We start from the raw sequence: 124,933 nt of genomic DNA, 5'->3' as shown, positions 1-124,933 counted from the left end.
CTTTTGTTCAATGCAAACAAACAATCACAATTCAAACAATTGAATATTACAATAATGGTCTCCCAATATTGTCCTATATCAATATTATTAGTTTTGAACAAAGTAATGGAGAATTCGGCAACATTTCTTGAGCTGAACGTGTCAGGAATACAATTAAAACATGTGGATAGCAAAAAAATTAATTTGGCGATTACGTCACTTGCACGATTATATCTCCGAAACTTGAAGTGTCAGCTATATGATCTTTGAAATCGATTCAAAATCCCATTTTGGTCTCGAACGAGCCTAAAATTATTGATATTAGTTAATCCATATCCGAGAAAACTTAGCGGTAATGTGTTTTGACGTTTGGTCACTTATACCACTGATATCATCACCGGAACCGTAAGTGACAGCCATTTGAACTTCTGTACTGTTTAATGAACACATAGTAGCATTAAGACGAGCTTAAGCTTGTTGAGGTCGGTTTAGCCATCTTCAAGAAAATTGAGTGGTAAAAACCTGTTTTAATCCACCTAGTGGTGTAATGATGCCTTTCTCATATCAATCATACTATCATATATAATACTGTGGTATTCTTCAGAATAATTCTCTGCGATTCTTGAAAGAATAAACTAAATCGGTTTGTTTGACCGTCTACTGATAGAAACTATCAATTGGGAAAGATTTGAGGTCGATTTTTAAGGTTTTTCCCCATTTTCAATGATGGTATACAATTTTTAACCAACATTACCCTATATTTCCGGATCCGGAAGTCGGATCCGCATGAAATTCAGGAATTATGCATGGGACCACAGGACCTTTCATTTGAATCTAAGTTTGTGAAAATCGGTCGCGCCATCTATGAAAAAATTTACCCCTTAATTCCGGAACATTTTACCCCTTAATTCCGGAACCGGAAGTCGGATCCAAATAATATTCAGGAATTCGGTATGGGACCACAAGACCTTTCATTTGAATCTAAGTTTGTGAAAATCGGTTCAGCCATCTCAGAGAAAAGTTAGTGCACTAATTTTCACAATTTTTCGCACATTTTACCCCATAACTCCCGAATCGGAAGTCGGATTCAAATAATATTCAGGAACTTTTTATGGGACCTTAAGACCTTTCATTTGAACCCAAGTTTGTGAAAATCGGTTCAGCCATCTCCGAGAAAAGTTAGTGCAAAAAAACGTTACATACACACATACGCACATACACACACACACACACACACACACAGACATTTTGCGTACTCGACGAACTGAGTCGAATGGCATATGACACTCGGCCCTCCGGGCCTCGGTTCAAAAGTCGGTTTTCACAGTGATTGCATAACCTTTCTATATGAGAAAGGCAAAAATAAAGTGCGTTTTGTCGGTTACGTCACTTGTACTATCATATCTCCGGAACCAGAGGTAACAGGAATTTGATCTTAGAACTTCATCAATGACTTAACAGTAGCTTTCAAACAAGCTTAAGTTTGTTTAAATTGGTTCAGTATTCTCTGTGAAAATTGGGCGGTAAGAGCCGTTGAAAAGTGCACACACAGCCATTTTCCGATCTGGTTGAGATGAGTCGAAAAGTATATAACACTATGGGTCTCCGAGGCTCCGTTCGAAGGTCGGGTTTTTCAACAATTTAATCAACTTTCTAAAGAGACAGGCAAAAGCTTTGGGATCTTCAAAAGCGAAATTATTTGCTCCGGAGAAGTGTTTTACCGGATCTGCATTCAATTTTTGTATCGGGCTTTGCGCTTCAATATTTCAGAACGATTTTTGCACTCGAAAATTACACAAACGAGTTCCCTAAAGTGAATGGAAATTTTCCGATTACTGCGTTTAGCCGCTAATGTAGACAAATAATGAGGAGAATATATGAATAAATTCATTAATCAGGAGCCTAAAATTATATGTTATAAAACTAACTATTACTAATTTAATTGAATGAGTACATTTCGTCTGCAAGGAAACTGTAGTACAATTCAAAATAGAAACCGTAAAATTCCTAAAATTGAGGACAGTATGTTTTGGAGTACTATATCTCGTATCAAATCAAGTTTGATCAGAATTGGTGATGAAAAATGAAAAATATAGCTGGTAGAAAAATTCAATAATGTTAATCAAGGTTAGTCGGTATTGCTTGAGCAAAGTGTGAAAGGAAGACGATAATTTTGTCTAGGTGTGATTAGTACAACGAATTCACAATGCCACAAATCCAGTGACACTGGATTATAAGTTCCCTCTCTTCTGTAGGAACTAAGTTTTCCGTGCTCAATCACCACACAATTTTCCGTATTCATTCACCAAGGATCGAGCTTGGATGTTTTGAGAACTGCAATAATACGCCTTTCGATATGCAATCTACAACACGGACACATAAATAACGCGGGTGCTCTAGGAGTGAAAAAATGTGCCTAGTTATATTCAATGAAAAATGATTAGTGCAAAGTGGCATTCTGAATTCGTCCGTCTGTTTATTTCAATATGTTTTAAAGGGTGGGTATATCATATCATAAACAGTTGAAGTTTCAGTTCGCAGTAGTTTACAACTGCAATAAATATATTTTTCTAGAAATAAAAATTCACTGTTATTCTTACATTTTTCATTTAAACTTAAGTATCTATGCGATTTTTATACGGTTTTTATGCAATGTTTTTGTGCGAATTTTTTAAGTAATGCGATTTTTTATGCAAAAGATTATGCAATTGCTGGGACAATCGATGTTTTTTAGATGAGTGTCAGATACCATTCGAATCAGTTCGTCTTCAACGTAAAATGTGTGTGTGTGTGAAATATTTTTGTGCAATCATTTTTCTTGAAGATGGTTGGGCAGATTTTCGTTAATTTGGATTTGAATAAAAGGTCCTAAGACTCTTCAGAATATTATCAAGATCCAATAACCGGTTTCTAATGTCGTTTTTCGCTTGATGCCAAACCTAACCCAGTTTGCACTCTAACTGCTGTCAAACCGTTTGTTTGAAGCCAATTTCGAATCTAGTTTCAACGTGGTTGAACTGAAAATCGAGTCAGTTTCGAACCTGGTTTTTATATCAGGTTTGCTCAAACCCCCGTTGCTAAGTGCGAAATCAACACAGTTTCGTGGAAAGTGGTTGTTTGATGAAACTACCCAGGGTCAGTTTCAGTTTTCTCAAGCGAAAACGACATAAATTTCTGGGTGATTAGTGTTATTTATGAATTATGCTATGTTCCGGTCACGTTTCTTGTAAGGAAAGAAAATTGCAAAGTGATTCGCCTATTCTCTTAATTTGGAATTTCCGTCAAGTTTAAGAAGAAATTTGAAAGACTTGAGAAAGAAAGAGAAAATTATTTTCTCGTCAACGTTTTTGCGAAAGAAAATCTGAGACAATTTTTTTTGTTATAAAATTCATCTGAACTATTGAAAGTTATTACGCAGGAGCAATGATGGAGACGTTATTTGTACAATATTATCTACAAAAAGATGGTATCGCTTGTTAAAGAAAATAAAGCTGCCTCGCCATCGTTGTTTTTTTTGGGATATTAGAAGTCCGTGCGATGTACTTTAATGCAATTCAGGCCCGTGCGCAGGGGGAGGGTTTTAAATTAAACCACCCATGGAGGATTCATGCTTCGTTCTCAGAATTTGTTTTACATTATCAGTATTGTGGATGGCGCCCCTTTCTTACATTTTTTTTGTGGAATCGTAAATGCATGTAAATTTGTCGATTTCTTTTGTTTTGAAACTTTTATATATAATCGGCAAATTTACAGACTTTTGAAATTGCGTTGGGCTTCTTGTTTATTTTTTCTCGTCATAATTATAAAATTTAAACTTGCATTGAAGGAATTTTGGTATGCAAACTTGAAAATTTTATTTGGCATCTCTTCCAGGAGTTGGACAGTTGTTTTAACCCCTTCGCTGTCAATTGTACTGAAGTTTACATCAGTTTTATATCAAGTAATAGAGCGAATAGAGAAAAAAATCGTCTGGTGGATCAAAGGACAAGCATTATTTGTTTGTAAACTAAAAACATGAACAAGTGGCCCTTATAACCGGTATCACTACACGGTGAAAATCGAGTGATGTGAGTTTAGGTCCTCAGTACGGAAGTCGCTTCAAAGGCAAAGGTAAATATTTGGATGAACTTGATGTCATTATGAACATCACGCCACCAACATTTCGTTGAAAAAATGAGTTTTTTCCACTACAGTGATCACTTCACTATGCGTGATACTGGTAATAGGGAAAATCAAGTGAAGTGACATGTAAGTGAAGTGAATGTGAAAGTGGAAGTGAGAACGGTAATAATGGCCAGTATTTATCTGTTAAAGACGACTGAATTTCTAGAGTAGACGATTTACAATTTTTGATAGTAGTTTATTTTTATAGTTAGTATCAGTGTTGGTGATTGCCGAAAATTTCACAGAAGCTGCTATATTGCTATCTATATTGTATACAACATTTTCAATTCGGTAGAAGATGCTACAAGAACTCGAGTCTCTCAATGCATGAACCACGAGAGAATTTTTCTACATTCCTTCGCTCCACTTCATACTCTGAGTATTTCTCGGCCCTTAAAAAAAATTGCAGTCTGATAATGATCGCCGCTGTGTGGAATTTACCAAGAGAGAATCGCAAGTTGACAATTATCGCAGAAAATCGAATCGATGATTCGACTTGATGATTCTCATACTAGGTTGCAATATTTCAAAACCCTTGTGTGGAGCTTTCACATACTTTTTCATAGACACAACTTATACAAAAATTATATGCACATAGTTAGAATAAGCGGCAATAGTAAAATGATTCTATCGCAATTATCAACTGCCTGTATAGAATCGGATCGCGAAACGAGAATAAGCGACCGTTTGTTGCTTCAGAGAAGATCCCCACAGCGGCGTGCCAACCTTTGATTCTCAGAAATATCATCGAGAGAAATTCGCTCTCGCACTGGTGTCGATTCTATGTTAAATGAGTCATGCCGGGTTTTTGTTGTTGCGATGATTTTCAACTCTTTTTGATGGCACTGATTCAATCGTTGAAGAGTTGCCAGCGAACGTTCATTGATACGATAAAAGCCATCCTTGGTTAGTATTGATAATGTTTTGAGTGAAGCACGTGGTTTTGAAGACAGAGACGATGATGAATACCACGTATCATTGTAAAATCTGAAAATTTTTGTTCTATTTATCTATTACAAATTAGCACAAAAAAAACAAAAATTAAATTGATTTTATTAACAAGTTTATGAGTCAAAAACTCATGAGAAGTGTCAAAGCAAAACAATCCATTAAAAAGCTAAAAAGGACAGTCTTGTTGAAATTGCTTGCAAATTGTTTAGATGTTTTTCGCATGTGTTACAATATATCCATACATAAATTTCTAAACCGATATGTAAAAATGACGTAAACTGTTAATGGAAAGTGTATTTATTCAGAATTTGTGCGCATTTGAAGCGATTGTGCGTAATAATGTTTTCACGCGGAACAGTGAAGTGAGTTTCGAATGTTGCACTCTAATTGTACATGTCAAATGGTGTTTTTTGTATCTTCCAACTTTCCGGGCCACGCCGTCCGGTGTACTACTTGTATTCGGTTTTTGTTTTTCGAGTGCTCAAAGTTTTCAGTGAGAGAGTCGATTTCGCGAAGTCGAATGAAGAAAACAGCGTTTTAGAGGAAAAGTTTTCAAAAAGAAGTTTATGTTTCGCTTATGTCTTTTTCTCCAATACAACATCGTATTTATACCTGTCAATATAGAAAAGATAACCGCGACTGAAATTTTTTTCGGTAGTAGTGTGACATCTAGTGGCTAGTAGTCATTACGGTGTTAACGTTTATTCGGTGACAGTTAGGGATGTCGGAAATTTCGAATTACTCGATTATTCAATAATAGAGTATAATTTTTAAACTAATCGATTGAAATTTATTCGATTATCTGGGTTATTAATCGATTACTCGATTATTCATTCGATTATTACTATGGGATTTTTTAAATTATTCGATTAGCTCAATAATCGAATATTAGTTTTAAGCTATTCGATTAAATATTACTCGATTATCTGGGTTATTAATCGATTACTCGATTAATCGATCGATGTTACGACATCCCTAGTGACAGTGCGCCATATAGCTGCAAATTGCAGAAGCCAGTTTAACCATTTATGTTAGTTGCAAACAACGTTTTATTTCTCTAATTCAACTAAAAAATCAGTTGAATGGAAATGAAGTGTGCCTTAGCTAAGAAATGACAGCACGTTCAATTGGTGAATTCAACTAAAAAAATAGCCATTTTAACAAATATTTTTTATTATTAAGAGAATGAGAATTAAAAAATCTAAATCAGCAAAAGTAAGATTTTTAAGTTGCCTCAAAAAATAACTAACTAAAATCAAAAAATCAACTAATTTTTTCCCCAAAATGCTGATTTCGGTCTTTCCGTGTAATCTGATTATAAAAAAAATCGTCACTCAACGGTCACTTTGTCGCTAGCTTGTCGCATCACAATCTTTGTTGACCGCCAGTGAAAATTACAATATAAGTAAGTATAAGTAGATGAGGGCATAAAATTTCAAACCGTCGTTTAGAGCGACGAAGCAAAAAATAAAAACGTAAAATAATATTTTGAATGATCTGCTGTATACATATGGAGGAATTAGTTAAACATTGTCAATTATATGCGGATCATTTTATCGTTTCGACAAACTTCACAGCTAGTTCTTAATCTACAAGTGTTGCGATTCTACTGGTTCAAAGAATTTGTTCCGGTTGAATGAACAATTAACGAACTGTGGTATCAAATAAGAACAGTTCATTGGCTAAATTCACAATAAATTTATTCGATTCAATTTTGACAAGTGCCCATTTAAACGTGCACGCGTTTGAGGTTATGTAAAGGAAGAATTGATTAAGCAATGATGTTAAAAGAAGAAGTTTGTAAGAATCGATTTTATCACAATTTTTGCGCGCTTATTGTGTTTATCGTCTAAATTATTCAAATCATTCTAAGCTGGTTGCAGCTAATTTTGAAAACGGTCGAACACAAATCAATATCAGGTAGAGTTGAAGGTCATATTATAAGTTGACGTGTTAAAAACTAACAAGCTTCTAAAAATAACTCCTCCACGGAATAGGATTAAGGTGCCGAAAAGATGCTTGCAATGGAATATAATTGCGGGGTTGATTCACGTCGATTTCGATGTGTGTGAATTTGGTTTTGGTGAATCATCATATGCTGCGTAGGCCCAATAATTGTTTAAGTGTTCCTTCCCGATGGCGGAATGATGTGATAAGTTGTAGAATTGAAAACTCATAGCTTCGATCAAGTGACGTGTAGATCGGTGGATGGTTGTTTTTATTATTGTAGCTTAATTGAAATTTTCGGAGCTTTCCGTCGCTGGAACTGATCCAGTCCGATGGTTGCTAGTTGTGCGATACCGCTGGAACAAAGTTCCAGCAAACTGCGTCGCGTGCTGACTTGCACGATCGATTGTTCCGATTCGATCCCCTTTAGGATTCTTTGAGCTAGCTCACGATCGGTCACGTTATGGTTGAATGCTTGTTTCGTGCCTGTTGGTAATCGTCCGTTTTCTCTTTGTTGCTTCTGCTGTGGTTGATGGAGCCGATCACATAGGATGGTTGAAAGTTTGATGCTTTCTGGACCACTGATCGCGATAGCTTGTGTTGATAGTGAAACATTTTTTACGAGATCATGATATTCACGCTCACTGTCCAGAAGTGCTTTACTGTTTTTGGTCTTGTTTCGAATGGAAACAATCCTTCCACCACCATGGCTAAGCATAACTGGAACGAATTTGGTTAATATCTAAAAAAATACTCATGAATTTACCTGTTGACATGGAAAAATATATCATAACTTACATTAATGAATCCTAAAATGTCATACGACGACTGACTGACGAAATGTTCTATTTGTTCTGGTGTGCAACCAACACTGACGGAAGATTCCAGATGTATCACAACCTCGATAAGACCCAATTTTTCCTTAACTATACTAGCCAACTCTGCCACCTGCTGCCTATTGGTTAAATCACACTCGAATACCGGTTCCGAGCTCCGTGGCTGGGAGATCGGCTTTTGATTTTCTGCACACACCAGAACAACTCGACAGTCATACTTTTCTATTAGCTCGTCACGAAGGGCTTGCGACAACGTTTCGGTTCCGTTGGTGATCTTTAACGATTCGAATTAAGAATTTATAACAACGTTTATTTTTATCGCAGAACTTACCAGAACAGTTCGTTTGTGTAGTGGCATTCGTTCCGAGGACATCTTTCTGAGGAAAATAAATACCGACGATAGTAGAACAGCAATCGCCAGTAGATGAAGTTCGGTCCACAGCCACAAAGAGGAAAATATCGCATCTTTGAACGTAAAATTGATGGTGGGCATACCGATTCTGGAACGGAATAAGTCGAAGAATGTATTTAGATCAGGGTCTTTGAAAAAGTATCCATTAAGTATGAAGTCAATGGAGGTGAAACCAATGTAGAATATCGTTCATGATTTATTGATAGCACTTCTAATATCTAATTCCAGTTTTGTTGTCCTTTTTCAGGATCACTTAATTTTTATTTGTTTGAAAATGGTAATTATTTGTTTGAATTTGTTTGAAAATTACAAGATCCAGCAAAAAACTTTACTGTAAAACGGCCGCGTTAAACTTAAGTGTAAAGGAGCCGAATAAAAAAACTTTATGAAAAACAATATTGAAAATCGAATTCTGGGCTGAGCATTTAAAATGACATTTTTAATGCTCGTGTAAGGGCCGCTTCTCATGCATTAGGGTAAATCCTGATGAGACGCCGCGGCATCGGTATGAATGCCGCACTTTCGATATTTCGAATATCGATTCGAAATACTGGTGCGAGTGAATTTGTATTTCATTACGCAAAAGAAAACATTAGTAATAGCTGCTCTTTTCTATAAGTCAAAACGAATGGAAAAAGATTTAAGATTGTGGTTATTACTACGTTTATTACGAAAACATTTTTTAAATAGTGAAAAAAGAGATAAAACCACGAAACATTAAAATTGACCGAATCCATAATAGATAGAGTTCGTGGATTATCAGAACGGAGACACATCGGGTGCCATCTACGCCAATATAGTGGAACTACACCCGGCATTACTCAACTGGTGCTTCAGTCAATGGCGAATGTGAGGTTCCGTTCCTCAAACCTCAAAGCAGAAGAACAACAACTAGTTCTTATGTGAGCATATCTGCTGTTGGGCCGTCGCAGTGTGAGTTTTGCTTCAAATAAAAGTGATTGCATCATCCAATGTATTTAGATCAGGGTTCTGGTCGTTTGCATTCGAAGAGAAGAAAACGGAAAGTGGACAACGATGGAGAACATTATACAAAATCAGCCTTTCTGTTGGCACTAAATGTTATCTAAAGAACTTTTAAGGTTACTTTCTTTGCAACTAAAAAGTAAAAATCATCAGTTTAGGGCAAATCTTGAATAATGCACCAAACGAATGTTAACTACCATTTTGCTGCATCGCGTTCTAGAAAAATGTTTCGAACAGTGTTTAACATCGTAGAGAATTTTACAATTTGGTCCTTCTGAATGCCAGAAATGAATCCCATACAGCATATTGATAGTTTGTATCACTGAAATATTGAGATTATTGAAATATTCAAATATATGAGCGATTGCGTCATCATCATGCTGCTGGTAGTTCGCATTCGATAAAAATACACCAAAATGTGAGCGACGCAGAAAAATCAATTAATCGGCCATTCTAAGGGTTTCCCAAAGGACTTTTAAATTTTATTTTCTTTTATATATGCAAATCGGAAGTAAAAATAATCCTTTTAGAAAAAACTTAATGAAATAATCAGTATAGTGAATCGTTCGCAGTGCGGACTGCGCATTAAACGAATGCAAATAAAATCAACATTCAGTTGCTTTGGGTTCAAGTAAAATGCGCCGAGTAGTGATTAATATGGGAGAAAAATCAACGATATGGATCCCTTTAGGGACTAGAAATAAATCTCAAATAACATTATGACAGATTCATATCGGAAATCTTTCACGAAGCAACGTTCCAAATGCTTTAGGTTATTTTGAAGGGTCATTTTGCAGAAAACCATTTCGCCGAAAGCTATTTCGTTAAATTATTCATTAGTCTTAATATCGTGATTGCAATTGATTTAAAAAAGACAAATGGAAAATGATTATTTTTACTCCCGTTTTGTTCACGGAACGACCGAAATTAGCTCTGCGCCCAATTCATATTACTGTTTTTGAATTAGTTGATTTTAACAACAAAATTTCCAAAATAACTAAAAAATTAGATAAAATTGAAAGTTTACTTTGCTGAAAAAAACTTATTTTTTATTTTTAGAGAATGAGTTTAGTTGGCGAATATCCTGTACACAAACCAGCAATATTTCAATCCAACACGAAATTCTCATTGACAACTAATTTTGTGACTAAAATCAGAAAATTTATTTCTATTTTTCTATCACCATAATTTCTGGAGGACAGCACAAAGAAAACAAAAATGAAATTGGTTTTATTAACAAGTTTTTTTTGCCAAAAACTCATGGGAAGTGTCAAAGTAAAACAATGTGTTACGATGTATCCATATACAAATTTCTAAACCGATATGTAAAAATGCCATAAACTCTTAGTGGAAAGTGTATTTATTCAGAAATGGTGCGCATTTGAAGCGATTGTGCGTAGTAATGTTTTTACGTGGAACAGTGAAAAGAGTTTCGAATGTTGTACTCTAATTGTATATGTCAAATGAAGGTTTTTGTATCTTCCAACCGTCCGGGCTATGCCGTCCGGTGTACTACTGTACTGTTTTAGTTTTCCGAGTGCCAGAAGTTTTCAGGGAGAGAGTCGAATGAAGAAAACAGCGATTTATTTTAAAAAGAAGTTTATGTTTCGTTTATGTCTTTTTCTCCAATACAACATCGTATTTATAGGCTAACTGCATATCTCGAAATAGCGATTAAAGCGACACCTTGTGAGGAATGGCGTCGTCAGCGCGGTACTCTTTAATATCTTTAACCATGGTTTTATAAGCAAAACTCGACTATTTTAATTAATATTATTTGCATAATCAGATGAAGTATGAGCACGGTTATTGAAAATCTCTTTCAAACCGTAAAATTTTCTAGTTTTCGTCATAAATCGTTGAGGAAGGGAATAAAATAAGGAAGATCGAAATGACAATGGGTTTCTCCAGGGAACTGTTTTGCGCACCAATAGCTCGCTATAACGGGAAATTTAGGATTATCCCGTTTTTTAGGCATTTTTACTTCTTTTCGATTAAGGAAACTCGCGTACAAAAACGATTAACCACATTTAATCTCACTACATACATTTGAATATTTTTCCATCAATGTTTCTGCCTTCTTCAATAAAGGGTAATAGAATTGCTGAAAAAAACACACTGACGACCAGCTCGACGAGTTCAGAAAATGTTTCTCTGTGTGTGTATGTGTGTTTGTGTGTGTAGAAGGCTGAACCAATTGAAACAAACTTAGATTCGTTTGAGAGCTACTATTGAGTTATTGGTGAAGTTTGAAGATCAAGTGGCTATCCTTACCAGTTTCAGAGATATGATGATATAAGTAACTTAAACGACGAGTCAGTTTTTATCTACCAGTGATTGTTTTCTTTTAGACTCGTTCTTTATCATTTGTTTCAGATAGAAATAATGAAGGAACATTTTTACTCCTCCCACCAGGTTTTGGGAACAACTAAGGAACAACTAACGCATATTAGAGTGCTACGTTTAGTAACGAATCTTGAGACACTAATTTCTAAAAGTGTATTTTCATATTTATTTAAGGCCTGAGCACAGTGGGTCGCGTATAAATTGTGAATCGACCACGTGGTTCCCTCAATTCTCTTTTTCGTCTGTGTGTTTAAGAAAGTTATGATGAAAAAACTACATTTTGGGAGCCTCATATCAATTATGCTCCTTATATCGACACCGATGCATTTTAGAGGGCCTATGTGTTCGGCATATTTTCTTGTAGTAACATGTTCTATCATTCTTAAAAAGGCTTGAATTCACTACCACGCAATGTATGCAAATTAAAACTTATAACTCACTTCTAAGTGGATTAATGAAAACTTTGATTTTATTCAAAGAAGAAGACAGTTCCAGACAAAAGTTTTTTTGAATGCAATGAAGCCCTAAAATCAACCTCTGAAACTCAAACAGAAAACGTATTTTGGTGTGGTTGGGACCACTGAGCACTCTGTTAAAAGTGAATGGATTTTTACAATCTATGGGTTGAAACTTGCAATTACAAAAAACTGAAAATTTTGACATCTAACTATGTATAACTTAAAAAGTAAACATCAAATCGCAAAACCAATCAGTTGCGCACTGGCTGACGAGAAGACCTTTCATTCTCGACTAGTCTCGCCATCTCTGAGATCTTGACCTCTTTGTGAACAACATAAAACTAACCACACACACGGTCATTTGCTCAGTTCGTCAAGTTTAATCGGTTGGCCTTCCGGGCATCGGCTAATTTTCCCAAAATTCGAGCGAATCCTTTGCCTAATTTTTTATATTTACAAAAATATTGTGAAAACTCACCAAAAAAATCTGGCTTTTGCAGATAATGCGAACAGACGTGTTCAAAATTCAGGTTGCTTTTATGTATATGAAGAAAATAAAGACCATTGTAAACGTTGTAAGCTATCACACTTTGTTGGACATTTCATACGCTCGATGCAGCGCACCGCGCTGAAGACGCTATGCGTCACATGGTGGCGCTTCCGAAGATGCGCAGATAGCCTATACCTGTCAATACAGAAAAGACAACCGCGACTGAAACTTTTTTCGGTAGTAGTGTGCCATCTAGTGGTTAGTAGTCATTACGGTGTTAACGGTTTTTCGGTGACAGTGCGCCATATAGCTGCAAATTACAGAAACCAATTCAATTATTTATGTTGGTTGAAAACAACGTTTTATTTCTCTAATTCAACTAAAAAATTAGTTGAATGGAAATGAAGTGTGCCTTAGCTAAGAAATGACAGCACGTTTAATTGATGAATTCAACTAAGAAAATAGCCATTTCAACAAATATTTTATTATTATTAAGGGAATTAGAATTAAAAAATCTAAATTAGCAAAAGTAAGATTTTTTAAGTTGTCTCAAAAAATAACTAACTAAAATCAGAAAATCAACTAATTTTTTCGCCATAATGCTGATTTTGGTCTTTCCGTGTTGAATTTTGACATCTAACTATGTATGAAAATTTTGACATCTAACTATGTATAACTTAAAAAGTAAACATCAAATCGCAAAACCAATCAGTTGCGCACTGGCTGACGAGAAGACCTTTCATTCGCGACTAGTCTCGCCATCTCTGAGATCTTGACCTCTTTGTGAACAACATAAAACTAACCACACACACGGTCATTTGCTCAGTTCGTCAAGTTTAATCGGTTGGCCTTCCGGGCATCGGCTAATTTTCCCAAAATTCGAGCGAATCCTTTGCCTAATTTTTTATATTTACAAAAATATTGTGAAAACTCACCAAAAAAATCTGGCTTTTGCAGATAATGCGAACAGACGTGTTCAAAATTCAGGTTGCTTTTATGTAAATGAAGAAAATAAAGACCATTGTAAACGTTGTAAGCTATCACACTTTGTTGGACATTTCATACGCTCGATGCAGCGCACCGCGCTGGAGACGCTATGCGTCACATGGTGGCGCTTCCGAAGCTGCGCAGATAGCCTATACCTGTCAATACAGAAAAGACAACCGCGACTGAAACTTTTTTCGGTAGTAGTGTGCCATCTAGTGGTTAGTAGTCATTACGGTGTTAACGGTTTTTCGGTGACAGTGCGCCATATAGCTGCAAATTACAGAAACCAATTCAATTATTTATTTTGGTTGAAAACAACGTTTTATTTCTCTAATTCAACTAAAAAATTAGTTGAATGGAAATGAAGTGTGCCTTAGCTAAGAAATGACAGCACGTTTAATTGATGAATTCAACTAAGAAAATAGCCATTTCAACAAATATTTTATTATTATTAAGGGAATTAGAATTAAAAAATCTAAATTAGCAAAAGTAAGATTTTTTAAGTTGTCTCAAAAAATAACTAACTAAAATCAGAAAATCAACTAATTTTTTCGCCATAATGCTGATTTTGGTCTTTCCGTGTTGATTTAAAATCGTACTTTTGAAATAATCCAGAAAGACTTGAATAATTTTTGTAGGTTTATTCATAATTCTCAGAAGGGAATTCCCAAAAAAAAAATTGATGACTTTATTAGTGTATCTACCAGGCAATTGTTTGCGGTATTTGCGATAACTAAGTGCAAATGAAAAAATATCTAATGCGACTTCGCCACATCGTTTTGTTCGTATGCTATCCGGCCTTGCTACCGTTCGTTTGGACCTAACTGACGCAAAGCTAGCTTTGAGTAGACCGGGCAAACGAGGCGGCTACAGGTTTGTATGCAAGAGGCCGCCGCTTCCGACGGCGGGTCGGCGGCCAACTGAGTTTTTTTTTATCAAATAGATATTTTTGATGAATAACAAGAATTTGCATTTTTCTAATAAATTATGTTATGTATTCTAAATTATCCTTTCGTCGAAATGACCCTTTCAGCAAAGTGGCCATTTCGGCGAGATGGTTTTCGGCGAAATGACCCGTTCCCATTTTGAAGATAAAAAATAGAGTGAGCAGAAGAAACAATACAAATACAATTTTGTAATTGCGATTTCCTTTATTTTTTGCAGTTTTTGTGCAGATTTTCGATGAAACAATGTTTGCATTATAAAAATATGAAAAATTCAAAGAAATACTTTTTAGTCCGATTTCCGATGTTATGCGATACGTATCATCCAAAAGGCTTCAGTATAATTGAATATATGTGCAACAGTACATCTCTGCCCCACTGTACTTTCAAATGATTTCATACTTAGATACAATTCAGTGCACAGACGATTTTTGTTTTTGGAATTCTCCATGGGAAGTTAATCCAGCTGAGGTGTTATCGGTCCAAATCACTTGCTTATCATCACGGGAAGTCTGTGTTGGGGCTTACCTCGTTCATTTAGCATATATAAATAACTCGAAGCACGATACCAAATCTGGCAGTTCAATTCAGTTCGGGTCTTTCCAACAGACGTTGCGCGCTTGAGGTCTGAGAATGATAAGTAAGTAAAACGCATTTCAGTAACAAAACAACTTCTGATTCATATCTCCCGCATTCAGAATATCTATTACCGTTGTTATTTTGTGGTCTGGTAGCGGCCGGTAGCAGCAGCTTTTGCCCATCAGAGGGAATCCGGAGATTCTCCTTGCCAAGATTGAATACCCGGTACGTACAGTGCACCGAAGGGGTGCCCACTTTGAACGAATGTGAACCCGGAACCGTGTTCGATGCGAGCTTGGAATTGTGCCTACCGCTTATTTTGGTGGCAGGTGATAGCGGCGCTCGAGTTGTGGAATGTCCGGACCAGTCCGATTCGGACGAAGTGATCTACATTCGGCATCCGAAACGTTGCGATGTGTACTTTATGTGCACGAAGGGGGTACCGTACGAACAGCAGTGCCCCGAAGGAACCTACTTCAACCCGAACGTGAATGTTTGCGACAAAGTGGAGAATGTCGAATGTGTGATACATTCTTGAAGCAGAATTTAGTTTAAGAACTTTACTGTATTGCAAAAATAATAAGTGAAAACTGTGGCAATTAATGTCACGCAAAATCTTGTGAATTGTTGTTTAGATATGAACTTTTCAGGAATAATCATAATTAGAAAAAGCAGCAAAAACCAATGCATTTTGGGTCAATTAAAATTGTGTTACTGAATTGGAGTTGAACTTTTCATGTCCAGGTTTGTTTTTTGATAAAAAAGCTATTACTTTAAATGAAGAGAAATTTATGAAAATGTACGTGGAATTGCTCGGTTATTGAGCTAGCCCAGCGAAATCTCATCTTAAATTTGAATTGCACCTTCTCAGCACGAGTTAAAAACGAAACGTAAGGAATAGTAATCATAGTACACACTCAAAATTGGATTACTGATCTCAGCTGTTCAAACCTCGGTAGCTGATCTTTTCAGTAAAAATAGCATTTCATCACAGCGGTACCTGTACTGCTGTCAACAAATGTTTATTTGTGCTGATATATCAGTTGCTGCCCTAGGATCGAAAGAAGCTATATGGCAGAAAAATTTATGTACAAATGCACGAGACATGTTTAAAAAGTAAGACCTGTTCGCTTATTTTTCAAAATCAACAAGCTTTATAACCTTTACGCTTGTACATATCTCTATACATGCACTACTTGTACTGCTATTTCAGAGGTTGTTTTGATTCAGCGGTCGTTTGCCTATCTGTGCGTACCGTAAACAATGTCCGCGATAATTGTTGCTCCCACCAGCGGTGAAGTAAACGCTGTAGCTAGATATTTGTGTACATTTGCCGAAATTCATCGAAAATTATGCCTAGCTAATAGACCTACTGTAATGAGTGACGGAAAAGGTCGTTCTAAAAAAAATGGCGAGCACATGTTCATGACGAAAAGCGAAGTTGTAGACTCAGTATGCAAACTACTATCTACGCAATTGTCACGGGAAAACTTGAGTATCAAACATTTAGGGGTTTTTTGGTTTGTACGTAAAGTACATATTTAGTTTCGATTTCTTCGCGTTTCGCCTTCGGCTCATCAGTGCTTAAAGCAGTTCAAATTGAACCGCCATCTCCGCCTAACAGTTCAATTTGAACCGCTAAGCAGACGCAAAGTCCACACTATTTATGTGACCCTTTACGTACAAACCAAAAAACCCCTAAATGTTCAAATTCTGCGGCGGCCAGTAGTCAGTCGTCACTCGTTTTCGTCCGAGACGTCAGATAGGATATGGCACCTAGTGTCATATCTTTGAAGGGTCCGGCATTAAGGGTCCGGAATATCAAAGGCTCCGGCATTAAGCTGCTATGCAGAGGGGTTAAAGAAGGTGGAGAAGTGGTCTGAAAATACGCTAAGAAGTAAACTGCGATTATGGGGAAAAAAGGGAAGTAGATTTGTTTACTAGTAAGAACAAGAATAAATCAACTTGATAAGCTCCACTGCATCTAGACGAGTTTGGACTACTTGCACCGGCAGCTAACTGAAGATAAACGAATACAAATCAATGATAGAATTGAATTTAATATCTGATGTATTTTACTTGTGAATTGTTGATAACTGGTCAGTCTCGAGGTCAGTTCCGATAGCCTTTTGGCTGCCTTTTGATAATTGAAATTCGTTTGGCGATATATTGCAGCAAGGTGATTTCCATCCGTCAGCTTTTTTGGCAAGTATATTTCGTTGCCAAGTCCAACCATAGTTCGATTTTCCGGTGGATGTTCGAAAAATGAAATTATCGAAATTTGCAAAAAAGTTTATTGATCTGGCAGGCTATATGCGGATGTAGTTTATCACTTCCGGTACGATCAATGGTGCACTGAAATGAAAATCTTATTTATATTCATTAGATTTGTCATATGAATCATATGCAGAATATAATTCATAGAAATTATATGGAAACTTATAATCTTTATTTAATGTGTACGTCAAATCTAAATGGACGTTATCATAATGAAAGTTATAAAAATATCCCATATAATTTATATGGAAATCCGATGGAAGTCGTGAATCGTACTGCTTGAAGCTGAAGAAATAGTTGTGTCTCCGATATTCATCAACTGCTCCAGACCATTTTTTTCAGGAAGTTCCGCATCTCAATGTAATTTTAAATCGCTGACAAGACAGCTCATCCAACTTCGTTCTATGCGTTACCGGACCATGAAATATATATCCGGTACATTTCATTACTCTATCTGTCTAGTAAGATTCATTTTTATTTTCAGTCTCGGGATCTTCACTTATTTCATGAGGTGCTCCCTTACCGAACGGAATACTAGTAAAGCTTGAATCCTCAAAGAAAAGTAGTATTGGCGATTATCTGCTATTCGTATGAGCTCTATTGAAAGTTATATATATATATATATATATATATATATATATATATATATATATATATATATATATATATATATATATATATATATATATATATATATATATATATATATATATATATATAAATTTTTTAAAACTAGTCATATGGTATATATGAACCTATCTAAATAAAATCGAAGTGAATATTATATGCGCTTCATAAATTGTTCCAATGTATGTTGTGCGGATATCTAGTAATGGTTATAAGACGCGCCAATCAATTTGACTCAGACTGGAAATTTCATTCGTTATATGGAAATCCTGTAAAAATAACGTTAAGAAGAGTTTTATGTTTCATAAGATTATCTCATATATTTGACATGATGTTGAACACATCTTGTAACTATTATTGGAAATGCTAATAGTGCAAAATCATTAGAATATCATATAATGTGAAAATGAAAATTTAGCTCAGTGTGCGATTTCTACGGAAGAGTTCCTTGAGAAGCTCATAGGGAAGGATCAACTCTGTTTTGGTCTGATCAAGTATCCAGCAACTACGGTCAAAACTTGTTCAAGTGGTACCAAGGCAACGGAGTCATTTTTGTGCCAAAAAATATGATCTCGGAATTGAAACGTTCGCCCAATTGAAAAATTCTGAGCAAACACGAAGACGGAACTTCGCAAATATCACAAAAATATTAAAACAGCTGGAATTAAGAATAATTTTAGATAAAAATAATAAAAATCGATTGCACAAAATTTTATGGGCAAAGTGAGAAGAAAGGTTTCTCATTCCCTGAAAATTAAAAAAAAACTGATAATCAGTTTAGTCTAGATGAGTAAATATGTGTTTGCCATTGACCATGTGTCCAGCAGTTTCGGCTGTCAGCCATTAGTATGCGAGGCTTACGACTACGGTTTGACTTCTAAAGAGTGTATCGATAAAAGGTTAGCAACATTCAAACAGTTATTACTCTGAAATGGCTTAATTTTTTGCAGCGTGTTTTGTGGTGACATGTTTGTTTACATGTCAATAACAGCTGCGCAATCGATTGGTTTCGGTACGGTTTATCGTTTCAATGAATTGATCCGAAAAGGCGAAAGAAAATTCTGCACACTTGGTGCTCAGAAAGTGGTGTCACGTACAACGAAATTGCAAAACGGGTGAAAGTGCACCACACAAGTGTCAAAAATATTATCGAGAAGTTCGGTAAGACTCTTTCCATGAATGATTTGCCCCGATCCGGTAGGAAAACGGGTCCCAGCCAGCCCGACCGGGACTTAAAAGTGGTTAAGTACATCAGGAAAAACCCAGAGCGCGAAAACTGTATAACCGGATTCTACAGAATAAAGACGGATGCATCCTGATCGACGACGAAACCTACGCCAAGGAAGACTCTCGAGCGCTGCCCGGACCGCAATATTATACGAAATCGGTGTACCAGGACCTGGACGACGCTGACACCACGGTGGCGATGGAAAAGTTTGGGCAGAAGGTGTTGGTCTGGCAAGCAATTTGTACCTGTGGTTTGCGGTCGTCGATTTGCTTCACGAAGGGCACAATTACGCCAAGGTGTTCGAGGGAGAATGTTTGAAGAAGAGAATGCTGTCACTGTACAGAAAGCATAAGGCTCCTCCACTCTTCTGACCGGATTTGGATTCAGCCCACTACGCCAACTCCGTTCTACAGTGGTTGTCAAAAAATAATGTACAATTCGTGGAAAAGGACATCAACCTACCGAACTGTCCGAATATTCGGCCAATTGAAAGGTATTGGGCAATTGTTAAGCGGCACTTTCGGAAGAAAGGTACAGTGTCCCAAAATATGCAGGAGTTAAAAAAACTGGACAGCTGCCACCACTGTGGTCGAAAACTCGACTTATTGAAAAAACATTTCAGCTATAACATTATTTCGAGAAATGGACCGGTGAATAGCCTTATGCGTTCGTGTGATTTTACGTCACTCAATTATTTTTGCGAGGATTGATGTTTTGGAAGCCAATATTCAAAGTGGCTTCGCTGAAATACGCCCTCGAATGCTTTGACCTCCAGAATGACCTTTGTGATAAAACAGTCGTGGCGGCGTGTATTCATATATGTACGTATGTGTGCAAATATTTGAATTTTTTTAATACATGCAAATATTGGTGAAGTAAAAGTGATCATTTATATGTATAAATACATACACATATGCACACAGGTGACTATACAAGCATATAGGGTAACAGAGGTATTTTGGCCAGTTCATATATTTTGGCCCACCTAACAAACTTTATGGATTCAATCGATCTTAGGTAATCCATGTTGCATCAGTTTAAAGCTAATAACATTAAATTACCTATTGCGGAAGGATTTTTCAAAGATATTACAACATTTGTTGGTTATTTTTACAAAGTGGGCCAAAATAAAATCGATTCTAAAGTGGGCCAAAATACCTCTGTTACCCTATACGTACATACATACGAGGTCTGTTCAAAAAGTTCCCGGAATTTTTTAATTGCGCGCGTCTGGAGAGTCCGGTGATCAAAATTTTTTTTATTGTGTTGGTACATATGTCCCTAATGTATGGTGAAATTTTCAGCTGTATTCATTGTTTACATTCTGTCTTGTAGCGGCTGGTGTAGACGTGTTTTTTTGAGCTCGGCAATTTTTGTTAGTTTAAACAATGAAAGAATTGAAGAGTCAAAGAATTTGTATTAAATTTTGCGTGAAAAATGAAATAAAGTGTAACCAAGTGTGCGAAATGTTACAGAGTGAGTCTGCTATGAAAAAAACAAGTGTTTACGAGTGGTATAAGCGTTTCCAAGATGGCCGCGAAGACGTTGAAGACGACGAACGTTCCGGTCGACCCAGCACGTCAATAATCGATGAAAATGTGGGAAAAGTGGAAAAAATGATTATGGATGATCGCCGAATCACTATTAGAGAAGTTGCTGATGAAGTTGGCATATCAATTGGCTCATGCCATCATATTTTTTCAAATGTTTTGGGCATGAAACGAGTGGCAGCAAAATTCGTTCCAAAACTGCTGAATTTTGATCAAAAAAACAAACGCATTACCATCGCTCAGGAGCTGTTAAACGACGTCAACGACGATCCAAATTTACTTGAAAGGGTCATAACTGGTGATGAAACATGGGTGTACGGTTATGATGTCGAAACAAAAGCACAATCGTCCACGTGGAAGCACCCAACGTCACCAAGACAAAAATCGCCGAGCTCAAAAAAACACGTCTACACCAGCCGCTACAAGACATAATGTAAACAATGAATACAGCTGAAAATTTCACCATAGATTAGGGACATATGTACCAACACAATAAAAAAAACCGATTTGACCACCGGACTCTCCAGACGCGCGCAATTAAAAAATTCCGGGAACTTTTTGAACAGACCTCGTATATAAGGTTCGTAAATGGAGGCTTGGGTGTAGTGCAGAATTGTCCGATGACTGCCCTCTTGGAAAAAAAAAAAACGTTCAACGGTGGTCCTTCATTGGTTCAATACGTTGGATCATTGGTCCAATCAACGTCCAATCAATCGTTCAACGGGAGGCCAACACGGGACCATCGTTTGCCGATTTTGAAATAGACCGTTGAACCGAGCGCCGTTTTTTTCGTTCATCGAACCCGGCAGACAGAGGTCCATTGTTGAACCACTTTTTATATGAGGAGTTGGAGCACCGTTGGACTAGTTTTACTGAAGAATTTCTGAAGTTTTTTCCACATATTTGTTTAAACTAAAACTACATATCTGTACAATTCTTCTACTTCACGTAGAATAACAACAAATTTTCTTTTTATATGAAGGTAACACCTAATTTTGACACTATTTTTGCAGGAGAAAAAAAACAACAAACCGACCCAGCAAACTGAACGAATATTTCGTGCAGTATGTCGTTCAACAAGCGCTCAACGACCAATAAAATAGAACCGCTTGCTGAGATGGCGTGGATAAAATAATCGGCGCGATACAGGTCGACAAATTTTACTGGGTATCAGAGACCCGCTTGTAATGAATTCTGGCAACCGGCAGAAGACGTCTTTAGACGAAGTAAATGAAATTGAAATATGTCTATTTTGAGAGATGATGAACCAAACATCATGTTTATCAGTGAGAAAGTAATGTTATTGCCTTTCACGTATGAGACCTGGACTATGTTGGCACAGGATCAACGAGCCTTTAGTGCTTTCGAATGAAAAATGCAGCGGACATCTATGGCGGAGTTCAGATGGAGGACGGAAAGTGGAAATGGCGTATGAGCCACGAATTACAACAGCTGCTAGGAAAACCATGGAAAGCTAAAATGATCTCGATCGATCAAGTGGAGGGCGATCTACGAAGCATCCGTGCCTTGAGTGGCTGGCAACGAGCACTCACGGACCAAGACGTATGCTTGATACAGCAAAAGATACCGCAGGACTGTAGTTGTTAGATAAGGTAAGGTAAGTTGTAAATTTAAACTACATACCCGAAAATACCACATAGTAACTATGCAATAGAATTCTGAGCCATATAGAATCTGGGTCTAAAATTTGACTGAACAATCTTCAAAATACAAAAAAAATCTGTTTATGTGACAACCCTGGTCATTACTAGTAACAAAGACATCATATTATTCAAGTAAGTAGTTTTATTACTGAAAATGACGTAAGGGTAGCAATAATCATACCCTCATACAAAGTAGTAACGTACCCGGATTATCTTGTAAGAGCTGCTACACGGGTTCCACGATGAACGATATATTGGACGATGAACGTTAGCCTTCGAATTTAATTTAATGTCTACACAAATAAACGCGAAGATTGAAACAGAGGGCCACGAAGGTTTGTAGAATTCACGCCCTGTCTAGAAAAAGATGTCAATGCCGTAGACCTCATACTGCATGGAATGAAGATGGCAACTTTGGATTTATCCGAGATGACAAGTGTCTTTTCATTTCAGTAAGCTTTTTTGACGAAGGACTACAAATAGCTCTGTGCTATAGAAATCACGTCAGAAAGCTTCTAGCACAATGATAAAAATGGAGATGGTCGAATCACGTGAAATAGAACTTTAATTGAATGTACTTTCCCATATCAAGCGAAGAACTAATGATTTCTTTATAGATTGCCTAAAAAAAATAATTTAAATGCAATTCACGTTTATTTTTACTTCTCTTAAATATGCTTTCACATTCGATATGATATTTTTCCTATTGAATCATCCTTGTGTGTTTGATACATTATTTTCCACTGTCAATTTTCATAGTACGAATGAATATGAGCAACATTTGATGTTATACATCGGTATATAATTCAAAGTGATATTTAAAATAAATTTTCTTTCATATGTTATTGTCATCGGAAATTATTATCGTGTTTATGTGTGTGTTAAACAATTGCAGTATAATTCGCATTAACAATTAAATTCACAGTTTTTACAGAGATTCACATTGTTATAACACATTTGAAAAAGCTGGGACTGAAGACAATTTTTCCAAAATTTCAACCATTTAACTGCAATTTTGACGGAATTAGGGTGATTCTTTTGAACACTGTTGATCATTTTACTTGATTTTTAAAGCAACTGCTTTATCAAAAAGTTTGGAAAATGTTTTAGACGTTCTTCAGGAATGTTCACAATTTTTTTACAAATTTTTTTGAAGATGCATTACTTGCATTAAATAAAAACTGCTTAAAATTTCTATTAATAGTTTTTCGTATTTCCGATTTTCGTACCACTCTTAATTATTCAGTAATAAATAAATGATTTTTCGACACATTTAAGTACTTTGGTTTCATATCTTTTTAAAATGTAGCAAACCACAATATTTGAATTTTTATAAAAAACACTCTACCATACGTCTCCATTAAAGTTATTTTAGAAAGATACGAATGGTGTATAACTAGAACTAAGCACCATGCCTTTCCTTCTAATGAACTGCTTCAATGGAAACGCATGGTTAACTGTAATTGTTTTTAATAAGAAAATAAGTATTTTTAGTGCAAAAAATGCATTTTCAAAATAATTGAAAAAAAGCGAATCTTCCTGATAATACCTAAATCACAGAAGCGATTGCTTCAAAAGTCAAATAAAATGAAAATCAACAGAACTACCATGACTTCGTCTTTCTGGCAGTTTAAGTTAGAATTTTGGTGAAATTGTCCGCAGTTCAAGCTCTTTCAAATATGGTTCAACGATATGAATTCCATTTGGGACAGAATTCACATGCTTACCCGGCTATAGCCTTTTTTTGTATTCTACAAAAAACGACGATATACAATCGGATAGTAGGCATAAGTTGTCAAGCGTCTTGCCGAATACCGGCAAAATCTATTCGAAATTTCGGAAAACGCAGTTGCTGATTTCAGCATACTTGTTGTTTACTGCCGAGTTCGGCAATTTACTACACCAAACTTCGGTAAAGTGATGCGATTTATTGCGTTGCTATTTTGAGCAGATTTTATATTCCATGATGATTTTTCATTCTGCTTGGTAGTATGAAAATAGTGAAATCGCCTTCCACAATGAATTTAAATTAGAAAAAATGTAAATGTAAAGAGAAAATTCTGCAGAAAAGTAGAACCGATTAAAACGGTTCTTCAGCCTTATTAGGTTACAATAAATTCGTTGATGGCATCAAAACAAAAGTCACTACCGGGAACGGTTATTGCCAAACTGTTATCGAATTGCTGCCAGAATGTCGGGGGAAATTTCATCTGCCATGAAATTTGTAACAGCGGGTATCGGTGATTCAAGTAGAGCGCCCAGTAATGCAGTGTCAAAAACGAAAACCAACTTTTTTGTCGAGAAATTGTCAAGTTTCAATTGAATCAATGCGTAGTCCTATGTCACTTCAATGAGATCTCTAACAGTACCCACCCGCCTTTCATTATTGCTGTGCGAAACGGTTATTGCTAAAACAAATACGGACAGTCGGAGGAATGAATATAAAATTTATTATTTATTCATTTACTTCTTTTTCCACAGAAGCACAAACCGAAGACGTTTGTCCAGTAAGTATTTCTCCGCAACAGTGTTAAGCTGTATCCGGATGGAAATGTGCTCCTTCTTTTTGCTGCCATAAAAATCTTCACCTCTACTCTTGTGTCATCCCGGTCAAATCATGAAAAGCACAATTGTAATTACCAGCGACCTTAGAAAATCACGTGACAAATTGCAACGATTTCGATGTAAAGGCATAGAAGAAAAAATCGATTGGAACCAGCGCCATCGGTGCATCGCCCCACGATCACTGGCGCTACTGGTGCTTGGAGGCAGGTTATAAATGTGGGTTACTGAACCGAACTCAGTCAAGATGAAATGATAGGATTAAAGCGACGAGACGAGACGAGACGAAACGGGGATCCGTTTCAGAGGAGTGTGAAAGCAATTTGAACCGGAGATTTGCAAACGAAAAACCGAGCCATGGCTCCTCGCTTCACGTCTGGAGGTTAATTCTAATGTATCGGTCAAACGTTTGGCAACACAGAGAAGGTTGCCAATAATATCGGGCCCTACTAACTGACTAAGAAAGACGAACTGTGTCAACGGGGTTAATCAGCTTAGAAGGGGTTACTGAACTTTGGGCCAACTGGGTGGCGACAGCGAGGTAATTTCAGATATTAACGTGACATTTCAAGAAGAATATAATCACTCCAATATTAGCCATCCATCATACCATCTATTAACATCCACTTTGGAGCTCTCTGAGTATTAGTCGTATCGATAAAAAAATTTCTCTTTTCGTATGGTTCATAAATCAATACACGATTGATCATCTTTCGCCTGCAATTTTTCTCCATAGTGGATGTTTACAGCTGGTTTCTTGGCCATTTTCATAATAGGGTTTGTTACTTCTTTACATGATCGTCGGATATGTGTCAATGGAAGTCAGATTATAGGATTTTCGATTACTTTATGCTCTGATTGCTTTTGGAGAAGCTCTTCCTTGAAAAATAACACCGTTTCCATATTGCGCTTACAGCCACTTACATCCCTTCACTTCGATTAAATTTTCTGACATAAAACAAATTGTCAATCCCACGAGGCCGTTGAAAACATTATTTTGTTTCTCTGTACTATTTCAGAGTACTTGTCACTGAGCTTAAACTTGAAAGTTGTTGTTAATCACAAGGGAAGGATGCTCGAAATTGTTGCAGATATATAGCGAAAATGTCATTATTGTCTCTGAAAGTAAATTATAATTATTTCGACAATCTAAAATCAAGAACAACATAAAACAAAACAAAATAAAATTGAATAGAAGCTGCTTGGTTGTCGGATCTATCAATCCACGGTATACCTTCACACTTCTTAAATGGAAAGATAACTGTAACAGGTTGTATTAGCCGCATGGGCTTGTATGCGATATCAACTATTCAGCAGCACTCAAACATTACGTCAATAATGAAGCGAAGCTGGTCGCCGTTGGCACGGTGCATAGTGGGTTAAAACGGTTAGTTTGACGTCATGTAAAATGGCGCTCCGATAAATACAAAGTAATAATTTTAACTTTTCTTATATGACTCGAATGAAAATCAGCTGGTCGAAAAATTTTTGGGATCGTCAAACCAATTTATCCAGTTTCCAGCTTAGCTTAGTTTAGTTTAACTTAATTGACCACCCCTGAAATGAAATTCTTCAAACTACTTGGATAGAGCAAATCATGTTCAACGTGCACACTCAGCTGATTTAGAATATGTATGGGTCATAAATTCTATACTTGTTGCTCCTACACACTTAGAAAAAGTCTTGTATTTTTACATCATTTAAGACCGACATATGCAAGCGAAACAAATGACAGATCATTAAGTTCGTTTTTATTTTTACAAGAGAACATGAAACGCGGAATCACAAGATTACATCGAACAACATGTAAAATTACGTTTCGATTGTTTCCGCTTGTAAAATTTAACTGCGATGCATTTTTCATATTGACTGTTAAATTTCATTTACCAATATTACTTTTGTCGCTATTGTTTGTAAAAGGCCTGAAATTAGTTATGATTGTAACAAGATTGTAATTTAACCGTAGGAATTTCGGAGAATATAAATACGGTAACAGCAAGACTTTTTATTTATTTACTGTCATTTTATTTATTATTAAGATTTATTGCTTTCAATGGTGCACAAAATTCGGAAATGGATTTGATGACATTTTTAACTACTCTTTGTTGATTGTTTTTCCGAGTGGCGTTCGTTTTCGATCCAGTTGATGGAATGATTTAAAAAAAAGTATTGCTGAACAAATTCCAGAAACTTTGAAATTTGATGCATGTACATAAAATTATGCACGTAGTGTACGGATAGAAGATCGGATATCGCTGTTATGAAACTTTCAGTTCCTTAACTTAATCGTACTTGTTCAGCAAATACGTAGAAAATTTGCCTTTCGTTGCCACAATCTGAAAAAGATATGTAAAATCAAAATTATATGCGAACGTAGACTCTAACTGAAAAAATGATTCGTTAATTTGTGTTTGTATATGAACCAACATAAATCTTACCTACGGCCACAAGCACAGGCCCAGAACAATCGATTGATATTCCATCAATTTTCGTTCCAATCTGTAAAATATAATTTACTAGATTATCATTATTTCTAAAATTGATTGTTATGCTCACCTATTTAAAAAATGTAGTACAAACGCTTTCAACGATTTAAAAATTACTCCACATTTATCGAAAGGGCATACGAATTTCGTTTCGGTTCTATGCAACCGAATATGTTTAATAAAAAAATCAACATTTTCAGCGGACAACCCGCAAAACTCACAAATTAACTTCATTAAACTCACTTCGATTACGATACACTCAACTCGAGTTATAAACGCTTTTGAATTTTAGTTTTCGTGGATGCCTTGCATGCTATATTATGGTTCGCGTCTTGTAATTTTAAGTTGTCTTACACTGAAAACTAAATCTTTTGCTTTAAAGTTTCGTTCGAACGAGTAGAATTGAGAAATTTTTCACAAAAAATAGTTTCTGTGACATTATTTTAAATTGAAAATAAAAGAATGTTATGAATATGTCGCTTATGACTTAAAAATGAAGCTTAATTTGGAATGTGTCATATGTAATTGTGTCAGAGTTGTCAATTGTGTCATCTGTAATAATAGGATTTTTTTGGTGTGTAGTTAATTAGGATAGGTTACTAGGCAACTGTAATAACTTCTCAGTAGTAAATTTTAAATTAGCTTGGTTGGAAAAGTCATCAGTAAGTACTAGATAATGAAATTAAGGTTATTTCAGGGAGATATAAAATTTGTTGTCAGGATCATCGGTAACAATGAAATTTAATATATTCAATATTTTTCCTTACTTATCTCTTTAAATATCAGGTGTACAACTTTGCTTCCGCCGTTTTTCGATAGGTGGCTGTACCGGCTGAGGCTGGTCAAAATACATAGATGATAATGCCTTTAAAGTGAGTGTGTACAGTGTCTAACGAATTGTCATCGCCGTTTCAGTGACAGTTGTTCTTGTTTTCGTATTCTTCACGCTCGAAAATGTCTGTTTATGTGCCCAATTCTCGCCATTTGCGGGAAGTTTCACTTTTCTGTTACAATTCGAAAAAATGCAGCTGAAGCGCATCGAATGCTCGCAGAAACTTACGGTGATGCTGCCCTGAGTAAAATAATGTGTCGGTAGTGGTTTCAATGTTTTAAAAATGGTGATTTCGATGTCGAAGACAAACATGGTGGTGGAAGAGAAAAAACTTTCAAAGATGAACAACTATTAGAAGCATTGCTTGATGAAGATTCGTGCCAAACCCAAGAAGAGCTTGTCGAATCGCTGGGAGTGAGTCAGCAAGCCATTTCAAAACGTCTCAAGGCCCTGGGCATGATTCAGAACGAAGGAAACTGGGTGCCGTACGAATTGAAACCGAGGGACATCGAGCGCCGTCTATTTGTATGTGAGCAACTGCTTCAAAGACAAAATCGTAAGGGGTTTGACATCACCCGGGCATGCTACTTCGTCGAAGGCAAAACCGAATAAAATAATCAAGCTCTTAAAACCGAGTGAAACCATCACAGAATATCGCTACCGAACGCAACTGATGTGTCTTAGTCGCGCGCTAAATGAAAAGCGGCCACAATATCAAGAGCGACATGACAAAGTCATCCTCCAACACGACAATGCTCGGCCTTAAGTCGCAAAAGTGGTCAAAAAGTACCTGGAAACGCTGAAATGGGAAGTCTTGCCCCACACGCCGTATTCCCCAGATGTCGCCCTTTCTGACTTCCACCTATTCCGTTCGATGGCACACGGCCAGGTAGATCAACATTTTCAATCCTTCGAAGAGTTGGAAAAATGGATTGCTTCATGGATAGCGTCGAAAGAGGACTCCTTTTTTCGATCCGGGATCCGTAAATTTCCGGAAAGAAGGGAGAAAGTTGTCGCTAGCGACGGACAATACTTCGAATAATACATCTGGAAGCACTTTTTCGCAATAAGCTTTTAATTTAAAAAAAAAACGGCGGAGCAAAGTTGTACACCTGATAATTTATTTTAATTCATGTCGAAATGGAAAGTACACGGATAAAAATCCATTGCCGGTACCATGATTAAAAATCATGAAATCATGAATAATGTCTATCATGAATAATAAGTCATGATTTCATGAGCAAAATGATGAATGTCATGAACAATAACACATTTTCCATGAACATTTTAAAGATATCAATCATTTGGCTCATGAGAAGACATGGTTCATTATTTCATGTTTAAAAATCATGATACCGGCAATAGATTTTTATCCGTGTAACAATTCCAGGAAGAAGTCAAAATAAGAATTGACTCAAGACTAATGTTTTAGAGTTAGAAATGTATTTTAGCAAGAAAATTTCTTCAAATCGTTGTGATTCGGAAACTTTTATTGGTGAAAATCATGTCGAAGAAGAAGTGGCAGGAAATCGGTTTCGGTCTCTAAGAATTCTAGACACTAAAAATAGTAAAATACTTTATCAAGAATTCAAAACTGCCTGATAAACTGTTATGAAAAAAAACCTTTTTTAATCCACTTAGTGGTGTAATGAAGCCTTTCTTATATTAGTTTTATTTCTTAAAATATCACTATAAGATTCTGTAAAAAAAATTTTTTTTCGATCTAGAATAAAATAAGAAACTTTCTTTGGTTATGAACTTTTTTTTGTTTTTACGCACATATTGTTGACATTACTCATACGCTTGCAAAGAGTCTTGCTCCTTGATAAGATATTTATCGTCGCATTAAATGATTAAACACACTTTACCCTATAGTTCTGGAAACGGAAGTCGGACCAGGATGAAACTAAACAGCAACCTTAGAGACTACAGGAACTTTTATTTGAGCCTGTTTGTGGAAATCGATCAAATCATCTCTGAAAAAATTGAGCGAGTCTTGTTTTAAAGTTTTTGACCACTATTTCCGGTACTTCTGGAACCAGGAACTTGTAACCAGTATAGCCGAAGTCGGTTCGTTTAGTAAGTAACTAATATAGCCTAGTGAATATATGAATATGAATTGAATAAATTTTGCGATAAAATCAAGAAGTATTTTATCCTTTTTGCATCTTCGCTCTAAATGACGGTGTGCAATTTTAAACACACTTTACCTGATGAAAGAATGATGAAATTCAATAGCAACCAATGGAATTAAGGTTTTTTTTAAGTTTTATAAAAATGTGCACCTCGTTCCGCCATCGCTTGTGAAAAAATACTCATGAAATTGGAAATTTTCGCTAACCGCACTGTAATACCGGAACCGAAAGTCGGATTTGGATCAACTTTTCGAAAACTTTTTCGAGAATTTCTAGACCATTTATTTGCTTCTTAGTTTGTAAAAATCGGTTAAGAAATTTCCAAGGAAATTAAGGGCGAATTTTTCAAAAATTTGTACATATTTCCTTGTAATTCCGGAACCAGAAGTCGGATCCGAATAAAATTAAAAAAACACATCCGAAATTTCTTCTTTGAACCTGTTATTGTAATCAACACATTGACGTAAATGCGACTCGTGTCTTTTGAAAGTTAACCGATATAATTACACTGAGGTCTGTTTTTATGCGGTCTTTTTTATGCGGTTTTTTTACGTGACTTTTTTTATGCGAATTTTCAGAGTTATGCGGTTTTTTTTATGCGAGTTTTCAGAGTTATGCGGTTTACCCTTCTGCGGTCTTTTTTTTATGCGAAGTTTCAGAGTTATGCGGTTTTTTTTATGCGAAGTTTCAGAGTTATGCGGTTTTTTTATGCGAATTTTCAGAGTTATGCGGTTTTTTTTATGCGGTACGTAAATTCGCATAAAAAAAGACTTCAGTGTATATTAAAAAAATGTCCCTTCAAAGTTTCTTGAAATTAGTTTTATTTTCTACTTAAATAAATTACAAGTAGTTGTAGGTTTGATTTAGAGTTACTGGTCTTGCCGCGCAGTTAATTAAAAACCTTAGTCCTTTGCTTTTTGTATCTAAATATATCAAAAACCGCCTGCTTCTTGAAGGAAAGAAGCCTTTTTTGTGCAGAATTATATGCCATTGTTTGAATGACCTTTTTCTAACCGAAGCTTATTAAAATGTAACTTCTGCAGATTTTGATTGCCACTGATAAAGTTAACATCCTTTAAGGATTTAGAATAAAAGTAAATTTAAGACATATTATAGAGACTTTAACCTTAAGGTATAAAAAGGTTATGCAATCGCTGTGAAAACCGACTTCTGAACGATTTTTACAAACTTGGATTCAATTAAAAGGTCTGGATGCGCCTTCTGGTTCCGGAATTACAAAGTGATGGGTGTAAAAAAAATCAAACCGTCTTATAAAGCGCACCGGTACGTATATGCGCTGGTACGGAGGAAGAAAACACAACACCGCTCTTACAAACGAAGCACGCTTTCGATGTGCGTCCGAAAGTGAGAATTTATTTGAAAATATATTAGCATGCTTCGCGATGTGTATGGAATATTTACAGTCGGTAGTACAGTAATATCGTACCGGTGGGGTAGTGATGTCAATGAAAACTGCATATAATACTGGAACCAAAATTGATTCAAATTGAATTTCGTATACAAAAGTTACAGAAGCGCAGGATTTCAGTTGGATCGGAGGTAATCCAAACAACTGGAATTAAAACAAAGACTTCGTCTCTATAATCAACATTCAGAATTAAATATTTTATAATGGAATTAATTGTTAGTGGGTATTGAAAATGGAACAAATCTCTTGAAAATAGTTCTAAATAGAAGTGAATACATCTAACATGCAGGTCTTATTAACTTATAATCGAACAAATTAATTCCGACTGAACCGATCGAACGTTGATTCAAACAAATGTGTTGGATGTGGTTGAAATTTATCCGGATCCGACTTCCAGAATAATGAAAGATAAAAATGTCTAGCCTCCATATAGCTGACGACACAAAAAGTACGAAATTTTCGAAGCAGATTGTAAAACTATTTGAACTTGTAGGCGCTATTTAGTGGCCTCAAAAATCTACTGCAACTGCGACAGTCTCCCGATTCCGTTTCCGGAAATGTCAACGGGAATGGTTCCATTACACCACACGAAGGATTGAAACAGGTTTTTTAATTAGGAATTTTCGATAAATTTTTCAATTATTTAAAATGAATTCGATTCAATTTATATTTTTTTTAATACTACATCGATTTTCTAGAACTTCTTCTTTTTATAACATAGTTTTATGAAAAAAGTACATACAAAAAATCACTCGCTGTATTATTGGCACATTGCGTAGAAGAGATAATATTGAAAATTTTTAATCCTATTATTTCCAACGATTTATTTTCTTTGTTACGGCAATTTGTACATTTTCTTCCAAACGCGAAGTACAGATCGTAGTAAAATCTAAAATTCCGTGTTGATCGGTATAGAAATATAATTTCTTGTACGAGAAAAAAACCCATTGCTCACAATTATTTCGAAGAGCTCAGAAACAACAGAGAAATTTATTTTATCATTGTAATTCTTTATATAATTACGATTACTGGCTTTGAATACATTCCAAGAATTATTGAAAGGAAAGGGCTGTATACCTCCTCAAACCAAATGCAGAACGATCTCATTTGAGATTTATCCTCACCTGGAAAGTTTTAGGATTCATCATTAGATCAAAGATGCAAACTGACAAAAATTTAATTCTTTTCTGTGACTTTGGATTCCATTTTTCCCACCGTGCGTTGCTAGGGTTTCGTTCCGCAGCCGATTTGTGCTGAACAGGGGTTACCTACGCCGTAGAAATCTTGTTACTCATGTGAATTTCAAAATGTCTCAGTAATTATAGTGTGTTTGTAATTAAGAATGCATGACTACCGGTTTGGTGTAGCCGGTTCGTATCGACACACGTTACGCAACTTTGAACTGTTAATCTGAGAAATTAACCTGATCTATTGAATCGCTATTTTTTCTAGCTATTATATGCCTGCTTTGTCACAGCTGATTCTATATAGGGCTACTGTACCAATAGTCATCTCATTAGTAGAGTCACCGTGTTATTTTGCCGATCAATCGACTTTCAATCAACAAATAACCGATAAAACGATAAAATCGGATACAATATCTTTGCTTCGGCTCTAAGACGCAATACCGCAGAAACAATAGATAAAGATACAGCAAGAGATGTTCACGATCAAAAACTTATCACTCTCTCAGAGGGTAAATTTTGCAAAGACGTCCCATAGTAAAGTAAGACGTATTCAATATGACAAATTTCATCCCAACTCGATTTGTTGTCTCATACTTTGTTTTTTCAACATTCCGGACTGTCTTTCGAAAATGGCTACACATTTTTACCAATTTTTTTTCAAAAATTTATTGTCCAAAATTATGAGTCCTACGAAAAAGAGTTATACTAGTGTTTATCACAAAATGAGTCAAATTTTTCGATAAAAATATTGAAAAAAAAATCTTATCGAGTCCTACACTTGAAGAAAATTAAAATTGATTTACAAAGAAAAACAATTATTGGATTTGATAAAATTTTGTCCCAAGATAGGTTATCAAATTCCCTACCAACCAATCGTATATTGCAAGATGGGCACATTCAAGGAAAAAAATTTTTTCGAGAGAAAATTATTTCTTGTCCAAACTAAATTTTTTATCGAGTATCTTTTTATTGAAATCTTAACTAATCTTAAAGTCGTAATCGTCCAAAATGATAATGAATATCAATTTGTGAGAAAATTTAATCTAATACCCTATTGCCAGTTGCACGATATTTGCAGAAAGTATCAGATCGAATCCTACACTGAAAAAAATTGGTTTTCAAAATTTAATGTCAATTCCCAAAAAATTATCACTTTCTGATTTCAACGAAAGTTTTTCACAAGGTAAGTTATTATTAAAATTTCTGTTTGAGCTGTTAGTAGAATATTCTCACTAATAGTACTGTTGTTGTACCGTTGAATTCCACTATGTCACGTCATTACACTCTCACAAAGTCTATAAATTTATAAAACCGATACACTGAAGAAGGATGTAAATAACATTCCGAAATACGTATCTGTATTATAACGTTTGATACACTTTCTTGAAAATAGTGACTTTGTGAGAGTATAATGACGTGACATAGCGGAACTCAACGGTACAACAACAGTACTATTAGTAAAATATTATGTTCCCTACCAGCCGTCCATGTATTGGAAAGCGGACAGTTTAAGAAAAAAAATTTTTTTTTGACTAAAACTTTTTCTTGTCTATTACTAATACTTTTTTGCAAATATCGGGCAACCAGTATTTCGTGAAATCTCCTCTCAAATTGAGATTCACTCAATTTTTGGATGAGGACTTTCAGTTTAGTTTAGTTTTCGACACTGTAAGTTTTTTTTTATCAGAAAAAATGTTTTTTTTGTAAAAGATTTTAATTTTTACCTTTTTTTATAAATATGAAAACCTGTTTTAATTCACCTAGTGGTGTAATGATGCCTTTCTCATTTTCATTTTCTCCTGTATATTACATTATTGTATTGATGTTTTCATACTGAGCACCCTTCCGCTTATGAGGAATTCTGGCAACCGTCAGAAGGCTGGCTGCATTTCGGCTGCTGTCAAAATTGTCCAGGCGAAATTGCGCCATCTCGCCGTACGTGTCTTGTTTATTTCTCTCTTCCTTCTTTTTTTTATTCGACTTCATTTGATATTCGACAATCCCGCATACAAAACAAAAACGAATCTTGAGACAAGGTAAATGAGATTGAAATATGTATGTTTGGTAGTGAGAAAGTAATGTTAACATTTTCTATAATTAGCATATATGAAGGGCAATAACTTATTGCCTTTCGTATGTACTTTTTCTTGAAAAAATAAAACCAAGACGCTAAAAATATAAAACCGATTCAAACCGGTTCTGCCAATCTTGTATGGCAATAATTCGACAGAAACAGAAACGTTAATAATCGCTAGGTGAAATTCTCTGCCAGAAACGGTTGTTGCATTGTTGCCAGAATTCCGGCAAAACTGGCTGGCAGACATAGCCAGCCGTCTGGGGGGAAATCAGCACACTGCGTACAAGTGGGCTGTCTTCGAAACCAGAGGTTTTATTCGACTGAAAATTAGGATATTCTTATGGCATCTTAAGAACTTCCATCTCCGAGAAAAGTGAGTGACACTATATTAACATTTTAATACACTATTTTTACATTTTTGGTGCATATCACCATATCAAGTTGGATACATATGAAATTCCGGAACTTTGTTTGGAACCATGAGACCTTTAGTTTGAATCTAAGTTTGTGAAACTCGGTTCAACCATCTTTGAGGAAATAAAGTGATATTAATTTCACATTTTTGGTGCATATCACTCTGTAATTCCGGAACCAGAATTCGGATCTGAATGATATTCAGGAACTTTGTATGAGACCATAAAACCTTTCATTTGAATCTAAGTTCGGTAAAGCTATCCCCGAGAAAACCGAGTGACATTATTTTCACATTTTTAATGCATTATTTTCACATTTTTGATGCATATCACCCTGTAATTCCGGAACCGGAAGTCAGATCCAAATGAAAAAATGAAATTCAGGAACTTTGTATGGGTACTATATTTTTGTTAGAAAATTTGACTGATTTTGTGAAAATCACTAGTATAACATTTTTTTAGGCTTTGTCATTTTTCGTCTTAACTATTTGAAAAAAAAAAACGATGAACAAAGTTTGGCCCTTTTTAAAAGACTGTCTAGATCAAAGTATGCAACGTGAGATTTCAGGTCAAAGTCTACACGTCTAGAAAATTCTGCCAACTGCGAATATGATTCAGCGCGAAAGTCATCATATTTATGTCAATTATAAAATGAATAATTTTCAACAAACGACTTTATTAAAAAAAATTGAGTAGTTATATACATATTTTAATTAATCTTCATGTTCTAAAACCTTCTCCGAAAAATGGTCAATCCCCATATCTTTGAGAAGTGAATGCGTTCCATTTTGTGGTATACGACCACTATTTTCGGTTCTTCCGGAATCGGAAGCCGAGAACCAGTATAGCACGTTTGACCTACTCTACGTCTACCGACAATGATTACCAATTGGAACAGTTTCGCCAAGATTCGAGGAAAAAAATCCTTAGTGTTACTTTGGAAGTAGTTATGTAATAAATCGACACTTAAACTCCCAACTCACAGAAAAAATGGACAAGGTAACGACTGCATGTTGATAGAAATGAGCGTCAATTACTCTATTTAAACGTCTACGCAGTTTCACAGTTTCAGCAATGACAAATAATTTCACATGGTATGAAGCAACTTTGAAATGAATTTCGATGTGCCAATCTGATTCCGCTGGGCCTTCTCGTGGGGTCAAATGGGAAATTTATTGCTCGTTTCGATCACCATAGAAACAATTGAAACTTTCGATTATGTTGTTAGATCGAATATTGCGTGCGAAATGAAGGGAGTGTAGACATCCGTTGATACAGCTCCGGTCACTTTTGCCTGATAGTCGGTGGCCTAAGAATTGACCGTGAGCGTTACCCAAACACGCCAAGAAGACCCTTGATAGGCTTTCAGACGTTGCTAACCGTTCGTGTACCGCCGACAAGCTGCCAACGGTGCCAATCGGCTAGTCGGCGAATTCTGAAGCAAGTTATCACATCGATTCACGATCTAATTGATGGCGGTTGGACAAGTCGGCAAGTAGAAAACTGCACCGGTTCTGATCGATTTCAAGGCATTTTGACTCCTGTCGGCAATAGAAGATCCATGCTAGCTGCGAACTTGAACGCTTGAGTCCGCAACTGCGGCAGCACGGAATTTAAGTAATCGAACTCTTTTTCTTTTGCCGACGGATTCGATTGTAGATGGTACGATTTGTGAAGGCTCTCGTCGTAGGGTCAGTAACCCTACAAAGGGGAAAAACTACTGGTACTAGTACCTGCGTTAAAATGCAATTCGCATCATTAAATGTGCATCTCATGGGCTGTTGAGCGGCGTTGCGTCACCGTAATTCTAATTGTTAATGTGAGAAGTACGTGTCATAAAAATAATGATTACCTTTTTTTTGCTGGGGCCTACACACAAACAGAGGAGCCGTAAATTGCTAGACACATGCACTCCAATTGAAAAACTGCAAGTCTTGCCACACCTCACTCATCGGGCGACGTCGCAGCGTCGTCTTCGGGCGAACGCGTTTTTATTAGGTTGACTCAAATTTACAGGGGTTCCAATGAGATGTTTTTGTTTGATTTGATACGTTTTCCCTTTAATAGTTCTTAGAAAGTTCATATACTGAACCAATCGACAAGAAATTTTTTACTGTTATTTACTAAGGAAGATTGAAAACAGCCTTGTGATCTTAATACCCAGAAAAAAAGTTGAGCCAGTCTAAAGAACATGCAGCGTGCCGCATTTTGTTCGATGTTCCCAAACGTGTGGTAACTTGAAAGAGAGAAAACAGATTTTCACCGGCATATTACTGCATTTTAATCGAAACGGTTGCAATTGTGCAGACTTCGACCGGTCGGCCATCGTATCCAGGGTTATAACGGGTGTCGATTGTTGCCGTTTTTTTCATGTCAGGACCAAAACTTCCAAACCAAGAGGCTGAGAAAAGTAAATGAGTGCAATTTTCCAATTAAATTGAGATTGAAATCTTACTGTACAGTGGCGATGGAAATGGTATGGACAGTTAATAACGTCGTTAGAAGATGCAAATGATTGCACCTTGATTTTTTTTTGCTCCGTTTCGCAACTAACGATCATTACGGACAAGGGTTTTTGTTTATTGTTTTCAATTCAGTCTCAATGTTAGAGTTATGGTTATGCGGAATCGGGATGAATTCAACAAGCCAACAGCCTAAATAACTCAAACAATTTGTACCGAAGATTTTTGTGTGAATGCATCTCACACTGCAATTGAATTTTCAATAAATTATATCTCCGGAAGTGTTCGCGCTGAGCCTTCCAAATTTGATCAATTGTCTAATAGTAACTTTTGAAGAAGCCTTTTTTTCTTCTCAAAATCGGTTCAGTCATCAACGAAATTGAGTATACAGAAATGTACACATTATACATTCACATACAAGGAAGCCCATTTGTACTGACTCCAGATGTAGCACTAGGGGTCCCGGGGCTCCGACAAAAAGTCGGTTCCGATCGGTAATTCCGTATCCTTTCTTCACATCTTTTTTTTCATGTTTTTGCCAGCAAAAAAGCAGCTAAAAGTCATCTAGACTGTGTTTATTTTTGCCTTTCTCATATAGAAAGGTTATGCAAACACTTGAAAAACCGACCAGTGAAAATTGTGTCATATACCATTCAACTCAGTTCATCGAGCTGAGCAATGTGTGTGTGTGTGTGTGTGTGTGTGTGTGTGTGTGTGTGTGTGTGTGTGTGTGTGTGTGTGTGTGTGTGTGTGTGTGTGTGTGTGTGTGTGTGTGTGTGTGTGTGTGTGTGTGTGTGTGTGTGTGTGTGTGTGTGTGTGTGTGTGTGTGTGTGTGTGTGTGTGTGTGTGTGTGTGTGTGTGTGTGTGTGTGTGTGTGTGTGTGTGTGTGTGTGTGTGTGTGTGTGTGTGTGTGTGTGTGTGTGTGTGTGTGTGTGTGTGTGTGTGTGTGTGTGTGTGTGTGTGTGTGTGTGTGTGTGTGTGTGTGTGTGTGTGTGTGTGTGTGTGTGTGTGTGTGTGTGTGTGTGTGTGTGTGTGTGTGTATGTGTGTGTGTGTGTATGTATGTGTGTATGTATGTGTGTGTATGTGTCAAATAATTTCACTAGGTTTTCTCGGAGTTGGCTGAACCGATTTTGACAAAAAAGATTCAAATGAAAGGTCTCGTGGTGCCATACGGAATTCCTGAATTTCATCCGGATCCGACTTCCGGTTCCGGAATTATAGGGTAAAGAGTGTTCAATATTGTACACCGTCACTTAAACCGGCGAAACAAAACACGTAAAAAATTTCTAAACTGGTCTCAAAACTACACAAATCGATAGTCATTATCAGTAGGCAACTAAACAAACCGATTCCGGCTATCCTGGTTCCAGGTATCCGGTTCCGGAAGTACCCGAAATAGTGGTCATATATACCAAAATGGATCTCACTCACTTTTCTCAGCGATGGTTTAACCGATTTCCACAAACTTAGATTCAAATGAAAGGTCTCGTGGTCCCATACGGAATTTCTGAATTTCATCCGGATCCGACTTCCGGTTCCGGAATTATAGGGTAAAGAGTGTTCAATATTGTACACCGTCACTTAAACCGGCGAAACAAAAAACGTAAAAAAAATTTCTAAACTGGTCTCAAAACTACACAAATCGATAGTCATTATCAGTAGGCAACTAAACAAACCGATTCCGGCTATCCTGGTTCCCGGTATCCGGTTCTGGAAGTACCGGAAATAGTGGTCATATATACGAAAATAGATCTCACTCACTTTTCTCAGCGATGGTTAGACCGATTTCCACGAACTTAGACTTAAATGAAAGGTCTTGTGGTCCCATACGGAATTTCTGAATTTCATCCGGATCCGACTTCCGGTTCCGGAATTATAGGGTAAAGTGTGTTCAATATTGTACACCGTCACTTAAACCGGCGAAACAAAACCTGTTTTAATCCACCTAGTGGTGTAATGATGCCTTTCTCATATCAATCATACTATCATATATAATACTGCGATTCTTGAAAGAATAACCGAAATCGGTTTGTTTGACCGTCTACTGATAAAAACTATCAATTGGAAAAGATTTCAGGTGATTTAGAGAATTTTTTAAGGTTTTTCCCCATTTTCAGTGATGGTATACAATTTTTAACCCACTTTACCCTATATTTCCGGATCCGGAAGTCGGATCCGCATGAAATTCAGGAATTACGTATGGGACCACAGGACCTTTCATTTGAATATAAGTTTGTGAAAATCGGTCGCGCCATCTATGAGAAAAGTTAGAACACATATTTTCTTTTTTTGCCCATTTTACCCCATAACTCCCGAACCGGAAGTCGGATCCAAATAATATTCAGGAATTTTGTATGGGATTTCAAGACCTTTCATTTGAACCTAAGTTTGTGAAAATCGGTTTCATCAGCCATCTCTGAGAAAAGTTAGTGCACATATTTTCACTATTTTTTGCACATTTTAACCCATAATTCCGGAGCCGAAAGTCGGATCCAAATAATATTCAGGAATTTTGTATGGGACCACAAGTCCTTTCATTTGAATCTAAGTTTGTGAAAATCAGTCGCGCCATCTATGAGAAAAGTTAGAAAAAAACAAACAGTGTTTTATATTCATACAGAATTATCTGTAATGTATTGATTTGTATACATCCAAGCGGATTTCATGCAGGACACAGAATTGTGCCTACTTCTCATCCTCCAACGCAATACAAAATCGAACCCGGTTTGTTACAATGTTTACTTGCTTGCTGTGAAAATTACCAACACAATCAAAAATAGTCTAGATGACTACAAGTTCATTTTACATCAGGTCCGATAATGAACTTTTTAGACGTTCAAGGGCATCCACAATTTATAATGATCGACATTTTCAAATCAAACAGTTTAATCAATCGTCACACTTTTGAATCCAGAATATAGACTGTTTGTCTTGATCTTGTAGCCGACGAAATTACATCAATATCCCAAATGTATGCAATTATATCTTTGTGCATACTTGCGTGCCGGATTTCGATATTTAAGCTTCTCTTCATTTTGTATTCACGCAGTTATTTTTATAGCATTAAGTCTCTCTACCATTCTGCGATTTCGGTTGAAGCTATAAACTTTTTCTCATGATTATTCAATTCTTCTTATATAAATCAGAAATTAATCTTAAGCACTCGAAATTTACCCTAGGGTACTTGCAAATTTCTCAGGCGAAAATGACATAACATGGATTTTCACCCAAACTCGCATGACACAAGATCAGAGCATACCAATCAAAGCTTCAAATCGTTTTATGGCAGTTTTTGTCTTGCTGTCTAGCAACAATCTACCTCTGGCATGCTACGGCGTAGGACTGGAACGTTAGCTATAATTTCGCTCATATTTATAGATTCGCGTGTTTCCAACAGAGTTGCCATTTTAAAATCAGTGTTTGAACTTGAAAAATCTGTGTACCACCTGTGTTGCATATTTTCGATCATAATCTGTAAAAATCTGTGAAAAACATTTTGAAAATTTGTGAATTTTGATAAAATCTGTGTTCTGTGACACAGAATCTGTGTGGCAAAATAGGCAAAAAAATCTGTGGTTTTACAGGAAAATTTGTGAATATGGTAACTCTGGTTTCCAACAGTTTCGCTTTTGCATCGATTGACCAATCAGAGCGATGCTTTCCCATTGATATGTCAATGCGACTCCTTCAAAACCGTCGTCTATGGCAGGGAAATCCGGTATGCCGAAGATTTTTGACAGACAAAATAGGACACAGTTAACTATTAATCAACATTTCAATGATATACAATTAAAAATACATGCCGATGCGCATTCCAATCATTTCGTAGAAATATTTCCAATCAATTGATGAAATAATATTATTTATTGAAACTAAACTGACTTAGCTGTAAGTGTTCAAAGCCTGACCACATTTATACTTGTATTTACCCTTTAATTTCTAGTTTGCACCCCTATATAGAAAATAAAGATGTGTTCCACATCAAATAAATAAACATTACAGCTATGTATATAGCACAAACCGATAATCGGTTTCACGTACCAGAGAAGTCATTTTCCTGAACAAAGTTGAGAAAAATAAACGGTTTGCTTCAAATACCGATGAAAAAGTCAAATATATTATCAACCCATAGCTTATTGCGACGATTCGTTTTCAAATATTATAAAAGCAGCAGATCTGTGTTGACAAACGGGGGTAACCAACCGGTATTTTTTTTTTAATTCCGGAATCGGTATTGAAGAAATCGACTCGTTTGACCATCAACTAACAAAATCTTCAAATAGTGTAACTATTTGTTTAGACATTTTTTTACGAGTTTTAAATCGTCAATTTGAACGACGATTAGAAATGCTCATCATCCAGAAACTTCGGAATCGTCAGTTGAATATGGATAAAAGTCAACAGCATTCTATTGGATCATCGTGTTAATCGAAATTAATTCCCTTTTGGTGTTTTTGATATGCTTGAAAAATCCGGGAACCGGGAAGTAATCGCGGTTTGGTTTCAAGGAATTTACTACTGTTTACATCGTAAGACTTTTAAAGATGATCTATAAGTTAATTCATTTGAGTCTAAGATTGTGAAAATTGGTTTTGAAGATTGAAAAAATTGTTTTTGGAGTGCACATACACATATCAATCTTTATCTTCGGAGCCGGATGAAATGAAATGAAATCATAAGAACTTTAATTTGAATCTTGCGATCATCTCTGAGGAAATTGAGTGAGCAGTTCTTCATGTTTTTTTTTTACATATTACTGAAACTTCTGAATCGGAAATCGGGTTTGAGAAAAATTTCAACAGCAGGCTGTGGGATCACAGAACATCCTGTTCGAATCTAATGGCGTTTTCGTTTTTAATTTGCACTACACCGGTGCAGTGCTACACTGAAGCATGAATAAACGAACAAAAATGACGAAAACATAAACAGTAACCATTGACTACAATTAACGATTCCATTGCACAGAGCTACACCAAACTTTTGATGAGTGCTACACCAGTGGTATCGGTGCAGAAAAAGTGTAGCACTGGTGTAGTGCAATTGGTAAAAACGAACGGTTTAGGTGCAGCTTTCGCTACACCGGTGTAGTGCAATTTAAAAACGAAAACGACATAAGCTTGTGTAAATCTTCAAGCCCATTTAAAAGGTTCGTGTCGGACTGACGCATGATGTATGAAAAATGTTCAGGGCATTTTCCGAAAGGTGGGCAAAAGATATGGACCTCCTTGTGAATAAAATTTGTTATTACATTTTTCTTCAATATAATCATGATTTCAAGCTAACCACAATTTCAAATGACCGATATTTTTTATCAAACAGTTCAGTCAATCGTCTTATTATTTAATTTTTAGTGTGCAATTGAACGAGAGTCTCACTAGGTCGATATTAATTAACAACACAAAGCTTTTCGTATTCGTGTGAGAATTAGAAGAACATCGAACACGCTAACCATGAACATACACGGAACGACCGAAATTAGCTCTGCGCCTAATTCGTATTACTGTTTTTGAATTAGTTGATTCTAACAACAAAATTTCCAAAATAACTATAAAATTAGTTAAAATGTAGAATTTACTGTGCTGAAAAAAACTCTTATTTTTAGAGAATGTGTTTAGTTGGCGAATATTCTGGACACAAACCAGCAATATTTCAATCCAACACGAAATTCTCATTGACAACTAATTTCGTTATTAAAATCAGAAACTTTGATTCTATTTATCTATCACCGTCATTACTGAAGGACAGCAGTGTCAAAGCAAAACAATCCATTAAAAAGCTAAAAGGGACAGTCTTGTTGAAACTGCTCGCAAATTGTTTAGATGTTTTTCGCATGTGTTACGATATATCCCTATATAATTTTCTAAACCGATATGTAAAAATGACGTAAACTGTTAGTGGAAAGTGTATTTATTCAGAATTTGTGCGCACTTGAAGCGATTGTGCGTAATAATGTTTTTACGCGGAGCAGTGATGTGAATTTCGAATGTTTCACTCTAATTGTGATGAAGTTTTTTTGTATCTTCAAACCTTCCGAGCTGCGCCGTCCGGTGTACTATTTGTATTCGGTTTTTGTTTTCCGAGTGCTCAAAGTTTTCAGTGAGAATGAAGAAACAGTGATTTAGAAGAAAAAAATTCAAAAAGATGTTTACGTTTCGTTTATGTCTTTTTCTCCAACACAACATCGTATTTATACCTGCCAATATAGAAAAGACAACCGCGTCTGAATTTTTTTCGGCAGTAGTGTGCCATCTAGTGGCTAGTAGTCATTAAGGTGTTACCGTTTCTGTGACAGGGCGCCATATAGCTGCAGATTGCAGAAGCCAATTCAACCATTCATATTGGTTGAAAACAACATTATATTTCTTTAATTCAACTAAAAAATTAGTTGACTGGATATGAAGTGTGCCTTAGCTAAGAAATGACAGTACGTTTAATTTGTGAATTCAACTAAAAAAAATAGTCATTTCAACAAATATTTTATTATTATTAAGGGAATGAGAATAAAAAATCTAAATCAGCAAAAGTAAGATTTTTTTAGTTGTCTCAAAAAATAACTAACTAAAATCAGCAAATCAACTAAATTTTTCGCGAAAATGCTGATTTCGGTCGTTCCGTGTAGACTTTGTTCGCCTTTATTTGTATTTGTCTTGTATTTGACGAAATAATATCAATAGCCCAAATATATGCTAATATATCTATGCTCTTACTAGTGTTACGTATTTCGATATTTGACCTTCTCTTCGCCAAGTTTTGCATGCATGCAGTTTTTTTATAGCGTTAAGTTTCTCTTGCGAATGTGTAGCATAGTGATTCGTCCTCACTCTATAGTTCTATCAGTCTTCGGTTAAGGGTAAAGTGATAATGATAATTATAAACCGAGTTCTAAATCTAATTTAAATTAGAAATCGTAAGTAGTGAATATTTCTCTTTGGTCAGTTACAGGCTTCTCAGACGAAAAAGACAAAGCATTTTATTCAAACTTGCATGGCCCCTAAATTACGTGCGTGCGAGTTAATTACAATTAAATCGATCAAAGCAGACCTTTTAGAACTTCAAATCATTTTATAGCGGTTTGTGTGATGTTTGCCGTCTAGCAGCAACCATGCTCTGACATGTTTCATGTGAGACTGAAGCTGTAGCAATAGTTTACTCATATATTGAGCGAATTTTACACACAGTTCGTATGCGAGCCTGTATATCTGTTTTCTGTGGGATAAGTGAAAACTTTCCTTTGAATGTTTATATGAATAAATTTAATACTTGCCTAGCGAGGACTGCGTCTGCAGTGATGCTCATAGTATAAGAATTTTCAAAAGTTGGCAGAAGTTATTTTAATTGATTTTGAATTGCAAACGACCAACGCGTTATTGATGCATCCGATTATGAGGCACTGGACTCGTAATCAAGTTATCATTTTTAGAATCTAGAACTGACCTCTTCGGGTTTCAAAAAAAAAAAAACATTGTTGTCTTTATATCACTCTAACCCGCAACCTAAAGTCTAATGGTAAGATTCTAAATCCAACTAAAACAATGTCTAACCTAAAAGAGAGACATTCATTTCGGTAGATTTGCTCGATGACACTCGTCCTGATATACGACGGGCTCATCTTGCCGCTCTCACAGATGGCTTGCGAAACCAAGTGCTTATTGGCGAATTTATCAGTCTATTTTTGCTGTATTTGCATTCCGTCTCTCGAACAAAAGTTCCGATCAACTCCCTAGGATGGTACCTCTGGTATCGGATCTTTGACCAAACGTAGTTGACTTCCAACTACATTTATTTCTTCCGGTCTGAAGTGCCTGTATTGTTTGGCCCGTAAATATTTGAATGGCGATTAACCATTTTTCCAACTCGCTTTTATCAGAAGGGAACCTAGCAAAATTTATGATATTATCACTAATTTTCCTCCAGAAACCATTGCTAGAAGAAATGATTTTTCTTATAATTACCTGTGGCTGAAAACACCATCTTTTGACTCAGGCTTCGAAAAATTTGCATAGCAACTGGCAATAACACAATTCATTTTACTGTCACTTTCAGCAATACTTTAAAATAACTGGTATTCAATACCCAAATCACTGGAAACTCAGCTTTATCACTCTTTCACTGAAAATTCAAGCAAGAGGAAACAAAATGAGAACCGTATGGTGCGCATCCGATATTACATTGCATCCAAAAATTAATACAATCAAACCACACTGGTGTCCAAAGTTAATTTCGTCAAACTCAATATAAGTGTAACTCTAGTCTTGTATTCTCTATAACCAGTTATTTGAATTCTTTTTAGATAGAAAAAGATATTTATGATTTATTATAGTTCGATTATATTCCGACGAAATCGTTTCCTTATATTGGTGCAATCGCATGAAGAAAGGTGTGAACACTGCTTAAACACAGCATTTGACAGCGAACTAGAACCAAAGAACCAAAAATTTAGGCTTCAAGCCAACTGTACGTATATGAAAATCGGGTACCGGGGTGTAAATGATAGTTCATCTTTGTTTACTTGTTCTTCAGTGCCTTACCAGGTTGTATTTATATTTGACGTTTAACGTTTCGCATAACTTTCAAACCAAATCCAAATGCTTTCGAATATTATTGCTATTTTTGAAAAAAAAATCCACATTGGTTCCGTAATAATCGAAAGAAAAAGTAAACAAATAGAGGCTCTCATCTTCATATAGACCCTATTTGTCGAGAGAAAATCGAATGTTATTAGAAAGTTATGCACTAGAAATTTTTTTGAATGCAGTTTTTACTAAAGTTTTTTTCAATCAACAGACAATGTGCTGCATGAAGTTTGAAATGATAATAATCATTTGAATGTATGCGACGGAAGGTTGTTGCAATTATCACAACTTAAGCAACCACCTATACTCCATTCAACCGTTCTTTGTCGCATGGCTAAATCTTTGACATTGAATTATCTGAGAATTTTGCATGTCTTCTATAGTGATTTCATCAGACATGCACGTTCTTTACTATTCTGAACACGGGAAAACCGATTCCTGGAGATAGAGCTTTTATTAGGGCTGTTTATTTGTTTTGTCTGTCATCACTGGAAGTACACTTCATCCGAGAACCGTTTGTGACTGCGAGAACTGTGTAAACAGACAATTATAATCAACTACTTCCGAGAATTTACCGGAACAGCGCACAGCAATGATAGCGTGTCTTTTTTTGCATATCTGTGTAAATTGGTATGAGGAATTTAAAGTTGCTTTGCTTAGCAAGCAACTACTCAAGCAGTCACGTTTGTCACTTGTCAGTTAAGAGGATATTAATCGCCATGATAAGATGGTTCAAGACACTTTTGCGAAACGTTTTTGGCACATTAAAATCAGTACTCTTGGAAGGGACGTTACAAGCCAGTTAGTTTTGCTTGATCGACCCTGGTTCCATCTACTTTATATGAAAATGCATTCTGCAATCTCCACTGAACCGCAAAAATTACCCTTTGTCTTACTTCATCCGTAGCCACGCAAATTTTCCGTTTGCAATCGAGCGGTTGATCCATGCGAAAAATCTCACACCGTGTCGCGAAAAACCAACAGAAATCACTCCCAACTCACGTGCTCCGACGATCATGTTTCCGACTTTTAGCCTGTGTGTGTCACAATAAATGGGTTTTCTGTATTTTGCTGCACCTTAGGAATCGATTTATTTGGTCAACGGCAATTGTTCACCTCAATATCATAAGTACCTAATGCTCATGTAATAACACACAATCTATGTCAAGTTTACGACCATCGCGGATTGTAGCAGTTCAAGCAGCCCTGCAGCCAGCCAGCCTGCAAGCCGGTAAGCAATACCTCGCCGATGATTTCCGCAGCCATTAAGACTGGGAAAGCCTGATCGCAGCCGGAGTTCAACGATTGATGAATACATAAACACACCAACTATGGGCTAGCCAGCCAGCAAGTGGTTTCGTCTGATTCCGTTTCTCACAAAACTGAGAGCTTAATAACTGGAATTGAAGACAATTTATGCAGTAGCTCAATTTAGAAAACTAAATTTGGTTGAACTGTAAAATTCAGAATATTCAAATAAAAGCAGTCTATTAGAAGTGATGTTTCAGCCGAGCTAATGAAACGTGTTAAATTGTTGTAATTCTTCCGAAGGTAATTAGGATCAAGGGACTGCGAATACTAATCACTTCGATGGAGTTCCGTAAGAAATATCTATGCCGGAACAAAACACCCACATCAGCGTGATTGACAGGAAACTTGCACTTACAGCTAACGAGTGCGTATACGATTGCCGATTGAGGATAAAGCTGGAAAATATTGTTGAAGATTAATCTTTGCTAATGATTTGGTTTTGTTAAACCAGGTCACACATTTATCACCAGTCTAAAATGAGGTTTTAATTATGCTGATTTGAGGTTAATCGTCTAATTTATATTTGCAGATAATTGGAGCGAAGGTCATTTTGGAACTGGGTGCTTCAGGGATGTCGACTCGGGTTTTCAGAAGTCAATAGAGAGCTAATACGAGTATGATAACTTAAAGTGAATGTTGACAGCTGGACAGCCCATCCAACCCGGTGACAACAATATGGGGCTCTAGCAAAATGACAGCTCCAGTTCCAAACGAGCAAACGATCTGTCAATTACAATGTTGAGCTAACAAAACTAGAGATGGGAAATATCGAATAAAATCAGTTAGCTGCCAACAAAATACTTGACCTTACGTCATGTTCGTCCTATAGAAAGGGTTGGGTGCAGGAAGTTAATTTTAGCAGACCCTGTCAGCTTGGAGCGAAATTAATCTTCAGTCCAGCAACGCCATCGCACGGCATCACATTCAACATGTCATGTCAATTGTATGGGCGCGTAGTGCTGCTATTTTGGCGAGCATGAATTAGACATTTCTCTACCCTACTTCTATGTATGAGATTCAATGCGGGCTCGCCTGAGGGCGCCTTGCTCGCTAAAAAGGATGTTGCCAATGTTTTGTTCGTGATATGTGAGAGCTGGATATCTTGTTAATCTGATATTGCCTAAAAATTCGGTTTCTACAAAAATCGCAATCATAGTAATACAAAGAACTATGAAGGGTTAAACTTCCATTCCAATTGTTTACGTAAGTTTCGCCCTCCGTGTTCCACGCTAACAAACTGGGCGATACTTCAAATGCTAGTAAAAAACCTGTTTTAATCCACCTAGTGGTGTAATGATGCCTTTCTCATATCAATCATACTATCATATATAATACTGTGGTATTCTTCAAAATTATTTTTCTTCGATTCTTAAAAGAATAACCGAAATAGATTTGTTTGACCGTCTACTGATAAAAACTATCAATTGGAAAAGATTTGAGGTCGATTTAGAAAACTTTTTACGGTTTTTCGCTCTTTTCAGTGATGGTATAAAATTTTTAACACACTTTACCCTTTGTTTCCGTGTCCGGAAGTCGGATCCTGATGAAATTCAGGAATTACGTATGGGACCACAGGACCTTTCATTTGAACCTAAGTTTGTGAAAATCGGTCGCGCCATCTATGAGAAAAGTTAGAACACATATTTTCATTTTTTTGCACATTTTACCACATAACTCCGGAACCGGAAGTCGGATCCGAATAATATGCAAGACCTTTCATTTGAATTTAATTTTTTGAAAATCGGTTCAGCCATCTCCGCGAAAAGTTGGTGCAAAAACGTTACATACACACATACACACACATACACACGCATACTCACACAGACATTTTGCGTACTCGACGAACTGAGTCGAATGGTATATGACACTCGGCCCTCCGGGCCTCTGTTCAAAAGTCGGTTTTCACAGTGATTGCATAACCTTTCTATATGAGAAAGGCAAAAAAAACATTTCTTCGATTCTAAAAAGAATAACCGAAATCGGTTTGTTTGACCGTCTACTGATAAAAAAAAGGCGGGTGGGTAATGTCAGAGACATAACTGGATATCGTGAATACGAAAACAACTGACATGTTCCTTAACACTTCCGAATATCAATTAGTTGATCAATTGTATGAAATTGTATGTAGAATTTGAAACGATGCACCTAAACTTAACTACAGATAAGTTACATTTAAGATTCTGAAACATAAATATTATGAAATAACCAGTATAGTTTTTTATAATAAATTATAAATAATGGTGGCTCTGAAAAGAAGTTTTTATGAAAGCGTTTGTGATGGAGAGTGATGAGTTGAATTCGAATTTCGATTCCGTCATCTAATTCCAGGCTGAACTGTTGGACGTGGGTGCGATACAGATATGGTTGGTGTAGGTGAAGCATTTACAACCGATTATAATCTTCCAATAAAGAAAACACTTATTCGCTGGGTTGATCAATGATACAATAGGCCTAATTTATTGAACGAAACTATCAATATGCTATAGGGATTCGTTTCTAGCATTCAGAAGGGTCAAATTGCGTAATTCTCTACGACATTAAGCTCTGAAACATTTTTCGCAAAAACAAAGAAGGCTTCACTTGATCTAGATTACTGTGAATTTCACAGAGCGAAAAGTGCACAAATCTAACTAAACTGTTCTAGATTTGCACTGAACTGGGGATATTTACCTTCGATTTGCGAACAACAAATCCTAATAGTTCTTTAGAAAACTTTTAGAGCCATTAGAACGGCTGATTTTGTGTAATGCTCTCCACCGTTGTTTTTTCACCAGTGCAAATGACTAGCAGCTGTGACGTAATCGCTCTTGTCGGAGGCGAAACACTAGCTTTGCAAACGACATAAAATACATCTGCTCGCAGTGGCGATAGAATCCAAACTGATCCAATTTTTGTTAGGAGCTTTCTTTTTACGTGATTTCGTTTGTAGCTTTTTCACTAATGGGCGGTCCTAACGGCTATAAAAATAGCCGCATACAGAATTTTAATGTCGATTATTTAATTTCGGATTTGCATAATTTATTGAAAGAAACTATCAATATGCTGTAGGGATTCGTTTTTAGCATTCAGAAGGACCAAATTGAGGAACTCACTACGATATTCACCACTTTTCGGAACATTTTTCTCGAACGATTTGTTGTACAGCAGCAGATATTTTGTTCTCTTCCTCAGAACGCGTTCTGATTGACTGGTGTTGACATGGGTCAAATGAGACAGGTTTTTCAATTGTGTACTATTTAAATACTTCAATGCTTTTGCTATACACGTTTAAGTTGAAAAATTTCGATTCTATTGGTAGTTAGATTATATGAATCCTTGCACAGATCACTGAGCTATGATCTTTAAAAATACGAGCAAGGCAAACGCGCATTATGAATTATCCCATTTGATACTCGTTTATACCAAACATTTCAAAAAGTTTAATTTTAAATTATTTGAGATTATGTCACACAACTGATAATTTTATCATAAAATTGTGATCATATTTCCGATGGCGATTAGCAAAAATTATGTTGATTCGTTAGATACAACAAGAGATATTCACGATCAAAAACTTATCACTCTCTCAGAGGGTAAATTTTGAAAAGGCACCCCATAGTAAAGTAAGTCGTATTCACGACAAAATCGATACCCGACCCAACCCGAACCCGAAAAACATGTCTTTTTCTGTACCCGAGCCCAACCAATACCCGTCGAGCTCGGGTTCGGGTTGGATTTCGGGCACAAATACAATTATTTACAAAACTCACACGCTGTCGCTGTAAATTTGATTTAAGTGCTAAGCAGAGCAGAGATTTAAGTCTATAAATTTACTTGTTTCAGCTCATAAATATATGTCAAAATTCATGAAATATATATAAGATCAACTGTAAAAATGAGTCATTTTTGACTCTCTCTGTCATGAAAGACATAAATTTACACGATTTTTTCTAGGTGTGTGCAATAGAGCTAATTGATTAGGATACAGATCTCACATTGAAAGTAATATGAATCATGAAATTGTTTCGAAATATTTTACTGACATCGATACAGCTATATATCATTTGAATCATTGTATAATCGAAACTACACTCTTAGAAAAAAACGAATACGCTTGACGTAAATTCAAGCATGCCCTAATATCTTCGGTGATGACACAATATTACATCTATTCACATGTTAAAATACATTTTGTGTCTGTATCGATGTAAGCTTGAAATGAACTGTGACGTTACTTATATGACCTATCTTTACATGCTTTGAATTGTGAATGTAAGTGAATCGAGACGCGCCTTTTATCTGGCAGTCCCCAATCACTTAATTTTCTCGGAGATGGCCAGTGTTGCTAATAGAGCGAGAACCCAGTGCACGCAGCAGATTTTCGAGCGAGTGCGAGGCGTATTCTATCTTACTCGCACTCCTCCACGCACGCTTATGAGTCACTCACAAAAAGGTACATTTTAAACACGAGTGGTGTTTTTTATGGGTACGATGAGTGAGAGGCAGCAGGAGTAAACACTTACTGCGAGTTTGCTCGCACTATTTCAGATTGTGTCCGTACTCCAAGAGCGAGTGACAATCAATACGCATGGAGTGGGAGCACTCCTCCAGTGCGCTAGCAGTATGGCGCACAGGTGGATTTTAATTTTACTAAATCGAACCAAAACCAAATACGCTATTATTTCAGTTGCTTTATTTAATTCAGTTAGCAGTTATTCAGCTGCTTTATTTAATTTCCACAGTGATGAGGAAATGGAATTTCAAAATTTTAGTTTCAAATCAAAAGTCGTATGGCTCTATATACTGCTGTTGAATTTCATCCGGATTCTACTTCCGGTTCCGGTACTTTACCCTGTAGTTGGTAAAGTGTGCTCAAATTTCTTTTAAATTTGGAAGAAATTCTTCTAAATATGGTTATTCAAAACTTTTTCAGTTTGTTGGATAGGATAGTTTATGCTCGGAAAAACTTTCTTGTTTTTATTTAAGATTAAATTGAAAGTTTTTGTAAAAACCTGTAGTAATATTTTGAGAGTATGAGTAAAACGAAAAAGCACCATAACACTACTAGGTGGATTAAAATAGGTTTTGCCTTTCTCATATAGAAAGGATACGCAATCACTGTGAAAACTGACTTTTGAACCGGGGCCCGGAAGTCCGAGTGTCATATACCATTCGAGATAGTTCGTCGATACCCGATCAGATGGTAATAACAGAATTATAACAACTGGAGTAATTTATTTCAGAAATATTTTGTAGCAAATTTCGAAATATTTTTGGCTGGTAAGCTGTTATATTACCAAAAATCATAACAATAAAGACTCTAACGGGAACAAAATCGTAACAGATTTTGAAACGTTTGTATCACAATTATTTTTGAATTTGATATAACTACAGAAGTCCGAAAGCAGAAATTTTAATTAGATAGCAAATTTAACACAGAAAAACTATATCACAGCTAACTTTTAGCATCGTTTCAATTCAAAATTGTTGAATGATTTTTTTTTATTAAGTGAATAACTTATTTAGTGATCTTTCAACTGTTTTCATTCGTTAAATATCTCAAAATAACACAAATTGTTATACATATCAACTGTTGAAATACTTGTGTTATGATTTTGTTATGTGCATCTGATCGGGTAACGTAAAATGTTTGTGTGTGTATGTAACGTTTGTTTGCACTAACTTTTCTCGGAGGTGGCGAGACCGACTTCCGGAAGCTTAGATTCAAATGAAAGGGTTTATGGTTCCATACACAATTCCTGAATTTGGTTTGGATCTGACTTCCGGTTCCGGAGATTTGAGGAAAAATGGGCCAAAAAATGAAAAAATGTGTACTAACTTTTCTTAGAGATGGCGCGATCGATTTTTATAAACTTAGATTCAAATGAATTGTCTTATGATCTTTTAAAAAAGTTGATTTTGAGAAAGGCATCGTTACACCATTAGTTAGATTGAAAGAGGTTTTTCAAGACAACATTACTGGAATGAATTTTGATGCTGTCAGGTCAAACTAATGGCGGTGATGGAAGTTGTAATATTATTTTATTTAATGTATTATTGTCCTATTTCAGATAATTTTGTTGTATCTTCGACAAAACTATTGAACAGCTAGACAGCTTCCAGTTTTTTGGCTATGTTTTAAAAGTGTTCAGTTTCTGATGGATTCCCTGAACAATGTTTTATTCCGCATAGCATTCATAATTGAACCTAAAATAGCTATTTGTGTTGCACTACAGTGGATCACCCACTGAAATAAACGTGATATACTAAATAGTTCATGTTTTGTACATTTTTGGTAGGAACAAAAATTGAAAATTATGGAGAGGTAATACACAAGGGAGAGCAAATATATGGAGATATAAAATGGAAAGGTGGAACGTGTAGGGGATCATTTAAGAAAGCGGAAAAATACTTGTAACTAATATTTTGCCTTCCAGCAGAGGAGTCGCACTAAAGCATCTCATCAATTCAAAAGTCATTTCTCGAACATTATCATTGAAAACACTCGTGGGGTGTTTTGCTCGATTTGGGCACTTTTCGTACATTGGAGTATTCAAAATAGGTCTACTGTCTATCATTGATTTGCACTGCACGAAAAAAATACTCTTTCGGAGAAATTGGTGGGCAGCTAAAGGGTATTTTTTTATTTTTTCAAGAGGTTTAATATATATATATATATATATATATATATATATATATATATATATATATATATATATATATATATATATATATATATATATATATATATATATATATATATATATATATATATATATATATATATATATGTATATATTTGACTAGATAAATAAAAATAAAATACAAGTTTAGAAAATTGATGAAATCCTCATCAGAACGATCAACGTAATTTGATGTTTGAAGATGATTTCCTGCAAATGTTGGCCGCGGCTTCGCTTTAGATGACCCATGCGCAAGGTCCAATTTTGACACACTGTTCAACATATCGGCCGGTTTTCTCGAATAATGCCACCGGCCTATAATCCACACCAAACAGTGATTTTATTTTGGATGCATTGGTAGCTCTTACAATGCTTCTGGCTGGTCTTCACTCCGGATGCGGCATTTTTGCTTGTTGACGTATCCATTCAAGCAGAAATGAGGTTCGTCTCTAAACACAATTTTTCGATAAAAAAGTGGATCTTCATCCAACTTTGCCAGTGCCCATTTGTGATTAAATTATAGAGCAAACGACGATTCATGATTGAATTATAGACAAAACAGAACAAGTTTGACAATGACACAAGACACAGTGTTGCCAAAAAGATACCAACAAAAAATCACTCTTTATTTCGCATCCGTTTTCTTTTCCGAGCAGCAAGTATGCAAATCAATAGCAACTGAATTGAGCAAATAACAGTGTAAACTTTACAGAACCGTTTCATTGATTAAATTTCGAACCCAACGGAACTGAGAAACCATATTTTGGGAAAAACCGTTTCGAATATTCTTCAAAGTATCATGAAAACGTAAAATAAATTGTAAGGAAATTATTTTACACGAAAACTCTATGTTTTTAAAGACTAATGGTTATATCCATTGCATTGATATTCGTTTCGAATTATTGATTTTGTATAAATTTATATTTACAAATTGTTGAAGAATGTGATTTCGAACACGTTCTAGTGCAAATCAACAGATTTCTTTACAAATTTCATTGCACCAGAAGATACAATCGCAATTAGTTTTTTTTATTCCCACGCGATCATTTTAATTTGTTTACTGTTCAGATATTGTTTGAAATGTGCAAGCTAAGATGAGAACTATTTTAGAAGTTCCATTTGGATCCATCAGTCTCAAACCGGCCCGATTTTAGAATTGCAAACAAACTGGTAAAATGAGTTGTATCATGGAGGAACAACATTAATTCTCACATCGGACTGTTACGTGACTTGTCGCTATGGGCCAAATCATCTGAATAAAACTCAACTACGAGTGTAAACACGTACTTGCAATTACCCCCGAGCAGGATGGATCGCAAAATCACTAACCGTGGCCAATTGAAAATTTCCAGTTTGCCTTCCCTTCGGAAAATTAGTTAATGTCGTCCAGTTACAGGAGGAATTACCTTGTGATAAATACACGCCTCCTTCGATCACATAGTACTGCCAATCAGGCGAGGTCACTTGCTCACCGGCTGAACACCGGCAATGTTTCGCTCCAACTCCTGTCCTAGTCTGTACTCCAAAACGATTAGCACCAGCAGCAGCAGCAGAAAAGTATGGTTCGTCAAAACGAGATTATAATTATTTGAACCAATTTGCCGAATATAGTCATCGTGCTGATTTTGACGTCTGCCCAGAGGCTGCAAAAATCTCCGAAGCACTTCAAAGTTTCGTTAAACAGGATAAGCACAGTTTTCCTTCGTAAACCGCTCCGTTTTACCGTATCAGCATCCAAATCGATCACTTCCGACGATGAGCGGGGAAAGCATAATCAACTAAAAACAAACTTAAACTTCAAACTGCGTACATTCGATTCGAACGCAATCGAGAACCGCGATCTAAGCTGGTACGCAAATGGACTCCGAATGGTTGCAAGAAGCGAACTCCACTTTGAATGTAGGCTTTGGCGAGTCACTCAGTGGAGCCGAATGAATTGAGTGCTGTTTGTTTTTGTTCATCGTAGTCACGAACCAGCTACGAAGTTCGCAGTGAGCTTAGTCGGAACCGGCGGCCGGTTTGAAACACGTGGTGATTCGGGAAAAACGAGTTCCGTTGGAGCTTTGAAGTGTTAATCATGGAATTTATTCAACAGCTTTCAGTTCGTTTTGAGTTAGTGGCTTTGGTAGTGGCGGCAGTGCATAATGTGATGTGCGTTCTGCCATGAGGTGTTGAAAGACGTGTTACAGTAGGGAAAGCTAGAAGTGTAGCACAAAAAGTTTCTATGGGGGAAGATGGAGTAAAACGTACTCCTGGGGTAAAAAAATCGCTTGTTTTTCTTAGTTATTTTTTCGTTGAAATTTCTGATGAAAACGGAATGATTTATTTTAAACAAAACTTTCTATTCTTTTATATTTCCTTTCATTCGAAGTTTCCTATGTTGTCAGGAAACAAACAGTAAATCCCAACTCATTCTGATTTAACAATATTGAAATCCGAATGAAAGGTACTAGTTTTGGACTGTCTCACTGGAGCTGAAGTTTTAGTTACAAAAATGAGTCTTTGAATTCGAATCGCATGCTACCAACCAGAGAAAATACCCTGTAATATATTGGAGAGATTTTTCTAGCTGCCACTACAGCCGAGATTCCACTAGTTAAATAACTTTAACTGAGTGGTTTTTGGTCGCAGAGGATTCTGAATAACAAAATATTTCTTAACGTTCATGACGTTTCTGTTACACTAATCTAAAGTTCTCTTACTGTCTATTTGTAGATTACACTAATCCAGAAGACTTGTGATGATACGATGGATTTTGAGATCATCTTCATACATTACTTCAAATGACGACAATTCACTGCATATATTATTAACAAATAGCAAGAAATGGAGTGGTCCGAGAAGGCTTCTCTGTGGATCGTCGGAGTAACGCACTACGATCTGTGAGATACGAGAAAATCCAATTAGTTATTCTGTTAGGAAATCCGAATCGTTTTTTAAACTGATGTTGTTCTTCATCGAAAGTCTGAAAATGGTAATATATCGCATCGATTTTTTTTTCATTTTTTACCGTCAGTGTAGAAACATAGCACATGAGCCCGCGACAGAAGACCGCACTCTAACAAACCCGAATTGATCAGTGTGTTGTGTGTTTCACTGCGAGTGATGTGTTTTTGTACTTATTTGTGAGTCTTCCTAAGGCGATTCCGCAAATTGTGCTGCGTCTTCTTCTAGGAACAAAATGTCAATCGAATCCAATCTAATGCACAATACAACGTTTCTATTGCTTCATCCATTCATTTTAAATGAAAATCACCTACCGCAAAAAACAACCTTGCTTGTGTAAAATCCCATATCACTATTATGAATAAAAACTTACGAAACTAAATCATTTAGATTTCTCTTGAACTTATGACATTTATTCATGAATATTATTTATATTTTATTTGTTTATTTGACATGAATGTCATTTTATATATTTTATTTGTTTATTTGACACAGCTCGACACTCTAAAGTTTAACGGTAGTCGGCTTACTATTTTCCAAGTTGTGTAATATAAACCAAAACAGTAACATTATTTGTTAAGACAGGACTTACTCTTTCCTTGGGGGAGAGGCACTCTTAGCTTTCTAACAAATCATGTATATAAAAGGGCTGAAAAGTCACAAGTAGATCTCATTTGTACTAAATCAGGAAGGACGCTGCATTTAGGATACCGGGGTAAAATTCTTCCACTTTTCCTTTTCGACAGAAACCGAAAATCATTTTTTTCGAAAACTATTTCACCGGAAGGACCATTTCGCCGAATCATACAATTGCCTCAGTATCGTATTAAAATTGATTAAAAATTAAGAAGATTTGAAGGTGTTAGTAATCACCCAGAATCGTACAAATGAAATATTTCCTATTTTATTGTTATTTTCACGTTTGTTTTAGAAAGGGTACTATTTTGATAAAACGAAATCGATTTATAAGCTCCAGATTTGAATTTCCAGTAAAGAAAATTAATCTTATCAAATACAATCCATCAACACGTTCGCTTTTGTAAAATTTGGTGGTACCTTTCTCTGAATGAGCGTAAGTGGAAACCCGTATGTCATTCACCTAGTGGTGTAATAATGCTTTTCTCATATCATAAATTTAATTTTGGGATATGCTTCAAAATGCATCAGATAGTAAAAAACAAACGCTAAACACAGTCAGGGTATGGGGAGACCGGGGATAAACCGGACAGGTTGAATATCTTATAAACCAGCACTTATTTCGATCCATGGATTGACATTGTAAACGCGTTTTCATGTAACAGGCTGATGTTTTTTTACTGATGTTTTTTACTGATGTTTTTTACCTATTTTTATATATATAAAAAATAGGTATAGAATTCGCTCAAACTTTCGAAAATTTTTCCGAGGCCCGGAGGGCCGAATGACATATACCAATCGATTCAGCTCGACGAACTGAGCAAATGTCTGTGTGTGTGTGTGTGTGTGTATGTGTGTGTGTGTGTGTGTGTGTGTGTGTGTCTGTATGTGTGTTGTCAACAAAGAGGTCGAGATCTCAGAGATGGCTGGACCGATTTTCATCAAACTAGTCGCAAATGAAAGGTCTCCCCGTCACCCAAAACGCTATTGAATGGTTTTGAGATCGGATGTTTACTTTTTGAGTTATACAAAGTTTTATGTCAAAATTTTCAGTTTTTTGACAGTATCTGTCACAATTGACCTTGAAAACAGAATATGTTTTCAGACTTAGATTCCGCACGGTAATACCTATCCAACAAGCCATAGATTGTTAAAATCCGTCCATTTTTAACGGAGATATCGAAATTTTTCTGTAAGCGACTTTTCCCCCTATTCCAGCAGTAGGAGTTTTGAGCGCTGTATGACAAAGAAATGCTTGGGAGCAACGGAAAACACGATTTTTTATACTGTTACATACAATTGTTTCTAAGAACCAAAAGGATTGTGTACAGCATTCTTTTTCATGACATTTAGCCTCGGACCGATTTTGGCACGGCTCGTTTTTGGCAACATAATCGTTCGAATATGACATATATAAACCAGATGATGGCAGAATTTTTTTTAATTATTTTGTTTTAAACTACTTACAGCAATAAATGCTGGAACAACATAACATCCATATACCATTCGAATCAGTTCGTCGAGATCAGCAAATGCGTGTGTGACAAATAACTTCAATTAATTTTCTCGGAAAATTTCTTTTCTACAAATTCAGATTCATACGAAAAGTCGTATGCTCCCAAACAAAGTTCCTGCATTATGTTTGGTTCCGACCTCTGGTTTCGGAACTACAGGATGATATGTGAAACGAAATCAAAATTGTGTAACTCATTTTTCTTGAAGATGGCTGAACCGATCTAAGATGCAAATGAAATCTAAGAATCATCTAAGATTCAAATGAAAAGTTTCAAAGTTCTATAAAACATCTTGCTTTTCAGTCAAATCCAACTTCCGGTTTCGGGGATTGTATAAAAATGTCTATTCCACATAATTTAATCAGGTTTATCGGGTTAGCAGATTTGGATAGTCGATAAAAAAATTAACTTTTTTCAGTTTTAGTGGTATTCAGTTGTCGATCAGAAGGCACCTAAAAATTTAATTCGTGCTATGATCTCTCAAAGATGTCTTAACTGATTTTCAAATGTTTTGAAACAAATGTAAAGTGTACAGCTACTCAGGTGAATTTATCTGACTTCGGCCATACCGCTTTTAGAATTCCGGTTCCAGTATAAAATCGTTTCTCAAAGCTCAATCGTTTTCTCAAAAAAAGCCTAATCAAATTTCAGAAACAAAAATTTTAATTAAAACAAACTTATATACAAAAATTAATTATTTTATCCAATTATGACTTCCGGTTCTCGAATTACATGATGATGAATTTTTAAAATTCAAACCGATATAGAAGATGACAATCCCGAAAAGCTTCAAAGTTGAACTCAAAACTGTTGTAATTTATTCGTCATATGGCCATACGAATCGGTTTGGGTTATGCTGGTTCCGGAATACCGGCTCTGGAAGTACCTTAAATTACCGTAAACTCTAGAGTGGAACTTACATATCATGGCATGTTTAATCGATTATCACACTTCTAGATTCAAATTCGATCCGATTTGCAGTTTCGACATTACAGAGTAATGAGTGATTAAAATCTCAAATTGTCGCTTAAAACGAGGGTCATTAAAATAATGTCATGAAAACTTAAACACCGAAGAATATTCATGCAAAAAACACATGCGGATTGATAAAAATAGGTATCATCTCACTGCTAGGTGGATTAAACACGTTTTTTCTGATATTTTCGATTTTTTGTGTATGTTTGACTTCTGTGCATCACAACAACAGCGTGCTGATTTCAGTGATTATTGAGTGTTTTTGTTTACGTGAAGGAGACGTTTATTGCGTCTCGAAAATGAATCGGGGCTATAAAAAAAAAGTGGGGCTAAGATTCGAAAAACATACCTGAGTATTGCGATCAATATTCCTATTCTGTTTTATATCCCTTATTAAATTTAGATTTACTATAAATTCAGACAAAAGGTCAATTATATGTAGCGAAGCAATCAAAAAGTCTATAATAAAAACTCTAAAGTCGCTTTCTGCATAAACTATTTGGTACAGTAGGCAGGCGCGTACACAGGGGGGGGGGGGTTTAGGGGTTCAAACCCCCCCCGAAACAAAAAATTATAACCCATGGGAAACATTGTGATATAAATTGTACATGTGTTGATTTATCACCATGTTCTAAAACCCCCCCCCCCCGAAAATTTTCTCTGGCTACGCGCCTGACAGTAGGGTGTCAAGTTTCGACAATGTTTAGTTTTCTTTGCATTCATTGAAACATCTTGAAATTTGACTCATTACTGTATATGTTTTGAGTGAAACCAAATATATTATATACCAATATTGATCACTCCAGGGAATTCAATACAAATCGAAAAAGACATCATCTCGCGACGGAGAAGGTTACTATTTCAATATTGTTTAATAGTTTGCGTTTTGCATGTAGCAAAATCAGAAATGTCAAAACTAATTGAGCATGATGCCCACTTATAGGTGGGAACTTTTCTAAATTTTAAGTGTTTTCACCTTTCTCGTATAGAAAGGTTATGCAATCACTGTGAAAACCGATTTTCGAACCGAGGCCCGGAGGGCCGAATGTCATATACCATTCGACTCAGTTCGTCGAGTACGCAAAATGTCTGTGTGTGTGTGTATGTGTGTATATGTGTGTGCGATTATAGCGACTTTTCGATACCATTTTTGTAGTACGATTTGTCCTTTGCCTCAAAATAGGCCTCAGTTTCAGCGATTACCTCTTCATCGCTTCTAAATTTTTTACCAGCGAGCATTCTCTTGAGGTCTGAGAACAGGAAAAGTCACTGGGGGCCAAATCTGGAGAATACAGTGGATGAGGGAGCAATTCGAAGCCCAATTCGTTCAATTCCAGCATGGTTTTCATCGACTTGTGATACGGTGCATTGTCTTGATGAAACAAAACTTTTTTCTTCATTAAATGAGGCCGTTGTTTTGAAATTTCGTCCTTCAAACGCTCTAATAACGCTATATAATAGTCACTGTTGATGGTTTTTCCCTTTTCAAGGTAGTCGATGAAAATTATGCCATGCGAATTCCAAAATACAGACGCCATAACCTTACCGGTCGATTGTTGAGTCTTTCCACGCTTTGGGTTCGGTTCATCGCGTGCAGTCCACTCAGCTGACTGTCGATTGGACTCCGGAGTGAAGTGATGGAGCCATGTTTCGTCCATTGTTATATATCGATGAAAAAAATCGGTTTTATTTCGATATAACAGCTCCAAACACTGCTCAGAATCATCAATTCGTTGTTGTTTTTGATCGATTGTGAGCTCACACGGCACCCATTTTGCACAAAGCTTTCTCATATCCAATTATTCGTGAATAATATGTCTAACACGTTCCTTTGATATCTTTAGGATGTCAGCTATTTCGATCAACTTCACTTTACGGTCATTGAAAATCATTTTGTGGATTTTTTTTTCACGTTTTCATCGGTAACAGCCTCTTTTGGACGTCCACTGCGTTCATCGTCTTCGGTGCTCATATGACCAGTACGAAATTTTGTAAACCACTTACGAATTGTTGCTTCGCCCGGTGCAGAGTCTGGATAACACTCATCAAGCCATTTTGCGATATCGGCGGCACTTTTTTTCATCAAAAAGTAGTGTTTCATCAACACACGAAATTCCTTTTATTCCATTTTTTTCACAATAACAAAAGTAGCTTCACTCAAAATGCAATATCTCACAAACTAATAATCAGACAGCTGTCAAATTTATACACGTATCTTTTGAAGGTTGGTACTAACTGAAAATGGTATGGATTTAATTCTAGTGGCGCCCTTTCATAGAAACGATACGAACTTTTCAGCCGATCTGTTATGTGTGTATGTGCGTATGTGCGTATGTGTGTATGTAACGTTTTTTGCACTAGCTTTTCTCGGAGATGGCTGAACCGATTTTCACAAACTTACTGAAAGGTCTTGTGGTCCCATATAAAATTCCTGAATATTATTTGGATCCGACTTCCAGTTCGGGAGTTATGGGGTGAAATGTGCAAAAAAAAAGAAAATATGTGTTCTAACTTTTCTCATAGATGACGCGACCGATTTTCACAAACTTAGGTTCAAATGAAAGGTCCTGGGGTCCCATAAGTAATTCCTGAATTTCATGCGGATCTGGAAATATAGGGTAAATTGAGTTAAAAATTATACACCATCCCTGAAAATGGGGAAAAACCTTAAAAAAATTTCTAAATCGACCTCAAATCTTTTCCAATTGATAGTTTTTATCAGTAGTCGATCAAACAAACCGGATCCATAGTACTAGCCATGCAATGATTCTGTACACTAAGAATCGGCTGCGAAGTCTGTTGAAACAGAAAGGCCAAATTCCACAAAAGGAATGTAATGCCAGGACTTTGCTTTTTCTCTCTCTCTCTCAGTGCATATGGAGAAATGTTTTAAATATTTGGGGTTATTTGATTCAGTGTACTGATTTGAGAAGCTGTCATATGTGTATAAAAAAATTGTGGTGTATTAGTAACCTTTTTTACCACCGCAATGTTACTGTGATGTCCCTCGTGAACTGCAAAAGTGATCCATATTGATATTGCGCATTTCATACTTGATTAGACTCCTGCGAAATAAATATTTGCACAGTCCGTTTCCCGCAGTACACACATACAAATAAGTCTAGTATATGAAAACTAGTGATGCCTATTATGCAGATTTATACCTGAATTTACAGATTTCTGATTGACGCCGTAGATATTCAAGGATTGTACTCATTATCAAATGTTAAATGGACATTTTGGAAATTTACGTCTTTAGATCATTTAGCTTTCATTTTGCACGATAAAATGCGATAATTTTTCCAATTGTCACTGCAACAATTTAATAGCACATACTTTTTTAAACCTGCTTAAAAATTTAACCTGGCATCCCTGATGTGCACGGCATATTGCATTTCTTGATAAACATTAGAAAAGGTCCCAAGTGCAAATGACAGTTTCTCTTTCTTTACTTTAATTTCTCTTTCAATTACTTATTATTCCTGTATTTTTCAACAAATTCATAAGTGCAGATCAAAAGTTGATGGTTTCAGTCATCATTCTAAGTGTTAGAGAGAGAGAGGGATTGCCGATAGACACGTACTAATCAAAATAGAGAGAGTAAACAAAGAGAAACTGTCATTTGAACTTAGCACCTTTTCTAGTGTATGTCTTCATTTGTACTAATATTAGTGTGTGAACAAAAAATTCCTGTCAGAATTTTTAGAGCTAGAGTCTAAAAATAAATTCGTAACATTGGCAATATATAATATATTTGGTGAAACTTTATAGTCTCGTTTAAACCCGCGGTTTCCGGAATAATGGATTTTGGGTTGGTCACTTCATCGCAATTTGATACGATTTCTTTTTCTATTTCCAAAAAGTTTTCGTTTAGCATTGGTCTCCCTACTATATTCCAATGCTGACTCAAAAATATACAGGACTTTTACATGGACAGCGCTTCGGTTCAATGGCCACCAAAAATTTTTCCAGGTCAGGACTCGAACATATGGCATTTGGTTTGTATGGAATCATAAGACCTTTAATTTAAATTTTAAATTGTATTTTTATATAAGTTGTGAAAAATTTGTGTCTTAGTACAGTAGAGTTCTTATGCTCCTTGTATCGCCACTTTAAATGACGGTTCAAAAATTTTAAGTTCGTCACCTTATAATACCGGAAACAGTAGTCGAATCCGGATTAAACTTAGAATGCTTTGCTTATAATACTGTAAGACCTTAGACCTAAGAGGTTGGATTTTTTTTACTCTACTAATTTTATAACTCCGGAGCCGCAAGTCGGATCGTAACAAGGAATTTTATATGGTGTTTTAACATCTTTCATTTAAATATAAGTTTGTTAAAATCTGCCCCACCATCAACGAAAAGTTAGAACATAATTGTACACGTATCACCCTATAATTCCGGAACCGGAAGCCATTTAAATATAATTCAGGAATTTGGAATGGGACCGCAGAACTCAAACCTGCCTTTTCAACCATTCCGTGCACGCGCGTTTTACCATTTCCGCCTCCCTGAGCTGGTGTGTGTGTGATGAACAGAGGAGCTGTGAGGCGTCGGGCATTTGGACATGTTCAATATACGCTGTACCAACTCGGTGCTATTGTAGAACTGTGTATATCACAGCTCAGGATGGTGGAAATTGTAAAACGCGTATGCAAGGAAAGCTTCAGAACGCATGTTCGAGTCCTGCCTCTGAGCGTATCTTTTTCCAAAAAAAAAAACTTTTTTCTGTGAGTTTATCACTCATTTGACTTTTCCAATCTCCGTCCACTCAGTCATTGCAAAGTCTGAATTTGATTATGACGATTTTGCGGCAATCCAACTAAAAATCAATGAGTTTCAAAAAACAAAAAACGAAACCCGTCGAGATGTATTCTCAGTTAAATTGTTGATACAGCGAAAAGCACCCTTTAGGAAACTGACTTTCGACGAAATTATATATATAAGTTTGTTACGATTCACTGTTCCGTGCGATTTTACACGCTTAAATTATCACTGTCTGCTACTTTGAAATCTGGCATCCATGATCAATTGCTGGGTTTGATTGCTGGCCTCAATGGCCAGATTATTTTGATTGATATCCTTCCACAAGTACGTGGTAGCTCACATCTAAGCACAATACAATATTCTGTTCCGGAATTATCTTTGTGCAAAACTAAGAAAGACCATGCAATCGGCTCGTGCTTATATAAAATTTGCAAAAAAAAGAAATTAACCTAGCCGCTTTTTCACTACACCTCACTACCAGTAAGGTCGGTTCACAGAACTGCTAAGAAAATTGAAACGCTCCCGCTGAATGGTCTTATCAATTGAAAAACTGATAACGGAGCACCTTTATTAGTAGTTACCTGGGAGCGTTTCTAGGTGTAGGTAAAGGGTCGCGATTCGTTCGAGCAGTCTGAGTTCCCTATCGTTGCACGGATCTTCGCTGGTGTAGTGTGAGGAATTGTTATCAATTTTTTGAGTGATGTTGATTATTATTTTTCAACGCTTACAGAGCTGAAATTCGCCAGCTGCATGAATCGTCTCATTGCGTTCGAAGCGAGTGCACTGTTGTAATTTTCAGTACGTTTCCAGTAATGGCCAACGGCATTGGGGTTTGTTGACATATTGGTCCTCTAATTTTACGAGAATGGATGACAATCAGCCAGATCCAAAATCGCGCGGTGATGTCACGGAACGTCCGGAGGTAAGTACCTAATTGCGTTCTAAGTGATCAGATACGTGGCGTAGTTTGTAAGATGTAAGCACTTGTAAACGACGTTGCAGGAAAAGTTTGCAATTACTCTCTGGTGTAGATATAAGGAAGAGAAGTTTGTAATTTGTTATTTTCTGTCTAAATATTTAAGTAGAAGTCTGCTTTTTTATATATGTTATCGCCCATCAAATCTCATCAGTATAATCAATCCTCGACCTGAACAGAATGTCAGTAGAAGAATATACTGTAAATTAGGCTACGAAGTGTATTGTAGTGTATTTTGCCTTCCTGACATAGCGACTTCGTGTAATAATTCGTCAAATAATTGTTATATCAGAAATAGAACTGAACTGATATTATACAATCAGCTTTGGTAAATTATCAACAACACGATTGATGAATCATACTTGCGGCAAGATAGTATTTCTACGCCAGCACTTGAGTCTCATACTGTTTCTGACGTAGTTGATTGGAATCAACTATCAGTGCGACATTATACCGTTCAAAAGGGGCCGGGGAGTCATGATGGTATGTCAATTAAGAAGCTCTATTTTAAAGCAAGGTCCAGTGTACATCTAAATATAATGTTGAAAACTTGAATTGTCATTTTAACTCAATTGGATTTTGAAAGAGCGATTGACTGCAAGCAGAGATGGCATTTCACCAGAGTTATACACGCTAGAGTCAGATTTTTGCCACACCGAGGATGAAAAAAACGAAGCACCGCACAAAGAGGAAAGCGCACTTCTTCTCAGTGTCGAATAGACAGCATTTGAGTGTGTGCTTGTGGTTAAAGCAGCTGGCGCGAGTGAAACACATTCTCTTCGCATGAATCGCTCACACGCGCTCTCGTCTAAATACACCCAAGTGACCACTGGCGCGTGATTGTGAGCGAACACTTCTGTGAACTTCAATTAATAGAGAGTAGATCGGGCCTTGCTATGAAAAATTTGCAAGGAAAACCGAAAATTTTACGATAAATTGTTTTATTTTGCTGATTCATCTACGAAAACCATACAGCAGAGTGCTCACCGGCGTGTACACCTCTGTGAAAGTATCTGCATCCTCCTCAGAGAATTTATTAGCTAATGCTCTAGCACTTTGGTGCGATTCAGTGGAAGAGGTAAAAGGAAATAAACAAACGCACTCATGATGCGTGCACACTTACACAACAGTGGTGTATAAATGTGAAAGAGAAGAGCTCTCGTTGAAGTTGTCAGTGCGAGGGGAGAAATTTTGCTTGCTCTTCGTCACACAGAGGAGATAGACATCTCTGACTGCAAGTAACAACATCAGTTGTCAATTAACATGCAACAAAAGTTCAGTACCTGCTCTACGTTTAACGATTTGGATCATAGTTCGTTAAACGGGTTATGCCATAACTTATGTAATGTTAACGGAATTATTTTTATCATCTTTTGTTCAGAATAATAGCTTATTGATTACCACTAGCGAAACGGTTCCTAATCGGTACTAATTCCGAATCCCATCGCATCTTGTTCAAACCCCAAAATTTATTCATGACTTAAAAGAAAACAGATTATATAACATTTTCGAATCAATAGTTTTTGTAAAAAAAATATTATCGATTAATTAAAATGATCTTAATGCGTTATACTGATTCAAATAGATGACACTTAGATGGCGCACCAGGTGAAATTCGTTTTTCGTTAGGTTGCCAATACCCGCCGTCGGGTAAGAGTTAGATAACTAAGGGTCAAAACGTGAAATAACTAAGCGTTCACAAGTTTCAATCTCATGTCTCCCCGTGAGTCTATGATAACATTTGGTCGAACGAACAACGTCGACTGGGTGCTATCGCCTTCTGCGTTAGTAGCAAAATGAGAGGGTGCGAATTACTTTGTATCACTCATTTGAAACGCAAAAAAACATTAAACATCATTCAAAAGATCAAATACTTCTGCTTGACGTCCTATTGCTGAACAAAATTTAGACATAGACATATTTAAACTGCCTACTGTGGTTTAAAATTGGCTTTAATTTATCCAGACACTGTAAACTTGCTTTCGTAGAAACCGTTAGTAACATTCCTTGTAATAGATTAGCATGTTTCATCTCATCCCTAATATATTCGACATATAAAATAAAATACGTCTTATGAACAAGGCTAACTGTTTGGGTATAAATAATCTTTCTATTCTAATTATTAGTCCGTTATGTAGGAGCGTCTATAAGAAACATATTCAGATGTGTGCAATATCATACTATGTTCCAAGAGTTTAATTGGCTTGGTTCTGAAGACTAAATATTTGTAAGAAATAGGACATTGGATGTAAACTAAAGTATTGATAAGATTGAAAAAGCGTATATAAGAAACTGAATAACGTAAACTAAATACGCGTCGATTGCTTGCCATTTGCAGCAAATCGAAAGTCTTAATGTAATGTTTGCATTGAGGCGGGGCTGGTCAATGTAACGGTACCCTCGGAACACGATCTGTTCTGTGTATAAAAATGGGTCATCAAAATTTGATTGAGTTTACACCTCCCGGAGTCCTGGACTATAGTTATAATTTGCTTGTATAAACAAAACACGTGGCAAAACATGTTTTGTATATGCATTAAGCTGACCTGAGACCCGACTAGAAAACAAACTCGATGGACTCAAGTCAGGATCGGATGTAGAAAAATATTGTTAGTCGAGTTCAGGGATGTTTCGGCTTGAGTTCGGGTAAAAGATTTTTAATTTTAATCGCGTGCGACATTCTGTAGTATACTCAAGTCTCTTTTTTATGCGGTTTTTCATACGGTTTTTTTGCGACTTTTTTATACGAATTTCAAATAAAATGTAGTTTATTTTCGAATAAACAGTTGAAGCCTCTAATCGAAAAAATGGATATTGTGCTTGTACTAATCTCTTTAGTCGACTGTTGAATACAAAGGATAACGTTGAAATCGATGTCACTTATTTTGACACAGTCCAAGATCGTTCTGTCTGTTGGTTGGAAAACACTCATCTAGATAGCACGTAATTCGAAAAAAATGCCTTCTTACATTGATTTAAAAAAAAACCTATCGGTTTTTCATTGTGGGTTATTGCTGTTATTATTGGTAATCTAACACAAAACTAATTTTATCTGGTAAAGCAAAGTCTTGGCATTACATTCCTTTTAAAGAATTTGGCCTTTCTGTTAGGATGAGATGTTATGAGCTACAGAACATAAAGTTTCGCTGTGAGTTAAACTAAGGATCACTGAACTAAACGAGATAGAACCGGTTCATTCGAAAATAATCAAATATAAATTCAAATAAGCTAACAATCGTCTTTTGCTATTATTGTCAAAGCATCTCAGCTAAGAACTAATTAGTTGTCAATAAAAATAATTCCACATTTATTTCTCGGTAGCCAGCTGCCTAGAGCAAAGCAAAGTCTTGGCCTTACATTCCATTTGTGGAATTTGGCCTTTCTGTTTCAACAGACTTCGCAGCCGATTCTTAGTGTACAGAATCATTGCATGGCTAGTACTATGGATCCTACTGACACTAAGAATCCTTCCAGGTCGGAGCTCGAACATACGACAACTGGCTTGTAAGACCAGCGTCCAATGCATTGAACCGCCAATCTGGTACACCATCTTAATAATATTTGTATGATGAGGATTTCTAACTAATATCATTTTAATAAATCATTAATATTTTAGGATCTTTTTCAACCACTGTTGGTTCAAAACTGTTAGAAAATTAGTTTTATTTCATTCTATAAATAATTTTTAGATGTTGAACAAGACTTGGTGTCTATCTTGCAGATCCGGATCAGTACCGGTTTGTGTGAGGTTATGAATACTAGAGAAATGGATAAAATGGTTACTAAAATTTGTAACTCATCTTAATATCACGAGTTGGGTTACGTTTGCGAATTAGTGTGGTATTATAATTGACATTTTATAAAGTTTTCCACTAATAAAATTATTCAAAATTGATGAACAATAAACTTTTGCTGATTCAGAAACCGTTTCGAAATATTTTCATTGGCACTAACACAATCTTGGTTTTGACAAAATAAAAATGACAAAAGCTGAATATTCTAACTCAAATATATTCTTTTCGCTCAAAAACATGGTATAACACCTAATAGAACGTCAGATCGCCCATTATTTCGCAAACGTTAAGTTTAAACCAGGGGTGGAAATAAGCAAATTTTTCGATTCACAGTAAATAAAAATGGTCAGTATTATCTTTTCATATCGCATATTTATTGTAGATATTTTAATGAATTTTGAAATTAATGATTTTTGATAAGATGTATTTTGGTTTTACTTAGAATTTAAAAAAGGTCTTCAATTTCATTTCCCACAATTTAAATCATAATCGAAATTTTAATTTTGTTTCCAAATTTTTTAATTCACGGTGTTCGGTTTTTTGATTACAATCGGAAATCTTGATTCACATTTTCATGCGTAGAATGGGTTTATTTCCACCTCTGGTTTAAACTACGTGCTGTCAAAATTGGTTCGATTTTCTCTCAACATAAAAAAAACAGGTTTATGTTTAAATACATGGAATCCTTAATTAAAGTCATTCTAGTCAATCTTAAATGGAAAATTGAACTATTTTGTTCAGGCACGTACCCAGAATTTTTTTTCGAAGGGAGTTTCAGAACATGATTAATTTCCATACACATGGAAATATGTATAAAACTACTTGAATTTTTTTTAGATAAAGTCGTTTGTTTAGTATTTTTCACTTTACAATTGACTTAAATATGACAAATATTACTCTAAATCATATTCACAGTTGGCAAAATTTTCTCAGATTTGGACGAAACTTTCTGGGCATGTTGACTTTGTCTTAAAATGTCATATTGAATATTTTGTTTTTCCATAATTGATCTAGACTGTCTTTTAATAAGGGCTGAAATCATTTAATAATCATCAAATGATAAAGACAAAAAAATCAGTCGAAACCTTTCATATCGAGTCCTACACGGAGAAAATTGACTGTAATAATTTAAAAAAAGAACAATTTTTTAGATAACATAATTTACGAAAAGAACCATTTTTTAGATAACAAAAATTATACAGTATCTGTTTATTGGAAGCTAAACTAAAACGGAAAGTGTTTATCATCCAAGAACTTAATGAATTTCAATTTGAGAAAAGACTTCACAGAATACTGGTTGCCCGACAATTGCAAAACGTGTCTGTAAATGTAATGTACTCTAATGTACGATTAAATGCGAGGGAACTCATGGATTGAGTTTTTGACATAATTTATGAATTTGAGTAATCGTAACTCAAACCATGAGCTATGCTCAAAGAGCCTGTATGACGGGGCAAGATAACTGTCTTCTTTGAATTGCTTCTTCTTATTGTTCTGGATCCCTATTGTGCACGCAGGGAAAAAAATTAAAAATATATTGATTTGGGTTTCACACAACGAAATCTTTTTATTGAAATAGTAACAAAAGCATATCTGTGTTGACATAGTAAATATTGCTGCTTGAAACTACAAAACATGATAATCATATTTTTCCGATTGATTAGTTTGTTTCAATCAATACCTTGATAAAATAACAAATATTTTACTTGTGCGATCCCGTCAATTTCTTGACAAACCGTTTCACAGTAAATTCAATTGGAAAAATTAGTTTCAAATGAATGAACTCTAGTTAAAGGGCATAATTGTAGCGTTTTAAATTTACAAACATTTCAGTTGGAATAAATGATCTTAAATTCAGCTATTCCACCTAACGCTTTTGTTTGTAATAATCATACATTCTAGTTTGTTTCTAGAATAAAATGATTTCTTTCAAAATAAATTGCACGGTAATTTTCGATACTACTGTTATTTAAATTTACAGCTTTTGAATAATGCATTAGCACTTTTGTCAAGACGATTGAATTATGCACATTCCACAATCCTACCCTGGTATCTTAATTAGTATCCAAGGATTTGGTGCTTTAACAGTCCGGTCAAGATCTTTGCTTAAAATTATTTAAGTTATAATCTGTTGAACTACAATTCTGCATTTGCGGTTGAAAAACGAAGCCTTGCACTTCAAATTCACTTTATTTACAGATTATATCAAAATGCAATCAACTAAGAACACTTCCCAGGGAACCAGAAAGCACTAATAATAGAATTAAAATAGCCTTTTATGAACACCAAAAATGCTTATAGCTCTACAGCCCATCTGTTTGAAATCTTTCAGAATGCATACCAGCCATAAATAAGCATTATCTTTGAATAGCCGTATATGTTGCCTTAATTCAGTCTCAAGTGCGATTGAAAAGCCAACTAGCGATTATTTGCTGTCATAATGCGGCAATAGTATATGGGCTATCGGGGTTACCTTCTCTCACATCAAAAACAAAACAAATCATTGCTTTTTATTTTATCCTGCAGCAGGGAAATGTTTAAAAACAAAATCTGTGCTGTTCAGTATAGTTTCAGTACAAGCAGAGAAAAAAATTGTAAAAATAACCAAATTTGGGTTTCAACCCACGAATATTTTTGTTGAAATAGTGACAAAAGAAAATCTGGTTTGATATTGCAAATATTGCTACTTGAAACTACAAAACATGATATATTTCGCGATGGATTAGTTTGTTTCAATCAATAGTTTGATAAGAATAACAAATATTTTACTTGTGCGTTCCTGTCAATCTCTTGACAAACAATTTCACAGTTAATTCAATTTAAAAAATAGTTTTAAATGAAACGAACTCGAGTTAAAGTCAATTATTGTAACGCTTTTAATTCACAAAACCTTTTAGTTGAAATAAATTCTAAGGAAATTAGTTATTTCAACTAACGCTTTTGATTGTTGAAACCATACATATTTGTTTGATTTTAGAAATAAAATGATTTCTTTCAAACTAATTTATAAAGTAGTGTTTGATACTAATTTTATTTGTTTTCTAATATATAATTTTTTTAAATTTTGCTTTGATCGAATTATTTACATACAACGATCAAGCCATGATTTTTTAAATTTTATATAGCATCCAACGATTCGGTGCTCCATCAGTAAAAATAGAGATCCTTCATGAAATATTTTTGGCAAAGAAAATGTGTTATGTAATGTTATGCAATTTAAAAAAAAAATATTCCCAATTATCGATACATACGCTTGAATTATTGGAAATACCTAGGAAATTAAAGAAGCAAATAAATGTTACTTCTAAAACTTGTAAAAAACTTCATCCGTGGGAGATAAAAGAATGCCTTGGATTATTTTCGCTGGAAAAATGCTCTTGTTTATTAGAAATAAAACTATTACGATTCATTTGAACAGTAAACTTAGCTATATCAGTGCACAAATAAGATCATAGATAAATTGAACCTATTTCTTTTTTGAAATAAAGATACAGCAGGGTTGAGTCAACACGGATATTTCGATAACGTCAATTCAACTTTGGTTGACATGCAATAAATAATTAGTTTATTTCAACAGAAAAATCATCGGGAGCAACTAAATTTCTCGTTTAATTAAACCAAAATTTAGATTCAAATCAAACAGTGAGTATTTTTTTTATATTTAAGGGAGAAATTGGTTCAAAACAATCATATTCTAGCTTGGAATGAACATAAATCATTTTAAAAACTCTACTAACTGTTTTGTTGTTTTAAACATGCTCCATTTCTTTGTTAGTAGTCTGCCACATCTATACTGACAATGTTGTTTGTTTAGTGTGACCAGACCTGTGATATCTACTTTGAGCTTCTAAAACCTGGTGAAATTAACAATGGCGTTCGCTACTAACAACAAATGAACGATTTTAACCGAAAATCTGGGATCTGTGTAAATCGACCAGAATTATTTTTTTTACCGTCACTGCTAACCTCAATCGGATGAACACATTTTGACAGTTCAGCAGTACTGTTTGTAAACAGAAATTTCTTTTGTTTGTTTATTGACAAATTGGATCAGACCATTTACGGTCCGTATCGCCTAAATAAAGTTTTAAAACATTTGTTCACGATTGAATACGGTTCGTTTTTGATATTTAATAAATAAAAGTGACTAGTTGCAAAGTGTAAAGATGATTGTTTTAGATGTGCTCTTCGATTTTTGTTTAAGCTTGTTTGTAAACAGTACCGCTGAACTGTCAAGGATGAATACTTGTTGATTTGTGTCGTCACGATAAAAAACCTAATACAGAGATAAACCGTGATTTTGCTTTACGACGACGCATCATCGCACAAGTCAAAGGGCATTCGTGACACGGAGGGAAATCTCCAGACCAAATGAGTATTACAATTTCGATTGCAAGATATAGTGATTTCGAAAAATGTTTTGTTCTCACCGGAAAAAAAGATTCGGAATCTTCTCTGCCTTTGACCGTAAACAAACTAAGTCGAAAATCACTCGTCTAAAAGTAACATGAACGGCACATACAATATTCAAACAATTAACTCCATTCACCAAAGCCTTCCCACGGGTTCCAGACTTGCACTCGTAACATTATCAGCAAATTGCTACTAATTGACAGGCATTCCTCGCACACACACGCACACGCACGTGCAGCCTCTCATGTACTACAGAGTACACATTTGAAACCGCACGCTTACGGTCCATGTTCCGTGAATCATGTTGCTCCGTTTCAAGTTGCACCCATTAACCGGCCACCGTCAGTCGTTTGATGAAAACCGTGAATAAAGACGCATATTGTGCATTATTACTAAGTATTCAGCTCGCACTATTCCACCATTGCCAGTGAATTTGTTGTACATTTTCCACAACAACCGGCAGGGGCAGGGACAGGCTTTGAAGCGACGTTTTAAATTAACCCCAGCGACCGAGATACGATCGCGATAAATACTTTCCACCGCAGTTCCTAGCGTTCGTTGGCTGAGATGCCGCAGGCTGGTTCACATTAATTTATTAGCCAGCAGCGACGCGGGTCTCTCTTTTATTTCTCTCTCTTTCTGGAAGATGTAATGAAACGGGCCGGGTGGGTGATGTCCAGGTCCCAGGAATGGAAGCACATTTCCTCTACGCAGCAGACTTCCTGGCGTTGCAGGGAAGTGGATCTGTCCACGGACTGTGCGAGTAGATTTCTTGAACAAATTTTTTATGTCAACACACAGTCGCAAAATCCTGACAATTTACCTCTCCTTGAGCTTCATAACCAAAAGTCACCAATTCGGTACGACTTTGAAACCCGACTACCTACAACTGCGCACCTCTGAATGGATGGTCCTACCAATGGTCACTACGATTGTCGTTCGAAAAGGGGGTAACTCTTCGACAGCAATTGAGATGTTGCATTCATCCTAATAGTCCTACTTGCAACAACAACAAAAAAAAAGCCGTGGCTCCCAGTTTGACTCTCAGTTCAGCCCATCCATCAGTGTCCAGTTCAGTACAGACAGTCAATTGTGATGTCAGTGGAGTCGGGGTTCCGATATCGTCCGCCGGTCTTCCTTCGCTACCGGGGACCACCGCGGCGGCGTCGCTCTATTTGCGCTTTGATATGCCCACTAACTGCGCGCGCCTTCTTGATACGCATTTAGTCAGAACGGAATTGAAAAAGTAAATTTATTAAATTCTCTTGATTGACGCCCGGCTGCAGAACTCGTGTCGTAAGAAGATGATGCTGTTGGCTTAGTCGACGTCGGACAATTTGCGAGTGAGGATGGATTGCGTGAATCGGGAATCGTGGTCCGGCCAGTTCAGTGCAGGCCTAGTCCGCGCTGCGTCAAGTGCGTTTTCTTCTGTGAAGATGGGATGAATCATGGATGTATTGTTTGTGCTGTGACAATCAGGGTGAAAAGTGTCTTCTTCGGAAAAAATCGAAAATTTCAGTGAAGTGTACGGATGTGTGTTCGTTTTGATTGGATTTATTAAAGTTTATACTTGAACCGCTTAAATTTTGCGTTGATAAATATCAGTTCGAACTCATATTTGGAAGGACTTCTAACTAACCTATCGTACAAAGATCAATGATAATTCCAATGCACAGATCCTAAAAAAGGAATCTCCTCCAACGATCGCTTCGAGTAGTGGGCTGATACCAGATCCAGCCAGAACACCGCGTGTTCGCCCTTATGGTATTTTTTGACGAATGACGCAACTACTGGCAGGAATTTCGTGCCTTAAATTTCCCCATTCAAGAGCTTCTTGTCGCTCAGGGCCGTCCGGAAACGGGGTTTCTTTCGATAATCTGCATGGGTAGTTTCGTCAGTGCGGGTGAAGACAAACGCATGAAAAATCAAAAATTTCTGTCCATTTTTTTAATTGCAAACGTTACGATGCAGTTTCTGAAAATTTCACTTGTCAAAGGAAGGAAAATCCTGTTTGGTGACCATATATCGCATTTAATTCAATTTCGCAGGCTGCATTTATATGTTCCAATTATCTGTCAAGCAGATCTGTGCATCTGTGATTCTGTCGACTAACAGAAATACTTTGCGATCTAATGAATCACGGTTCAAGTCGCTGTCGCTGAATTTTTTTTACATTATTTTAAACTTCAAGCCATGATCTTTCTTAATCACAGAAATTTACATGTGCTTGCATATAATTTTGTGTGATCTGCGGCGCTCCATTTATATGCATTATGTAGGGTGTAAAATCACAGGATTTTTTTCGACCAGTAGATATTATATTTTCTATGATTAATCATGACGAAATAGATTAATGGAAAGTCTTACTAAATCTTGAAGGAGTAACGCTCTAATCCAGAGTTGACTGAAGCATAAGCAGCAAAAAGTAATCATTCAAACACTAATGGAGATGAAAGCATGTTAAATCTCAGATGTCGCCAGTGTTGCAAAGCTCGCTCATATTATGCAAATAGTTCTCACTCGTGTGCCATCAATACATCTAAAACTCCCGTGTGAGTGTGCTTGCCATGGTTATTTCCATCCTTTATTTTGTTATCGCAGTGCTCTTCTGTGAGTGGCGATGAAACAACGAGCACTCCTATCGTGCATATTTCACCGCTCATTCTTTCGTTGGCCAACTCGTCGGTGTGCACACTCTTACTTACGCTGTTCCTCATAAATACTCGCACTCTTGTTCCCACTCACAATTTTGCTCCCACTCGTACTCTTATACCGTTTTTTCTATGCGCGGAGGATTAATATGCAATCTGATCAAGTTCGATCATGCTGTGATTAGAAGCAAATATAATGACAATAAAAAAAAACAATAACAAAGCATGCTTCATGCAGCTGTTTCAAAAATATCCATACTTAACTTGAATTTCATACACAGAGGTAACAGGAGCACAGTACTCGGCTACATAATTTGAAATAGAACGAGCTGACTCGCAGCAGTAACCCACTCGCAGTAAGTGTTTACTCCTGCTGACTCTCACTTATCGTATCCAAAAGAAAACACAACTCGTGTTTAAAATGCACCTTTTTGTGAGTGACTCGCTCGAGAATGTGTTGCATGCACTGGGTTCTCGCTCTATTAGCAACACTGGAACCCGTTGTATGTTAATAAAGCTTAAGAAAGTGATAAAGTGCTTTACATAGTTGTGGATGTTAGAACTGACACGAGTCAACACATAACAGGAAATTGGAAAATGGATCCTCTTCGACCACGCCCTTTGTATGTCTTTCACCATTTTACTTCATCAGGTTGCTGGTGAGATATTAATTCTGCACATCTCAAGGGTAGCCCAATGGAAGAGCAGTTTCACGTATTGGATATGATATGTAGGTTATATTTTTCGCACAAGGGGAAATACTTCACTACTGTGATAACGGGATAACAAATTTAAAATCTATAATCTCAAATTAAATATTATAATCCTCAAATAGCATTGAAAAAATCTGAAAAAATTAAAATCTCGAATTTTATAATTTCAAAGTTCCAAATCATAAGTTACTGTCCGCAAAGTTTACGATTACTGAGTATTTCGGCATTACATATCTGGAAATTTTTTTATAATTGGCTGCAAAATCAAAATCAGAGGAAAACGCACTAGATTTTAGTAGAAATTCCAAGTTCGAAGTCCCAAAGTCCCAAAGTCCCAAAGTCCCAAAATCCCAAAGTCCCAAAGTCCCAAAGTCCCAAAGTCCCAAAGTCCCAAAGTCCCAAAGTCCCAAAGTCCCAAAGTCCCAAAGTCCCAAAGTCCCAAAATTCCAAAGTCACAAAGTCTCAAAGTTTCAAAGTTCACTTTGAATTAACTTAAAATATACACTTAAGTATTAATGCAAAATCTCGGCTAAAATTGCCGAAATTTGCACATCACAGAATGTTTCAGCAATCCTAAATTAAATAACTGCTAATTATTGCCGAACTAACTGCCAACGGTAACTGCCAATTGTGAGACTGACAATTTCGTTAATAATAAACTGTTTTCAAAATCGAAGAGAAACCGCGATTTTGACTTATTGACCGATCAGATTTGTACGTCATTTGCCCTAAATCGGTGGTACTTTCTTAAATCGAAAGCATTTTTGCACATTTGACACGGAAATATTTTCTATCGCAACTTTCTAAAATCAATGAAATGATTCTAAACAACTGTTTTCTATGCTTTCGGCCATATTAGATTTGCTATCGGGAACGAATTTGAGCTCACAAAAAACCAACGAGGTCTTCTCGCTCTATACCTATTTCCCGCTCAAGCACTGAGTAGGAGAGTGTATTTGTAATCGCTTGTCACCTTCTCTACTGGTGCCAGTCGCTGGCTAGATATCGTCAGTGACATGAACCCCTATGAAGGGTAAGTTTATCATTCATTTGGATTCTCCAATATATGTTTCTACTCAGTTATGGCAAAAAATGAAGTTACAATCATTTTATCAATATTCAATGAAATAGTCGCCTTCATATAAACTACATCATAAGAAACATCTAAGAAGTTTCTAAAGACTCATGTCGGTTTTATACGTATTCAACTCAACCCGGTCATGTCTCTGACATTACCCAACTGAATTTTTTGATTTCGTTAAACGTTAAACGTAGATTTAATATTTTAAATAGGTTTTTCCTCCAGAGAGTGTACTGGGTACTTAGAAAATAAAACACGTGATTTTACATTTTACAAGATGCACATGAATGGAGCGTTGCAGCTCGAGCAAATTTACGTGTAAGAATATTTAAAATTGTGTCTAAAATTTCAGCACACTAACTTCATTGAAATAAAAAAATAATCGTAACGACCGCCGCGACTTGAACCGAGAATCATTGGATCACAAAATACGTCCGTTTTTCGACTGTGCCACAGATACACACATCTGCTTGGCTGGTAAACGGTGCATTTCAATTTATACAGTCGCGCCTACTAGCCGAGTGCAAGTTACATACGAAACCAGTAAAATTCATGCTAATGTAACATTAAGTCATTACAAATGAAATTTGGCAAATTAGGTCTTTATGAATTACATCGTATGAGGGATCAAGTCAACTGTAAAATTCAATTTCTTTTGGTCTGATCTTTTGTCTGAGACCGTAGATATCACCAAAATCGAAGAAGAATTTAGTATTGAACGAATTCAAGGTTTGCATTTGATCGGTATCTAAACGAATGCAAAAGTTTTGTCCATTCTGTCAGTTTGTTTCAGGGAAATTTCGTCATTTTCATGACAATACTAATAAATTATATTCGATTAAAAAATGTTAATTTTACAGGTGAAATAATTCTACAAACGTTATAATTCATAATTACTTAAATTTTCAAATGACGCAATATTCCAGTCGTACAGAATTTTACAAGTTCCGAATGTAATTTATACTCGGCTACCAAGTGCCGCTGTATGGATTTATATGTATCAATTATTCATCAAGCAGATATGGGGTTCTGTGGCTGAATCGATTGACCGACGTGCTTTGTGAATTGATGATTCTTGGTTCGAGTCGCGCTGTTGCTATCGACCTTTTGTTGTTATACGACGCTTCATTCATGTGTGTCTTATATGATGTAAAATTATAAGATTTTTCCGTACTGTGTGGGTTCATATTTTTGCTTCCATTAACACCCGATGAAAAATAACAGGTAGTATAAGTGAGTTTTACAGATTTTTTTAAGAACCTGTCCATGCCGCACGATGAATGCCGTTATTGCATGTCACTAAGGTTTCAAAACATATATGAAACCATTAAAGTGAGAATATTACTCATCTGCCGGTCATAGCCGACCTACTAATAAAACCCAGCCTCTTCACTGCGCAACGGAAGGCAAATTTCATGGAAATGCCCTTTGAGGTTACGCGTTCGTCTGATTGAATCAATTAAATATGCCTTGTCGCATCGAGTCAACCGACGTGTGGTTGGGTGCTTTTCGTTGTTTGACTGAAGGGTACATGGAATTATTTTATTTGATTAATTTCTCAATCCAGTGACGAAACTTTTACAGAGATATTCATCAAACCATTGCAACAGTTGTTTATTTCAACTGAAAGTTTTCGCTAATTAATCGTCAACTGAAATTGCATTGAGATGGTAGTGGAGCAATTATAGAACCAACCAATAAAAATTAGTACTTCAAATTGATACCAACTTGGCAATCATCAATCACCACAAACTGTCCCTTTAATGAAGTGATAATGAGCCAACCGCAGAACTAAGGGAACCAACCGATTCCGTAGGCCTTATGGGCCTTGGTGGGTTCAAGTTGCTACACGGCGGTGGAATACTATTGTTTTCACTTTCAAGCAATCATTATTGCCTGAAACTCCCCCTCACCACCCCACCTCACTCGGTACCACTGGCGTGTGAAATCGAGTACAAATGGCGCACCGCTTGGCGCATTAAGAGTGAAAGCGTTTGGTAGTTTTCCAACCGCAAACCACCGTAAGCTTGTTAATTCTACCGTCAATCCAAGCAGCCACCGGCAGACGGTGAGTGACAGCAACGCCACCACCACCGCCGTGGTGGCCGACGATCTGAAGCAGTTATGTTTTCGTTGTATTGTATTATAGTTTTTTTTTATCATTGCAAGATTTTTATTAAAGGTAGACTAGCGCATTATAGTTACTTAAAAATACATTCGTCTACATAATGTGAAGCTACTTCTTTGCTGCACTGAAACGCTTCCTACATGGGTAACAATTAGTAACTTTACCCTGGCATCGAAACGATTTTATTAACTCAAACACAACTGAAGCGGTTCGCGCGCAAAAAAAATAGTAGGATGCGCATATAAAACTCCGACACAACGAACCTCATTCATAGTGAGTCTGACGAATGCAACATCATGGTTCGGTTTACTGTTTTATGAATGGAGATCTGCAATTCAAGATCGGACCGATAATGGATGGGTTATGCAGCTGACGAAGCTAACAAGCCCTTCACCATCATGCTCCGGTTCCACACTCCGCGCGAAACTAACCTAAAAATGTACTTGTTATGTCCTCTAGCAAAGTAAGATATTTTTCTCATTTGGTCGACATACTGTTTAGTGACAGCGACGATGCGTAGTAAAATGTAGGAATGCTACATTTCGAATCTAGGATTCCTAGATTTAATCATTTGAAATACAGTAAGCTTTTGAACTAATAAGTTCACAGTGACCAGCTTCGCACTCAATAATCACCACACCGACTTATGACCTACACGAAGAGTATGCAATTTCGTAAGATGGCATCTCGAATGAAATCGTTTGACAGTTACCGGTGATCTGTTTATATTTTAATTCAAGTTTTGGAAGTTGACTCCATGAATAAGCTAGTAATAAATTAATTTCAATTCAAATTAGGTTTTGCACGATGACCACTCGAATGAACTACCGATGAACTGCCGATGAATCAATTTCATCTTTTGACAGCTATCAATGGTTTGTTTACACACGGAACGACCGTGCTCTGCGCTTAATTCGTATTACTGTTTTTGAATTAGTTGATTTTAACAACCAAATTTCCAAAATTACTATGAAATTAGTTAAAATTGAGAATTTACTTTGCTGAAAAAAACTCTTATTTTTAAAGAATGTGTTTAGTTGGCGAATATCCTTGACACAAACCAGCCAAATTTTAATCCAAACACGAAATTCTCATTGGCAACTAATTTTGTTATTAAAATTAGGAAATTTGTTTCTATTTATCTATCACCATCATTGCTGAAGGACAGCACATGGAAAACAAAAATGAAACTGGTTTTATTAACAAGTTTATTAGCTAAAAACTCATGAGAAGTGTCAAAGCAAAATAATCCATTGAAAAGCTTAAAAGGACAGTCTTGTTGAAACTGCTTGCAAATTTTTTAATGTTTTCCGCATGTGCTACGATATATCCATATTTCAATTTCTAAACCGATGTGTAAAAATGCCGTAAACTGTTAGTGGAAAGCGTATTTATTCAGAATTTGTGCGCATTTGAAGCGATTGTGCGTAATAATCTTTTTATCTAATTGTATATGTTAAATGAAATTTTTTGTATCTTCCAACCTTCCGGGCTACGCTGTCCGGTGTACTACTTGTATTCGGTTTTTGTTTTCCGAGTGCTCAAAGTTTTCAGTGAGAGAGTCGATTTAGAAGAAAAATGTTTTAAAATGAAGTTTATGTTTGGGGACGGGTGTAGCGTGATGGGTAAGTCGATGCCTTTCACGCAGCCCGCCAGGGTTCGATTCCCAACCCCGCACATAGGGTCAGAAAGTTTTTCTGGCACGAAGAAGTGAATGACTTTAAGTTTAAAACCTCTATAATCGAAACAGAAAAAAAAGTTATGCTTTGTTTATGTCCTTTTATCCAATACAACATCATATTTATACCTGCCAATATAGAAAAGACAACCGAATCAGAAATTTTAGTAGTGTGCCATCTAGTGGCTAGTAGTCATTACGGTGTTAACGTTTTTTCGGTGACAGTGCACCATATAGGTGCAAATTGCAGAAGCCAATTCAACCATTTATGTTGGTTTATTGGTTGGTTTTATTTCTCTAATTCAATTAAAAAATAGTTGAATGGAAATGAAGTGTGCCTTAGCTAAGAAATGGCACAGCACGTTTAATTGGTGAATTCAACTAAAAAATAGCCATTTCAACAAATATTTTATAATTATTAAGGGACTGAGAATTAAAAAATCTATTTGAGCAAAAGAAAGATTTTTTAGTTGTCTCAAAAAATAACTAACTAAAATCAGAAAATCAACTAATTTTTTCGCCAAAATGTTGATTTCGGTCTTTCCGTGCATATCTTTTAACACAAAATTGATTTATTTTGTTCATTTTTGTGAGGTTATGTCATGTTCGTGCAAAGCCTGATTCACGGAATGAACATCATTTGACAGCTAACGCTGATTTGCTATTAGGTTTTGCACGAACATGACATAACCTCACAAAAATGAACAAAATGAATCAACTTTGACAGCTATCAGTGGTTTGTTTATGTGTTCATTGCCTTCATTCTAATTTGAATACATGTTAATAGATATGTAAACAAACCACTGATAGCTGTCAAAAGGTGAACTTGATTCATCGACAGTTCATTCGAGTGGTCAACGTGCAAAACCTAATTAGGTTTTTTACCGTCACAGCTAACCTCAATCGGATGAACACATTTTGACAGTTCAGCAGTACTGTTTGTAAACAGAGATTTTTTTTGTTTGTTTATTGACAAATTGGATCAGACCATTCACGGTTCGTATCGCTCAAATAAAGTTTCAAAACATTTGTTCACGATTGAATACGGTTTGTTTTTGAAATTTATTAAAAAAGTGACTAGTTGCAAAGTGTAAAGATGATTGTTTTAGATGTGCTCTTCGATTTTTGTTTAAGCTTGTTTGTAAACAGTACCGCTGAACTGTCAAGGATGAATAATTGTTCATTTGTGTCGTCACGATAAAAAACCTAATTAGGTTTTGCACGATGACGACACAAATGAACTGCCGATGAATCAAGTTCATCTTTGACAGTTGCCGTGTTTGTTTTGTTTTGCAACTGTAAATCGAAAAATGACGAAAAAGGGCTTGTTAAAAACGTGTTTCACAGTGAAAAGAACTAAAAATATTGCCCTGTATGTGTTTCCAGCATCAAGGAGCGATATTTGTATAAATCTGTTTAGTGTAAGGCGACTTGCATTTTTTCAATTCAAACGATGAACCTCTGATGAACTTTTAAACTGTAAAAAAATACATGTCAACTGTCAAAAAAAGTACATTTTGTAAGGTTATGACATGTTCGTGCAAAACCCAATTAGATTTTTTATCGTGACGTCACAAATGAACAAAAATACATCCTTCACAGTACAGCGGTACTGTACTTACAAACAAGCTTAAACAAAATCGAGGAACATATCTCAAACAATCATCTTTACACTTCACAACTAGCCACTTTTATTTGAAAAATCTTTGAAACGAACCGTATCGAATCGTTAACAAATGTTTTTAAACTCTATTTAGGCGATATGGACCGTAAACGGTCTCATCCATTTGTCAACAAACAAACAGAAAAAAAGGCTGTTTACAAACAGTACCGCTGAACTGTCAAAATGTGTTCATCCGATTGAGGTTAGCAGTGACAAACGAATGAGACTGTTCGCGGTCCATATCGCCTAAATAGAGTTCGTTTCAGAGATTTATTTAAAAAAAATTGGCTAGTTGTGAAGTGTAAAGATGATTGTTTGAGATGTGTTCCTCGATTTTGTTTAAGCTTGTTTGTAAATAGTACCGCTGAACTGTCAGGGATGAATTCTTGTTCATTGGTGACGTCACGATAAAAAATTTAATTGCCGATGAATCAAGTTCACCTTTGACAGCTGCCGGTGATTTGTTTTGTTATACGACTACAAATTAAAAATTGAAAAAGGGCCAAATTAAAGCGTGTTCCACAGAAAAAAGAACTAAAAAGAATGTCCTGCATGCGTTTCCAGTATCAATGAACGATATTTGTATAAATCTGTTTAGTGTGAGGCGACTTGCAATTTTTATAATCCAAACGATGAACCTCCGATGAGCTTTTAAACTGTAAACAAACCACCGGCGGCTGTCATGTCTGTTCATTTTGTGAGGTTATGTCATATTCGTGTAATTGGAAATGTAAACCAACCATCGGTGCATGATAAACATGAACTTTATTCATTATGAGTGCATTTGTGATGTTTGTCTGTTTTAAAACCTTATTAGATTGAACATGTAAACAAACCACTGATAGCTCTCAATGACGTTAATTAATTTCTAAAACAAATTGGGTACTACGGAAACATTTTTTAATATTCTACGTTTCGTTTTTGTCTTGTCAGTGCGGAGCAGTTCATTTGTTATTGCTAGAGCATACTTAGAAGTTCAAATTAAACCGATAAGCGCACATAATTTAGGTGTCAAACTTTTCGCTTGGTTAGTGTTTGCATTAAATTGTTAACTCTGCACCGGAGAGTCGAAGACGATACGTAAACATATTATTTGATGTTTATTCATCTAATTTGGTGAGGTTAGATATCTATCGAAGCAGAGTTCATTTGTAAATGGGAACGAATGTATTTAGAATAGAATCTAAAGGATGTCACCTCACCAGGCAGTTCGGCAGTTACGAAAATTATGCTAAAATCGAGAATTACGCTGGACTTACGAAAATTTTACAGAAAAATTATTCTTTTGCATGAATATTATTTGTCGGTTGGTTTCACTATGATATTTCAATATACACGGATTCAAATGGCAACCTTATAACTCATACGAGTTATTCTTGAAACTGAAGAACATTGATATTCGCTATATGTGTTGTCTGACAATAGATTTGAAAAGTTGATGTTACAAATCGGAGCCTAAAATTGTCACTCATTCTGAATAAAAGAATCCAATCCAACTGTCTCTAATAGGTTTTTAGACTTTCTCATATAGAAAGGCTATGCAAACGACTTTTTTTTACCGAGGCCCGAAGTGCCGATTGTCATATACCATTCGGCTCAGCTCGATGAACTTAACAAATGTTTGTGTGTGTATGCATGTGTGTGTAACAAAAATGTGCACTCGATTTTCCCGGAGATGGCTGAACGAATTATCACAAACTTAGATTCAAATGAAAGGTCTCTTGATCCCATAGGATCGAACTTCTGGTTCGGGAGTAACGGGGTGAAATGTGCGTGAAATGAAGAAAAAGTGCACTCGGTTTTCTCAGAGACCATTCAACCGATTTTCTTCACTTTAGATTTAAATTAAAGGCCTTATTTCTTGTCATTTTTGTCTATTTTGAGGCAATAAGAATGACTTTGATGGGCACTGTTACGAATGAATCATGAATAAAGTTCATGTTAAACAGCAGAGCAACTCTCGAAATGGGTAACATTGTACTTCGGAAACTGTGATTTTTACAAAAAAAATGAAAAACCTGTTTTAATACACCTAGTGGTGTAATGATGCCTTTCTCATATCAATCATACTATCATATATCGTACTGTGGTATTCTTCAAACTATTTTCTTCGATTCTTGAAAGAACAACCGAAATCGGATTGTTTGACCGTCTACTGATCAAAATTATCAATTGGAGAAGATTTGAGGTCGATTTAGACATTTTTTTTACGATTTTTCGCCCTTTTTCAGTGATGGTATAATGTTTTTAATACACTTTACCCTATATCTCCGGATCCGGATCCGGATGAAATTCAGGAATAACGTATGGGACCGCAGAACCTTTCATTTGAACTTAAGTTTGTGAAAATCGGTCGTGCCATCTATGAGTAAAATTAGAAAACATATTTTCATATTTTTGTACATTTTACCCCATAACTCCGGAACTGGAAGTCAGATTTAAATGAAATTCAAGAATTTTATATGGGACCACTAGACCTTTCATTTGAAACTAAGTTTTTAAAATCGGTTCAGCCATCTCCGAGAAAAGTTAGTGCAAAAAAACGTTACATACACACACATACACACACAGACATTTTGCGTAATCGACGAACTGAGTCGAATTGTATATGACACTCGGTCCTCCGGGCCTCGGTTCAAAAGTCGGTTTTCACAGTGATTGCATAACCTTTCTATATGAGAAAGGCAAAAAGTGATAAGAAAACAACGCAAAATTTTGACAGCTCTGTTACACACACGGATGCAGTGTGTACAGAAATATTCACATACGAAATAAACATATGTACAAGCCACGGTCGAGTTTGTTGAGGCTTCCAATCTTAACTTCAATTTTATGGAATTCCATATATTCCACAGTTCACGGATTATGGTGATTTACGGAACATTCGAAAAAAGCTGCGCGACAAACAGACAAAACAGTTCCTGAGTTGAGTTTTCTTGCTAAAAATCTCTACAAGAGCTGATGCCCAGAAACTACGCCAATACATTCACACTTTGATTAGACTCACGATAGTACATGAACAGGTGGCGAGATTTTTCTATATGTGAGTTCGGTTGTCATTTTTTTAAACAAAAATATATGGAAAAGAAAAGTGTAAACATTGAGCGTTTCGGGATCATCCGTCAAATCACGTTCGGTTGCTACGTTTTGTTTCGATGTTTATTTGCGTCGATCTCGGCGCCATACTTAATTTCGTATAACGCCATCAATGTTAATTCTACATCGTGGATTATACCTTTCCGCTACCTTTAAAAAATAAACAGTACATTCGTTCTAGAAATCTACTTACACAATAGCATCATTAAAACTGTAAAACTGTATCTCGAGAATGATTTGCATGATATTTTTGTATTTCGTTTTTGAATTTTCGCTCTGCGACAGCGTAGAAAATGGTATATCTTCTATTTGGAACAATAGCTGTTTTCCAAAGATGGTAGACAAATATTTTCGTGTTTTGTTTCATCAAAATGATTTGATATAACTAATACTTTAAAACATTGTTTGCTGTAATTGCAGTCATGAGCAATAAATGCCAAAGCGTTAATTAATTATATCGTAATTACTAGAAGTTTAAAACAATTCTATCATTAATTTCTGTATAGGCTCAATGAAAGGTTTAGCAAAGAGGTTTATTATGTACTAATTTTTCAGTGATGTTATTACAGTTGACAGTTGTTGAAACTTCTGAAACTGTACGTCTGTTTAACGGCTCAAACGGAACAACAGAGTTTTGCATTAAGCAGATCAATTTTACCTGCTATGCACTGATGAGTCGAAGACGAAACGTAAACATATGAAAACCGATTATGTGCCCAATTTGGCTAACCCCTGAATGGTCAGTTAACAGTTTTTGATGAATGTACTGAAACTTCAGCTCGACAAACCTCAACCAATTTTTGTTAAGACTCGGTAATAATTATTTAGTGTGTAAGCTTAAGCTTTTAGGTAGAAATCCATCTTCTGGTCAAAAACAAAATTCTAACTCTCTGTGAGAAAACTCTGTGAAAGATGTTCGTCTTACACGTACTTCATAATATTATTGATATTGTCGATCATTCAAGTATTTTTGTGTAATTCTAATTCCCTAATTTATGATTGTTACAATATCTTAAACTTCTTTTTAAATGTTTGAAAGTTTTCCAAATATTGATGCATTGCTATCAATGGTATTTCAAGCAATTGTTATTCCCTATTTAATCAAATCTATATCAAATTCGAAAGCTGTCAGCATTTTAGAGAGTTTTGTTGTTTGAGTTGAAATTCAAAAAATCTCTGAAGCCATTACCGTTAAAAATTTTTTTCTCATTTGAACGAATTGATGTCTTTTGAAACCGTAAAAAACTACTACTACTACAATATCATATAAAGTTTAAGTTCTTTGAAATCGATGTGCTATGAAACTGACATTGTGTCAAACCCTTATAATGATCTCATTGATGCTTTCAACATCTCTTCATATTTATCATCAAACTGTGAGATTCCTTCCGGTAGTAATTATTCCATCTGTAAGTACTTTCATTTAGTGCTTTCGCTCACTTCATACCGTCTCATAAAGTGTATTGTGAAGATCATCCGTCATAAAGCAAACAGTAGACGCATACACATAGAAATGTGCGATCGGCCATCCGAAGAACACGGAAACAAAGCGGCATTAAATCAAAACCATCATTCTTATGATGTCAACAAATTCCGAACGCAAAAGTCACCCAACGCCGGTGGCTCGCCATGTCAGCTCGAACAATCATAGCAGATCCTTGGAATTGCCTTCGGCGACGTCACCAAGCAACCACCGCCGCCAGTGTTCGACGGCGATCGCTAGCATGGAAGGTGTAAGATCACTTGCACGAAACAAACACATCTACCGAGATGACGGTGATGATGATGATCGTGAGTTCGATGACGGCGGCTGCGATCACAAGTGGCAGCCTGGACGTCATACCGGCGGTGCAGCTGGAAGCCAAGACAGTAGTGTGCAGCTGCTCGGCTTGGACGACGGTGGTGTTCGCGATTGTGTGCAAACCGGTGACTGTTGGTGTCCTAATAACATCTACGAGAATGTGGCAAATGCGACATTGAAACGGCTGGAGTTCGCTAGTGATTACGGAAAACTGAGAAAGTGCGAGGAAAATATCTACGAGAATATTTGTGAAGACTGCGGTCGATTGTACAGTGCGGAGAAATGTGCTTTCTGTTCGGTGGAAGACGAAATCGAAGTGGATCGTGTGAAAAAGTACAGCAAATACAGTGCCAAATTTCATGAATTTTTCGGAAATTTTCGAATTAAACCCGTCAAGTTCGGGGGAAGCGGTGGTGGTGCCACGATCCAAGGCAAACGAAAACTGTGCAAAAGTGATATCGTGCATAATGTGGATGGTTTTGAGGATGTGTTTCGAACCAATAAATCGTTCGACCTTGGCGAGATCTGTCGGATGCGGGATGATAACCGATCGGAGACGATCGGGGATGTGAATAAGGATCGGGTAAAATATGTTTATTTTTTTGCGTTCGGACTGATTCGCTGAGGACGTTTGTTGATTTGGTTGTTTTGATGGCTGGGTATCGGGGCATAGGGCAACTTGCGATTTGCTCGGAGCCTGTAATACTTGTTTGAAAAGAAATGTGTCATTGGAAAAAAGACCAATACTTTGATACTACGACAGATACGGTAACTCTGTTAAAAGAGTTGCAAAACAACTCAAGTTTCTTCTAATTTTGATCTTAAACTTGCAAACCTCAACAACATAATTTGATACTCAGGATTATATTCTTAGTATGCAAGGTATCCTACTGAAGTCATCGACTTAGGAATTCCCACAATAAGACAATTTCAATTGCAGGAAATTGAGTGAACACTACAGTTTTTGTTTGCATATGAAAAGAAAAATACAGGGTTGTGACACGACCGATCATAATGACATTTAAAATGCAGTTTTGAAACTCTCACTTCGATAGATTTAAATTTGAAAAAAAAAACGATAAATAATTGTGAAATACTATCTAGGATTCTAGAGATAATCTTAGGAAGTTAGAACCTGCAGTTATAATTATATATCATCGTCAAGTGCATTCAAGAAGTGTTTTCATAACAAAAGTTTTTTTTTGCGAACTTCCGCTTCCGGCAAAATAGAGATTCCTGCTCACGACAAGGGCCACCGATGATTTGTTTGCTATGTTTGATGCATGTTATTGAGTAACGTTAAATAATGGTCGTACGTGAAGTCCACAATAGATTCACGCTGATGCATTCAAATTTACATTGAGAATTATTCAATTATATTATATAACTTTTGAATGTCAAATTGAAGAAAAAATGTTTTCCGCTGGTTTTCCTTATCATAATCTACAATCAAATTGACACTAATATCTACTTTTTGAAAGGCTGCATTTATCCCTTCGAAATAAGAATCCATCCATTTACTTATACTGTATTTTTTCGGGTATATTTTGGTTCAATACAGCTGATTCAATGCTGATGTCAATCAGCAAGAACTGAAATCACTGATGCTGTGAAATATGCGAAGTACAAAGCGATATTCAAGCTACTTTGATTGGTTTGAACAAACGATAGCGAATACCCCAAAAATTACATTTTGGCACAAATTCGCCATAGCCGTACCAAAAATAATAATATGGTAAAAATGTCCAATAACCTAGACAAAAAGGATGTCGCCAATGTGGGTTTCATAGTAACTTGAAACATTAAATTTGAAACCTTTTCATCGAACCCATTCTAAAATACTTATATGTAGAGATTTGAACCTATTGATTGTTAAATCTCGATGATCAGGCTAAGAACTGCCGTAACTTTAAACGCTTCTTACTAGTTGATATGAGGATGGATTTGCAGATGACTACCATTTTCAACCATTTTTATTGCCAATATGCTTCATAAGACTGAATCAATTTCTAATCATTTTAATAGTTTCAATAATAGTAGCTAAGGGCTTACGCTAACAGATAGTTCATTGTGTTCGATCACATTTAATGAAAGTATTGAATCCATTCGCAAGCGCTTGTAAATTGTAAATTGTAGGCACGAAAAATCTATCGCGGATAATTCTAAATTGGCCTGCTAGTTACTGAAGAATAAAAATCAACAGCTAATTGATATTCAATATACTCATATGAACACGGCACCAGCACACCGTATGTGTGTGTGTGTGGGGGGGAATATCCAGCGATCAAATGGAAGTAACTTTCAGTTTCGTCATCTACTCACTAATAAGGTTGCCGACTGAAGCTAAATCCGTAAGATAGTATATATTTATAGATTCCCTTTTGCGCGAATGTTCATACGATGCAAAAGAAAGCGATACTTTTTCTTGCATAACGTAAATCCTTCCTATTCTGATCGAAGCAGAATTGCTACTAAATAAAATTCGAGGTGTACAGCAGCGATCGAAACCATCGACCGTACGAGAGAATTCAAACGGATGACATCATGATGGCATGCTGTGATTGGCTCGTGAAAACACAGCTCGATTCAAATCAATTTTTCAATAGTATGCGACGTTGACGTACATGTTTAAGTTAAATGTTTCCGAAACGATTAGTTGTTAAATTATATCAGTCCATTAACAAATGACTGAGTTATAAGCGTTCAAAATTGTGACAGAAAACAGGTTGGTCTATTTTTGAAACTTTTTATTGGCACCCGGCCCCGGTATAACGTATTTTCAGATCAGCAATTATTTTAAAACGTATAACGAAAAGAATGACTGGCAGCATGACGCTTTTGCACGCGCCAGTGTTACGGAGCGCGCATTTTCTACGAACTCATTTCTCAGTGTCACGTATTGAAACACACTTTTGAAATTGAGATTTTTATGCTCAACATCCTGTAAATCCGGAACCAGAAGTCGTGTCCGGATAAAATTCAAACGGTTCAACGGTCAGTTATTTTCATTTTTGTCACATTCTGCCCCGTAGCTCTGGAACTGCAGGTCGGATCCAGATCAAATTCAATAGCTAGAAATTAACAGCCGATGGATCGGTAAACCGTTAAGCTATCGAGCTTCGTGCGATTGCATTTACCTAAGATTTTTTTAGCGATTTGTATTAACAGATATAAAATATAAAATAAACATTAGAATTTTCGAATTTTTACATCGGCTTTATTTTTTTGTGTTGTTCTGAAAGGCTCCATGCGTAGCGAAATCGACATGAAGATTGAAAATGTGTCATGTCACTATTAAACCCAAATTGGCGACTTCCACTCTCTCGAGGTTATTGCAAATTCATACAATATTACACAAAAACCTCAATTTACGCGCATTATATATGTATATATGTATACATATGTGCACGTATATGTACATATACACTTATAGGGGAGAATGTTCGGTTACCGGCACCCTTTTCTTTTAAGCTTAGAACCTCTGACTAAGTGCACATTGTGCGGACATAAATACATCAATGAAAAGCTAAAGTCCCTAGCTAACAACTGATTAAGAAACTAAGTTGATTCAATCGATTGAAAATTTTTTATTATCAATTTAGTAAAGTGATAAATTTTGGCCATTTCAAAAACGGTGTTCGACTACCGACACCCCAAGAAATTTGGTAAAATATAAGTAAAGACTGCAATTATTCAAAAAATAAACGGAATTTATTCCTTTCGGAGGCGTTTTGATGTGGAACACATCTTTTTTTTCTATATAGAGGTGCAAATCAGAATCTCAAGGAAAAATACACGTAGAAATGTGGTCAGGTTACAGCTCAGTCTATTTTGTATCAATTATTAATATTATTTCATCATGTGATTGGAAATATCTCTAAGTTTCGATTTGAATGTATGAAGCCACGTATTTTCAATTATATATGATTGAAATTTTGATTAGTAGCGAGCAGTGTCCTATTTTGTCTACATTTTGTCCTGCTACAGACGACGGTTTTGAAGGAGTAAGCGATATATCAAAGGGAAAGCATCGCTCTGATTGGTCAATCGATGCAAAAGCGAAGCTGTTGGAAGCACGCGAATTTATAAATAGAAGCGAAATTATAGCTAACGTTTCAGTCCTACGCGTAGCATGCTAGTGGTATAAAACGATTTGAGGCTTTAATTGGTATGTTCTGATCTTGCGTCATGCAAGCTCAGATGAAATTCCATGTTATATCGTTTCGCCTGGGAAATTGACAACTACCCCAGGGTAAATTTTGATTACTTAAGATTAATTTCTAATTTATATAAGATGAACTCCATTGATAATGAGAAAAAGTTTATCGCTTTAAACGAAATCGCAGAATGGTAATAATGGTAGAGAAACTTAACGCTATAAAATTAAGTGCTTGCATACAAAACTTGAACACATGATTGACGAAGGAAAGCTTAAATAACAAAATCCGTATCGCAAGTATGTACAAAGATATAATTGCATACATTTGGGACATTAGTGTAATTTCATCGGCTACAAAACAAATACAAATCAATACAAACAATTTTCGGTGTTGGTTTCTAATCAAGAACAATCTAAGCAGACTTTCGTGCAATGGCGGATTCAAAAGTGTGACGATTGTTTGAACTGTTTGATTGTAGATCATTAGAAATTTTGGTTGCCTTGTTCCACATCAATGGCTCGAACAACCCCATGGGGCTGATCCTTGTAGTTTTACACAAAGCCTTCATTGTCTGATGATAATTTCGCATTGGCTCTCTTGGCCGATGATTTGGATGGTGGCGCCTTTGGTGTTGATTTGGTCGATCTTCCCCCGGCTTCGCCGGATTAAATACGTTTCTGCAGTCGAATATATTGGCTTCTTATCCACTAAGCCACGTTTAATGGCAATAAATCAGTGCATTAAAGTTCATTTTCCTTGACTTGGACGATTTGTTTGAAGTCGCCATGGTTAACAGAAAAAGAGAACCAAAGTTTTTTACTTCTATGACAGATGTGTTGAAGCTGTCAAGTTGTCCACGTGTTGCATATCACCCGAGATGCCAGGTAATACAATAAGTTTAGCTAGCAAAAAGGAAAGATCGCGCCAATTTTCATAAGTCTGTAATTTCTGACGATTGTCTGCAAACAATCGTTGTTTCAAAAGTCTGTAGAAAGTCTTTAGACGCTTTAGCTTTACATGTTAACTAAGAAATTTGATAATTTACAGACAAATTTGCAGACTTGGCATCTCTACATATCACTGACAATTTTTCGCGATTTGTCGAAAAAATGGGGTGCCGGTAACCGAAATTGGTAGACATTTTGAAAATGACGAAAAAAAACTTTGGTTGCGACAATTTTGATAGCATCTAGTATTAAATCACGAAATAAATCGATTTCACATCATAAATAATCAATCCTCTCACCTTTTCGATTGATGCTTTTTAAATTATGATACAATAAAAAATAGTCATAAAAAACTTTTGTATTGATTTTCACGCAATTAAAATTGGTTTTGAGCGCAGCAAAATATACAAGCGTCTGTTTGCTTTGGTATTAGACACAAAAAGAACGTGCTGCTATTACACACACATGACATTTGTCGGAATGACGCTATCTGCTTTCTGTCAAAAGTTACGGTGGGGTGCCGGCAACCGAACATCTTCCCCTACATATACCTTATGATAAAAAAAGAACCGGAATTTTCATTTTAAAATTCTCGCGCTTGTCCAATCGGTAAACTTTTATTCTCTCAACGTTGGCAACACTTTTATACACATTCTGTCAAATTTTGACGCATATCGTACGATTAGTTTTTGTTTGGCGTCTATACAAAGAAGTTGAAAAATCTTCGTGTGGCGATTTTTATAATGGATGAAAATTTAGAACAACGTGCGTGCATCAAATTTTGTGTTGCAAATGGATTTAAGTGTTCCGAAACGTTGAAAATGTTAGTGTCTAGGAAAAACACAGGCATACGAGTGGTATAAACGCTTCAAAGGTGGTCGTACAAGCTTGGATCATGATGAGACCCCTGGCCGCCCAACAACATCTGTTACTGAAGAAAACATTGAATCGGCGAAGCAAATCGTGTTGCAAAATCGTTCTGTACCGATTAGAGAGATTGCTGTGTTGTTGAGCATCTCTTATGGATCAGCCGAACACATTTTAACTGATGTTTTGGGTTTGAAACGCGTCGCTTCTCGGCTGGTGCCAAAAAAGCTGAATTTCATTCAAAAACAGCGTCGTGTTGATGTGGCCAAAGAGATGATTTCCAACGCAGATAGTGACCCCACATTCATCGAATGCATCATAACTGGTGATGAGGTGTGGATCTATGAATATGACGTCGAAACCGCACAACAATCGACCGAATGGCGCTTCGAAGGCGAGCCGTTGTTCTAAATTTTCATCCATTATAAAAATCGCCACACGAAAATTTTTCAACTTCTTTGTATAGACGTCAAACAAAAACTAATTGTACGATATGCGTCAAAATTTGACAGAATGTGTATAAAAGTGTTGCCAACGTTGAGAGAATAAAAGTTTACCGATTGGACAAGCGCGGGAATTTTAAAATGAAAATTCCGGTTCTTTTTTGATCATAAGGTATAAGGAGCGTAAATTGAGGTTTTGGAGAAGTATTCTTAGAACGGGTTTGGTGAATAGATTACAAAGCTTGAGTTATTTTCAGATCCAAGATGGCGACTTTTGTGTTGTCAAGTAGGATTTGAAAAATGACGTTTTAAGTCATGAGGTTCTGATGAGGTTTGTTGAGTTTTACTATAGAAAGTTAAAATGAAACGACTCATTGGGCCGTATGAATGAAACGTAGCATGATTTAATTTCGGTAGTAAATTTTATTGCGGAATTTCGGCAAAATAATTGCCACAAAAGCCAGGTTTGGGGAAAGATGCTCATTTTAATTCAAAATAAAACATTCAAATCCCGAAATATCATAGTTGTTTCTAGTGATTCTGCCTGAAAAGAAACACATATTCAAAAGTATATATAAAAAGAACATTTTGATTCCAATTAGCTTTTCACACAATACAGAAATCTTTTTCTTTCGCCCGATTCGCATAAATTTTTCAGCGTGACGTCCGGTGCTATACAAAATCAGTAGGTGACATTAGATGACAAGTGTCTCGCCGAATTTCAGTAAAAGCAAACACACTTTTCGAAATCTCGGTAAACGCATTTGATGATTGCGGTATATTTGTTGATTACGGACAAGTTCAGCCAACATATTATGCCAAACTTCGGTAATCAAATGCGTTTTACCGAGATAGCAGAACTTTACATTAATGAATTTCGAATTCTTTATGTCGAGCTCGAGAATCGGTTTTAAGTGTGTAAGTTTAAAGGCTTTGTTGTCGCCAGAACTGCGAATGATGTCCACACTGATTTTTATTATATAGTTTTACACGAACATGACATGACTTTACCAATTTCGCGAAACGAACATAATCTGGTAGCTAACGGTGGTTTGCTTACATGTTCACTTCGATTTAAATGAGAGGTTTTGAGGTTGTAAACAAATCACAGCTAGTTGTCAAACGACGTTCGTCTTGCTCATGGTGTGAGGTTATGTCATGTTCGTTTAAAACCTTATTTCTCTCGGACATGAGATGAAATCATCCCGACGTTTCAGTATATTGTTGGTTTAAGATATCCTACAGTTGGGTTATCTTACAGTAAACATTCATGGAGCCAATGATTTGGAAAGTTCAATAAAATGTTCCATGAAAAAATGATTTTCGATCCCCTCATCGTAGTTTGTTCCGAACGTCACAAAACTGGCGGAAGTTTGTTGTTGCATTAGGAAGCACTCGATCGATTGCGGCCCAACAAATTTAAGTGCCATTATCACTCTACTTACGTTCGGTGATTTGTGTACGGAATGGTTCGACCCAAATGAGTATTTTGATTGCACATCATTTCGGCGGCCATCACGCACATACACCACCGAGGCACGTGAGATGGCAATTGCGGCAAGCTCCATTAATAATGCGTTATCAGGCCGGGGATGTGGCCATGAAGATTTCCCTAGCTCACAAAACATCGAAACAACCAAAACAAAAACAAAGTGGGGTAAATTTGCGATGCGGTCACAATGCGCAATCCGCAGCGAACCGAAACGATTAACCATTTTCTGTAATTTTCACACTCACTTTAAAGGAAAACCAACAAACCGGAGTGGATCGAGTGTCCCGGCCCAAAAGCGTTGATCAGTTGGCACTGGAGGAGAACAATTCGAACAAATCGTCCGTCGTCAGTCACGCGATAGCAGCGGTAATTGCGGCCACGGAGGAGAAAGCACGGCAAAAAGTGAGAAGTGCCAGTGAAAACTTGATCGATTTTTCCTCGGGACAAAAAAGTGAGAGTATTTATGAAAATTTGGTGCCTGTCAGTGATCGGTGCCGGTTGGTCAACGATTTGAGTGCAACTGATGCGATAAGTCTACTACCCCCAGCTTTACCAGTGCCACCGTGTCCACCACCAAAACTACAAGCGCCACCACCACCACCAGTCAGTGAGTGGATGAGATCACTGCTGTTCGAAGCGGCAGATTATTCTGACGACTGTGAGGTGACTTATCACGTGAAAAGCATTCCGTCCGTTACGTTCAATGATGTGAGTGTAGGTTGGAGTGGTTTTGCCGGGAGGTCTCACGATTCGGTGAACGATAGTGACCCGCGTGATCTGCGCTATCGGATCGAAGAATTTTGTCGGAACGTTAAGAACAATCAGTTGGATCAGCAGTGCAAGTTGCAACCGGATGAAACAATTGCAGACCCAGTCGTGATAACCTTTGGTTCTGCGGTGTTCGAAGACACTGAAACGTTGCAGGAACAAAGCCGTGATTCGGTGGCTGCGGGAGATAAATCCGAGTTCGTTTCGGGTCTGTTGAATATTTTCGATTCCGTTCTGAAAGGCCAGAAAGAAGACACCGAACAAAATGCTGCCACTGATACGAATGGCCATGCCAATGACGTGATAAGGCTATATCGAGCGCAGGTAAATGAGTGCGATAGTGCGGCAGCGGCGGCGGCGGCAGTTGTTGTGAGCTCCTATCGGTTATCGCAGCGCAAACAGCGCTCGGCAAGAGTCAATTTAAATTGGTTACTGGTGCGAAACCATTTGCTGGATGTTAGTTTGTGTCGGGTTGTGATTTCGTACGAACGTCGATTGAAAGTGTTCTTGCTAGTTGACCAAATCGGCAGGCTTTTACCGAACCTGGGCACGGTGCTGAACCGGCACAAGACCTATCTCAGAATCATGGGTGACAGTTGTTACAGTTCGCACAGCCCGTTGCGGGAAACGGTCGAAATTGATCGTTACTTTCGGTTTCTGGAAAGCAACGAAACCGTGATTAATTTTGCGACAGCCAAAAGGCGCCGGCGTCGCCGAGGTGAACCCCTCATAACTGCCGATCTTCAAAGTAATTCGTCCAATGAAATTAGCTGTAGCAGTACGACCAGTGGAGTACATTCCGACTGTGGAATGCCAGCGGAGGAACACATCTATCAGCCGATTTGGGCTTGCAAAACCGAAGGCTCCGAGCCTGTTTATGAATCTCCTCGGGAACACATCTACGACTATATCAAACTACAGTCGGTACGGGATGAGCACGAGTGGAAGGTGGTGGATGATTTTGCCTTTTCGAAGAATAATCGGCGGACGGCGGCGCTTGTTAGTCACCGGTCGCCGCCACCGGTCCCGAATCGTAACGTACGTCATCCCCTTGATCGGTACCGGAATGTGTGCGTACTCTACAATCCGTCAGAACCCAGTTGCAACCGAATCGTGTACGATTACCGGCGTGATTATATCTTCGATTATCGCAACAGAGGTGACGAATCGACGGACTCCGGTGCGTCATCGTCCGGGGAAGAAGATGTGGAGGACGATGACCTGGAATTTTGCAATAGCTATTCGGAATCGGATGCCGATGATGAGGAGGAAAAAACGGTGGCACAGGGAATCTATCGGAGTGACATTCCCAGTAAACACAGCTGCTACTCGATACCGGATTGCGTCCAGTATTGGAAGTTTATGTTGCTGAATGTGAACTACAATGATGACGAGGAGGATGTGGTGAGTGATATGATTTTTTTTTTCGGAACTGACCCCCTTTCCAGTAGATAACCGTGCACGCTTACGCAGGGCTACTAACACGCACGTAGATTATAGCAACAGCAAATCTAGCACCACGCTGAAACGCTACTAGGTAGGAGGTACGGTACGTACAAAACATTCCAAGTCCGATGATAATCGCTACGTAAGAGGGTTGCCCCAATGGGTACGAATGTATTCCCAGCTGCATTGTTTTAGTGCTGCTCGTTAGGGGCGCCCTTCGATTTGAAAGTTGCACTCAGTTGGAACGTTTAGCGATGTTGTAGTTACTGGCACAGTCCAGTTAGTGAGTTGCACAGAGGAGTAATAAATATTTTAAGTATATTCACAGTAGTGCAGTTTTGATTCGGTTCAATAGTAGTACTACCAAAGTGTTCTTCCTTCGAAAAACGAATCTTTTTCTAGTTAATCTTCAGGCTAAGTACTTTTTTGGGAGAAAGTTTTGAATTAATAAGTTATTTATCACACACATGAAGAAATTAATATTTGGTATTGGAATGTACTGGGAATTCGGCAAAATTCACCCATTCGATCGATCATCTCTACACTTTCAGGGAATCAAATCCAAAATATTATTTAACTGGTTTCCATGCTTGTTTCATTCAATTTCAATACCACACGGAACCACCCGCGATCCCATTTCAACCAGAATATTAGTTGATTTTCTGAATTCGATTGGTTAAAATTTGGTACAACTAATCGATTGTTGTTTTAACTAAACTGTCATTTTTGTTTTTCGATTAGCAGAAACGATGGTTGAAACAACTAATTCAACTGTTTGAAAAAAAAATGCTGTCAATTAGTGAGGACACATACCTTTCAATTTCAACAAATATTTTAATTGAAATAACTGGTGTTGTTATTGAAACAAAATTCTGTTAGTTGCAAAATAAATCGGTTTTATTTGTTTGTTTGTTTTTAGATCAGTAAAGATCTAAATTCTAAAAAAAATACTTCTAATTCGATCGGAAATGATTGATGTAGAAAAACGTTTTTAATCAGCAAAAGTGCCCGGAGGGCGAGTAAATTAGCAAAATTATTAAATTTACCTAAAATGATGCCTTCAAACGGTTGAACTGAAGTTATGCACTGATAATTTTAGTCAATTTATATGAGCTTGGGTGCATCAACCGCTGGGAATTGGAATTTTGCGACGGCAATTCAAACGCGCCATTCAATCGCAACGCGTTCTGTGCATTTGAAACCCTTCGCTCCTGTTACTTTTATAAATTAAATTCATGTCAAAAAGCGTTTTATTGCTAATGCATGAACATCATCATCTGTAACAAACAGCTGGAAGTAAAACAGTCTGCTGGAAGTAAATAATGATCGAATTTGAAGCATAAAATTTTTGCGCATACCTGAAAGATTGCGAGATGATCATTCATTAACATTTTCTAATTTGTCACCAAATCTTTTTCATCTCAAAAGAGGTTAACTTTATCACAACACCGCTGTTAGATAAACACTTGTTATCATAAAATTCTCAAATCGAATGAACACAATTTCACCAAACGCTTTAACCATCGATGTTGTTTTCATTGACACTTTGAAGCGACGCGAACAGATTTCAACTAAAAAAGTTGTTGATTTTGCATTGTGATTATTGTTTTGCTTTCAACTGTCTCCGGCATTTGACAGCATTCAAAACAACATATTTTTCAACTACTTGAATATATGCAAATCAAAAACCATTTTGGTTGAATCAAAAAGAAATTAGTTAAATCAACTATCGCAAAAATCAAAAACTGCGATATCGCAATTTTATGATCGAAGGGTTCTCCGTGCATATCCAAACGCATGAACCTACTCATTTGGCCTTATACAACGTTTGGACCAATTTACCTTTCTTTATCACGAGGCTAAATTCGACCAGAAAAGTGTATGACCATTGTGTGACCAAAGAAGTAGAAGTGGGCACTTTCGGAGGCATTCCTTTTTGTATAACTGCTTGTTGATCGTCCCGATCGTAACAAAAGGGATGCTCCGCTTTCCACATGAGCAAATTTCTTGCCTAATTATGTATTTTTTTTTGGGAAAAGTTGAACATCTTCTGCATTCCAATGCACAGTGGGAAAAATCTATGAAAAACCCGTAAAGAATTCTGTAACTCATGAACTAAAGACTGTCTCAGAAAGTATGGACGCACTTTAATTTCGCTGTAAATAATTCACAAGTGTATGGTTTTCAAATTTTATTCGGTATACTGATAACAGATCGGCTGAAAAGTTCGTATCGTTTCTATGAGAGGGCGCCACTAGAATTAAATCCATACCATTTTCAGTTAGTACCAACCTTCAAAAGATACGTGTATAAATTTGACAGCTGTCTGATTATTAGTTTGTGAGATATTGCATTTTGAGTGAAGCTACTTTTGTTATTGTGAAAAAAATGGAAAAAAAGGAATTTCGTGTGTTGATGAAAAACTACTTTTTTATGATAAAAAGTGCCGCCGATACCAAAAAATGGCTTGATGAGTGTTATCCAGACTCTGCACCGGGCGAAGCAACAATTCGTAAGAGGTTTGCAAAATTTCGTACTGGTCATATGAGCACCGAAGACGATGAACGCAGTGGACGTCCAAAAGAGGTTGATACCGATGAAAACGTGAAAAAAATCCACAAAATGATTTTCATTGAGCGTAAAGTGAAGTTGATCGAGATAGCTGACACCCTAAAGATATCAAAGGAACGTGTTGGACATATTATTCACGAATATTTGGATATGAGAAAGCTTTGTGCAAAATGGGTGCCGCGTGAGCTCACAATCGATCAAAAACAACAACGAATTGATGATTCTGAGCAGTGTTTGGAGCTGTTATATCGAAATAAAACCGATTTTTTTCGTCGATATATAACAATGGACGAAACATGGCTCCATCACTTCACTCCGGAGGCCAATCGACAGTCAGCTGAGTGGACTGCACGCGATGAACCGAACCCAAAGCGTGGAAAGACTCAACAATCGGCCGGTAAGGTTATGGCATCTGTATTATGGGATTCGCATGGTATAATTTTCATCGACTACCTTGAAAAGGGAAAAACCATCAACAGTGACTATTATATAGCGTTATTAGAGCGTTTGAAGGACGAAATTTAAAAAAAAACGGCCTCCGTGTCACAAGTCGATGAAAACCATGCTGAAATTGAACGAATTGGGCTTCGAATTGCTCCTTTATCCACCGTATTCTCCAGATTTGGCCCCCAGTGACTTTTTCCTGTTCTCAGACCTCAAGAGAATGCTCGCTGGTAAAAAATTTAGAAGCAATGAAGAGGTAATCGCTGAAACTGAGGCCTATTTTGAGGCAAAGGACAAATCGTACTACAAAAATGGTATCGAAAAGTTGGAAGATCGCTATAATTGCTGTATCGCCTCTGATGGCAATTATGTTGAATAATAAAAACGAATTTTGGCAAAAAAAATGAGAGTTTCTATTAAACGATACGAACTTTTCAGCCGAACTGTTAATATTAGACTACAACAACGGAATATTATTCTCAACAATTGCTATTTAGGCATTGTAGACTAGCTGGCGCACCTTCTTGCGAACGTTTCTCATTAAATTCCGTACAGACTTCTTGGCGACAAGTTTTGGCACTTTTTTCCAATCTTTTTCGAACTGCTGAATGGATTCGGCTGCCGAGGCATGTTCCCTAAGATGTGCCTTCGTTAATACCCAAAACTCCTCAATTGGTCTAAGTTGTGGGCAAGAAGCAAGATCTGGCCAGAAGACAGCAAGATCCTTGTGACTTCGAATCATGGGTAGAAGTCGTTTTTGTAAACATTCCTTGATGTATATTTCGCTGTTCATTGGAGCAGTGGCGATGAAGGGTTTCGAAATCTTACCGCAACTACAAATTGCTTGCCAGACCATAGCTTTCTTACCAAATTTTTCGACTTCAATCGATGTCTCGGACTGGTTTAACACTTACCTTTCTCGCACCGTATAATATTGTGGTTACGGTAAGGATTTTTAATCGAGTTTCACGTAGGTTTCGTCGTCCATGATTATGCAGTTCAAATTTCCAGCAAGAATCGTATTGTACAGCTTTCGAACCCTCGGCCTGATCGATGCTTCTTGTTTCGGACTACGTTTTGGTTGTTTATGCTTCTTATAGGTTCGAAGATTCAAAAGTTCTTTAGCACGAAGAACATTTGACTTCGAAGTGACCACTTTTTGGCCACATCTCGAACTGAAACCTCCTTCGTTTGCTCGAACGCCTTCAGTATACGTTTATCTAACTGAGGGTTAGAAGGACCGTTTTATTACCCGTTTGCGGTTTATCCTCAAATTATTCTCACCGAACTTCCTGATTGCATTTCGCTCGGCTTTTTTGCTTACTCCTTTTATTTTTGCTATCTTTCTCAGTGACAGTCCGTGTTCTGTGCACCATTTGTACACAATTTTTCGACGTTGTTCTGCTGAAAGTCCACGCAATTCGAAACAAACTAATGATAACGAATAAACAACTGCACAAGTGGTTAGAGAAGAGTGTAAACAACAGGACGCAGCCATAAAAAATTACAGATTCTGAACCATTGCCAAATGGCATCGGTTTTTGGTTGCGTCCATTCTTTCTGGGACATTCTTTAATTGAGATAGGTCAACAAAATCAAGCGGTTCTTGTGAAAAAATATCCAAGGAATTCAATGGAATGGTTTACAATGGCCGCACGAATCGCCATCCTGCTCGTTTTACCCCAAATGTACAGCAGTTTTGGGGGTTTCCTGTAACATTCGCTCAGTAACTTGAAAAGAAGTCGAGTGCGGTATTCTGGAATAGCCTACTTTCATGTGAAAAAGTCTGGAGAATCGATTACCCACACTGTTTGCTCAAAACGTTTTGGTGGCTATTTTACCCTAAATCCTCCATTTCATGAGATCCTTACTGTAAGTCGTACTTAAATCTTGGTAAAACTTATTGGAAGTTTACTAAATCTAGCTTATCTTAAGTAAAAAAGTCTGTAGAATCGAATGGAAGAACCTACACTGGCCGCACGAAACGTTCTGATGACAATTTTACCGAGAGTTAAGGACGATTTACAATAAGATATCATGAGTTTTATGTTCAATATTAATAAAACTATTTAACCTACGTTTTAATCTCACCTCAATGCAAGACAACTGAATTCCAGATTATGCACTTAAAAGATTAGGCGGAGAAACGTCTTCTGTAACTATGTAGGGTAAACTTTCGGTAGATAGCACAAAATTAGAACACTTCAAGTTGGCTCTCAAAAACAGACTGAACGAGCTCTGCTCGTTACATTTATTTCTCTTCTCAATTTTCGATAGCCACTTTATGGCCGTGCTGCCAGTAAGCAGGACTATTTAGATTTGTGTTGTTTTTGAAATAATTATTATATATAACAATGAGATGGAGAAATGGAGTGAAATAGTCACCAGAAAGTTAAACCTCCGTTGTACCGATTTAAAATACTGCCGAGAGCACGGTGAACGAGATCTGAATTTCGTCGACAAACGACCACAATTAGGTTAAAGCCGGAGTTAAATCAACGTTATATATAAATAGATCCACTCAAAAAAAATTAAAGTTCACATCTGATCTAATTCCACCACATTAAGACTTAGTTTTTTAAAAGACGCAAAAATTTCTTTTGCAATGCACTAAATGTTGCACTAGTATGAATCTAAATGGTTTCGACAGTAATTTGCTTTCGATTAGCAAGCGCTTTATGTATTTATATGCGTCATTCACCAGCCCAGCAGATGTATCTGTGGTTCAGTCGATTAACGGATGTACTTTATGAGCATATGATTCTCGGTTCAAATCGCTGTGTTCGCCATAAGAGTTTTTGTTATTTCTATGAAATACATATATTTTCACTCAATATTAAATGTTCTTGCACGTAAACTTGCGTGAGCTAAGATGCTCCATTTATGTGCATTTTATAAGATGTAAAATCACAATTTTTTTTCTCGAAGTGTGTACTACTGTCAGAAAATACACAACGGGTAAAAAGTTGCAGTCAAATTTTGACAGAAAATATCCAATGGGTGAAAAGTCGTTTGGAAGTGATGCAATTCGGCTCCGTACAACTTTCTACGCAGTGTGCAATCACTGAAGAGCTTATTTACTGTACTAGCCAAATTTTGTGATTAAATGTGGGCAAATGAGAGCAAATGTGGGCAAATGAGAGCTACTCTCTTACTCCTTGAAAGAAATACAGAATACATTTTATGTTATTCTCATATTTATATATCTGTATTTAGGTTGACGATTCAATGCACTGATGCGCTGGTGCGCTGATCTTACAAGCCATGTTCGAGTTCCGACCTGGAAGGAATCTTATGTCGTTTTTCATTGAGAACACTCGTAGAGTGTTTTGCTCGATTCGAGCACTTTTCGTGCAGTCGGGCAATCAAAACAGGTGCACTGTGTTTCATTGATTTACAAAACCGTTTCATTGACCAACTGTCAGAGCAAAACACCGGGCACCGAGCGAGTATAATCAATGAAAAACGACATTAGTGTCAGTAGAATCGTAGCACTACCCATCCAATGATTCAGCTGTGAAGTCTCTTGAAACAGAAGGTCAAATTCCACAATTGAATTGTAATACAATACTTGGATTCGAATCTATATATTCATATTCGGTCTCTTACTTCAGGGTCTTCAACCGTCGCATGCGATATCTAACAAATGTTTCGGTAAAACGAAACATGGTAAAATCACTAATAGACATAATAGTGTTACCCACCTCATCGTTTTTTTTTTGAATTTGAATTATTTAGCTCAAATGAAAGTAACCACAATGTTAAAGGTTCTAAAGGCACAGATCTCTTAATAATCAGGGGAACGTACCACTTGAGCCAATTTGTTCCGTTATAGTGGTATGAATTAGGAAATAAATAAAACCGGACAAAGAGTGATCAGATTCGGAACATCCCCAACTCAACCGATTAAACAGATTTTCGGGCACCTCAGCAAGTGGACGAAGTGTAGATGCAAATAAGTTTACATGGAACACAGAGAAAAGGCTGCATTATTTTACAAAACAAATTTTAATAGTGATTTTGACAATATATTATTTATGTTCCTTTTTTTTGCCTCAGGCGCTCAGGTGACTAAGGGGGCTGAGGCCAGTAGGTCGCGTAAAACCACGTGGCTCGCGGCTGGTGCGTATTACATTTCTCTCCATGCTCTCTCGCAAATGTGCAAAATGACTCTCGATGTGGCCGGGTGGCCAAGAAAGTTTTGATATTTTCGGTTACAAGTTTGACTACATCACATAAAATGCAATAAAGCTGCTGCTTATTTGGCAGCCTTTTTGAGCCAATTTGATTTCTCTCTCATGTTTCGTTACGTTACCAGGGAACTAAAGCAGAAAACAATGGCGCCGCCATAGAAATCGACTTACCTTCACAAAAAATAATATTCACTTCATTTTTATCGCGACAACATATATGTTTTTATGCACTAATCGCACCTAAATTGAATTGTCTAGACATTGTCAGGATAGATTTTTGATCCATGCTTTTGAAGGCGAGATATTCAATGAACAAGTTGAAAGACAGCGTTTTCAGCTATGCAACTCTTACTTCAGAAAAAAGACTTCCCGACCGCTAAAGTCAATGAATCCTTTTTAAATTTCACAGAATAATCTAAACTAATTTCCTAATAGATTGTCAGTTGGGTTTTTTAATATTCGTCACCGTTTCTGAGAAAATCAAATTTGAAACGTGAAAAAAACCCTCTAAATCACCCTAAAACACACTTGTCTCAAACCTTAATGAGTCGCATCATATGTGGGATTAGGTGACATGTAAAATGCATTTTTTGTGTGAGCTCCTTTTATGATACACTCATTGTGCTGGTTGAAAACAAAGATACGGACTAAACGAATAACTGAACAACTGTGAGTTAATTGGATGAAACTAAACTCAATAGCTTCTTCATATTCGGTTTTATACTCAGGATTTTCAACCGTCGCAGTCAGTTTCTAACAAACGTACAGATCTTCGAATAACCAGGGGAACAGGCCTCTTGAGCCAATTTATTCAGATATAGGGTTGCGAATTCAAAATACGGAAAATAACATCATACGAACAGTGTTCAGATTTTAATCATCCTCGAATCAAGCGATTTTAAAAATATGTCTGTGCCCATTAGCAAGTGCACGATTTGTGGTTTTTGTTGTGCCCCGTTCGTCTCGAACGAGTGAAATTTTCATCGAAACTTTACTGTTTCGATGAAAAGCCCAGGATGACTTCGATCATAAAGTGATGGATGATCTTAACAGTCAGCTGCCATCGTCAACACCAACAAACTAAACTGTCCTTTTCAGGGCATTCAACATTCTTAAAACATTATTCTCTGAAAAGTATTTCGTCTATAACAAAAAAAACAGCTGCCAATACAAATTCGAGCAGTGATTTTGACAATAGTGACAATATGTCAGTCCGAACAACCTCATTGGGCATTCCGTAGTAGTTTTTTTATATCTCTTTCTATATGCAGAGAAAAAAAATGTAAAAATAACCAAATTTAGGTTTCACACAACGTTTTTTGTTTTATCAAAATTGCTTAACTTAGCTTAGTTGACCGCCCGTGAGTTTCAGGTGATCGATCGAAGACCGGTTGAAAAAAACATGCAAGCAAGAAATGATCAATGACGTAGATGGCCATGTCCATGCAGGTCATTGTGGGAAGGACGAGAATGTTAGTTCAACCGACGACACGACCTGCCACTCGTCTATCCAAACTGTATCGTAAATTTAACTAACCCTCAGTAACTGGTAATGTCAAAACGGAATCGTTTGAAAATTTTTTGAAACTGGCAGCACAAATTGATAAGTTATTGATTTTGAATAACAGTGACCATAACCTTGGTTACTGCATATTGAGGACTTGAGAAATGTAAACAAACCCAATTTCAAATGGAGTTTTCACAACGAATAATTGAAATGGACCAACGGCTGTATCGAGTGGAACGTTTGTGCAGTAAGTTGCAAGTTCTTTAAATAATCTAATGTACAGCCTTGAAAAACTTGGACTCACTCAGGAAAGTCGTTTTGTTTTATTCGTCAATATTCTCCTCAGATTAATTAATGTCAATTCTCCTCAGATTAATTAATGCATTTGTAAGAAATAAATTTTAGTGAATGGATTACGAGTTCTTGCTTCAATTCTTATTTCTTTATTGTATAGAAATATGTTAATTTCAGAAAAACGAAAATACACTGTAGATTAGGATTTGTCAGGAAATAGTATACCGCTCTTGCATCTCGGACGGTTTCCGTTGACAGAGAACTGCAAAGAATAGAACCTGAGTTAGCTAAATGAAAACAGATGCAATACGTTATGATGGTAGCTCAGGAATAAAATTTAAGCACTTACCACGAAGGATGTAGAATTTGGCTGTTCACTTCTTAAGTCGCTCTTAGAAAGTGGCAATGGAGGCACAAAATTTTATTTTTTTTTAACTATTCCACAACTTCCTCAAAATGTTTATTTATGCGGGGCTTCTTGGTAACTTGTTTATAGCAACTTAAACAGTGTTGCTCGAGAACAATATTTTTATCATTATCAAGGGGTCGCTATATTGGTGGTAACTGGCGGTAAATCGCTCACAGACACTTTTAAGTTCGATTTTTCTTCGAAGTGCCTGGTCGTGTCGTCGGTTCAACACTTGTTGCTACTAGTGACCGTGGAATTCTCTACAACACCACAAGTTCCACAGGAAAAGAGTTGTGTTAGTGGGACGAGGAAATGGTCAGGATTTATTTTGCTATATAATGGGATTTAATTATTTGAAAATGAACTATTTTTGGTTATACTGGTCTCTGAATACCGTTTCTAATTACTAATTACTGAGAATCTCGGCAATCCAAAAATTGTTAACTGTCAATTATTGCCGAAATTATTAGCAGATAGTTTGCTGTCAGCTAGGCAAAAATTTTCAGGATGGAATCATGAATTGTCGCGTCATCCGTAATCGAAAGAAGGAAGGATTTTCCTTTATTATGCCATGAAATAAATATCACAAAAGCTAAGGTTGGTGGAAGAAGTGTTTTAATGATGTTCATTTCAATTCAACAAACAAAAAAAGTGCAAACAAAAACGAAAAGCGTTGAAATATTAAATTTAAAAGTAAAATTAACATAATAATTATCTGATGAAAATCAACATGTGTTGAACGTTATAAAATCATGTTCAGTCCAAAATAGTATATTGCGCTTCATCAAACTGTCAAACTGTCATAATTTTGAAGACCTGTTCACAATAGAAGTACTATTTACTGAAAATTATGCAGTGAATCAGCCCGGAAAAAACAATTTCTGCTGTATTCGAACCGTAAGCTCAACCGGACTGCTTTTCCTCTTGCTTCATATAAAGCACGCTGCATGCTACTCAAGTCACAAACTCTTTCAGAACGCTTTAATCTTGAGTTGTAATATTTATTAACGAAAACCTAGTCGCATAGAAGAGAATAAACCTATGAAAAAACTAATTGTTTATAATATAATGATTCGAGTAAAATGTTATATAAACGAAAAAAAAAAACTGAAACTTATTGTGGAAATAATAAATAATTATGATCATTGAATTTTGGTTTTCTATAGTCTACATTTATTTGACTAATAAATGCACGAATAATTAACAATTGCAGTTAACAGTCAATTGTATTGATTGAAAAACGTAAATAAAAAATGAAACTTCTTTCTCTCTTCATCAGATTATGACTGAGAAAACACTATCGGTAATAGCAGAAAACGTCGATACTAGCCAATTACCTCCCGAAGGAAACAGTAGCCCTAAAGTAGTTCCCCAAACACCTCCATCGCCGTCGATAACGAATCACTCGCACGGTCCTAAGTTCACCGGTACCCTGAAAAGGTTTGACCATCAAAGATAGTCTCGTTCTGAAAAAAATTCATTATAACCCTCTCATTGTAGCACATCGCAGATTCCCATCTCGGTAGAGCTCAGCGGTGTGTACAAACCAAAGAGCATCGAAAATCTGGTGGATGTCAGCTCTCAGGTAAAGGAAAAATCACCAACCCCGGGTAAGCGGGAACGAATCCGGAATAATTTGAAAAATGTTCTGCCACTCAACTTCTCGTGGCACTCGGAAGATGATCTGGTTTTCGGAATCGAGTTGCACCAGGTTGAGCTGGATGAGAGACAACAGGTGCCTCGGTTTATCGTGGAAGTGGTGGACATTCTGGAGAAAACCGAATGCCTCGAAACCAGTGGCCTGTACCGAGCGTCCGGTAACAAAAACTCCATCGAAAACATCAAGAAGAAACTGAACGAAAAGCGGTCACTGAAAAAGTACGAGTTCCTCAAGAAACAGGACGTTCACTCGTTGACCGGATCCTTAAAGCTATTCATTCGGGAACTGAAATCACCGTTGATACCGAAGGACGTTTACGAGCAGTGTGTTCAGAAAACCAAAGGTAAATGCTGTTACTGATTTAATGACACTTTTCAAGTTTTCCCATCCTTTTTCTAGATGAAGCCGAAACCATTGAAAATATCAAATTAGGATTAGACCGAATGGAAGTTATCAATAGAAATACACTAAGGTACCTTATTCAGCACTTGAAATGGTAAGTCGAAATGAGTAATTAAGTGACAACGGTACTAATTAGTCATTTGATTTCAGTGTCCATGAGCACAGCCATGTGAACATGATGAACTCGTCTAACCTGGCCATCGTGTGGGGAGCGTGTCTTTTTGCTTCCACGCTGGGATTGATGGAGAGTTACGAGAACAACGACTTAGGGAGAATCAACACGCTTGTGAAGCAGTTGATTGATCATTATAGTAAGATTTTCAACAGTGATAAGTAAAGGACCATTAGTCAACTGACGCACTCTTTTTCCGATTAGTTTTTGCTCTATATATAATAATAATTTCACCATAGTTTAAGACGTTGTTATAGTTTTATATTGTTATACAGAAAATATTCAGAACGGAAACTCGTTTTCACAACCTCACCTACCTGGTGTATATTTGCTGAATATCACAGCCAAAGCTTCGGTCCGCATGCTGAATACCGTGATAACTTTAAACTTGTTTGCTAATGTTGAACGCAAGTTCTTACAATTTTTTTCAGTAAAGCTTTCAACACGGAGAAAAATATATGGTAAAAACAATATTTTAGATGGATCAATCGAATTTCTACGTTGACATATTGACTGACTATGTACTTTGAAAGATCCAGAACGTTAAGCTGTTTTCGCTTCCGATTTGAACGTACTTTCAATTTTTAGGAAAAGCTATGTTGATTACTCAAAACTTTTACCTAAACTCAACTCTAATTTAGCCGGCGAACGACCAAAAATAGGTTGAAGCCTGGTTTAAATAAAAGAAAAATAATAATAACTATATTCTAAAGCTAATTTCAAGAAAAATTTGAGTTGAAGCAACGTTTTTTTTAAATAATCAACAAAATTATAAAAGCAAACACCACTTTTCAACAAACAATTTATTTTTAGAAAGGAGTGACAAGTTTTTCAGGCATAACGTTGTATTCTCCGTTTTAAATGGTATCAATTTTTGTATCGCTTCATCAGTGATTCTAGTACTCGGACATTGAGTTTTAAAGAAAATGATCGAATTCCAAGCAAATATTTGTTGAAAACTCCTCCAAACCAGAAACTATAACTACCTAATGTTTCAGATTATTTCAATGTTCAGAGTCGGTCGAAGAAAATGAATAATATAATATATATTTTTTTCAACTTAATCTTCCGGCTGGTATTCATCTAAACGAAAGATTGGGTTATTTGTACCCAACGTTTTTGTTAATTCAAACTGATATGTAAGGTTGATCTGATTGGCAATGACTAGCTTCTAACAATGCCCATTGGGATAGCTTTGGATAACCAGATATCAGCGGAGAAATTGTTATGATTCCAATTGAACTGTCAAAAGCGGTTCCAATCTGCATATTTAAAATTGCCTTGTTGTCAATTATTCACCATCAGTGGCGAGTATAGTTACCAAATAGTGAATATACCTAAACATATGTTAAAATGAATGAAAAACGTCATGCCTGAAACAAAAGAATGGATTATTTGGAAAGTGTAGGCCCAAATATTCTGCATGATGAAATTCAAAGTGCTCTGGATAGGTATGTCGGATTTCTTGAATTATTCGATTATTGAATGTTTGAATATCTTTTTTTGTAATTCATCGATTAACAGTTATTATTGTATTGCTTTTTATCTTTCTCATAGAAAATTTGCACATTTGCTGGAAAAAACGACTTTCGAACGGAGTCTCGGAGACCGGTAGTATTATATTTCATTCGACTCAGCTCGACGAGATCGGAAAATGTCTGTGTGTGTATGTCAATGTTGCTAATAGTGCATGCAGCACATTCTCAAGCGAGTGCGAGGCGTATTCTACCTTACTCGCACGTTTATGAGTCACTCACAAAAAGGTGCATTTTAAACATAAGTGGTGTTTTTTTTGTGTATTATGAGTGAGAGTTAGCAGGAGTAAACATTTACTGCGATTGGGTTACTGCTGCGAGTCAGTTCGCTCTATTTCGGATTATGTCTGATCGCTTGCCGAACGTCCGAGAAGTTGAACACAATAGCACTTGGTAGGACGGTCTTTTCTTGCCACCGGGCTGGTTTGAAAGCTTGTTTGTGTTCTCTCTAGCCAAGTACTGCACTCTTGTTACTTCTGTGTATAAAACTCAAGTAAATAGTGTTGATATTTTTTAAACTTCTGCATGAAACATGCGTGGTCATTGTCTTTTTAATTTATATATATATATATATATATATATATATATATATATATATATATATATATATATATATATATATATATATATATATATATATATATATATTTATATATAAATATATATATATATATATATATATATATATATATATATATATATATATATATATATATATATATATATATATATATATATATATATAAATGGATGTAAGTTTGTATGTTTGTAACGCCATAACTTCGGAACTAGTGAACGGATTGCCACCAAACTTAGCACAGGTACTAGTCGCATTTCAGAGATGGTTTAGGGCGAGGGGGACGACAGATCTGGTTTTTTCAAATAAAATACAAAAAGTCAATGGAAAGCGAAAAAAACTACATCTATCCAAACATCTAGATCGATCCGTTTGAAAGCGTTTCTAACCGTGTAAAAGAAAGTCAAAGAACATATGATCTCTTAAAAAGTTTCTGTTACTGGTCTTGACATTCACTGAGTGTCAACATTCAGCAGATTGGTAAAATGAAATTAGGGTTAAACAACATTGAAAATTTATTTTCTTAGTAGCTGGGAGCATGAAGATGGAATATATTTCAATTTATTGTAGCCCTTTGAAGGTTTACCCAAAGATATCTCTGTCTGTGATATTAAACTGGTTTTATATTTTGTTAGATGCTAAGACTTGCAATTTTTATGTTTAGAAACGTTTTTCATTAATACTGAAGCCAAAACTGAATAAAGCTGTGTTTAATATGTTATTGAAAATCTTATAGAAAGGATAACAATTCATTTTTTTTACTTTAATACATATTAACAGCAAACTACATAACGGTCTACTTCACGATTTCCCTTCTAGCATATTTTGAAGGTTCGCAGACGTTAAAAAAAAATCAGACAATGGAACGTCTCTACAAGAGAAACCCTACAGTGTACGATGTTGATGAAATTCGGAATAATTTTTGGTTCGAGTTGAATATAGAAACTGTGGAAAATGACGCAGACATTAAACGAGAATGGCCAACATTCCGACAGAATATGGCTGATAATCCGGAGCATACGCTCTCGGTGTGTGGGTTAGCTATGCACCAGAATATAACAAAACTGATTTTACAGGACGATAGTTCACAACTCTCCGAACTGTCTGCATCTGGCATCTTCATGTGACATTTGCAACTTTCAGGTTTCATGGCCTATTACGATACATCATATCTACATGATTATGTTTTTAACCAGCAAAAATCCAAGAAAAGACGATCGATCCATATTCAACCGTTACTATGTGTAGCAAAGAGAAGGAATGTGTGCATAATCGTATGCAGCGTGAAAAAGCCTAATCGAAGCGAAGTGCAGTTTTTTAGTGTCGTCCCCCTCGGTTTAGGGAGCATTTTTCTAGGGGAGGTGTAATTAACAGGAGGGGGTCATGAAAAAATTCATATAACTTGACGAGAATCGATACGTTTTGAAGACCATAGAAACATTTTGCATACATTAGATATGACTTTACGACGGGTGGATGTAGCAAGTGGCTTTGAAAAGGGGGGTGTAATGTTTGAAACGGCACAATTCCGAAACTATTGAACGGATTGTCACCAAACTTGACACAGATACTTCTTGCTCTTCTGAGAAGATCAAAAAGGTATTTTAATGGGAGGAGGGAGCGTAGTAAGTGTCCTTAACAGGGGGGGGGTCATGAAAAAATTTGTCTAATTTGACGAGAATCGATACTTTTTGGGACCATAGAAACAGTTTGCATATATTAGATATGATTATATGGGTGGTGGATGTAGCAAATGCCTTTAAAAGGGGGGTGTAATGTTTGTAATGTAATAACTCCGGAAGTAATTAACGGATTGCTATCAAACTTGGTACAGATACTTATTGCTCTTAAGAGATGGTCATAAGGGTACTTTTTGTGGGGGAGGGAGCGTAGCAGGTGTTCTTAAAGAGGGGGGGGGGGGGACGGTATTATGAAAAAATGTGTCTAATTTGACGAGAATCGATACTTTTTTAAAACCATAGGAACATTTTGCATTCCGTAGGTAAGATTATATGGGGGTTGAATGTACCTTTAAAAAGGGGGTGTAATGTTTTTAACGGCATAACTCCAAAACTACTGAACGCATTGCAATCAAACTTGGCATAGGTACTTCTTGCTCTTCAGAGATGATCATTAGGACATTCTCAGGGGAGAGCGTGTGTAGCAAGCGTTTTTAATTTGAGGAGGCCATATCGAAATTTATTTCATTTAAAGAGAATTGATACTTTTTAAAACCATACATACATTTTGAAAAACTCAAATATGGTTTTAAGGTTATTGGTGGGGGGTCGATATAATGAGTGCTTCTGAAAAAGGAAGTGTAATATGAAGTTTATAGAATTCTCCATAAAACGATACTTCTTGCTGAGTACAGATATTATTTGCGCTTCAGATGATTTTTAAGAAGAGAGTGGGAGTGGATAAATTAAGGGTCTCATCCAAGGGAGGAGTAAAGTTCAAATTGTTAATATAATCGAACCTAACTCCAAAACAACTCAAACTCACCACATAACCAAATACAAATTATAATACGGAATACTTCGACAAATTTTCAAGGACACATTTTGCATCGTGCGGTACACTGTCAGAGTGACGGTGTACCTTATTGAATTTTATATAAAACTGGCAACTCTGATGATTGGAAAATGATTCACCATAGTGACTGTTTATTATGCTCATAAACAAAGGTGTTTAATTTTTCGAGATCGTGGAAAATCCGAAAGAATTTGAATGTAATTGAAGCTGCTTTTTGTGATTACCATTGTTTGACTCAGAACTGATATGACTATCGACATCTGGAAGCACCCGGATTCAGTTTTGAAAACTGTCGCAGGTTAGTGTCGTCAGAGGAAACGCAAGACTTGAATTTCTAACCTTGATGTTTCATAGAAATGCTCAACAATGCACCAACGATTTGTTCCGCCGAAAGCTATTAAAACTCGTGCTACTGAGAGACCAATCGACCTCGCATATGACTACAAACCAGGAACAACGGCAGTTCAACAGAGCAAGTGTTTCAACATTGATATTACCGAGGAATGCGAGCGCACTCTGATCTCTGATTCAATCGTTTATTATTTAACATATTGAAACGTCAATAAATACACATTTGCAGATATGCTACAACAACTTGTTGGATATTTGTCGATCACTTGTGGTCCAGAAGAATATCACACTGGCGTCAGTTATGAATATGGTTCTTCCATAAAAAAACAATATGAAACTTGGTAATGGAATAAACAAAATACCTCAAATCACGGAAGTTTTCGTTTTGAAATATAAGTCATTTCATTCATAACAGTTCGGCTGAAAAGTTCGCATCGTTTCTATGAGAGGGCGCACTAGAATTAAATCCATACTATTTTCAGTTAGTACCAACCTTCAAAAGATACGTGTATAAATTTGACAGCTGTCTGATTATTAGTTTGTGAGATATTGCATTTTGAGTGTAGCTACTTTTGTTATTGTGAAAAAAAAGGAAAAAAAGGAATATACGCTACGAACTTTTCAGCCGATCTGTTAAATGTTTTCATCCGCTATTCGATAGCGACGCATTGTTTTCATGATAATTACTAGCATGCTTCGATGTCGTAGTGTTGCCTCTTAAGAAAAATTGAATCAGTTTGGATCCTATCGCCACTGCGAGCAGATGTATTTTTTTATGTAAGATAGAATACGCCTCGCACTCGTTTGACTATGTGCTGCATGCATTGGGTTCTCGCTCTATTAGCAGCATTGATTCTGTGACCAACATTCAAATGTATTATTGCTGATACGCTTGATTTGAGAAATGATGATCCAATATGTGTCATAAACGCTGAAACATGCCTTTGTGAACTATACGAATCTATCTGAATGAATTGGTGGCAAAAATGAGCCTGTCAAAAATTATGTTAATAAAATGCAAAATATATTTTGATGGAACTGGTTCGATGAATGAGAAAAGGCATTGTCACCTCACTAGGTAGATTAAGAACAGGTTTAAATTAATGGATTAGTTGATTAGTCGAATATTATTTTTAAACAAACCGAATAAATTTCAGTCGATAACCTAGAATATTAATCGACTAGTCGATCGATATTCCCACATCTCTAGCCCGGTATTTACTAAGGCATTAGAAATACATGGTTACAGAATATTTTTCTGCATTTCTTCATTTGCATTTCACAACACCGAGTGGTGACCATTGTAATACCACAATTGGGACCGATCCTCTACTTGTCACCCCTATTTCTGTGTTGTTGTATACATTTGAATTAAATTGCACGCAACATTGTACTCAAATTATTTGGTCTAGATGTATTTTTTCTCAGCATTGTGTCTTGGGATCAAAACTTTGCATAGCGGTAGGCGCTAGACTGCACGTGTCATTCGCTGATTTCGATTTCTTTGGCTGTTTTGAGAACGTAAATGGCATTGTTGAATCAAAACCAAAAATTGCTTCTCGATTAGAATCTCAGTTATGAGAGGAGATATTTTCGAACCGTTCTAAACAGAATAACTGAAAAATGGAAGTGAAACGGAAGAAATTAATAATCTTTTATTCACTAACTTCATAAACTATTCCGAAATCATAAATTTTGCATTCATCGTAAATTTCAAAATGCACAATCATTTATTTGTGCATCATAAATCAAAAAAACCTCCAGTATGAGGTCAGCTTGTTTCAATACAGCACTCAGAATCATGCCGAATCAGGCCACTGAGTTATTATTACAATAAATATGCAATTGTTCATTTCGTGAAACATTAGCTTAAAGTAACCTTTAGCTCGTGATGCTAAGCTATCGGAACCCTTGCAGCGTATTCACCAACCGAGCTATCGGTGAAATCTTTATTCGAGGCTTCTGAATGTGTGCAATGTACTTTCTGGCGATCTCTAATGAAAGCGTTTAATATGTATGCTCACGCTAGTAATTTTCTGCTTGGAATGTTAGCACATACATGATGAAGCTGAGAAATTACGACTGAGCGGTTAGACATTTCACGTATGCGTGTCCGAAACCATTTCACGTTTTCCTTGAGTAATAATTCCCATAAGTAGGATATCAAATGAAACGATTCATTTCAACCGTTGATTTCGTTTATAGCATCAACGAAACATGGACAGTTTTTTTTACAAGAATTCATCATTTCAACCAATCTGTAGTCCTCTCTACTGAGTCCGTACCAACGCATTCACAGTAAGGGATAATCTATTAAAAATGCTCATCAACACTCTGCACACTGCATTGGCACCGATCGATCCGACGCGACGTGTTGACTTGTTTTGTGCTGCCTCGTATTCAGAGGCTACTCGACGGAGGCCAACTTCCTCGCACATCACATCACTGTCCCTTATGACTATGTTAAGCAAATATGATTGCTTAATTTATATGTAAATTTTTATTACTGCTCTAGGTTTATTTTGCATCAGCACATCACAGCCACCAGCACTAGTCGTGCCTGCCGTCGTCGCAGTCCTGGTCGGTTGGCTGTGTTTTATCCTGTAATTCATCATTCTGCGTCGGTGGCAGTCACAGGCCAGGGGCGATATTCGCTATTCGGTAAACAGGAAGCAAAATACAAAAAAAAACATATGTTCCATAGAAAAACCCCTTTATTCCACTGGATTGAGTACGAGTGGTGATTTTAAATTTTTCAATACGCACACGCACACAGTGTGCATCTACACATACCTGAGCTAGAGTCAATTTTCCAATGCAAACAGCCAAAAATTTTCCCTCCTTTTTTTTCTCTAGATATACGCCAAATATTTGCCCGCGTTGAAACTTTTTGTGTGCCGAGAGAAGCTACTGACATTTTACTATCAGGAATATTAGAACAAACAGGAACAAACATTTCGAACAAGCCCTTTTGAATCATCCCATCAGTGGAATTAGACCATAAATGTATTTTTATTTCCGGTTCGGGACGGTGCATTGGCAAACATTGAGTTTGCAAACTTTTTCACATGTTTTTGAATGCTGGAAATGAAATACTATTATGATTAAAAAAAAGCAGGAATATTGGGAAATTGTAAATTTTGGTTTAAGCTTGCTTATCAAATCAAGTCGAAAAATCACAAATTGACAAATAATACTCAAAATCCTAAATTGACAAATATCCTAAAAATGAAACGAGTTTATTTAGATATTGTAGACTTCTAAGTCTACTGTAGTTTTAGGAAGTTCATAATCAATTTATCAATTATTACAGTTCTTTAAAAATATTAAAATTTCAGATCATATGTTTCATATGGATCCGACATCCGGTTCCGGAATTACAGGGTGATATGCACCAAAAACAGGAAAAAAAATAGTCACACACGTTTCTCAGAGATGACTAAACCGAATTTCACAAACTAAGATTTTACTGAAAGGTCTTACGACCTTATACAATTTTCCTGAGTTTTATTTTAAACCGACTTCCGGCTCCGGAATTACGAGAAAATATGTGAAAAATTTTGAAAAAATATGCAATTATATTTTCTTGGGAATTTCTCAAACGATTTTCACAAAAGGTCTTGAAATTCTTTAAAAAGTTCCCGAAAAGTTGATCCAGATCCGACTTCCGGTTCCGGTATTACAGTGCGATTACTGAAAATTTTCATTTTATAAAACTTACTGCTAAATTGATCTAGTTGACGGATCTTATCAGTTTGTGATTATATAAAACTACTTTGGGACTACTAGTCCCCGGTTTCCGCTTCCGAAAGCACCAGTCATAGTGAAGAAAATTTTCAAAAACGGAACTCTCGTCAATTTCTCAGCTACGGTTGAGCCAATTTTCACGATTTATGATTCATATTAAAGCTCTCATTGTCTTTAAATATACTGTGCAATTTCATCCTGATCCGACTTCCGGTTCCGAAATTATAGGACGATGAGTGTCAAAACATTCAAATTCAAAATGATGATACAGGAGAACGGGTATAGCGTTATGGGTAAGTCGATGTATTTCACGCTGCCCACCTGGGTTCGATTCCCAACCTCGCACATAGGGTCAGAAAACTTTCCTGGTCCGAAGAGGTGAAAGACAACAATGTTAAAACCTGTATAATCGAAAAAAACTGACGATGCAAAACTGGTACGCGACGGTACGTGCGGCTTTGCTCCATTCAAAGCGTGCTTTGTTCAATTTCGTATAGCGTGCAGGGTTGCCACATTAAAATTTATATTTTTCAGGTGAAAAATATGTAAATTTCTAATCCTTTTATTCAATTTGTACCTACTTTTCAGTGTTATTACAAGATCATGATAAAGATGCTTTTCAATAAAAGTGCACTTATTGCCTTGTCCCGGGTTGGCGGTTCAATGCATAGGACGCTGGTCTTACAAGCCAGTTGTCGTATGTTCGAGCCCCGACCTGGAAGGATTCTTAGTGTTAGTAGGATCCATAGTACTAGCCATGCAATGATTCTATACACTAAGAATCGGCTGCGAAGTCTGTTGAAACAGAAAGGCCAAATTCCACAAAAGGAATGTAATGCCAGGACTTTGCTTTGCACTTATTGCCTTTCTCATAAAGAAAGTGTATAGAATCACTTGAAAAATTGACCAGTGGAAATTGACCCGAAGGACTAAGTGTTCTATATAATTCGACACAGTTCATCGAGCTGAGCAATGTATGTGGGTGTGTAATGTCGCAAATAAAAAAAATCTCGTAATCCTGTAGGTTGCTATTGAATTTCACACCGTCATTTAGAGCTACGAAGGGTAAAATTCTTCTAGATTTGGCTTAAAACTGATTCAATTTGTAGGCTATATTAGTTACTTACTAAACGAACCGACTTTCGTTATACTGGTTCCAAGTTCCTGGTTCTCAAATAAAAGTTCCTACAGTCTTATAGGTTGCTGTTTAATTCATCCGGGTTCGGTTTCCGGTTCCAGAACTATAGGATAAAGTTTTGTTTAATCATTTAGTGCGGCGATGCAAAATAAATAAAAATTCTTATCAACTTGACATAACTGTTTACAATTTGAAAAGGTTATGTTAGTTTCTTGTTTTATTCAAGATTGAACAAAAAAATTTCTTCACAAAATCTTCTGGTGATATTTCTGAAAATATTAGTAATATGAGAAAGGCATCATTACACCACTAGGTGGATTAAAACAGGTTTTTAGATTTCCTATAACCCACACTAGCCACACGAAACGTTTTGGTGACTATTTTACAGAGATTTAAGGACGATTTACAATAAGATATCATGGAATAGAGGAATTGGTGTAAAATAGTCACCAGAACGTTTCGTGCGGCCAGTGAAGGTTCTTCCATTCGATTCTTCAGACTTTTTTTTTACGAAAAATCAAGCTATTTCAGTAGACCGCACTCGATTTTTTTCAAGTTACAGAACGAATACTAAAGAAAACCATAAAACTGCTGGGCATTTGGAGTAAAACGAGCAGGATGGCGATTCATGTGGCCATTAAAAACCATTCCATTGAATTTCTTGGATTTTTTACATAAGAAACACTCTTGTTTGTAGCATTTTTTCATGGTTCCCGATTTCTTTTGCGGGTTTTCTGTTTTTTCCCACTGTGCAGTTCCCCAAATTGTTTCAAAGTATCTACGATAATGGTGTATTCGCTTGAAACTAAACTCAGCCCAGTTTCAACCCAACTGTTTTTGAATGTAGGGATTTGACAGCATTTAGGAACTGGGTTAATTTGGTCTTCTATTTATCGGTATTCGCGACAGTCTACGTCAGGGGTTCCCAAACTATTTTGGGTCATGGACTCCTTTACTAAAATTATCTTAGGCCTCAGACCCCCATTAACAAATTCCTTTGAAAATTCAATTTCTTGCTTTTTTTAATATTGATGTAAAATACTTACCAATTTCTGCGGATAGTCAAATAAACACAGGTTTTTTAGCGTAAATATTTCAAATAACAACTTATGTCAAACAATAGGGGGTCGGTTTCTAAACCTCATCGAGTTTTCGTTTACGTCGACCCCCGCAAAAAAGAAATCGATTCCAAGGGGTCTACATCGACCACTTCGGGAACCCCAACTCTAGCCGAAGTGCAAGAAAAAGGCGTAAGTCGTCTGAAATTTGCACTAGCGCATTTATAAAAAAGAGCATAAATAAATGACATTTATAATGTCACTGTCAATCGGGTTGATCGACAACTCAAAAAGAGCAATCAAGTAAGAATTCATCCCTCTCAGCAAACGGTTCTATTTTGTTGGTCGTTGAGCGCATGTTGAACGACATACTGCACGAAATATTCGTTCAGTTTTCTGAATCGGTTTGTTGTTGTTTTGTTTTTCTCATATAGAAAGGTAATGCAATCACTGTGAAAACCGACTTTTGAACCGAGGCCCGGAGGGCCGATTGTCATATACCATTCGACTCAGCTCGACGAACTGAACAAATGCCTGTGTGTGTATGTAGGTATGTATGTGTGTATATAAATAATGTCACTCGATTTTCTCAAAGATGGCTGAACCGATTTTCACAAACTCAGATTCAAATAAAAGGTCTTACGGTCCCATAGATCGCTATTAAATTTTATCCCAATTCTACATCCGGTTCCGGAATTACAGGGTGATATGCACAAAAAAAATGAAAAACTACAAGGATCAGCCCCATGGGATTGTTCGAGCTGTTGATGTGGAACAAGGCAACCAAAATTTCTAATGATCGACATTTTCAATTAATCGTCACACTTTTGAATCCGCAAATGCAATTGATCTTTATTAGGAACCAACACCGAACACGCGAACCCAGAATATAGACGTGATTTGTATTTGTTTTATAGACGACGAAATTACATCAATAGCCCAAATGTATGCAATTATATGTTTGTACATGCTTCCGATACAGACATCGATATTTAAGCTTCTCATCGCCAAGCTTGTGTTCAAGTTTTGTATGCAAGCAGTTATTTTTATAGCGTTTCTCCACCATTACTACCATTCTCCGATTTCGGTTGAAGCGATAAACTTTTTCGCATTATCAACAAAGCTTGTATTGTGAATCCTCAAACGAACGAAGCAACAAAAAACTTCTGCTGTGAACACTTTGCTTGACATAGCTGAATGAGAGACCTATATTAGAGAGAAACTGGATGCGTGAGAGTATATGCTACTGAGCAGACCAATTCCCCTTGCCAAGTAAATTGTCTGTGCTCTCAGTCTCAGTTAACACATGAACTAAGCAATCCATGACAATGTAATGAAATAAAGGGTTCGCTCTCGTTAGTATTGTACGAAAAAGAAGACCTTGCTTCACGGCGTGCTACAAGACGCGAAGCAAAGTCATATAGCAATGTTTACGGTTGTTCGCATTCCAGGACAAAAATTTGATCACATTTCAAACATACTTTAAACATTTTATAGCAGAAATTTTGCTTTTGAGCCCATTTTCAAAACGATCAATTTGTTTCTTGGCAGTTTACACTGTGTATATAAAACATGGATCAATAAGTCCCGAGACTAAAGCAGAGATGGCGCTCGTAGTAAACCAGTAACCACGTCTTTCTAAAGTACTAACCTTTGCTTGAAACGGGTCAAAATTTTAAGTCGATCCGACCAGAAACAGCTGAGTTATCGAGGTTGGAGTAAAGTCGTTTTGTAGTTTGAATTAAAATTATAATGAAAGATCGTAAAGTGAAGCTTTCAGTCGTAGACCACGCGGGTGTCCGCTGTATACAGGAGGCGTCTCCATTCAACTCTATTCATGGCTGTTCGCCGCCAGCCTCGGTAGCTGCGAAGGGTCCGCAGATCGTCCTCAATTTGATCGATCCATCTTGCCCGCTGCGCGCCTCTTCTTCTTATACCGGTCGGATCATTATCGAGAATCATTTTAACCGGGTTGTTCTCCGACATTCTATCAACATGCCCGGCCCACTGCAACCGCCCGACCTTGGCCATTTGGACGAGGGCTGGTCCTCCCAGAAACTGGTGCAGTTCATGGTTCATTCGCCTTCTCCACGTACCGTCTTCCATCACCTTCCGTCGATCATCTTCCGCTGAAAACCACCTAGTGCACGTTGATACTCTTCAAGCATTTTCCAGGACTAGTGCCCGTAGAGGATAACCGGTCTAATCAGCGGTATGACGGCGAATTTTGCTCGATCATAGCGTCCTGCGCAGTCCAAAGTAAGCACGATTTCCTGACAATATGCGTCTTTGAACTTCTCTGTTGGTGTCATTATTGGCAGTTACCAGTGAGCCCAAGTACACGAATTCGACGACCATTTCGATTTCATCACCGCCAATCAGAACTCGTAATGGGTGGCTGACGTTATCTTCTCTCGAACCCCTACCTTTCACGTACTTTTTCTTTGACACATTGATGCCTAGTCCGATCCGCTTGGCCTCAGCTTTTAGTCCGATGTATGTATCTTCCATCTTCTCAAAGTTGCGTTCTACAATGTCAATATCATCATATACAGTATACAGTCAAGCTTATGTAATCTACACAATACGTTGTTTCGTGGTAATAACGTGTGATTTATTAGTAATATTTCTCGAAAGCAGAACATTATTGCATTTGATGTTCAGTACGTCTAAATTTTTGTCACATCGATCGATAATAATATTGAGATTGTTATATTTTTTTTTGTGCTGTGTAGGAGTAATGGATATATTTTCCCGTTTTCGAAAAAACAAAATAAAAAATCTTACCACGAAAAAAAATTGTTTTAGAAAACAAGAACACATAAATGTT

General features: G+C 36.5%; 3 protein-coding genes across 7 annotated transcripts; 2 read left to right on the top strand and 1 right to left on the bottom strand.

Moving 5' to 3' along the window:
- Positions 1–7,274: 7,274 nt before the first annotated feature.
- Positions 7,275–56,408, bottom strand: LOC131425768 (uncharacterized). Its single transcript, XM_058587911.1, has 4 exons — positions 55,960–56,408; positions 8,209–8,377; positions 7,840–8,151; positions 7,275–7,783 (listed from the first exon to the last, which is right to left on the bottom strand). Exons 2-4 carry the CDS (start codon positions 8,368–8,370, stop codon positions 7,316–7,318), a joined length of 942 nt encoding a protein of 313 aa, XP_058443894.1. The 5' UTR covers positions 8,371–8,377; positions 55,960–56,408; the 3' UTR covers positions 7,275–7,315.
- Positions 15,046–15,796, top strand: LOC131425769 (peritrophin-1-like). Its single transcript, XM_058587912.1, has 2 exons — positions 15,046–15,138; positions 15,197–15,796. The coding sequence occupies exons 1-2, from the start codon at positions 15,132–15,134 to the stop codon at positions 15,613–15,615; spliced, it is 426 nt and encodes a 141-aa protein (XP_058443895.1). The 5' UTR covers positions 15,046–15,131; the 3' UTR covers positions 15,616–15,796.
- Positions 56,409–75,911: 19,503 nt separating the features above from the next.
- Positions 75,912–111,474, top strand: LOC131425766 (uncharacterized). Of its 5 annotated transcripts, none has more exons than XM_058587909.1 (7): positions 75,912–76,101; positions 89,058–89,970; positions 97,549–99,468; positions 110,208–110,368; positions 110,429–110,931; positions 110,988–111,084; positions 111,141–111,474. In XM_058587909.1, the coding sequence occupies exons 2-7, from the start codon at positions 89,164–89,166 to the stop codon at positions 111,325–111,327; spliced, it is 3,675 nt and encodes a 1,224-aa protein (XP_058443892.1). In that variant the 5' UTR covers positions 75,912–76,101; positions 89,058–89,163; the 3' UTR covers positions 111,328–111,474. The 5 variants fall into 5 exon arrangements, with proteins under 5 accessions (XP_058443892.1, XP_058443890.1, XP_058443889.1 ...); XM_058587907.1 differs by having other exon boundaries at positions 89,001–89,970; XM_058587906.1 differs by having other exon boundaries at positions 75,912–76,340; positions 89,001–89,970.
- The last annotated feature ends 13,459 nt before the right edge of the window (positions 111,475–124,933 follow it).

This window comes from Malaya genurostris, chromosome 1, assembly GCF_030247185.1.
Source record: "Malaya genurostris strain Urasoe2022 chromosome 1, Malgen_1.1, whole genome shotgun sequence".
Classification (NCBI taxonomy): domain Eukaryota; kingdom Metazoa; phylum Arthropoda; class Insecta; order Diptera; family Culicidae; genus Malaya; species Malaya genurostris.
Note: the sequence above shows the minus strand (reverse complement) of the source record. Positions and strands in the feature narration are given on the sequence as shown.

Bases quoted from the DNA above. Each gene is read 5' to 3' on its own strand.
- LOC131425768 (XM_058587911.1), bottom strand. From the start codon at position 8,370: ATGCCCACCATCAATTTTACGTTCAAAGATGCGATATTTTCCTCTTTG. The intron at 8,152-8,208 runs GTAAGTTCTGCG...GAATCGTTAAAG, and splicing joins TACACAAACGAACTGTTCTG to ATCACCAACGGAACCGAAAC. The intron at 7,784-7,839 runs GTAAGTTATGAT...GTATTTTTTTAG, and splicing joins ACATTTTAGGATTCATTAAT to ATATTAACCAAATTCGTTCC.
- LOC131425766 (XM_058587909.1), top strand. From the start codon at position 89,164: ATGATGTCAACAAATTCCGAACGCAAAAGTCACCCAACGCCGGTGGCT. The intron at 99,469-110,207 runs GTGAGTGATATG...TCTCTTCATCAG, and splicing joins ATGATGACGAGGAGGATGTG to ATTATGACTGAGAAAACACT. The intron at 110,932-110,987 runs GTAAATGCTGTT...TCCTTTTTCTAG, and splicing joins GTGTGTTCAGAAAACCAAAG to ATGAAGCCGAAACCATTGAA.